Here is a 134,960-nt window from a genome sequence, read left to right on the forward strand (position 1 = left end):
CATAGGTAGGGGAGTCACACCACTACAGTCTCGCTGGCGGCTGGGTTGGAGACACAGGAAGCAGGAGCCACACTATCCGCAACCTGCCGTCCACTTCTCTCTGCCAATCAACCTCACTTGCTAGCTGTAATCCGTTGTGCTAATTGCAATCCGCTCTTGCTAGCTCAGCCACCATCTTCTTGCTAGCCCCCATTTTCTGCTAGTGTAGCCATGGCAGTTATATTAGTGGCCAGTGGCTCACTGGTTACAGCTGTCAGCCAACTAGCCACAGCTGATGGCCATCCAATTACAGTTGATGGCCATTTACTACCTGAACCAGCACCTTTCTACGTGAGGCCGAGAGCCTAGAAACTGCACTCCTGGCTCTGTCCCCACACATGCCTTTACTTATTTAATCCCTACAAGCCTATGTTGGAAGCTGCTGCTACTGTGTTTCCCCGAAAATAAGGCCTAGCTGGATCATCAGCTCTAATATATCTTTTGGAGCAAAAATTAATAGAAGACCCGGACTTACATTAGATAAATACCGGGTCTTATATTAATTTTTGCTCCAAACGACGCATTAGAGCTGATGGTCCGGCTAGGACTTATTTTCTGGGAAACACGAGTATATCTCCATTCCACAAATTGGGAGAGAGTTTGGTACTTTGCCCAAAGTCATTGGTTACTTTGTACCCTGGTAGATTTGAGTTCTTAATATGTGCCAGACACTGTTCTAGGTATCTTACACCTATTAAATCCTTTAATCCTCATTAGCAACCCTATGAAATAGGCGCCATAATTATGCTATTTTACAGCTGAGAAAACTAAAGCACAAAGAAGTTAAATAACTCTCTCAGCTCACACAGGGTTATTGGTGAGCCCAGGAAAAAGAATTCAGGAGCTCAGGTCTCAACCCTTAGTCTACACCACAATCACCTGAAGGGCTCGAAGACCATACTGCTTGGCCCCAGCTACAGCGCTTCTGATTCCCTAGGTTGGGGGCAATACCTGTGAATGTCCAGTTCTGCAAATTCCCAGGGGATGGTTGCTGCTGCTAGTCTGGGCCACGCTTTGAGATGGACTGCTCTAAAGCCAGCTCTTTTAATCACTGTGCCCCAAATCCTACTGGCCACTAAAGTGCATGGGTCTTTGTGTGTTTTTAAAAATTCCTGAGAACCATTTGCAAAAAAAAAAAAAAAAGTTTAAATAATTACTAGACTTTCTCCCTATAGAGATTTTTGCGATAGCTTTGTGCTAGTCAAGTCAAACGAGACTACTGCGTGTCCTTTAGCGAGGGCGTTCGGCGATCGAGTCCTCACGCGGTGTCCTTGGCCGAATCCGAACGCCACGGCGGGCCCGCCACGTGCGCGGAGACACGGAGCAGGCCGCTCCAGGTGCTCAGAACCCGCCCGGGTCCCCGCGCAAGGACGACAGCATGACCTGACCAGGGGCAGCCCCACCCCAGAAGGGCCCAGTACTTCCCCCCGTGGCAGCCAGTCCTCCAGGTTTATTGACATTTTCTTGATTTCCCTGTGTCTGCTGTGGAGGACGGAGTTTCACAACTTACATCTGCAATCAGGAGTTGGACCAAATTGGGCAAAGTTCTCCAAGGGCAAGGGGACAGGTACGGAAAGGAACCGGTCCTGGAGGCAGAATGCGCCCCCAACCGGGTCTGCGCGACCCCCGGGGGCGCCCCGCGGGCGGGCCGAGCGGAGGCGGGCGGTGTCCCGGGCGCGGGCGGCGGCCGCAGCCATCTTGCGCCGGGCGCACCTCTCAGGTCGGGCGGGCGCGGCGGCGGGGGGCGCGGCCCCGGGACCCCGCCCCTCCGGGGACGGTCGGGAGCGCGGGCGGCGGGCACCCAGCGCGGACGCACCGGCGGCGGGGAGCGCAGCGGGTCTCTGCAGGCGTCGCGGGTGAGCCGGGCGGGCGGCCGGCGTGGCGGGCGGACGGGCCGGGCCCCGCCCGGGTGTTCGCGGCGCGCGCTCCGCGGGGGGAACAGCGGCCCGGCGCGCCGGCAGGTGTGGCGGGCCGGCCCGGCGGAGGGCAGGACCGAGCTCGAAGCCGGGGCTGGTGGTGCGCGAGGGGAGCCTGGCTCACCGCCCCGCCGGCCGGGCTCGGGGTGTCGGGATCCCAGGGCGTAGGGCCGGTGGGGTCCCCGCCCGGTGGGGTCCCCGCCCGGTCCTCGGCGCACGTTTCTCCCGTTCGGCCCAAATAAACGGCAGGTAAAGCTGAACCTGCTAGTGTGCTTGCGCCGGCAGCTCCGCGACCTTCCCGTTGCCACTCGTGCCCTCCGGTCCCCCTCCCGAGGTGCCCGCGGAGCCGGGGCTGCGTGGACGCGCCCCTGCCCGCGCCCCTCCCGCCTCGCTCGGCCGGGCGGGGACAGTTTTTAAAAAGTGTTTCTCAAAGGCTTGACGGTTGCGGTTTCAGCCTTGGGGCAAACGGTTGCTCCACAAAGTGAAACTCGCTGTCTGCTGGGCTCCCCGCTGGCTTCCGGGCAGCCCCGGGACGTACCTCGGGGGACCCCCACCCCCGGCCGCTTCCGCGTCCCGCCCCGGCGCCCCCACCCCGGCGCCCCCACCCCTCCCCTCCGTCTCCCCCTCCCTCCCATCCCCCTCCGTCTCCCCCTCCCTCCCATCCCCCTCCGCCTCCCCCTCCCTCCCACCCCTCTCCCCTTCCCCTCCCCCTCCCCCTCCCCCTCCCCGCGGGCCTCCGCGACCGCGGCCGGGTCTCCTCCCCGCAGGGGCGGCCGCCCAGGTCCCGCGCCCTGCACCGCCTTGGCGCACGCCCCCTCCCCGCCGGCCCGGCCCCTCCTGCAGGGCCCGCCGCCCGGCCCGCGGTAATTGCAGGTTGGGCGGTGACTCATCCCGGCGCCCGCCCGGCCGGTTCTTAAGCCGCGCGCTCGGGGCGGGCGCGGAGTCTCCCGGCGCGGCGGCGGGAAGGAGAGCACTGTGCGCTCTGAAGGGCTTCCTCTGCCTCCAGGTCCGAGAGCCGTCTCAGCTGCTGCTGGCCACTTGTTTCCAGGGGATTGCGGAAAACCCACCAGGAACCGAAAATGCCGAAACCAGTAAGTCACCCAGTTTCTGGGCTGGGTCGGACCTTCGGGTTTTATTTTCAAGCGGAGTTCCCGGGGGGTGGGGGTGGTTTCCTGGGACAGCTCTTTGTAGGGCAAGGTTCTTTTTTAAACCGACGAGAGGGCAGGACTGAAAAATTGTCCCCGCTGTTATTGGTTGGTCCTTTCGTGGAACTCCTGAAGAAAACACGGTGATGATGCTTTTCTCTCGTCTTTTTGTTTGTTCTTCCCTTCCCCCTCCGGTAGTTATGGGCTTTTATAAAAATTAGAATCCCTTTGGCACTGCTTCGGTCTGTTTAAAAAGTATTCTAATGCAACTTGGAAGGTTCTTGAACAGTTGTCTGAATCGCTGGGAGAGCCAGGTGGCTTCCAATGACGGACAGCAACCCCGAGTCCATGCGAGTGTCCGGAACCAAGTGCACCCCAAATCTCCCTTTGGGGCTTTACAGGGCATCTGGCAGAGGACACACAGTCTTTGTGGCCGGCATTCGTTTTACCCCAGGCCTGTGAGGCTGTGTTCTATTACCCCGGGAATTTGCTTGTGCAGCAGGATTCCTATCTCGAAAAGAGGTTTAGTAATGGACTTGAATTGCAGATGAAGGAAGGCAGCCCTGGAGTTTGATAAGGAGGCGAAGCAGCCTCTCTGCTGCTCTCTCTGGCCGTGCACTCCTGCTGCTATACACCCCATAAACATCAGCCTACTAAAGGGCCGCTTGCCGGCACCTCCGTCCCCTTGAATCTGACTATGTGGCCATCTCACTTAGGTTGCTGGTCAGGCCTGGGGTGTTTTGGCTTTCATTTAAGTTGTGGAAACAGGGCAGCTTCTTTGTGATTGGCATTTCTTAGAAAGTTGTCTATATTCCACCAGCGTTAGCAGTGACTAGACATCGGGGAGAGGATTCTCAATTTTCAGATTGAGTTGTGAATCATGGTGGAGAAAATGTCTGGATTCATTAAAAATTGCAATAAAAGACAGGTGTGAAATTTCTTTCTAGTTTTACAAACAAGTTCTGTAGTCAGTGCTTGTATGCTTTTTCTACCATTAAATGTAGGATTCTTTAAAAGGCATTTTTAATAACGTCTTGTTTTACTGTTAGGATAAACACGTTACTATGTGAATATGCTAATAGATTCAGAAGCCAGTGTCGTTTTTGCTTAAGGTACATCCATCATCAAGATGATTCATTCATGATGCAGAAAATTCTTTTCCTACACAAAATTCTTTTCAATTCAAACTTTCGAGTGGCACGTGACCTCCAGGCTTTTCAATGCCTGTGATACAAAACTGACTTAAATACAATCCCTTACTCAGGACACAGACCCCAGTCGTGAGCGGAGCGTTAGTCAGTGGTCAAGGCGTGGTTTTCTTTATTTCACTGAAAGAAAAGACTCAGAATTCAGCTTTTAACATATCCCTCAGAAACAAGTCAGTAAGCCAGTTTCCAGTCACTGCTTTTCTTTCTCATTTCTCATCGTGAACTCTAAATGTCTTTTTCGGTGTGTGTTTTTTTAATTGTACTAAAATATAGGTATCATCTTCCCAAACGGAAACTCTACCTATTAAACACTAACCAACCCCACCTCCCCAGGCCCTGGCAACCACTCCTGTCTCTATGAATTTGACTCCTCTAGGGACCTCATATAAGTGGAATCACACAGTATTTGTCCTTTTAGGTCTGGCTCATTTCACTCTGCATGATGTCCTCAAGGTTCATCCATTTTGTAGCATGTGTCAAAATAGTCTTCATTTTTAAGGCAATTTCTTACGGCAGGTACATTTGGATTTCATTTTGCTTTAAAGGTCTTTTATGATGGATTAGAAACTTAGAAAATGTTTTTCTGACAAAATGAAGCTAGTTGTTAAACGGTTACGGGATGATAGTAGCCATCAGCTTGTATGTTAGGGTCCCGATAACCAGAGGCACGTTTTTGAAAGACTATATGATATCTACAGTGACGATATCCAAACATGTTGCGAGGTCACCTTTTAGGTGAGCCACTTGGGAAATTCCGTACCTGCCCCCTTTTCGGGGATGGTGGTTTTTTGGAGATTTTGCCTTGTAAAATACGTACAGGTAAGCCTTTCTTCATGTGAGTTGAATTAGGGCCAGGCTTCTGGGTGACTTGCGTGCTCCTTCCATCCCCCCCCCACTGGCTTTCTTCATTGTGATGGAAAGGAGGCAGGAGGCACGTAAAGGAAAACCACTGCAGCAAGTTTAGGAGTGAAAAGGGTGTGGCCTTAACGGCCAAGTCCTCTTGAAGCTGTTTTCTGAGGAGTTCAGAACTGAGCTGCCTGCAGGTGGCCCCAGTGTTGCCTTAGCCTTTCGTTGCTGTGTCAGTACGGAAGTTTCTAAAATACAAGTACATTTTCCTTTCAGTGAGAAACTCTGAAAGTGTGTTCAAAATTCTACCCTGTGCCAAATTTTAAGATAATTTCTGAGATTACTTTGGCTCTCTGGGAATACGTAGCCTTTTCCACTATGTATTTTAGTAGGGACAGAATTTACTGAATATACTGATACAGTTTCCATCCCTCTCAACAATTGAGGACACACGGGATCTATTTTCTGTACACCCCTCCTTCCTCACCATGGGCAGATGGTCAATTAGGTGGCTAAGATTTTCCCACGTGGCAGTGAAAAGTGCTGGCTGGGATTAGTCATTTGTCATTCTCACACTAAAGCACAATGAGTCTGCTTTGTACCTTTGTCCCTTAGCTCAGTGGGTGTTGACTGTTATATGCTAGATGTTGAGGCTACCGAGATGAGCTGACGCAGAAATAGTCCCTCTCATGGCTTTACAGTCTGGTGAGGAGGACAGACAATAGTCCTAGAATAACTTGTGTGTATCTAATGATGTGTGCTGGTCTTGGTTGGGGGAGTGCTAGTCAGGGAGGTGAGGAGGGCTCCCAGGAGGTGATGACTGCTGAGTTATGTAAAGAATGGAGAGGCCTTCACCAGGGGAAGGAGGGAGGCAGGGAACAGCCTGTGCAGAGGCCTTGCCCTGTGGTGGAGGGAGTAGGATGAGCTCAGCGTTCCCAGTGAAAAGACCTGCATGGCAAGAGGGAAGCCAGTCAGCTCTGCAGAGCCTTCCTTGTAGGTCACATGCAGGCATTTTGGGGGCTTAACTCGGGAAGAAGCACAGAAGGGTTTTGACTGTAAGGAGGTGACCTGATCAGATCTGCCTTTTGAAAGGTTACTGCAGCTGCAATATGAGAATCGGTAGGAGGCAGGGGGTGGCAGGAATCGAGCTGGGAGACTTGGAGTAGCCCTGGTAAGAAGAGGTGGTGCTAGCTTGGACCGTGGTGGTGGTGGTGCACATGGGGAACAGTGGGTATATTTGGGAGCTAAACTTGATGTGCTTGGTGATGGATGTGCAGGGGCAGAGGGCGGTGTTAGCCGACTTCTGGTGCCTAGCTTGCATAACTGGATGGATGGCAGTGCCATTCTCTGAGATAAGGAGCCTGGACAAGGACCAGGTGTATGAAGGAAGGTTGAGGGTTTGGTTTCTACAGGTTGTTAATAAATTTGTAACTGATTGATGAGAAAAAGTCCTTGCTTTCTTTCATAATTGTAACTGCTGCCTCCTAAAATATATACAAGTACCAGACTTTTTAAACTACAGTATTTCTAAGTCCACATAAACTAAAAATCATCCGGCAGCTTCTTATGTTTCTCCTGAGTGTATGTACACAGTACACACACACAAAGTTAAAAGTTAGGATTAATTTAGTGCATTGTTCTCAAACTTTGGTGCACACGATTAGAAACTTACAGACTCCTGGGTCCCTCATAGCACTGCGGAATCTCCATCCCTGCAGGTAGGTAGGACTGAGTCCTGTGCTTTACAGAAGCTCCCCAGATGGTTCTGATGCACTCCACAGTTTGGGAACTGCCGATTTCATAGGAAGAGGGTGAACTTTATGTATTCCTTTCTCTTGGACCCCAGCAGTACAATGAAGTCCCCTCGATGGGGTTGAATCTGGTGGCTGTGTGGCAGAGACCAAAGTTCACGGTGTGTTGAGGGAGCAGCAAAGCCCAGTGTGGTCCCAGAGCGTCCGTTCAGGTGGACGCTCGGAGAGTTCGGGAGTGGATGCACTTCAAGTTCAATAAAGTTCAGAGTGAACGCTGTGGGTGCCATCATCACTGGTATTTGGAATGTGGGTGGGGTGGGAAAAAGGAGATAGCTGGATGGGTATCAAACTCCAGAAAGACAAGGCCAGCTAAGATGCTTGATAGCATCTCTCTGATTTGAGCTGCTCTCTACAGGGAGTCCAGTTGCAGAGCTTAATCTGGCTGTGACCACTGGGCCCTCACATTTTGGCTTTCTTTGTTTTTAGAGGGGAGACGAGAAAGGCAGAGAAGGAGGAGCCCATTTCTCTTCCTTTCTTTTCACTCTTAGTTCTCACTGACAACCTCTCTTGTTAGGTACTGTACTAAAAAAAATACTGTTCCGGTTTACTTATACAAAGTTTTGTGTATCGGCAATTTGGGGATTCTTAGGATGATTCAATACGCCGGCCTTCTTACAGTATTTAGACATTTCAGCTCTAATCTGAAGCAATAAAATTCACAGCCTGCTTTCGACAGCAGTGAATGCATTTTGAGTTATCCCTATGGTTTCTCCAAATACTCCAATTAGTTTTTAATTTAAGCACTGTGTTTGCCACTACTAATTAAATATGGAGTATTTACTGAAGAGACCAGAAAGCTGCATTATTTTCCTTCTGACACACCATCCATGCGTGTGAACATAAAGAATAACGATCCCATTCTAGACTTTCTGTAAATAGTTTATTTATTTTTAGTGTTTTTTTTTATTGGTTTCAGGTGTACAAAGCAATTCATTGCTCAGTTCAGACTACTTCATGGTTTCCATCTGCAAATAGTTTTTTTAAAGAAAAGAAAAAGAAACATTATAAGGTGACTTAGAGACTTTTGATTAAAATAAAATGCTTAATATATAATTAATGTACATAATTTTTCCAAATAAAAATCTAAAGAGCCATATAAAGAAGGTTCATAGTTAACTATTTACTGGTACTTTGGTAAGCCATTTCACTTTTGTGAACCTGAATTTTGTCATCTATAAAATGGGAGTAAGTTTTTAAATGAAAAGAATGTTGCATAAAATAAACTGAGACAAAGCTTATATCTATAAACTTCAGTTTATCTTTATTTCTGTATTATGTAAGCTTGATGTGTTTCTTGTGTACTCCCCCCCCCCAAATCCTTTTTACAAACTGTTCAATGTAACCTGTAGCTAAAATGAAGGGTATTAGCTCCCAAGTTGCTCCAAATCAGGTAAAGTTTGTCAGTAGACCTAAGGAAAACAGCCATGTGAAATGTTTGGGTTACTTAGTGAAAAGGAACACTCTGACTTCATCCTCTGTCTTTTAGTTGTCAAAATCCCCTTGTAGGTCCTATGGATTCCTTCCTTTGTATTGAAGCCCTGTAGTGTGCCATTAGGTGCTAGGTGCTGGGACTTATAAAAATAAGGAAGACAGATTTTGCCTTTAAGGGATTCTCAGTCTACTAGGGGAGTCAGGTAGGTAATGAAGGAACTGCTGTGCGGGATGGTAAGTGCTCTGCAATGGAGATAAATACAGAAGAAGATTAACTGTGGCCTGGAGAGCCTGGGAAGGCTGGGCTCCCAGCTGGTGAGAAGCTCAGGTGGGTGTTGGATGCTTAGGAACTCACCAGTGCACCAGTGCAGAGGCCTTAAGGCAGCAGCAGTCAGTTGTTTTCCTTTGATTAGGATTCGCATTCCATTCTCTAAGCCCTTGTTTAAAAAAATCTAACATCTTACAGATAAAAGGTAATAGTGTTTCAAAGGAAATCTGCATTAACATAATTATCTTTTTAATCTAATGTATTTGAGAAAACAAAGCTTAGAAGCAAAATGAAAATTTTCTGATCTTGACCCAACTTTTATTGATAAAACAAAGGAACAAATACCATCTGATGATCAAACTGCAATAGCCAAATATATCAATTTTGCTTCCCTTTGTGTTAAGTTTGAAGTCACTTTTCACATCCTAATTTTCTTTTCCATTTTTGTCTGAGAAAAGATCAGTTTAAAACTGTCTACATATATAAAAGAAGTCATATCAGATATTATAAAGAATAGTTTTTACTTTAGGATGGGGTTGGCCAAGGCCAAATCTGGCTGTGGCCTGTTTTTGTATGGGGCTAACAGGTAGGAATAGTTTTTATATTTTTAAAGGTTGTTTAAAATAATAAAAACAATAAGATACAACAGACACCAAATACGGCCTTCAAAGCCCAAAATGTTTATCTGGCTCTTTAGAAAAAATTTGCCAACCCTTGCTTTAGGATAAAAATAATTATTGTTAAGCATTTATTATATCTTACGACTAAGCTAGTAATATTTGGAAACAAATCTATTCCACTAGTTACAATTTAAAAAAAACAAAAAGAAATCCCATGCGCTGAGCGTGGATAGGAGTAGGAAAGCTCTCCATGGAGCAGGTACGGTTGGTGCTGAGGTCAGATTTTAAACAAGCCTGGTGTCCTGGAGGGCCTTTGTTTCTATAGGGAAAGGGGTAGCATCTGGTGTCAGACTTCTAAGCTATTGTATAGTAAACGGTTTTGTGGTATATGCCAAAAGAAAGCGACTTGTACCTGATACTTGAGTTGGAAGGTGAGTGTTACATAAATGAGTTGCTTTTTTTTTTATCACTGATAACGTAAAATTTACTTTCGACTTACCATAGTGTGTATATGAATTTCTGACTATAGATGGTTTTATAATTCAATCCCTAATTTGGACCACTCTGTCTAAAATAGAGCCCCCGTCACTGTCCACCCTGTACCCCATTTTATTTTGTTTGATAGGACTTATTTCTATCAGTAACAATGTTAGATACTTGTTTCTTTGCCTTCTTCCCTGGCCGCAAAAGTGAGAGAGGCATCGTTCTCTGCTTCTGGAGCAAACTTGCTTTACTGACAGATAAATAGAAGGAAAGAGGGTGACCAAGTGGGTAAACGTGCCCCCTCTTAGTGGGTGCTCGTGGGCAAGCTTCTCAGCCCTGGCCCTGCTCCCTCACCTGGGACCAAGATCCCGGGACCTACCTTGGAGGATCTGATGAGGCCGCCAGGGCAGGGACAGCCCTGGGACGCTCCTGGCCCTGTGCCTGGCTCTCTTCTCCCTCAGTGCAGAGGGCAGAGTGCATGTAGAACTCTGCTTGTAACTACGACATTTTAATCTGATTAAATCAACTGTCATGTCTCACGATGGGCATGCTTTTTTTCTTCCTGACTTAGCCTAATAATGCAATAAATTTTACCCTACTTTTTGTCCTTTTCTACTACAATGGAAACCACCCACATCCCTCCACAAAATTCATTCGTTCATTCAACAAATAGAGTACTTACTATGTGTCAGGTTTTTAGGTCCTGGGAATACATTAGTGACTAAAAAGGGGAAAACACCTACTTTCAAACAGTTAATACAGGGTCGGGGCATGACGGGAGGGCTGCTGTCAGTTTCCATCCAGGTTTTGCCACGAGGCAGAAGCACTTTTTCACTCTTCATTGCGTGAAGAGTTGAAACCACTGGGCAGAGTGACTTCTGAATCTGTTTTTTGTTTTTGGATCCATCACTTGCAGTGGACAATGAGCCAGGATGACATTTCTCCAAGAACTTGTTTGCAAATATTTTTGGCGATAAGCATGTCATCAATTGCCATCCCACTTAAATTCTCCCATCATTTCTCAGGCTCTGAGGTTCAGGGAAATTTGTCCTTTTGGAATAATTTGCCTACTGCACCATTACTGCATCTATGGATTTCTTGTAAAACACGTCTTAGAAGGATATCCAACCTGTTCCTTATGTTTTTAAAGAGCCAATTGAACCACAGATCAGTTGGCGAAAGCGTAGAACATAAATATTAGATTAGAACCACCACCTCTTTATGCAAATATTATGTATATTAGTATAGTATTCTTATTAGAGTGTTTCATTGCCTTGGTTAAATAATTATGGATGCTGCTGCTTGTTCAAGTATCTGCTTACATAATACATTGCTATGTGGGTGAAGCTATTAGGTGGGACTTTGATGGGGAGACAGATAGGGTGGGGAACACTTGATGTTTATTAAAAAACTAGCCAAACAGAGCAGTTTGGACATACAGTGTGAAGACAGGCTGCAAAGTACATAACAGATTTGGACACATCAACTGTAAAAAGATATTTTTGAGGCAATGGGGGAAAATTGAATATTGATTGAACTTGATTAAGGAATAGTTTTTAATTATGTTGGAAATGATAGTGGTATGGGTTTGTGTGTGTGTAAAGTCTGATAGGACTACAAACTGAAGCTTTTACAAGTGAAATGATTCATATAATGGCCTTAAAGTATGCCAACAATTAAAAAAATCTGGTGGAAAAAGTAGGTGATTCAAGAATGCTAGAAAGTTAATGGTCAGAGCCAGATGAAAGTACATGGGGGCTCATTGTACTGCTTTCTCGACTTTTGTGAATGTTTCAAGTTTTCCAAAATAAAAAGTTTGTTTTAAAAGCACATTATAAGGGTGAAAGGGAAAGATGCTGTTTTGATTCCAAATCACCAAGTGCTTGAGTCTCGTGAGAGGGCCAGTAGGAAGGGACTTCTCCTCCCCTGGGGTCTGGAGTCCTGGACAAAGAGCTGGGACTGGCTCTAGGGGGCCTGCCCTGCCCGTGGCTGGGTCCTAGGTCCTGGTGAACGCTCTCCTAGGACGCCTGGGGTGGAACCAGTTTCTTGGGAGACCTTTTGTGTTCTGATCAGTGAATGACTGATTAAATCCCACCTGGACCGTCTTTCCCTCCACATAATGTTTTATTAAAGGAGATCTCTAGTCAGAATTGCAGTTGACTTGGAAACACAGAACTGTCTGTTCCCAACTAGTTCCACTCTTACTCTGCATTCCCACGATTGTTTTTAGTGGGGGAGGGGGAAGAGTGCTGTGACCCAGCTGGAAATAGGTCATTGTCTCAATAGCTGCATTCTCAGAGCTGAGAATTGGAACTGAGCGTAATAAATGGGGCCTTACGGAGTGCAGTTTCATGCAGCCATTTTAAGAGTTCAATGTGCATGCAGTCTACGCCGGCTGGGAGGAGGTAGGACCGACCTGAAGGAAATGTGGCAGATCAGAGCCGCAGGCAGGAGGCGGGTGGGTGACAGGATTATAAAGTGCATGGTGGGTCTTCTTGCTCCCATCAAGTAATTACGGACATAATTATAATCTCATTCCGATGTAACATACTTGATTGTGACAAAGTATAAATTAAAGAAGTTTTTTTTTTTTCCAATTTAGTATAATTTCAGAAATACAGGGTGGTTTAAAAGCATAAGTTTTATGGACGTTGCTTATTCAAGCAAATTTTGTAAGTTTACTCATTTAGTTTGGATTAAAAAACTATTTGGATCTTACTCTATTTTTGATAGATGACGAAAGTAAAGACTTGGTCAAGTTCAAATACATCTCTTCCAAGCTTCTAATAGGAGAAATGTTCTTTAACACTGCAAAATATTCCCGCACATGTGATCTTAACTAGGGGCAAAGATTTGTATCAGAAATGGCACAAGATTTAAGTATGGTGTTTTTCTCTGTCCTTTCCTAAAACAATAGATTACCAAAGGAATTATGTTGTTTTGACATTTTCATTCTCTCATAGGCTCCCTCCTCCCCCCACTAGATTAGAAAGGAAAGGCTCTTGACAGACTTCTACATTTACAAAGAAAATAGTGCATTCCAGGTGGGTAATGAAGTTTAGTCTATAGGTCTTTAATTTCTGTGTCTTATGAACCTAGAATGAAAACCATTGTGGCATGTGATAGCCATCTAGGTTGGCCCAGTCCCTTATTTTTTTCTCTTTTATGGGATCCTAAGTTTGTGGATATAATTAACCTCACTTTTCAGTGAACTAAATTGGTGCTGAAGTATGTATGACACATCTAGTAAAACAAATCACATGTTACAGAAACAAGTTTATTAGATAAGGAGAAAGCAACCTCAAATGATAACTTACTTTGCCTGCCTTGAGGTGGGGAAAGAAGACGGATGTAGGTCATTGGTGTTTCTGAAACAGAAGTTTCTTTCGCAGAATGTAGCGTTCTTTGATTATTTTTTTTCCTCTCTTACGTAAAGTGGTGTCTAAGCATTCTAGTTTAGTTCCCATGTTAAAATTACCAGTATATGTCATTCCCAGTGTAGAAGTCAATTCTACTTATAGACACAAAAAGGAGCTGAAAAATGGACACTAATGGGTATCAGAAATGCTATTTTTCACGTGGGCAGATAAGGAAATGCCCACCAGTGTTACTCCACAGCACAGACTTGGCACTTGGGTGCCAAGAGTACTGATTCTTTTATTTGTCAGACACTCGGAAGCAGTTTCTTAGTGCCTCAGTTTCCTCCTTCCAAAAGCAGTCCATGATCCGTGGGGAGGGCTCAGTACAAACTGTTCCCAATCCAGTTTTCTAGTAGAGCAAACTGACCCTCTTTTTAATGTGACTGTTCATAAAGTTCCCTTCTAGCTCCAAGGTTGTGATTTTCTCCAGTTGTAACGAGTACAAACAGGGCTGCTTTGTCCACTTTTTGTATTGTGCGTTTTGTATTGTGAAGCAGCCGGCTAACAGGAAGTGGGTCTTGGGCAGGAAGTGGCTTACTTTAAGAGGCAAAAAGAGCTATTTAGAAAGACTTGGGATTTCATTACATGCTCATGAAATTCTGGGATATATATTAGTTGATCTGGCACTTCCTTCTTATACATAATTTTATGTAATTTTTCACCCTGGAATTTGGGAATTCAAACTTCAAAAGTTTAAAACCATTGATTATATTGAAAGATACAACTTTAGAAATAACATTTAAGAGCTATACAAGTATAAATATTTTTAGGAGCTGATTACCAGAAGTTGAGAAAGTTATGTAGACCTTTCTGGGCCTCAGTTTCCTCAGTCTTTAAAAGAAGGTAGTCAGACTAGGGTAGCTGTACACCTCTCACCAAGCCACAACATCCATTTACTCACCTTAGAAAATAGTTACACTTTGTCAGTATTTTAATTGTTCTACTTACATCCATTTAGATAACATAAAAATGATATAAAATGTAACGTTACATTTTTATTTTGGCCTCTCTATCCACAAAATGTAACATAACATACCTGAAGGAAATGTTCTTTGGAAGTTCCAAGCCCCAGCTTCCATGTTCATACACTGCCCTGTTGTTATCTACTGCATATTGAGAATTTAGGTTTTGAGTTGTAAGCTTAGCCTAAGGGTGGTAGAGGAGAGCAGTTTAGAAAAGAAGGTGAGGGGTGTATAGTTAATTCTCATGATAAAGTTACTGTCCAAATTCCTTGAAGTGATACTGACTTCTCTGTTAAATGACGTCAGTGTCCCTCTTGGGATAAGGGGCTGAGCAGGGCCTGGCACACCCGCCCCTGTTCCTCCAAGTTAGGGTTTATGCTCACATTTCCTAAAACCAAATACATAAGGACCAGGCTTAAACTGAATGGAGAAACTAACAACTGCTTGGTTTAGAAGAGTTCAGTTGACTGGTCTGATGTTGAACTCTGTAGTTTGGAGCTTGCTTTTCATTAGTAGTTCGCATCTTAGGCAAACACTCCCCAGTGATTGCCTTTGTACACCTCCATCTAGAAGGAATGGGAGGGCAGGCCAGGACTGTTTTAGTCCCGAAGGATAATGACTTAGCCGGAGGCACTAGGTGGTGGTGGGTTAATTTTGTGTCTTCATAGATGGTGCTACTCCCGCCAGGGCATAGAGAGTCATTCCATTAACCGTCAGCATCAGTCCCTGTATCCTAGCTTGAATTGTCCTGCTAGGGAAATAGCACCATCACAGGGGTGGTTATGTGGGGCTCTGGTGGGCGCCAGGCGACCAGAGAGCAGCTCACACTGGCAGCATCCGGTCCTCGTGACTTGCACGGCTTCATTGGCTCGGAAATAGCGTCACCGCCCATCTGTGATTCCTAGAAAAGTTCTAGGAATAACTGCGAACTATGGGCCAGCACTTTGACCTCCCAGGAGTTGTCAGAAGTGGACTCTTGTCAGCTTTAACATTTGATGCTTTTATTATTGTCATTACTAGGCAATAAAAGACTAGACTATTATCCTAGTATTACATAATTACATGAAAACTTTATCAGAATGTGAGTTTTCTACCCACCTGTCTTTATTGGTTTGTTGTGCTATGGACAAAATGATTCATGGAATTTTTACTGAATTGCCTGACAATTTTTGTTATATTTAATTCCACAGACGTTTTACAAGATTTATGGGTCTAGATGACGAGTTTTCTTTGGTATCTGAAAATTTTCCTAAGCCTGACCAGCCAGTTTCTGCATCTTCACTCTCAATTTCTTCTTTGCCTTGAAAGAGAAGACAATATATAAAATTATTTGATTGTGTATAATTTAAACTTGATACAAAGGAGCTTGAAAGAAAGGACTAGTAATTTTATAAGTCATTGTCCATTAGTTCATAGATTTGCCATATGGCTAGTTTATTAGCAAGAATATTTATACTGTTATTTTCACCTTTTCGAAAGGTCAGTAAACCTCAGGAAGTCTGGTGTGAAGAACCAGAGGTTAAACATGTATCCCTGGCTTGTCTCACTTTGAGCCCAGTGAGCTTTGAGCTTTGGGCACGTGATGATATGTGAGTACTGCTTGTGGTGGGAAGCGGCCTCCCAGATGGATGAGTGCAGCTCGTGTCTGCCAGTTGCAGTATTGTGGTAACATGGACTTGGCCCCATTTAATGACAAATTGTGTTTTAAGGACTACATTTCCCTTGTACTTGTCTTCTGTCTGTACAATAATGTTTTGATATTTTGTTAAATACCTTCCCAAAGGGACGTACTGGTTTTTATTTTGGCCTCTCTGTCCTTTAAAGAATTGTGTACCTACAACAGGGTGGTTTGTGGACCGCCTTTCTTGTATAAAAGGTGGATACGTATGACTATATGCTTGTTAGACACTCGAACAATGTAAAATATGGTCATTGGATTGTCAAAGGCAACTGCTTTTATGTAATGTCGTTTATATAAACAGTGTCACTGGGAGAAGCACTGCACATTTAACGAAGACCAACATTCATTCTATGTCATAGAAACAGTTATCATTAAATAGTAGCCATTGCTGTAACCCCCTAAGAAGGTTGGTGATGTGGAGGGAGGAGAGCTAGACCACAGAACGTCCGCTTGCCTTTGGGGCTTTCCACGATTGCCTGCCTTGGCTGAAGTCACCTGCCTGCATTTCTACACCAGGGCGATTAAGGTTTGCTAGGTTGTTGGTGAGCTTTTCCAGAAGTTGGTTATTTGTTAGCCAGCGTTTGTGAAAAGTGGCCACAGTGTGTCATAACTGTTATGATTTAATGAGTTGGAGCATTGTTCCTAGAGACTGATGTTCGCCTCTCTCAAAGATAAGGAGACCAGGCCCCAGAGAGGCTGCTGACACGGGCCCAGAGTTTCATTAAGAAAAACCCACCTCTGGGAGTTGAGGCTGTCTGTACTGGAGTACTAATGAATGACACTGTAGGAAAGGGTTTTCACGTAGTGGAGTATAAATAGTGGCAGTAAATTCAGTCATCTTGCCAAAAGGAGTTGGGGCCTTTGGCATGTTCAGGGTGCTGCCTCTTTCCCCGAGAGAAGTGGCTGTCCTGGGGAGAGCTGTGGCTTGGTGGGGGGCCCCATTCCAACCTCCTGAATCTGAATCTGCCCCGGGAAACTGTTTCCGCAAGCTCTCCATGGGATGATTTTGCTTGTTCCAGTTAGAAAACCAGTGCCTTAGAGGAGCACTGAGGGCCCAGGGAATGGCATGTATGGTGTGGCCGACTGTTTCCTAAGTGATTACCAAGGGACACCAGTCGTCATAAAATCTGGCTGGGATTGTTTCCTTGTGCGGCAGTGAACGGGGCTCTGGAGGTAAGTAAATTATCTAGGGAAGTGGAAAACATAGGCGGTTAAATAGTTGGTGTTTTCTTGTTATTTAAATTGAGGGTAGATTTGGCATTCTTGGCACCATCGCAGTTAAATGTATAAAAGAAGGCTCAGTCCCTGCTTAAAACTTAAGGAAAGAACATACTTCGCTTGGGAGAACGCTGAACAAGAGCCTCAGCTCTGCTCCCCAGTGCCGTCTCCTCCTCTGCAGTGAAGAAGTCGTCTGCCTAGAATTCATGACGGCTAAAATTACTTCCGGCTTCAGGAGAGCATGGGGCAGGCGTGGGTGTGCTGGAGTCATGTTTTCTGCTGTGTTCGCTTTAGTTTCTTTGGCAGCTGGTGCCTTCTTCCTGAGCACATAGAATAGTTTCTTCATTTACAACTTAAACACAGTAAACGTCAACTGAATTTTAATTTTTAAATTTTTATTTTCTTTCATCCCTGTTTCCCCCTAAAATTATTTTATCCTTATTAATTTGAATACCAAATTGACCATAGTCTAGTTCAAAAGTGGTCGGTAGATAAAAGTGATACATCCGGAATATTATTTGGCAGTGAAAAAGGAACGAAGTGCTGAAATTAATCTTTAAAACATGCTAAGTGACAGCAGCAAGTCACAAAAGACCACGTTATATGATTCTGTTTATATGAAAAGTCCAGGATAGAAAGTAGATTTGTGGTTGCCAGGGTAAGGTAGAAGTGGGGAACAGGGAGTGACTGCTGATGGGTCTGGGCTTTCTTTTTGGGATGAAGAAATGTTCTAAAATTACATAGTGGTATTGGTTGCATAACTGTAAATATGCTAAAAACCACTGAATTGCACATTTCAAATGGGCAGATTTATGGTTGCAAATTATATTTCAACAAAGCTGTTATAAAAAAGAAGTACGTAATAACTCAACATGAAAACCAAAATACAGTATTGTGTCTATAATTTTTCAATTAAGGGAACCAAACTAGCATCTGAAAAAGCTTTTATAATTCATTTATTATCAGTTGTGAGAAGTTCTCCTTGCCATACTCCCCTGCTTTTCTTCCCTCTTTTGTGGGAGAAAGTTTACTGTATCTACTTCCTATCAGAGCTTTTCTAAGTACTCGAAAGGTCTTATCCAAATATTTGAAAACTGTTAGAAGTTGCTGAAGTGGCACCTTCGGAAGAGGGCTGGAATGTTGGAAAACAGCGTTGACATTTGAAATGATTATGAAAGGTCAAGCTCTCAATGTAATCTTGGTGGTGCTTGGAGAGTCTACTCAGACTAATTTTTGAGTAAATGCAGGTGTGATAATATAGGGATTAATCTGTTATCACGGAATCCACTGAGTGAAATTCCAACATTCAAATCTTACCATTGGAATTTCTATTTCAAGTGGTTTTCCTGATTCTCGAGTGAGTACATCGGAAAATTACTGCCGACTTTCCCCCCTGCAGTATTCTGGCTACTAAAATGAAGCCTGGTCGCTTTGTCTAAAGATGTACACAGTTGCTTGTCTGTGAAGTCTGGGAGGAATTGGTCTTGAATTTTTTCCCTCCTATCTTGGTCTTTAGTATAGTTTGAATTTATTCTGTAAAAAGTGTGATTGGAGATATAATCTTAAACCAAGTTTACATGAGTGTTTCAGGAGGAAATGGACACTTCCCAAAGGAAATACTGACAAATGTTTATTTACTAAAATGAGGGAAATAATGGAGATAATTTGACAGCAAAAATTCAGTCAATGTGGATTAGAAGTAAGATATAATATTTCATTGTTAACTGAATGACTTTTTTGATGTTTCTCAGGCTCTTAGGAGGCATTTTAAGTATACTATTTTGATAAAATTAACCTGGGTAGACTTAAAAAATGTTTTCCAAAGTGTATTCTGAAAAATACTGGTCCTTTGGGATATTCCGTGGCAAAGAAACCTCTGTGGGCAGAACAATCTGGGAAGCTTAGACTGGCCCCATCCTGGGATTTTACAGTTTGCATTAACTCAAAATTTGAGCAAAGACTCAAAAGCCTTTCAGTTAAAGAAAAAAGAAACAGGGAACCTTAACTTCTGTGACCTCAAAATGCGAGGCATGATAAAACAATACGGTGTTTAAATAAAAAAAAATTTATTACAGTAAAAGACACATTGCCATTAATACCCTTCAAAATATTCACCCTCTCTTCGAACAAACTTATCCCATCGTTCTTGCCACTTTTTGAAGCAGTTCTGGAAATCCTCTTCCTTGAGTGTCTTTAGTTGCGCTGTCGTGGTTGCGTCGATGTCCTGAATCATTTTGACTTTGGGGCAGAGCCAGAAGTCACATGGTGCCAGATCTGGTGAATAAGGTGGATGAGGACACACCGTAATGTTTTTATTTGACAGAAATTGCCGTACCAAAAGCAATGTGTGACATGGAGCATTGTCATGATGGAGGAGGACGTACAGCACACTTTAAAACCCAGCTTCTCCCAACCGTAGCTCACACCCAACTGACTGCACTGAACAAGGTGAAACTTGTCACACACTGTTCCTGAGGTTCGACGCACCGCTTCCCATATTGAAGATCCCGCCTTTCCATTGGATGGCACTCAGCAGCAGCATTCACTGTATTTTGTGATCAAAACAGGAAAGGCTCCATGTCACACATTGCTTCTGATACGGCAGTTTCTATCAAAAACATTACGGTGTGTCCTCATCCACCTTATTTATTGGGTCTGGCACCGTGCGACTTCTGGCTCTTCCTTCCCCAAAGTCAAAATGACCATGAAAGGTAAACGTTTTGAATCGATTTGGGACATCGAGGGAGCCACGACAGTGCAACTAAAGACAAAAGAGGACTTTCAGAGCTGCTTCAGAAAGTGGCAAGAACGACGGGATAAGTGTGTTCGAAGTGAGGGGGGAATATTTTGAGGGGGATTAATGGCAATGTGTCTTTTACTGTAATACGCTTCTTAATCTAAACATTCGCCGTAGTTTTGGATCACACGTCGCACCCCTGTGCCCCCTCCCCGCCGTGCGTGAGTCATCTCTGTCACTCTCCCTTCACATTCAGGTAGTTTTGCAGAGCTACTGACTTGGATCAGAAGGCACTGAAATCATTTTTAAGTTACAGAATGTTAAAGTTGGAAGATCCCTGCAGGTAGAATGTTCCCAATTAGGAACTGCATTTTACAAGTGAGTGGGAAAGTCACCTTCAGACTGGGGGCCCCTTGGGGCAGGGCATCCTGGCCACCGCAATTCCATCAGGCCTGTGTGTGCTCACAGCTACTCAGCTGCTTGAGGGAATGAGCAGAGGGGACAACAGACTGATTCTGTGTTCGTGGGTGAATTGTTATTGAGCTTATTTTTAGAAGATTGGGGTTTAACGCCTTTGATTCTATTTTTTATTGGAAAGAGATGTTGATTGCATTGGAACAATAAAACCTGTATTAGTGTGTGTCCTGCAGGAGAGCTGCACCCCCCCCCCCCATCCAGGAAATGTGAAAACAGCTGTGAGCTTTTGTCTGTGCAAACACTCTCCTGGCCAGCATGTAACACTATTCCATAGTTAGTTCCTTTCTTTCCCGTGGCCCTGCCAGTTCCGGCTGCGTGCACCCCTCTAGGAAGGAGTCAGCTCTTGCTCTGATCGTCTCACCTTGCCCCTCTGGACTTGAGACCTATAACGTTTCAGAGCTGGAAAGGGCACCTAGTCCAGACCTTTGTGCAGAGAAGGGGGCTGAGGCCCAGGGAGGGGAGTCATCAGCTTGAGGTGCCCAGTAGGTCACAGGGCCAGGTCTGGACCCAGGCCTCCCCTGGCTGTCATTTCAGTGCTGTTGCTCACTCACTGTTCAGTGAGCTGTGAATTCAGCTGGTCCTCAAAATCACTTGACTGGCTTTAAAAAGCAGGTTGTTGGGCCATGGCCCAGCAACTCAAGTGTTTGAAAAGCTGCTCCGGGGAGTCTAATGGTTAGTCCCAAGCCTGTGTGTGACAGCTGTGTGAGGCCCATATCCACGTAGTAAGTGGCTCGAGGGCTGGAGAGGGCTGACTCCTCTGTCCGCAGTGACCCCAGGAGGCATCTGATTGGGGTTTGTAGAGTGAGCAGCCTCAGAGGATGGAAGGTGCCCACCAGCCGGGGTGTGCTGGGCACAGCAGAGGAATGAAGCTGTCACGGTCCGGCTACCTGTAGTGTGGTAGTGTTGAGCTGAGCCAACCCCTAAGAAGAACAGCAAATACAGCTTTTTTATGTAATATATAATATGTATAATGTATATAATTATAATATGTAATACAGTATAATTAATATAATAATATATAATATAGACCAGGTCTTATATTAATTTTTGCTCCAAAAGATGCATTAAAGCTGATTGTCTGGCTAGGTCATATTTTCAGGGAAACATGGTATGTGGCGCAAAAAAGATTTTTCTGCTAAATATGGTCAGTGTGAAACACACGTGTGGTCATCAGAACCTCATTTTCCTCGAGGGGGTGAGGCCTCTTCAGTACTGAGTTCTCCTGACTTGTGCCTAAGACACACCATCTTACTCTGAACTTGTGACATAGCACACCGCTATAGGAAGACCTCCTTTTTAATCAGCAGAGTGCTAACCTAACTACCGTATCTAAATGTACTTATGAAATCCCATTATAAGTAGTGGAGTATGGTTATGTCTGGTTCCTTACATGTTCTAACATTTTAGAACTCGGACTATGGCTTTGTGTTTTAGCTTCAAATAGAGGAGCTTTGGAAGGGAGGCATGAATTCTCTACACCTTCAGCCACGTCCGTGGTTCTTTGTGTGTGTGTAACACTGCTTTTGGGGGTATAGACTTGAATGACCAACTGCATCCTCTATACACATAGCTCTGCCACACGTCAGTATGGGATTTTGCTGCCTTCAGCAAATACTGCCTTTGATAAAAGTGTGTGGTTAGGGGAAATACCAAGACGATAAAAACGGCAAAGCATACGTTCTTTTCTCCAGTCTTTGCTCATGGTCTGGGTGTGTGTGGTAGTGTTTCAGCCCCTGGGCCTCTGGCTTTCTGTGAGACCATCCTCACATTTATTGTGCGTAACCGTATAATCCCTCTTTGTTCCCGTGGCACCATTGCCCTACGAGTCCCAGCTTTCATCCAAGTGCTGGGATTCACTGAAAACGTTTGTTTACCACAGGAAGCTGACAACGAAGGTCCTAAGAAGAGTTGGGATTTAGATATGTTTCTTTAATTGCTGAAGCCCGATTTCTTTTAAAGCCCTTGGATAAGTAGACCAAAACATGTATAAATGGTCCTGTCATCTGGGTAAATGTTTCATTTTATTTTTTTTCAATAAATTTTATTGGGGACTATTGGGGAACAGTGTGTTTCTCCAGGGCCCATCCGCTCCATCTTTTGTCCTTCAATCTGGTGGAGGACGCAGCTCACTGGCACATGTAGGAATTGAACCCGCAGCCCTGTTGTTCAGAGCTCGCGCTCTAACCAACTTAACCATCCGGCCGCTCCTAAATGTTTCATTTTAAACTTGGGTAAAAGTTTATAATGTTTCTCAGCACATGAAAGATCCATAAAATTGAAAATGATTTTAATAGTCTTTCTACACATGGGACTATGGACCATGCTCTTGGTTAAGGCAGAGCCAGCCTGGTCCTTCATCCGGGGAGGGGCCTCCCCTTTCTGCCAGAGAGCATTTGGCAGTGTGTGGGGGGGCTGCTGTTGGAGGACCCATGATGGAGGCACCTGTGGTAAGGAGTGGGCTCAGGGAAGCTAACCATTGTGCGGCACTTGAGCTAATCCTGCAGAATGAATGCTTCTGCTGCCCAGAATGCCAGTGGCGCCTCTGGTGAGAAACTCTGGGAGGGTAGTGACTATTCAGGTGACAAACGTACTCCCTTTAAGGCCAAGCAGCTTGTCCATTGGTCATTAATATACCGTTCACGCACGTGTGTGCATTTCATGAGCTCTCCCTTCTCAACCTCTCTATCAAGATTGTGGTACGCATGCACTTACCTGATATACACATATGGATTAAAATTACGCTGGAAGTAAAGCAATAGCAAAGTACTGGGACAGATGTTTATCAGGTTGGTGCCAAAGTAATTGCGGTTTACAAGATTAAAAATAAATGCAAAAGACTGCGGTTACTTTTGTACCAACCTAAAAGTTAAGCGATACAAGCTTTCTGGGATCCAGCCTGGTACCAAACAAACCTTCCACGGCAAAACACATACTTAATGTATGACCAGAATAGTGCGAGAGTTTCTGGGTAAGAAGAACCTGATGTGCAGAAATAAATGCAGACGTATATAAATGATAGACAATTTAAAGCGGATGTGGAAAAGAAGACGTAAAAACCAGGGTTATTTCCCATGGAATGAGATGATTTTATACAAATTAAACAAGTATCTTGAAAGTAGGAATATATTGAGATTTAAAAAATATATAGATGTATATATGTTTGTCAGAAAATCAATATCCAGAGTAATGTATATTTGACAGTTAATATCAGAAAAAAGATTGTAGAACATGCACTGTATATGAGAATATGCATATTGATTAAAATTAACTTGATTTTGTGATTTTAGAGGGGTTTCTAAAAATAAAAATTCTGATGTGTCCCCAAATCAAAACTGGGACTTACTGCTTTTGACAGGGCCTGTGCTGAACTCTGCTTCCTGTTGCCTGTCCCAGTCTTAATACTTGTTACTGCAGTGGCGGAATAACTCACTGATCTTCAGCCTTGCCATCTTTGTTGGGGGTTATGTACCAGACTTCAGATTGCCCTTGGTTGTTGGAGCACATGAAAAGTTCTGGAAAGGCCAGACCAACAAAAAACATAGCAAAATGGCTTGTGTTGGAACTGCGGGTGGTCAGATTGAGTCCTTGTGATGGGAGGTGTACCTTATACAGGCTACGCAGACCTCACTATGATACGTGTAATTTTTAAGGAGTTCACTTTCTATGTATTTGTCCAACCTCAGGAAAAGTTTTTACTGGTTATTCGCTTTTTCAAAGAGTTGTGTGAACTTTGAGTCAAATGCGAACCTGATTCAGAATCTTAAAGTAGTTATTTTCTAAATTTCTGTTACTCAGTTTGCAAAAATGGTGTGATAGTCACCTTTTAATGTAAATTATTAGCTTTGATTTCAGGAGGTGACATTTTTCTCACTGTCTCAAATTTTGAAGTGATCAAGATTTGGAATTTAGAGTCTGAAATCTATACATGGATTCTGGTATTTTGTACTTGTCACCAGGTGAGTGGCATTTGGTGCAAATTACTTGGCGTTTCAGTTTCTGAATCAGTAAGGAATAGAGAAAGAAAAGCATATCTGAGGTCCTGTGTTTGTCAGCTGTGCCCCTCCCACCCCAACTTTAGGTTTGTTGTGTTTTTTGTTTGTTTGTTTGTTTTAAGTTATTTTAAGTGTGTGTTTCCAGGACCCATCAGCTCCAAGTCAAGTAGTTATTTCAATCTAGTTGCGGAGGGCACAGCTCACTGTGGTCCATGTGGGGATTGAACTGGCGACCTTGGTGTTAAGAGCACCTTGCTCTGAGCTAACCAGCCACCCCTCGCTTTAGTTTTGAGTGTGATACTCATTGTGGGCTTATTTGTCAGTGATTTAGAGCTGCGTTTGTTACTGGAATAATCAACTGTGGGGCTGCTTTTCACATCTCTAATATGTGCCCTTGTAACCGTAATTGACAGATACTTGCTTTATGCTTCATAACAGCTATTTTGTGATTTAAAAAAAATAAATTATTGCCAGCAGGAAAAGAAACTTAGATTTTTATATTTTAATATAAGTGAAGAATTTAAAGTATGCCCAGTCTTCTCAGCAAACTTTAATTTTTTAATTTGTAGAGTAGAGATTGGAGGGGAAACTTTTTGACTTCGGAAAATTATGCCTCCCTTCTCTATGCCATAATATCCGTCAGAGAACCTTTAAGACGTACTGGGTGTGTGTCTGAGCCTTGAGTGTTGATGTGCAAAGACTGATTTTGTTCCTGAAGTCAGCACTAACCCATGCTGTCGTGAACGTGTGAGTGTGTCATGCCCTGGCTGGAGACTTAGACCCCTGTCAGCTAGGTACCAGTACAGTTCATCTGTCTTCACTACATTAGCTTCTGTGTCAGGAAGCACTCAGGACACGCCTCTCCAGCCATCTGTCTACTTCACTTATTTATAAAATGGGGAGAAGCAGGCACTTCTTAATATTTCCCTTTGGGACAGTGATATAAAGTAGATTTGTGTGGCTCTCGTGGTAGTAAATCTTGGTTTTCTCTACTGAAAATTTGAAAACTACCTCAAAATACAATTTTAAAACAGCTATGTTCCAACAGTAGAGACGTTTTTTTTTTAAGGCCTTCCCATCATCACCCTGTGATCTTACCATCCTAATAATTCTTCCATTTTTGCATTTTACTATCATCTTTTGTCCAGATGGATCTCACATATTTGCATTGATAGGGTACATACCATTTTGCTTGTCGTATTTTTAATTTGAAGCAATTTCCATGTTTCTACTATCTTCATAATTATCATTTCAAATCACTGTGTGCTATTCTGTCCTCTTTGATGTATCCAGCCGTTGAACCATTTTCCTCTTCACTATTTAGATGGTTTCTAATGTTGCCGTAAACATTCTGGTCTGTAGATCCTTCTCTCTTCCTTTCTCTGACGGCCTTGGTCTGAGTTCTCGGAGCAGGCTCGCCTCCCCACTGGTCACTTGGCTGTTATAAGGGTCAGCACGAGATGGTGTGTGGAAGACACGCCAACAGTTACCAAAGTGTTTTTGTAGAAAAACAGTTTAGACCTAAGTGTGAATGTTTTTCACTAAAGAAAGAGGGCGTACATTGGAATCCAGACTGTGAGCACGTGCTGAGTCTCATCAGCTACCTCATTGTCAGCGTGTGTGTGTGTGTGTGTGTGTGTGTGTGTGGTGACCAGCATGACAATGGATGTTGGAGAGGAACATACTCTTGCCATACTTCCCAGTAGTTGTGAGCTTGTGTGGAAGTCTCGGATTATTAAGAGAAAAGGACACTGAATTAAGTGTAATTTGTTTTATTCCGTTTTCTAGATCAATGTCCGAGTCACCACCATGGACGCGGAGCTGGAGTTCGCCATCCAGCCAAATACGACAGGAAAACAGCTTTTTGATCAGGTTGGTCTCTGTGGACTTGCGAGCGAGAATTGCCATTTAGAAAAATATGTTTGCAACATTCGAGTCACTTTGTTTGCTAAACATATTTCTTGGTTTGCTGCCTGCTTTTCTTTGTAAAGCAGACCATTTTTCCCTGCCATCCGGATTCAATTGTGTAAACACTCCAGGGCTGGCCCACGTTCACCGCCCCCTGAGGGGGGGAAATTGGGGGACGCTCTAAAGTCTCCATCAGCACAAAGTTGCACCCAAAGCTCTGACTGCCTTCCCACCCCGGGGGGGTCTTCATGGTCACCCTGACTTTTCCTTGCCGTCTGCTCTGCGGGCCGGAATGCATGGGGGTCCGATGCTGCCGAGGGAACAGACCACAAGATCCAGGCTCCGCCTCTCCCTGGCTCTTTCTCCAGTTGTGAGCTCGCTCAGGTGTCAGCAGACACTTGTCCCTGAGCTGGGCAGAATGGAGCACATTCCTGCTCCTGTGGATTTCTTCTTGCAACCTAAAGATGAACGCATAGCGTTTTAATAAGAACAGGGACTCACCGTGAAGACTGGGATAGTTCTTCATGGGACAGTTCCAAGCTTCAGAGAGAACGAGATCTACTTCCTGGGCTAAGTAAATTCTGCTCGGGCTGAGGGCCAATAGGAGCAGGACCAGATGTGAGTCTACAAGTCACTTGAGCCGTACCTGTCTTCCCGGTGTTCTGCCACTTAGCACCAAACCTGGAAATGGGAGTGGGCGCTGGTTGGGAAAGCTGGTAGGTGGGATTTTAGCAAATCGAGAAGGTGTAGGTGAGTTCCCTGTGCTCGGTGGGTGCTCCCTGCCTAGCCTATCCTGGGAGCAGCACCTGTGAGAACTGCCCAGGTGACAGGGCGTAGCGCACCTCCAGCTGTCACTGGCTCTCCCTGCGCTCTGGTTTTGAGGGCATTTCCTGGCTCTGCCTCACCCAATACGGACAAAGACGTTGACTGTTCTGGGTGGGGCCGGACTTAAGGTGAAATTCTAAAGGTTTCTCCTAAAAGGTAATCCTGAAATACCCTGTTTTCCCAAAAATAAGACCCAGCCGGACCATCAGCTCTAATGCGTCTTTTGGAGCAAAAATTAATATAAGACCCGGTCTTATATTATATTATATTGTATTAGACCCGGTCTTATATTACATAATATAAAATCGGGTCTTAAATTAATTTTTGCTCCAAAAGACCCATTAAAGCTGGTGGTCCAGCCAGGTCTTATCTTCGGGGACACAGTAGGTTCAGTGGAGCCAGCTGAGCTCCAGACGGCACAGCAGTCAGAACACAGATGGGGTCGGAGTCCCGGGTGCTAATTAGCTCTGCCTGCGGTCACTATGTCCCTCGCTCATGGAGAGTCCTTGTCTGTAAATGATGCTGCCCTCGACAGTTTATTTTTAAAGCAGAGATGGCAGCTCTATCGTAGGACAGTTATAATTTTGGTGTATTAATCATGTAGCTTCCCTTGTCTCCATCTTCCATATTTCCTTCACATGTTGCTTTTCAGAGGTTGTGTGAAGAGACAATTAAGAGTTGGCAGTACTTATGCTGAAAGATACAGGTGCCATTATTTCTGACAAGACCCTTGTTTCTGCTACTTGGGGGCCTTTGGAAAGGGAGGGAGGAGAGAGAGAGAGACAGAGGGAGGGAGAGAGAGAGTCTTGCCTTGGTACCTTCCTCCTGTGTTTCGTTTCCACACACTCTTTTCTAACTGCATGATTATGTGCTAGGCACTGAGCTGCACCCTTCACGAGAGTATCTCCGCTTCTCTGTCCAGGGTACCACGTCAACAGAACTCCACATATCCCTAAATGCTGAATAATTGTATCTATTTGGTGTTTGCATTGGTTTCCAGCCAGGTGTTTTTCTAGTACTAGATTAGCTGCTCACCAGTAGTGTGGAGCTATGGATTAACAGATATACACAAATGGACCCTGAACTCAGTAGATAGGTTATTTAAAAAATGTAAACACATAAATCCAGCCAACATGCCAGGTTTTGATACGCTTTGCATCCAATTTATTCCAAAGCTCATTAGGCTCCCATTAACCGTCCCTTTCGAGCACTGTATTACTCTTATCCAGCCCAGAAAACAAAGTCCCCTGAGTCCATAGGCTGAAGACAAAGCAAGGCCAAGCCTCGCTGTAACCACCATTCCCAAGTTGTCTTCCCGTCTAAATCTCAGGCAGCCTCCCAGAGAAAGGGAAGTAGTAGGGGACAAAAGATTCTAGATTCCCTCTGCCCTCCCTCTCCCTGCAGTGATGGGACCTGATCACAAAGCTTTCTGATAGAGTTAATGTTTAATTTTTTTTCAGTTTCGTGAAAAATGCCATGTAACCTGAGAACGTTGGAGTTGGAGCAGACCTGGAAAAGGACTAGGTCTGCATGTTGTAAATGAGGAAATGGAGGCTCAGAGAGAGCAAGCTAATTGCCCAAGGTCACACAGCTAGCTAAGGTCAAACAACTGGCTCCACTGCCTCTTAACCCCACTCACACTTTTCTTTTTGGCAATCCATTTGTTTATCCCTCCAAGGTGGCACATGATGCAGAGAAGTTCATTCCTTCATCTGCACAGGTGAGCAGAGGGCAGTCCCTCAGCGGCTGCTCCCTGGGACCCGTGCCCCCAACCCTCAGCCAAGCTGGGCAGGTTTTAGCCTTAATCTTTTAGGGTCTGTGGGCTGAGCAGGATTCTGTCTTTTCTCTGTTGTGTTCCATTTGACTGCTAGGTCTGGGAAGCTCATTCATGGGCCAACTGCCAGTCACTAAAATTTGGTCCTTAAATGGAATAGGTTGTAAGTTAGTCGAACCCTTTCTCTCTATCCTGTCTGTTACTTAAGCTTCTTCTGCAGTAACCGGCCCCTGGCCCTGGCCCCAGTGTGTTGCTTTATCTGTGGCTGGATTGTAGTCCAGGGTTCTGGCTGGATGGAGCGTGTCAGAGGCCAGTGACCACACACGAGCCAGGTTCCCAGAGGAGCTGGGTGGTGCTTTTCCACCGCTGAAGTTTCTGAGGTGCCGAGGAAGGAGTTCTGCCATGTGACTCTGTGTGCCATTGTTTCCATCATCAAAAAGTATTTTCCGGCTGTTGTTTGAGATTGAATGAAGTAGACACATCCCTGCCCGTTTTCGTTTCCAAAACCTGCCACTTAAAACCCCGCTGAGGCAGAGAGAAAGGAATAGACCAACACCCGTTCAGATTCTGCCTTCCTGGTGAGGATCAGCTTCAGGTTAAGCTGAGGACATTGGAAGGAACGAAGAGGTGCGTTTTTCTAAGAATGTTGGGTTTCCCTTTAGGGGGAACGTACCAGTTGGGTTTTAGAATGGGCTGCAGAAAGGAAGGTTGTTTGATTCTATTGTGTTGTTTGGGGAAAACCACAGGGGAGAAGTAGAGCTTTGAAACACACTGAGGACAGTCATCATGTAAAGCGATGGAAGAGTGATACCACAAAGATATATGGCAGAGCACAGCGCCAGGGACAGCCTTTAACCGACAGCATGAAGGTCCTGGATTCTGACCATGGCATGGTTTCCGAGTCTGTGACGTGCTCCGTGGAGGGGACTGGCCACATCCTAGCCGATGGAAAAGAGGAATCTGAGCTGTGGCCCTGAAAGTCAACAAGGGTCTGGCAGGGGTAGGGGAGGTCCGTCAACTGGTTAAGACCCAGGCTCAGGCGGCAGTTGGGTGAATGAAGTGGAAAGACTAAATTGGAGAGAGAATAATTGCTGTGTATGTGGGGCTTTCTTGTGCAACTTTGAAACAACCCAGAGAGTAAGGCAAGGCAGGTCTCATATCCAAATGATGAGATGGAGGTTTGTGGGGAATAAGAAATTAGCAGAATTGGACATAGAAAATGTCGTCTGCAGATGGGCTTTCTCTACAGTCAGCTACCTTGAAAACAAGACATTGAGTTTCATAAAAGACTTGGGAGTAAAGTACCGTGTAAGACTCAAAATTTCTTTCGTACCCATCCCTGATGGGGAATCCTGGTTGTGGTGCGTCCTTCCCGGTTTGGGGTGAGTGGAGGGAGTGACAAGCAGGTCAGTCCTCGGTAATAAACAGACTTGGAGCTCGGGCAAGATCTGGTCCCCCCACGGATGAGGAATCAGGCTCAGAACAGGAGTTTATTTGGAATTTCAGGTGTTATTTTAAGCAAGTGTTCCAGATACCTGATTTGTCGTTTCTAGTGTATTCACTCCTCTTTTCCTTTAAATATGATAGAAGCCATATATTTGAAGAATGCTAACCTTTTTCTGGACAAGCCTAACATTGGGTCATGGGACTTACCAAGTGCACAGCGAAGTTCTGGGCCTCAGCAGCAGGTATCCACAGCCAGTGGCTCTTCTCTTTCCAAGACCACAGGCCAGTTTTCGTAGGACTAGGGGGAGTTTTCAAATGTGCAATCCCTACTCTGACCCACAGTTGAATTCTTCCTTCCTAGATCACGATTTCAAATTTCTGGAGGTTAAAAGAATGCTCGTCACCCCTGGGCATGTGAAGCTGAGCGTGCCCCGTCCCCCTTCCCTGCAATGTTGCCACCACCTGTCCCCTGCCTTTCCGGGACTGCTGGTTCCCCATCCCTAGTTAAGCAGGGTCCTGGGCCAACTGGCTGAGACAGAGAGGCGGGCAGCCAGAAGAGGCCCAACTCTTCTTTGCTTCGTGTTGGTAACTTCCAAGCCCCTTTTCATGTGGGCACACCTGACATGTGACGTTCACACGTGTGACACATTTTCACTGCTGGACCCTAGGTTGCAGCCAGTTATCTGTTCCCCATCACTCACTTGGTTGTCTTTACTCAGGAAAACAGAATAAAGTACAGAGGATTAGGAGTGAGATTTGTATAAGATCTTAAGATTTTGTAAGGTTTCACGTTAACCCCGAATCTGTTCACATTTATATTAAAAATGAATCGTTCGTGGCTTTGGGATAGTCGCCTGGGGTAGTAATAGGTTACTCCAGACGGTGCAGGTGAGGCCTGCTCGGCGTGACTGCCTCACCACGTGACGCGGCGGTGGCCCCCATTAGCTGCTGCGCTCTTAGTTCCTCGTGATGTCTCACTCCCCCGTCTCTCTCACAGGTGGTTAAGACCATCGGCCTTCGGGAAGTGTGGTACTTTGGCCTCCAGTATGTCGATAATAAAGGATTTCCTACCTGGTTGAAACTTGATAAAAAGGTAAATCAAAGTTAACTATTTACAGGCTTGTTGATTGCGTGTTGGTCCACTCCGCTGACATTGAAATCGGAGTACCTACCTTACTCTGTCTTTTGTTTTTGTTCCTTTATATTTGTGTAAAAGTTTTTTACACAAAAAAAGGTTGCAGTTTCCACTAAAGGTATATTGGTTAGAAATTAGATCCTGGCATTTCTCCTACTGTTGTGTTCACTCATTGGGGCATAGGATGATTAATTGCTTAGCTTTTAGTTGACCTTAGGTGTGTTTTTTTTCAATGAGATTGTTAATCTTATAAACCATGAATTATCTACTGTTTTGCAAGAACCTGTTACTGCTTTGTATGAGCCTACAATAGATTGTCTTCCAGCTCTACAGACTGGATAATTCCATTAACAATTATAAAGAAAAGCAATAAGTTAAATGTGTTTTTGATAAACAATTTGAAAAACGTCGCATTTCCCAAACCGCTGGTTTCCTCCCACCCACGTTACTATAGCAAGTCAGGGGGGCGACGGGAGATGTGAACGGGAGAGTGAGGAATTATTAAAGTAAATTCCATGGTCCAGGGTAGACTGGCCACGTGGCAGATGCCAGGTTCATTGGTCATCAGGGCAGGTGTTTCCACATTTACATTCACATTCTGGAATTGCTGTCATCGTCCCTGGAATCGAGGCTGGGCTAGTAGCTTGGTGGGTCAGTAGGTGGCTATTGCTAGACTTTCCAGCTAAGTGTGGGGGTGTTATAGGACTGTTTAACAGGCCTTATTTTGTCTTACATGCTAAAAACGTGACTTTCAGAATGAATACTATCTTCTAGAAACTGGCCTGCAGGACCCTTTTGAGTCAGTGATCAGAAATCTGTGTTTGGGAAGGCAGGTCTTTGTCTTCTGAACGCATAGTGAGAGTTTGGCTCTGTCATCCAGGTGTCAGCCCAGGAGGTCAGGAAGGAGAATCCTCTCCAGTTCAAGTTCAGGGCCAAGTTCTACCCTGAAGATGTGTCTGAGGAGCTCATCCAGGACATCACGCAGAAGCTTTTCTTCCTCCAAGTGAAGGAGGGCATCCTCAGCGATGAGATTTACTGCCCTCCTGAGACCGCCGTGCTCCTCGGCTCCTACGCAGTGCAAGCCAAGTTTGGGGACTATAACAAAGAAATGCACAAGTCGGGGTACCTCAGCTCCGAGCGCCTGATCCCCCAGAGGTGAGCAGGTGGCCGGGCCCAGGAAAGGCTGGTGGTAAAGCAACAGTCAGAAAGCACAGGGTTTGTCAACGGCAAGTGTTCCTTCAGGCTGGGGGGCAGGTCATTCCCTAATCGGTGTGTTTGCAGTCACATGCTCTGGCCGCAGCAGGCACTGACCCAGCACAGTGTCTCCCCTAAGGCACCATGAGCCACCTGAACAGGGTCTGATAAAGAAACAACAGGAAGGGGACCGTTCCTCATGGAGCTGATGAGCCACCATGTCATTTGGGGCTGTTGTAACATAAGCAGTCTTCTCATGGACTGACTGCTTTCCTTTTCCTGGTGTGTAATAATTTGGCCCCTGTTAAATCTGGCTTTATTTACTAATGGTCACGTAAATTACCCCTTTTGGAAGAAGAGACCTCTTAAAATACCTTTTAAAAAAGTTTTCCAGTAAGGCTGGGTACGTCTTGTCCCAGGTTCTAAATCTTCCAAGTTGCTAGTTGTCCTAAATAGAAATGCCACACATTAGGAAGTAGAAACAAATGCAGTGCATGGTGGCTTTATTTGAAATTTGAAAAGTTGGGGGTGACAGTGCTATGCTCTCTTTTTTTGTAATCCAGAGTCATGGACCAGCACAAGCTCACCAGGGACCAGTGGGAGGACCGGATTCAGGTGTGGCATGCCGAGCACCGGGGCATGCTCAGGTGAGTGCTGGCTGGACGACCACAGCCCGTCTGGCTTGTCTGCTTTGCCTGTGTCTCCAGTTAGGGTCCTCGAGGCCAGTGCAGCCTGGCAGAGCTGAAAGGTAACGAGCGGCAGGTGAGGGTTTTTTCTTAAGCAAAGCCAGGGGTTGTTGCCTGGGGTATGAAGCAGCTTAATTTAAGCTTTCAGGCCCTGCGCTCTTTCCCTCTTGTGTCTAAAACTTTCTTTTAGTTAAGGAGGCAGGAGCATTGTTCACAAGCCATCAGACTTATTTTTTTCTCTGTCACAGAGGTGCTGGTCTCTTCATTGTCTCTAAAGCGGCTGCCTTCAGAGGTGTGTGTAAATGCAAACAATTGATCCTAAGTGAGAAATACTTGCTATTTAGTATAAGAAATGGCCAGGATCTCTGTTGTCACAGAGCCGTCAGCAGGAATTCTGAGCAGGAATTCTGAGCGTTGTCCCAGCCGCACACGCTTGTTTGCACTTGGGGCTGCAGAGACATGTGTCCTGAATTTCCTGTTTGAGCCAAGCACATTTTGTGGGAGGAAGTAACTCGAAGGCTAAGCCATGGCTGCTAGTGAGGCAGACAGCGGGAGCCCCTGAGGCCTCATGTAGGCAAGACAGCAAGAAAGATTGTGCCTGGCAGTGCGATGTAAAAGGGAAATCTGTCCCGAGAAACCAGCATGAGTCAGCTGAGTTCTCCGAGAATGTGCAGTACGTCAGCGGTCAGGTCCAGGACAGCCGGGCACAGGCGTGGACGGCCAGCGGCCGAAGCACACACAGCGGGTGGCCCTTCCCACGCCAGCTGCCTTACGTGTCAGATACTGGTAGTGTTTGCTAGGCTGTCGCACGCACTGATAACGATGCTCGTGTTTGTTCTCCCCAACTAGAGACAGTGCCATGTTGGAGTATCTGAAGATTGCCCAGGACCTGGAAATGTATGGAATCAACTATTTTGAGATAAAAAATAAGAAAGGAACAGACCTTTGGCTTGGCGTGGATGCCCTGGGACTAAATATATATGAGAAAGATGATAAGTGAGTTGAACTTTATAATTATCTTTAGTTGGTGGGGTATCGGGCCTGGAAACAATGGAGAAAATGGCAGTTATGCATGTGGGTTACTTTTGAAGTGTTTATCTGGCAGCTGACTGGCCCAGTGTATGAATCTAAGGGCTTTTTGACTGTGACATGGTCCCAGCAGAGATTGGCTCAAAGCTGTACGTTATTTCTCTCCTGTCACCGTGGCCTGTTTACTGGCACATGAGGGGCCCCGCACAGAGACCACAAAGGTCTGGGACCTCGTCTCCTCCCCAGGCCCGCTCCCAGCTGCCAGCACCCCCAGAGCTAACGCCCAGGCAGCCTGGCAGTACTGGGTGTCTGGAGCTTTGTACTAATCCAACCAAGAACATTTATAGTGCTGTCAGACCTTGAGATTCTGTAAACAAAAGCCTTTATATACAGACAGTTTAGCTAAATCCTATGAGACTGCAGGAGGTATTTAATTGCCTCGTGTTACTTGGGTCTCTTGAGTGAGGTATAAAGCAAGCTGGGCAAGGAATCGGGCGAGAAATGAGACCTCCCCGTCACTCCCTTTGCCCTTCCCTGTGGTGACAAACACTGACTGCTCATAGACCTGTTTTCTGCCAAGAAGCTGGATACACAGAAAACATTCAAATGCAGAGAGGGCTAGTCTTCTGACGTGGTTTCCTGAGCTCACAGGATAAGCCTGAATTCTAGATTCTTCCTATCACATGCTACCTGAATTTAAGAAGCAGCAGGAGGAAACTCTCTCTTCTGGAACGAGAAGGAGAGGCTCCTTGTCCCAGGAATGTCGCTCTGACGGCTCCCCTAAGAAGCCCTGCTTTAGCTGTGAGGCTCAGGTCGTGGAAGGAAGGTGCCGGGGCAGGAGTGCTCCCGGGGCCTTTCTGCTGAGCCAGACCCTTTGGCCTGGGTTCCTGCTTCCATGGATGCGGGCAGGCGACCCACAGTTACGGGACGTACGCAGGCCCCTGTGACGGCACAGAGCCCAGGCTGCGCCACGCTCCTGGTTCTGTTCCTTCGAGCCATGGCTCTCCCGCATTTCCTGCCTTTGTCTCAGGCATCCCACCTGTGCGCAGGTGTTAAAGCTCTCAGCTACCCCACACCCCAGATTTCTCAAAAAGAACCCTCTCTGGCATTCATGAGGGGAGTGGCACTGCTTTTGACAAATGATACCACATGAAGAATCTATAATCCTAGCCACCTGTATTCTTGCCAGAACCCAAAGTACAAGCATATTTCATTCATAGGCAGGGACCTAGGGACCTGGCTCACACGTCACTCCACCCTCCACTTAGTGGTGAACTAGATGGAGGCATGCATAGGACCCTCCGAGGAGAATCACCGTCTACTGGAAGAATCTAGGTCCATGATATGCTGATTCGAGAATCACAACACCTCTTCCAGAACCTAGAAGTGGGTTACTGGGGACTGCTGTCTGCTCCTCCCCGAGTGCGGTAGGGCCAGTGTTGTAGAGACTTGACCAGTGTGAGCAGTGTGAGAAGTCGGGCTGGGAGGCCGGTCCGAGGTCCTGCAAGCCTGAGTCGGAGGCTGGTTGATTGACACGGCCCTGCCCAGGAGCAGCGCACTGAGTAAGAGAACACTGCGGCCTCACAGGATTCTATGTGGGAAACTGCCTGCTCTTTGAACTCCTTCCTGAATGACCAGATTTTGTAACATGGCCATGGCCATGGCTGTCCAAACAGGTTTTTCAAGCTGCAAGAAACAGCCATAGGCAGGAACTTGCTGATGTCAGCCTGTAACTACCCCCAACCCACGCAAATGTTCATTTTTTCCAAGTAAAATTTGAGCGGCACTGTTCCTTCAGACCTGTTCCTGCTCCCCCTCTCCGATTCCCCCATTTTAGCAGTGAAACTGGCAGTCCTCTTCCCCCCCCCCCCCCACAAAAAGGGGCCTTCTGCCTAAAGAAAACGCTGGGGCTTGGGGTCAGCCTCACTTCCTCCATGCTCCTGAAGACATCCCTCTTCAATTATGAAAAAAAAAAACACCAACCAGTCAATCAATAGGCCCAACGTCTCCTTTTAAACAAATATTGACAACCCGGTTTCCAGGATAAGCAGGAAATTGTGACTCAAGTCTGAGGAATGTTGCGACAACTCTTTACTTTGTTAAGTGTTGACTTATTACCCTTAGCAGTAGAAGTAGCAGTGGCTCGGAAGTTCTTGGACCATTGTTCAAGAGAAATTGGATGTACTGAGTATGTAAGTTGGGTGATAAGAGACTTAGTGCGCCCTGCAAATAAACAGATGCATCTTTACTAAATGCTTTTCTTTTGGGTGTTAATAGGCTGATTGGGAAATGTCTCTTGGGGTCCCTTTTTCATTATATACGTAACCATTAAGTGGGGGCAGGTAGGACTGAAAGCATTTGTCTTTCTTTCTTTCTGTAAGCGCTTAGGTCAGAAGAGGAGGGAACAGAGAGAGGGAGGGAAGTGGCAGACCCAGACCCCTCCTGAAGGCATTATCAGCTTGGGAACAGAGAGAGTTCAGAGTAGCTGTGCTGTAATTCTACTTGGCATCCTCAGACCAAAAACAAAACAACAAAAAACAAAACAAAACGAGAGGAACCTGATCCTGCCTGAAAGTTTCTTCCGTCCTTTGGGAGCAGTTTTTTCCTCTTTGTGGGGCTCCCTTCATTGTGTGGGTCTCTGATAGGCAGAATATGTTCATTTTGGTTTTGGGGTGGGGGGGTGTCACATCTCTGTGCCTTATCATTGGCAGCTTACCTATAAGGGAGGAGAGTACCAAGCAGTGATTGTGATTGTTGTGGGTTTGTTTTACCAGATGTGTTGGGATCCCGGTTGTCGGACACTCTCCTTTCTGGTCTTTGGAACTCTAACTTGAACATGGAACAGACAGTTTTCCGACTCACTCAGTCTCTGGCAGAAGTTTGCTATTGCAAGGAGTCAGTCAGATCACCTGTAGTAAGAAGTTTTAAAGCGCACCTCCACAGGCAGAGGAGAGCTTAGACACATGCCAGGGGCCTCTTAAGATTGACCCTACAGCAGGCAGTAGCGAGGGGCGGTGGGGGGAAGAGTTCCTGAAGGGCCTGCCCTGCTGAGAGCAGAAGTACCCCCTTGACTGGTCCCTCTGGAAGTAGGAGGACACAGCCAGATCTGTGAGTCTTTTCTTGCACTGTGAAATGTAGGCAGAGCTTTTCCAGCCCTGTTATCTGCCGCATCATGGCCTCGAGGCCATGACTCGGCAGTTCTTCCCCATCTGAAGCACACAGCGGCCTCCAGTCCAGCTCCCCACCCCAGCCCTAAACTTTCTAAATGAAAAATTTCAAACAAATTGCAAAATGGAGAGGATTTTACAGTGAGTGCCATGTGCCTGCAACCAAGATTCTGCCATCGACATTTCACCACTAGGCTTTGTCACGTCTCTCCATCCACACGTCACTGTACCCTCCCTGTCTTCCAGGCACTTTTCAAAGTAAAATTTCAGGCATGCCTGCGCTTTCCCCCAAGATGCTTATTATTTACTAGAACTCAGTACGTTTCATTTTTCTTTTGACATGAAATTTAAATAGTGAAATACAGTTTCTAAGTGTTCATTGGCTGAATTTAGACAAACATATGCTTGTAAAATTCAAATTCTTATCAAGATGTAGAACATTATCATAACCCTTAGTGGCATATTTTGAATTAAAATTCTTTAACTGTCCATTTTGAAATCATTTCGGACTTTTAAAAGGTTTCGAAACTAGTAACTACAAAGAACCCCCATATGCCCCTCACCCAGCTTCCCCAAATGTGCACGACCACGTCCAGGTGCTGAAACCCAGGGCGGTAGTTAACATTGTATGACACTGCTGACAGTCTGTCCCCGGTGTTGTCATCATAATCAGTTGTCCACCGACATCCCGCTTCTGCCCAGGGTCTCACCCGTAGTCCCACCTGCGTTGAGTTGTCACGCCACCCCAGTTTTTTTCCGACTGGGACAGTTCACAGTCTGTCGGGACCATGACACTTTGGAAGAGTACTGGCCCTTGACTTCCTAGAATGTCCCTCAACTTGGATCTGTTTTCTCCTGATTACAGTCTAGTTCTGCACTTGGGGCACGGGTTCCCAGACACATGCTGTTGGGCCCTCCCAGGGCCTTGGGAGGCAGCCCGAGGGTTGGAATACCTTAGTGCTGGTGGTGGTAACCTTACCGCTGGTCAAGGTGGTGTGTGCCAGGCTTCCCCTCCGCGAAGTGACTGCCCTCCCTTCCTCGTCGATCAGTATATTTGGGGGAGAGACTTTGAAGCTATGTAAATATCCTGTTTCTTATCAGACTGTCGTCTGTTCATTCTAGCTTCCCTTGATGAGTCTTACATGAAACTATTACTCTGGTATTTGAGAATTGGTCTTATTTTTAATCCCTTTTACATGTATTAATTGGAATTCTACTGTAAGGAGCCAGTTTCTCTTCTCCATTACTTTGTTTTGTTATTTCTGCTAATATAGACTCATGAATATTTGTTTCATTCTCTGGGCTATAATGTAATACTGTTATTATTTTGTTGCTCAAATTGTTTGAGATTTGCCTTTATCAACCCTTGTAAGGTAGCTCCTGTGCCCTTTCAATATGACCCCGTTATTTTTTGATCACTTCTTTTCACCTCAAAATATTCAGGATTGTCTTGTACTTTTCCTGCTCAAGGCCTGGAATCAACTGTTTCTCCAAAGAGCTCTGGTCCCTGTTATTTAAGAATGTCACTTTTTTTTAGTGTGGCCCAAGCTTGGACAGACTCACAATATAAATCCTTTAGAACTCTTTTCTATGGGTCCTTCACCATTCATGTCCTATGTGTGAACTCTTTAAAAAAAGAGAAAAAGAAAGAAATCCTTGTAGACATTAATTTTCTAACTATGGTCAAGAATTAAAGGAGGTTCTTTAACTCATATGTGAGTCATAACTTCCATGTTTACTCTTCATCTTTTGATTCTGCAATCATGCTTGTGAATGGCTATAAATTATTATATGAGCTTTCAAAGTCTTAAAAAGACCAACTTTCCAGACACACCAAACAGCAGAAGGCTGGAGCCCGTGGTGACAGAATGCCCAGCCCCTGAAAGAAGGTGCCTGTCTAGCCTGCAGGTCCGTGTGTTCTAGGATTAGAAACTGTTGAGAGGCCTGTAGAAAGCGGGGAGCCAGAGAGCAGATCCTTGCCTCGTGCGAGGTTTGGGAGTTGGAAATCCGACCCGCAGTGTTGCCTGGACAGCTGAGAACTGGACAGCAGTCGCTTGGTTCCCAGCTCCTGTTGTTACAAGATATCGCTCTTGTGTTTTGGAGGAAAGGACTCCGAAACAAGTGCCTGCCTGATGCCACTCTTCCAGCCTTGGCTTGTGAGGACATAGGTCGAAGTCAGTGGCAGGACCAGGTGATACCCTGAGTTCCAGTGGTCAGGGACCTGTAAACAAATGACCTCGTTAAAAATTCTTTATATGAAGCTAAAATAACAACCAGCTCGCTGCATGTTTGCGTGAGTGCTACGAAGCACGTTGGCCGGACGTGCTTCAGCGGGCATTGGTCCTCCAGGACAGGCCTCTAAAACGGATGTGGACCAAAAAGATCTGACAGTTACAACCACAGCCTGGCCAGTGTCCCGGCACCGTCCCTCCAGGTGTGCTTGTCCTTGTGCCCCGAAAGAGCCATCTGTTGGGCTCAGGTGCCCTCTCCTGGCTTTCAGAGGCCACCCCCACCCCCACCTGGACCTGGCTTATGTTGTTATGGCAAGACCTACGTTGCCCATCAGTGTTTCTTTAAGCATGTCGGTAGGCTGTAGAGTCCTCCCACCGCTGCTGTTTTCTAAATTAAAGTTTTTATGGCATGTGGGAAAGGACTGTTTCTGATGGCATCGTCTCTAGTGGCTTGGGGATCTGTGTTACGCCTAGAATGGTATCCATGGTGAAAAGTGGTGGAGGAAGGGGGTGGGGCTCGTGGTCGGCAGAGCAGTGTGGTCTTGAAATCACACGAACTTCCCCAGGAATGCTAACTTAAAACGCTCGAGTCAGCTAGTAGCGGAGTGGCAGTCATTAAGCAGCACAGGATGGGGGCTTTTGTTCGGGGTATGTAGTCTGGAGCTGGCTCAGAAAGTGGAGGACGACCCGGGAGGGGAAATGCGCGTCACTGAGAAGCGGAAGAGCAGAATCCATCCCAAGCCCTTAACGCATCAAGAGGACACAACAATTGTAAACATGTACGCTCCCAGCACCGGAGCTCCTAAATAGATTAAGCCAATGTATTTTATCTGGAGGGAGAAGTAGACGACAACACAGTAATAGCAGAGGCCTTCAGTACCCCACTTCCAGCAATAGATGCATCATCCTGACAGAAAACCAACAAGGAAGTGTTGGGCTTGAGCCGCACCAAGCCCTTTTCCGTTTCCATGAGTGAGCAGCCCCTCTGAGTACAGTATAGCATGTGTAGCAAACAAGACCAGAGCTCTGCCATCAGAAAGCTTACCAAAGAGCTAAATAATAGTGCAATAATTTAAATAGCGTGAAGAGAATAGTTTGTGTAGCATAAGAGACTGCAGGCTGAGTGGGGAAAGACTTGAGGGAGAGCGAGCTGGCCTCACGGGTTCAGGTCTGGGGGTGAGTAGAGAAGGAGGAGGGCCCTTCCAGGCAGGGCACCGCCGTGAAACCCCGTGTTGGAAGGACGGCGTGAATCAGGGAGCTGGGGCTAGCTTAGAAGACTCTTGGATGCTAAGTTAAGTACGGTGGGTTTCACCTTGTAGAAATGGGGGAGGGGAGGGGTGTTAGCATTTTTGAAGAGGAGAATGGATTAACTAAAAGGAACATTCATTGGACCAGCAAACTGAAACCAGGGTTCTGGCAGCAAGGAATCGGTTACAAGGCAGCTGGCGTGTAAGAGGTGGGATTAGGATGGTGGTGTGGGAATGTCAGAGATTCCAGACAAAGGATGAAAGGATGGGCATGGTTAGAAATCAAAGTTGACTTCAAGATTACAAGCTGGGCTGACTGGATGCAGTGAGATACCCGAAACTGAGAAAGACTAATGTTAAGTGGGAACTTACTGAGGTTTTCTGGAGCTTGAAACTGACAGTCACCTGATTTACCTAGGACAGGTAGGCACTATTTGGTCATGAAGTATATTACATATTATGCTTCCTAGGCTAGCTTTATACTCTGTAAAATTGAACTAGAAATACAAAGGCTAGTTTGCAAACCTCTCTTAAGCACATCTAACCTTAACCCACTTTTTTAACCTCAGGTTAACCCCAAAGATTGGCTTCCCATGGAGTGAAATCAGGAACATCTCTTTCAATGACAAAAAGTTTGTCATTAAGCCTATCGACAAGAAGGCACCTGTAAGTTCATATGGATTCTTCTCGGGGGGTTACTGTTTTCCGTTCTAATAGCCAGATGTGTTTTCAGGACATAGCAGATGTCTGACTAAGTGACAAGGAGCAGTGATGACGTGTGGGGGTTGGGGGACATTGCCAGCAGGTTACACTGAGAGTCAAGGACCCCTCAAGCCATGCGACAGTGGGAGGTTATTGTGGAGGCCAGATGGCCGTCAAAAGCTAGCTGACTGTCACCTAAGTTTCAAATGTCTTCATTCCTTACAAAGAAAAGGGCAGTTCTGAGTCATTGACCTTTGCCAAATGATAAGTATTTCTAGGCTTGTGAAATGTGCGTGTTGTGTGGAAGACCAGCAAAGCCTCCACATCCGTGTGCCTGCTGTGTGGGGCTCACGTACTTGCCTGGAGCACAGATGACAATTGCTGCAGGCCTCAGGGGCCGGAATTTGACTTTCAGAGCTGCCCTTGCCACTTGCCCATGTTAGGGAAGGTCAGACCAGAGCATTGCAGACACCCACAGCACATCTGCACCTCACCTGCGACTTCTCTGGTACAGGTCTCGGCCTCTGCTCGTTCACCAGCCCCTGCCCTCAAGTGATCATTACCCAGGCACCTTCATGCTGGTGCTGGTGTCACAAACGTCACCTCGCAAAGATGAGACTGGTGGGCAGTCATCCTGGGAGGACTTAGCTGGAAATAGGGCTTCACATCCTGGAATTTAAAGAATACTGAATGTCAGCTAATAGCTGGAAAGAGAGCACATTATGGAAATTTGGTTTTATTGTTTGTTCTCAGAAAATTTAAGACATACATATGTACTGTAGTGTGGTGGAATGGTGGGGAATTTGTTTTCTAATCAGAAATCTGGTTCTTAAAAACATAGCCACTTGAAGAAATTCTGTTACCCTCCTTCTTAGAGCCTGTTCTGAATTTTACCAAAATTATAGCTTGGAAAGGACTTTGTGTCTCATGTAATTTTTGTTCTTTAGTTACAGTGTTAGGCTTAGAGAGGCAGACATGGGCTGCGCTCCAGGCTGGACGTCTGGGAGCCCTCCTGGGCTTGGGCACTGCTTGGCAATGGTCATCAGCCCCCGTGGAACAGCGTGTGGCATTATTGTCCAGCTGCCCCTCCCTGCATATGGGTTATTCCTGCCTAAGTGAAAACCAGAGGTCTCGGCTCTGAAAGTATTTTCTTTTTTATTGAAAATGTTTCCTGCTGTTTGCGAGCTCTTGACTCCTCCACGGGCAGCTGCAGTTACTTAAAATTAAACTAGCGTTTCATACAGACTCTTGAGCTCCATGATAACAGGGCACATTAATATGCAGCACACGAACCAAAGGTCATAAGGTACCCGTGCTATGTGGGCATGAGACGGGGACAGTTGGGAGACCGAGAAGACCCTGACGTCCCCACGTAGGCTGCCGTCTACTCAGTGAGATGTTGCTAATTTTTCAGAACCTTTTATTCTCTTTTTTGATTTGACTGACAGAAGCAGGAATTCTGGACTGTTTAGGAATTGTTGTGTTTTTTAAATTTGTAAGTTTAGCTTTTAAAAAGCTGCAGGATAATTCCTGATCATATAACCCCAGCAGACAATGATAATGCATCTAGTTGCTTTATCCAGGTGTGCTCGTACCATATAATAGAGCTATGTGAGGCCGTTACTTACAGGAAAAGCAAAACAAAACCCGCAGAGAAATGTGCACACTACGTGTCAGGCACCATTCCAGTTCTGTGTACACAGTGTGACCAGGCTGGGGTCCCCACCCTCATGAAGCCCTTGCTCTAGTGGGAGAAGTGGATGAAGACAGGTACACCAACATGGCAGTGAATTCAACGATGCAGGTGTGATTAAATAGCAAATCAGCAATCTCCTTTGCTATTTAAAGGAGACAGGAGACCAGGGACAGTGAGAGCAGGAATTGCTTCAGATGGTTGTGTTGGGAAGGCCCCACGGAGCAGGCGGCCTTTGCCCAGGCTCCCGCTGTGGGCGGTGTGACGTTAGGAGCTGGTGAGGGACCCGTCCCTATACTCTCCACACCTCCCAGGGCGGCACTGCCCAGCCTCAGTCTTTGCCTCTGGGACAAAAAATAAATAAATAAAGTTTCCAAGTTTGAACTTTTCTGTAAGAGCCAGAAAAGGAAACCCCAGGGGTTGAGTTGACTAGCTGACAAGGGACAGGATTCCTTATCACCCCCACGCCACGGTTTCTACAGTGAACTCACAAATGAGCCATTGTCCAGACCTGCTCCCTGTGACCCGTAGTTTCCCTCATAAAAGCCGGTTTCTCCTCCCTGCCAGTTCACATACTGCCATGTTGTGAGTCTTGTGATGGGACCTTAACTATCATAAATGTTCCAATACTGCCCAGGTGGCCCTGTGAGGGGCCAAGACCAGCTGTCCCCCCCTAGAAAAGGGCCTTTTGTTCCTGTGGCCTCATGGGAAAGGCAGAGGCTCTCAGGCACCTAACTGTTTAATCGCTTTGAAACGTTGAAGAAAGGAGAACTTGCATTTGACTGTGACCAGCTCTGTGCTCAGCTTCTTTCACCGTGACCTTTGGCCCTCACCCCCCCCACCCCTCCCTGGGCTGAGGGGGCCGTGTCCTAGGAGTTCTCCTGGTTCACTCCTTGACCACTTTGAAGGTTGCTTTTGGATTTGTTTCTTAGAACTTTTCCTTATGCCTGGAGTTTTTGTTTTTAGGACATCCGTTCTCTGCCAGAGTTTAGGATGCCTGTCCCAGGTCTCGGCAGTGTCGTGGTTTTGCCTTAGGAGATATTGGCTGGAGACGTGGATTTAGAAATTTTTAATAATTTATATGGTTTTCAGATTTTGTTTTTGACTTGAAGTGAGAAGCTGACCTTCAAAGGCAGCGTGAGGGATTTCCTCCACCTCCTACCATTCACAGGCTCAGCGGGACGCTCACTCTCCCCTGTTCCCAGCTGTCTCTTGATTTTTTTAAACTGACTTTTTTCTAAGGAGGAGTTGATGCTAATCAGAGTTCCTTTGCAAATACTTCAGAGCCACAGTCAAGACCTATTTGGGTAGCATACCTGCCTGTGCAGCCAAAACACAAGCTTGTTTTCTCTTGTGTAATAAGAGATAGGTGGGTAAGAAAAACACCTGTTTCTCCCAGCTCCACGGACACCTCCTTGGGAAACCCGATGACTTAATAACAAGGTGTGAAACCCCAACGAGAGCCCCACCCAGGAGGTTTGTGGGCTCTCGACCTTGACATTACTCTGTACCCAGTGTTTCTGGAACAGCTGAAAAGACTGAGAAGCTAAGTAGGTCCTTCTTGGGCGTGTTGATTAGCCTGTCGGGCGCATTCCTTCAGGTTTCAGAACTTGATGTGGAACGTATGGCACTGTTTCTTTGTTTCAGCCACACTTTCCCTGTTCCAGTGGTCAGAATCTGGACACTGAGGGCCCCGCTGTTGGGAAGAGGCAGTAGATAGGGGTTTTTGTTTTTGTTTTTTTAATTGGGAAATAGTGGGGAACAGCATATTTCTCCAGGGCCCATCAGCTCCACGTCATTGTCCTTCAATCTAGTTGTGGAGGGCGCAGCTCGGCTCCAAGTCCAGTCACCGTTTTCAGTCTTTAGTTGCAGGGGGCGCAGCCCACCATCCCATGCGGGAATTGAACCGGTAACACTGTTGTTAAGAGCTCACGCTCTAACCACTGAGCCATCCCGCTGCCCTCCGACAACTCAGCAGCGGCTCGTTGTCTTCAATCTGGCTGCAGAGGGCGCAGCTCACTGGCCCATGTGGGAATCGAACCAGCAACCCTGTTAGGAGCTTGTGCTCTAACCAACAGCCACCCAGTCGCCCAACAGGCATTTTTAAAGTTTCTAAATCATGTTTCCTTTCCTGCCACCTACATTTATCACAGCAGTAGCAAGGAACTAGGAAACAAGCTCGTATCATCATGTCTTAAACTTCTGTAGTCACTAGTCATAAAGTTCTTGGATGCTGCATTTCTCTTCTCCTTTTTAAGACGGCTTCTCCACTGGCGTGTTTTCAGGGCAACCAGCAATCTGAGTGAGCGTTTTGTGGACCAGCCAACTTCTCCTGTGCTGGTCACATTCTAAGCCCTTAGAAACATTGTCTGATTTAATCACCACGACAACCCCCAGTAGATTGCTGTCACCCTGGTTTGTAGTTGGAGACACTGAGGCTCAGTGGCTTGCGCAAGGTCGTGGGGCGTAGGTGGGCCGTGCTGCACACACTGCGTCATCTGGCAGAAGTTTGTTGAGCACCAATAAATGCTAAGCGTTGGTTTGGTCCTGGAAGTAGAGAGATGAATGAATGTGGCCCTGCTCTCAAGGGAGCTGACGACTGTCTAGTGAGAGAGAGAGACCAAAGCAAGGCAGCAGAGCAGTGGCCAGCACCGTGGCTGCCATCACTGTTGAGTGCGGGCACACAGAAGAAGTGCTGGCTAATCACGGGAGGAGGAGAGGTCACGAAAGGACGTGAGATGCCGCCTTAATGTGATTCCATAGAAGTGCCGATGTCCTCGGGTATATGGGATTGGACGTGGCAGTCCAAAGAGGAGGGGCTGTTTGGGGACATGCTGACAGGTATGAAAGAGCACAGTGTAGGCGAACAAGGGCTCTTTGGGGCCAGAGTGGGATGGCTTTCCCGTGTGCTAGGTCATGGCATTTGTACATGGTCTTGGGGCTCACAGGGCGCCATGGACTGTCGGCAGGGCCTGGTCCCGGTGCTGGTGGCAGTGGGAGGCGGAGGTAGAGGCCGAGGAGGCGGACGGACGGGACGCTCACTAGAAGTTGGCGGAGGTCCAGGACAGGAATTGGGACGTGGCTGTGGGTGGAGAGGACCGAGAACATTAGCCTGAAGGTCAGGAAGCACTGAGACTCGGGGTGCTGGGCTCTGAGGCCGTGAGACCCCTCACTCTGGAGTAGCTTTGTCGTCCAGCCGTGGGGTTTCGTACTTGCACACCCTCAGTCTGCTTGTCTGTCCTGAAGCGTGTGCGCCCCACGCACTAAGAACTTGCATTTCTGACACCTCGTGGTCACGTGGGGTCAGTGGCTTTATCTGGAAGCCCTTTTCTGGCCCCCATTCTCCGCTGGGTTAGTTCTGTTAGCAGAGGTATGTAGAACTCTGGAGTGGGATTGGGCGCGGGAGCCCCGAGTCAGCGCCCGTTCTGCTCTAGGACTTCGTGTTCTACGCCCCCCGCCTGCGAATCAACAAGCGCATCCTGCAGCTGTGCATGGGCAACCACGAGCTGTACATGCGCCGCCGCAAGCCCGACACCATCGAGGTGCAGCAGATGAAGGCCCAGGCCCGGGAGGAGAAGCACCAGAAGCAGCTGGAGCGGTGAGTGGGCTACAGGCCACGGGGAGCGCGGCCCGGACCCCGACAGCCCTGCCTGCGGGGCAGCTTCGGCGCCGACGCTGGCCGCCGTAGGAAGGGCTGGTGGGAGCGGCCCGCAGCTGCCTCACCGTGAGCTGGGCGGTGGCAGAGCCCAGTGCTCGGGAGCTGGGGCAGTCTGCCACCTCCTTAGTCCTGGCTGGGTGCTGGGGACAGTAGGTGACCAAGAAGCAGCTGCTCCTTCAGATTGCAGGGGCTGGTGACGGGCTGGCCGGTGGCAGCCGGGCATCTGGCGGGGATGGCTGACTGTTGCTGACAGCACACATGCCCACAGATTCTCAACCCTGCTGTGCTGCCTCTCACCCTCCCTGTAACAGGCAGCAGCTGGAAACTGAGAAGAAAAGGAGAGAAACCGTTGAGAGAGAGAAAGAGCAGATGATGCGGGAGAAGGAGGAGCTCATGCTGAGGCTGCAGGACTACGAGCAGAAAACCAAGAAAGCCGAGAAAGGTGGGCCACGCTCCTCGCGCAGACAGTGTTCCAGGCTGAGGTTTGATACGTGTGGACAGGCCTTTCCACGGAGCAGGACAGACAGATGGTCGGTGCGCACACACACACCCAGGAAGAAGACCCATCTCAGTTAAACACGGCACCCAGCATGCAGACTGACAGAGACGGGATACACAGTTACTCGATTAGAAACTAGTTCTGTACTTGATTACCATCTGTGCTAAATGCGTTATGGACATTATCTTCTTAAGTCTTCCCCCAGTCCCAGGAGGCGAGGACTGAGTTGTCCCATTTTCCTGAAGACGATGTTAAGGTTTAGCAGGTAGAAGAGGTTTTCCAAGGTCCCAGAGTGCCCGAGCTAAGCTCCTTCTCCCCCCTGCTCCCCAAATATGAAATGGGGCTGAGCAGGCATTCTGGCTTCTGAGGAGAGCAGTGCCCAGTGTGCGGGAGAGGCTGGCTCTTCTCAGTGCTGTGCAGCAACTCTGACCATCATGAGCACAGAGCACTTTCCTGTTGGTGGCAGTGCAAGTAGCCTGTCACCCTGAAACTCGGTCCACTGCTCTGAGGCTTTTGCTGCGACTCCCGCCCGTGACCCCATCCAGTCCCCACACCGGGAGCTTCGGGCTAGACTGCAGGCCCTGACAGAGCCCGTGAGCAGCTCTGGTTCTGTGTCCCCTGCAGAGCTCTCGGACCAGATCCAGAGGGCCCTGCAGCTGGAGGAGGAGAGGAAGCGTGCCCAAGAGGAGGCCGAGCGCCTGGAGGCTGACCGCATGGCCGCTCTGCGCGCCAAGGAGGAGCTGGAGAGGCAGACGGTGGATCAGATAAAGAGCCAGGAGCAGCTGGTAGGAGTCACCCGGCTTTCACGATGCTGAATTATGGAGAGGCTGTCTCTGGGGATTGAAAAAGTGACACCTGCCTCACAATAATTTCTGTCGGGGCTGTAAAATGATCTGCCTGGGGGTGTAAAGTGGCCGGTGGGGAGGGGCCGTGCTGGTGGCTGGGCCTCGGGCAGTCTGGGTCAGGCGGGTCTCAAACACATGGGCAGCGATGGACACTGCCGACCCGGGAGGAGGACGGGTATAGCCATGCTACACTGGGGCTGTCCATTCACAAATGGACCCTGTTGAAAGTGTTCCAGAAGTAATTTCAGCTTTGCTCCGTGACAGGCTGCGGAACTTGCAGAGTACACCGCCAAGATCGCCCTCCTGGAAGAGGCGCGGAGGCGTAAGGAGGATGAGGTAGAGGAGTGGCAGCACAGGGTGAGTGGCATGCGGCGTCCTCGCAGAGCTGCGGCACCCTCAGTGGGCCCTTGTGTGGCAGGCAGGCGGGGGCACAGACCTGGGCCCGGCTGGCATGGCGCATCGAAAGCCTCGGGGGCATTTCGCAATGCTCTCCCGATACGAGTTGTACTTCTTAGACAGAAATCTCCGTAGGAATGGGCCTGCCCTTGTTCACGAGCGAGTACGTTGTTGGATTATAAGGGGAACAAAGAGCCACTGTTCATTTCTACCCACTTTGCTCGCCACCCTGAACTGTTCAGTCGTACCAGGCAGCCCCTTCCAGGAACTAGGTTTAAATCAGATTATGTGGGTGCCCCCAGCAATGGGCCACAGTGCCTGAAATAACCCCTCTCCTGACTGCTGCTATATGCAGCATGGCACCGTGGAAAGATCTGGACTAGGGAGGTGTCCAGATTGGAGTGAGTCCAGGCTCTGCCCCTCATTTGCTGTGTGACTGAGGCAAATGGCCTCACGTCTCTGAGCCTCGTTTCCTTATTGCAGATGGAAATAATACCCAATTTCTAAGGCTGCTCTGAGGACCCCACAGAGAGGTTTAATAAATTGCAGCCATAATAGTGAGAACATGTCTCACTCCAGCATCTGGAGAGCCCAGCCTGTCTGTCCATCCATGAGTCTTCACACCCCCCCAGGAAAGCACAGGCCCTGGGGAGCTTTGGGTATGGTACAGAGTACAGACCTCAGCCAAGCTGTGGGGGCCCCCCCTCCCCTCTTGCCTGTCCTTTTCCCTTTCTGGGGATGCCTGGTGTCTCTTCCTCACTGGTCTTCACCCCGCCCCCAGCTCCCATCCCAAGTTCCCTGCAGAAGACTTCAGTCCTTAGGTTTCTAGGGAAAGTGCTTATTATAAAGGATTAAGTGAGAAAAGCTAGTTATAAAACAGGTACAAACTAAGCTCATCTGTGGGGTCAGGGTGGCAGTGAAGTGGGTGGGATTGAGTGTGTGTACCCCTGAGAAGTTGCTGGAAGGCTTAGGGGTGACGGGGTGATAACAGGTAGGAAAGGGGTTGAGCACAGTGCTGGTGGGCAGTGAGGACCTCAGTAAATGGTGACACACAAGACAAGGGAGTAAAACCGCACACCAAACTGAGAGTGGCTCTTCTTAGAGACTGGGGGATTTTTTTTCTTTAATAATTTTTTAAAAATATGTATCATGAGCATATACTAGAGTTATAGACAGAAAAAAAAGTTCTGATACTTGGACAAATGTCAAGCCCCTGGCATCAGTTGCTGTCTTCATGCTCTGAGCACGATTGGTCACAGGATAACTGAGAATCCGGAGCCTCAGCCCCTGAAGAGGCTGGTGAGGCCCCTGCAGGGGACTCCTGTGAGCAGCCACAGTCCACCTCCTCCGGCACGTGCTGCATGCAGCCTGCCAGGAGGAAGGGAGAGGAGGGAGCGAGAGAGGGGCAGAAAAGGAGAACGTAAAGAAAAGGTGATTCTGGAGAAAATGGTCCAAACACGAGGCTGTGTGTGACAAGTTCTCACCTGTCTGCTGATTTGCTTTTGAAGGCCAAAGAAGCCCAGGATGACCTGGTGAAGACCAAGGAGGAGCTGCATCTGGTGATGACAGCCCCTCCACCCCCACCGCCCCCCGTGTACGAGCCAGTGGGCTACCACGTCCAGGAAAACCTTCAGGAGGAGGGCACAGAATACACGGGCTACAGTGCTGAGCTGTCCAGCGAAGGCATCCTGGACGACCGCAACGAGGAGAAGCGGGTCACCGAGGCCGAGAAGAATGAGCGTGTGCAGCGGCAGCTGATGGTGAGAGGCGGGGTGGGCCCGCGGGGATCCCCGCCTTAGCGCTCAGGGCTTCCTTGGCTGCCCCCTGGAGCAGACGGCCTGGAGATGGGCATAGAACGGGCACCCTTCCTGGGAGGGGCGGCAGGGGTCTGCATCTCCCAACGTCCGTGCTGCTGTGAGGTGGCTGAGAAGGCTGGTCCTGACCGGTGCTTATTGATGTTGCAGACACTGTCCAACGAGCTGTCCCAGGCCAGAGACGAGAACAAGAGGACCCACAACGACATCATCCACAATGAGAACATGAGGCAAGGCCGGGACAAGTATAAGACGCTGCGGCAGATCCGGCAGGGCAACACCAAGCAGCGCATTGACGAGTTCGAGGCCATGTGAAGGCTGCCAAGACCGGCGGGGTGGAGCCTTGCGCCTGGGAAGGGCGGGGCCTCGCACCTGCCCTCCGCCGAGGGTCACACTCAGACTCTAAAACTTATATTTGTAGTTCTCTAAATCTAGACCCCTCCTCGCACTCCAGTTCTTTAAAAAGAGTAGTTATTTCAGTGGGAATATTCTGGGGCTGGGACCAGTGGGAGCTTCCCTGGTTTATTTTTCCCATTTGTATCATAGTGCCAAACAGGCGTGATTTTTATTATTATTATTATTGAATCACTTCCTTATGCTTGGAGCAGGGCTGATTGAATTAAGGAAAGATACCTGTAAAGTCTGAATGCTGGCAAACTCCATGCTGGCATGTGTGATACAAGATTCAGTATAATTAAAACCACATCGTGGCTTATATTCTGTGCCATACTTTTTTCTGTATTTGAAATGAGCTCAAATTGATTTGTACTTGATTTCTATGAAGGATGCGTCTTTGTATATTTATGTTTGTTGAGGGGTGGCATTAGTTTGAAAACAGTCTAAAACACTGCTTTACACACGGGCACACAGTGACTCCCCCCTCCGGTCCTTCAGTTCAGCTGACATAATCCTGTGAGGAGGACACTGCACTCTTGGATACACTTTTCCTTTTTTTGTTGTTGTTTTTTAACAGTTAGAGGGCTACATTGTTGGACTTACACACCTAATTAATGATCAGCTATAGAGTATAGTATTTATAAGCAATGATATGGGTTTGTACCATTAGTTTAAAAAAGGGAAAGTTTTGTTCTGTATATTTTGTTACCTTTTACAGAATAATAAAAGAATTACATATTCAAACCAAACCATGTAAGCATGGCATTGATCTGACATGATGTGAAGGCGGTCATGAAGCTGATTAACTGCTACAATCACATCTGTAAACATGAACTGTTTCTTTTCGTATCCTTCGGGCATGTAATTGCCTACGCACACCTCAATGTTCTGGCACAATCTCTTGTTTGAAAAATACACGCCATTGGCTCCGACACCAGCCATGAAGGGAGCCTTCCTACCTGTGAGCATGTTTCTGTAAGAACCCATTTTGACCTATTTCCATTCCCTGCCTCGTCCTTGGACAGCCGTGAGAAAGTCAGCTCTCACAGGCTGCCATTTCTGCTCTCATGCTCTTCCGTGCTCTGCTTTGTCCTTTAAAAAGATTTTGTTGGGGAAGGGAAACAACTTTATTGGGGAGCAGTGTGTACTTCCAGGACTTTTCCAAGTCAAGTTGTCCTTTCAATCTTAGTTGTGGAGGGCGCAGCTCAGCTTCAGGTCCAGTTGCCATTGCTAGTTGCAGGGGGCGCTGCCCACCATCCCTTGCTGGAGTCGAGGAATCGAACCGGCAACCTTGTGGTTGAGAGCTCGCGCTCCAACCAACTGAGCCATCTGGGAGCTCAGCGGCAGCTCAGCTCAAGGTGCCATGTTCCTCTTAGTTGCAAAGGTGCTGTCCACCATCCCTTGCGGGACTCGAGGAGTTGAACTGGCAACCTTGTGGCTGAGAGCCCACTGGCCCATGTGGGAATCGAACCAGCAGCCTTTGGCGTTAGGAGCACCAAGCTCCAACCGCCTGAGCCACCAGGCCGGCCCTGCTTTGTCCTTGTTGATTAAGATGGCATGTGTGGTTGAATATCACACCACAGACACATGGAAGGTGAGGCACAGACGTAGATGTCTACTAGCCACGTTGGGCAAGAGGTCCCTTCTCAGAGCGTCTGTGCAGCCCTGCCAAGTGATGCTTTGTGGGGCCAGGCCTCCCTCGGGTGGACCTTAGAGCTGACAGATCCAAAATGGGTGTCTGTCCCCTTCTGCACCCCGGCGCTCCGTGGAGTTAGCTGACCTGCCTCCACGAAGTTTTCACAGTAAAGTGGAAGGGATTAATACCCACCAGTCTCCTTTCTTTTTCTTTGAAATGCACAGAACAAGGCCATAGTTTTCACTGTTTGATAAGCATTGGAAGACAGAGGTACTGTGAACATTGAAATCCGGCCGTTTTCCACATCTCTCAAAGCACAGATAACCAACCCGAGACTTCTTTCTATAACAGAGATCACTGTTTAACAAGTGTACACAGAGGGACACGGGAGAGTGTCACTCCAGAGGCCTTGCCACATGGTGTCCACACCCAGCTTGCCAGCTAACCTGCAGACACGCAGACTTGAAACCCGCCGCAGAATGGAGCCTGCACCTCAGTGCAGGATGAGTGTCATGTCTGTCCATGCGTTGGGGCTGGAGAGGACTTCCTGCCATTCCATCTTTGGCTCTGCGCCTGAGTCAGCACCGCCGGCTGGGTCTTCCTCTGATGTGAGTGAAACAACAAATTAGTAACGGTGGGCCAGGGGACCACTTTACCACCCCTTTATTCAGCTTTTTCGAAATGAGAACCAGTAAGAAAAGTAATTTTTCCTCAACTTAAGAGCATATTCAAACGTCAACTACTGGTGAGGAGAGAGCCACCCCCGCCCCCAACAAAACTTTGTTCGGAACTGGACTCGCTCAGGCATCTTCCCCAGGGACTTGAGGACTCAGAAGCCTGAAGCTTTCTTTCCTGTTAGTTGAAAGTGAGGAGAGGACAGGTTTAGTGGGTTGATTCTTGGAGGAGGGTTGACAAGTCTTAACACATTTAGGGTGTCTGGACAGGTGTGGGCATACCAGACCAACGGGCCAAGTTTGTTCATGGAAATGAGTTCCTTAGAGGAAGGGGCTTGGCTTTGGACAATATTTCTTTTAAAACAAATTGTAATTTAATAGTCTGTTTATTTTCAGTGGTCCTCGGTTGGAGGCCTTGGAGATGTGCAGGTGTTTTGGTTGTCACAGTGTTTGGGGGTTACTGGGACACTCAAGCCCTTCCCCAACAAAGGACTAGCCCCCACAAAATGCCAGAAGCACCCCTGCTGAGCAACATGAAAGTGTTGCCCTTTTGTCCTCTTAATGAAATACTTTTTGAATTGCCAATAGCTTGGGTTAAGAAGGTATTTTCCTTTAAGAAAATAATCCTTTTCTGAATGATGCCAGAAACAAGAAAATACTGTACCCAGCCCATTTTGAGGCCTGCAATTTAGCAGATCCTAAATCTGATTTAAATTGTTGAAATACTTTGCTGTATTATCGCTCAGTTGTATGGTTATAAGTCGACTTAGTAATGTGCATTTATAGGTGGTTAGGCGATTTCAAAGCCAGTTAAATCATCTGCCATCGTGAAAGCATTTCTTTTAATGGTATCCATGTGAGACAGTCACTAAGCATCAACCATGCACTTCAGCCCAATAAATATCTCAAGCAGACTTACTGGAACCAAGCGTGGCCCCTCCCAGCAAGCGGTCATTCACACCAAAGATGGCCTGGTCCCAGACGGTTAATTCTAGGCTGGATTGCCTCAGCTGAGAAGGGGTTATGCCATTGAAAACAAAGGAGTGCTTCCATTGGGGACACACTTGCTTCTTCAGGACCGGAGATTTCAGCTTCAGTTTTTGTTTGTCTGGCAGAGTCAGACAGCTGTAGGAGGTAGAAGGAGACAGATAACAGGCCTACAATATGTTCCCTCCACAGGGCCTCCTTTCCCTGTTGGTACTAGCTCAGTAGTGAGGCTATTAGTGCTAAGAAAAGGGCTAACTAAATCCATTACAAAATACAAATTCTAAAGTGCATGAAAATGAGAATCACAAGATTGGCTATGTGACCTCGCTAGGATGTTCTGAATTTAGAGCTGAATTCTGCACCAGGCACTAAGCTCAGGGTGATTTAGGATTCCGAGGCCACGTGGCCCTTGTGTTAGTCCCCCTGTGCGGTACGCCGACCGCCGGGCTACCGCGAGGCTTATTAGACCTGCTGCCCAGTTACCAGGATTCTGCACGTGGTATCTCCTTAACTCAGTTCTCAGAATAAATTCAGAAGGGCCTAGTAAATTGCCCAAGGCCATACAGGGAAACGGCAGGGTTAGGACGCAAACTCCGTAGGCCATCATTTTTCCTTTATGGCATTGACTGGGGATTTAGCATGCTACATAATAATGATGTCTGCTTTACTTTTGGAAACACCAACACACCTGTAGTGAATAAGAATGAGAATGAAATCTGCAGAGTCATCCATCTTTCTGTTAATCCAAGGGGATGTGAAGCTGAGTAAACAAACACGATTTCCGTGCTCCATCTCAGTAAGTAAATGCTGATTCACAGATATAACAGGGACTAATAAGATCTGGGGTTCAGTTAAAACGTAGTATTACAAATCCAGTCTCAGCATGTCCAAACGCCATGAATTCTTGGACATCAGAGTCTTGAACACGACTTCAATTAGATGTTTATGGAAAAGCTAAAATACGAGTTTGAAATGGGTGTTTTTGGTGTTTCCTACAGTTCCTAGGACCATGCCAAATGTATAGTAGATTATCATTAAATAATATTTGATTAAATCTAATACCTACCCCTTAACAAATGAGTTTAGGGTACCATCTGACCGCACAGGTAAATTCTTGGCTCCCAGCACCACCAAACAGAGTTGACCGTTAAATGATGGCTGATCTCCTGCCCCTGGAAGGAAAGCCGGCATTTGCTGTCAACCCTCCTGCACGTTGGGACGCAATGCCACCACCCCAAAACTGAGCTCAGCCAGAGGATGTCCTACAGCCCTCAGGCCCCACGAGAGTAGCCAGGAGGAGCATGCCCACCATAAAAGGCCCTGCTGGCCCAGCTCACATACTCTCCCCAGCTACCCACAATCGGTCAGCATGATGATGGGATGGAAGGATTGCTAAAATCCTAGGGAAACAGGCCGTAGTGTCAAGACTAACCCAAGGAGAGGAAGGCTGCAGAAAGTGGGAACCAGTTTGGGGGGGAAGGTGGGGCTCCAAGGCCTCTTCTAGGGCACTGGAGATGACCGTGGGTGTTTACTGCTGGTCCGCTGGTGGTCCTGTGAGCTCTGCCAGTCAAACAGCAAATCACTAATACATCAGTGTCACGCACACTGTCTTCACTCCCACCTCATCTTCCCATGTTATTTAAGTTAGTTAAATCTATAAGGTCCTCGAGGAACTATGTCCTTGGCCCATTCTCTTGCTGAGCAGCAGCTGCTCATGTGACCGAAGGCAGGATGTGTCTGCTCCAAGCCTTGCAGGCTCTGGCGCCTTGAGATGGATTCTCGGCTCCCAAAGAGTCAAACTCCCAACCATAATGCAGAAGGTCATTCTTCAAGAAGGGCCACAGTGGGACTTCTTTCACCAGGGGGACCAACCAAGCCAGCCCCTGGGGAGGAAGCCTCGGAGCTGGTGCCCTAACAGCCCTATACAGCGGGCTTCAGAGGCCTGGCCGTTTTCCAGTCATTCGATTCCCCTCAAGCCACGGGTTCCAGAGACCCCTGTTCCCAGGCTGAGCTCCACAGCTCTCGGTGAAAGTTTCTGGAGCACATGGGCAGTAAATGCCAGGACACACTGGCCCACATCTAAGCCTGCCTGCTGCTCCAGGCTCTAGGGACAGGGACACAGTGACAGATGAACATTCCTGAGGCTGGAGACCACCTACCTTCTTGAGCCTTCTCGAGCTTTCCGGGCCCTGCAGGGAGCACCAGTTTGGCCCGGACTGCAAGCTCTCCATTATTGGCAGGTACACTGTCTTCATACTTCGCTGCCTGTGGGCAAGAGGCAGAGCTCAGGCGGCAGTCCCCAGCGCCCAGGACCTTCTGGGTCCCTAAATGCCCTCTCCCTTCCCCACTACAGCACCCCTGCAAAGCCTCTGCAGGCCTCAGAGAGTCAGAGGTGGAGTGGATGTCTGTCAGGACTGCTCTTCCTTCCGTTTGTGGTGACCTTACTCCCACCCTTACCACCCTCGATGTGGGAGAAAGGGCTCAGCCACCCAGCCGCCCACCCCACCAGAGGCAGATGGCCTGATGAGCAGAGGGGTGCAAAGACCCTGGCACATCATTCCCATAGGATAGTCCAAAGAAACTGGACACAACCTAAGCTAGAAAAAGTAAAGCCAAGCCGCTCCACCCCCGCCCCCCAATGGAGTCCATCCAGGTCAGTGAATTCCAGCTACCCTTCCATGCCAGGGACACCAAGCCACTGGAGACTGAAGGGGTCCTGGGCTCCGTGCCCACAACAAGGGGTGGCTCTCCGGTCTGAGTGAGCTGGCCCACCTGTCCCCAGTTCCCTGCCAAGGACACCTTCCTGACTACTCAGGTGGCTCATCTGGTCACGAGTGATTTTGCCAGAAAGTGAGTGAAGGAAGGGCTTGGAGAGTGAAGACTGGGATCCACTGAATTCCTCACCCTGTGGGGTGGGAAGGGTCTCCTTCATCCGGACCCTTGGCAGCCAGGAGCAGCCTCCCAGCAAGGGCTCGGTGAGGACTCCCGGAGTGTGGAGGGCCAGCCACCCTGCACGGCAGCAGCTCTCCTGGGTCTCCTGGCTGCCTCTGGGGCAGGAGGCTGGCCCTTGAGTACCAAATGAGAGAAAGCTGCCTCCACCCTCTGCTTCTAGAAACCCGCACCAACCCCATGCCAGCCCCACTGCCCCCTCCTGTCCCGGCCTGTGAGCAGACACCCAGATCCAGCACCACACTCACTGCCCAGCATCAGGAGGAACGCCTTTACCCTGCTCCTAGCCCGCGTGCCAGTGGATGGCCCGCCTTGTGACGGCCTCTCCTGTCCTGAGTACGGGGCCCTGGGGGGAGAAGACGGGCAGGCCATCCCTAGTACAGGATCACATAAGGAGACCTCATCTGGCAAGGAAAATCAGGAAAGACTTCATGGAGAAGGTGGACTTAAGCAAAGTCTTGGGCAGGCCTCAGACAGGAGACAGCACTCCAAGTGGATATCACCCAAGTGGAGGTCTGAGGACGGACTGAGGCTCTGAGAAGAGAAAACACAAGGTGAGTGTGGGGGCAGTGCAGGCCCCACAGAGATGAGGACAGGAGAGGGGGCGGGGACGGCTCCCAGGACCAGCACTGTGGGCTTGACCTGTAGTGGCCGAGAACCAGAACCATTTCCCACACAGGAAATGTGACTGATCGCCTCCCTGCCTTCAGAGAGGAAAAAGGAGGTGAAATGGTGGGACCTGGTCCAGGCCCTGTGACACTGTCACTGGTGGGGTTGGCACTTCCTGTTGTCATTCTTAGGAAATAATAGAGGCCATGTTTTCTCCTCCTTCACTATCTCAAATGTACTCTCTGCCAATCTTGGATCCTGACAAGGAAATGTGCAAAGCAGCCGCCCCAAGAAATGCTAACCTTTCCCCTGGCCTCTCTGCCTACCTGCACAGCCAGCTCCTCCTGGCCTGTCCCACCCCGCCCTGAGGTTTGCTGCTCTGCTAGAGCAGGACAGAAAGTCCTCTCTGGTCAGGCCACCTCGGCCTCTGCCGGCCTGATAGCATTTGGAACAGTCGTTCTCACCTATTGTTGTGGGAGTGGCTGGGGTGGGAAGTTGAGGAACAATACAGCCCTCAGGACAGGTGTGGTCCCAGGGGTGGGGGTGGGGGGGCCGAAAGGCGTGGACTTTGAGCTGCAGGGCCTTGAGAAGTCCAGGCCGGCTCAGCTGACACCAAGTGACCCTGAATTTGAGGGAAGGGCGCAGAGCTACAAGGCCGGCACAGGAAGGCTGCACACTGGGCCGCATCCAGGCTAGCGTTTGGGCTGTGCTGCGAATTGGGCGATTCCTTCCGCTCCTTGAACAAACCATGGCAGGTAAAAATCCCTCCGCCCAAGCCCACCAGGAGGGCCTGACCCTGGGCCTTTTCTTCCTAGGAAGTTCCTATGTAACAATCACAGCCTGGCAAGTGCCCGCAATTGTCTTGGGTCCAAGGTTTCCCAGGCAGGTATCTTTTTCTTGGATCCCTTTGAAAAATTCTCACGGTGGGCGTGAGGTCATTCAGTCCCAAAGCAGACATCACCTTGGCCCGGAGCGTGTACCAGCGGAAGGCTTGTGTGGTGTTGTCTGTAAAGTCCCACGAGGCCAGAGGAATGATCACTTCTCCAAGAAACACCCTCCGGGCGAGGGTGCCCAGGTGCCACACGGACACCTGCAGTCGCCGGCTCGCCAGCTGAGCAGGCTCCACCTGATACTGCAAAGGCGGAACAGAGCCAGTCAGCCTGGGGTCCCAGGGCCACCCTCCGGCACCACAGGGGTGGAAGCACCGCAAGACGTCCCAAGAAGTGATCTGCTTAGAACACTGAGGATCAATTTCTAGATCCTCAACTATCACAAGTATTTTTCTCAAAACTGGCAGAAGACGGTTCTTACACCCAGAATCTCACTCTGGTGGCTTGCTCCAGGTTGTACGAACCTTCAGTGCGCTACACAAAAGGGTAATTCGAAATACTGATTTCTGCAAAACTCTTAATGATCGCTCAGCTTCTCCATCTTCCCTTCTCTCCTGTCTTATGCGTTTCTGTGAAGCCTGTGTCAGATGTTCTGAAGTTAGAATAGAGAAGGGGCACTGACGCTTTTAAATGTCTCTGGAAAGTTTTCCAGGACAACCAAAATAGTCACAATATACTGGATAAAACCAATGGATAAAAATTTTAGGTGATGTCTTTGAGATTCTGCATGTGTTTTAAAGACAGTAAACTTTAACAATCAAATTACATAATTAAATATTTCTCTAAAATGTAGTCAATCCTCAATTTTATCTCATTTCATAAAATGTGAACTATCTACCTCTGTTTAGTACAAAATACCTTAATGAAACTTATGAGCAATTTTAGATGTCAACTTAAAATATGTGAGAGGGCACATAGCTTTTCAAAGATGTTTTAGCAGGTATGTGACCCAAACCACATGAAGACCAGTCTCTCATGAGTTGCTCCTGGAGTGATCCCAGACCCAGCACACACCAGCTGAATCGCAATCTACTTTTTTTATTTTTAAATCTCTTGATGATTCTTATGCACGTAAATTTTGAGAAGGACTGCTAGTTCTCAGTGGTAAGTGAGGGTTCTAATACCAAGCTCAGAGAGAATATAACACACTTGGCCACAGTAGGGGCACAGAAAACAATGGCTATTGTTACTTAACGAATGGGAGCCTTGTGCCAGCTGCCCAGGTGGCCCTTTGCCGGGAGTTCCCAAATGCTCCTTCTCACCAAGGAAGTCAAACAAAGCCCTCTCCTTTCCAGTCTTGACACATGGGATCCCTGGGCTTCCCATTTGTGACTGGGAACATGTGTTCTCCATGAGTCTGGACTGTTCTTCCAGCTCAGGGCCTCCCACAGCCAGCTATCTGCATACACCAGACTTCATCTCCAACTCTCCATCCTAAATCCCAGCGTGAGGCATCCCCTCCCCATCTCTGCTTTCAACCGCAAATCATATTTCTTCAGCACCAAACAAGGTGAAACCCAAACAATTCTCTATAAAATGTTTTCATAAAATGACTATTTTTTTTCTTAAAATAAGAAGAAACCTGGGTATGCAGATATATAATAAAGGTGCCCTTTTACAAAGATAGTATCCTACTAGTTTAATTTACAGGATACATTGCTTGAGAATACCTCCTTGACAGTTATAAAAATTCAACGGGACAAACCAATTTTAAAAATTGAGAGGCAACCAGGCTCTTTTTCACCATTTTCTGGGAAATCATTCATCCAAAGCCATTTTCAAGTCTGGCAGACTCTGCACTTTTCCCGTACAAAGGCTGGAATTTATTTTCTACCACTTGCCACTGATTGACAGAGTCCCGCAGAAATGCCTAAGTGTCTGCACTTATGTTTAACTGACTCAAGAGTTTGGAAGAACCGTCTGCTGGACTTTGGCCCCCTGTGCCCAGCCCAGGATGGGGAGACTCAACACATAAATATTTGCCCAGCAAGTACCTTCAAGGTCTCCTGGAACGTTGGGTCCACCGTGTTCTTTTGGACTCTGGTCTTGCGTTTTCCCTGGGAGGATCTTTCAGGCAGCAGATAGGTCTTTACATACCTAGGAGCCACATGCAGGCAGGACAAGGTACAAGCTCAGAGGGCGTGGATGAAAGTTCAGGTGGAGAATCACACATCAGCGTTTTCTTTGCCCTGCTTCCTGCGGAATTGGGGGTTGACTGAAAGGGCTCAGTGGCCACCACTGACTGAACCATGGAGCTGGGTACACAGCTCCTGGTTACACAGTCTCTGGCCACCACATTCTGGAATCTACATTGCTCATCAGCTGCCATTTCGGGGCTCCATGGTGGGAGGCCATGTGTCAGCTCGTCCTGCCTGCACCCACGCAAGTGGACATGGACAGTGTATGCCTCACACTTTGCTCTTCCCTGCAGGGCCTCCAAGCCTGTCCTCCTGACTGCTGAAGACCAGCACTCACGAGCCCTCCCCACTGAGTCTGGAGGCCGCAGCTCAGCTGGCAGAGGCATCAGCAGAGAGGCGAGCTCTCCACCAGCACTCTGCCCACCCACTGAAATCCTGTTCTAGGTCGATCCCTCCACTCAGGTCCCGAGACGGCCCTTCCTGGCTCCTCCGGCAGCTTTATGGATGGCAATGACTCAGCTTGTCCCCACAGGCTTGGACAGGCTCAACTTTCCCAGAGCAAAAGGGAACAGTCACCCTCCCTCGATCTGAATCCCTGCTGAAGCTCCAGTCTCTGGCCTCTTCTTTCCTGTCCATCAAAAGTCTTGGAAAAGTACTCCAGGCTCACTGTCACCAATTCCTCAATCCTCATCTACTCTTAAATTGCTGATCCTTATCAGATCCCACACAAGTAAAACCGGATATATAAAATATACCTGTTAGCTTAAAGCATTATAATAAAATACACACCCTTATGATAATACACCCGTGTATTGAATTGGTTTATTGTGTTAAGTCCTCTAGTTCTTCATTTATCTTTTTACAGGTTGTTCTAGCTATTATTGAGAGTGAGGTATTCGCATCTCCAGGTATTATTGTAGAACTGTTTTTCCCTTCACTTATGTCAATTTTTGTTTCATGTGCCTTGATCGTCTGTTATTAGGTGCACAGACATTTATAATTTTTTCTTGCTATAGCAAACCTTTTTCTTTTGTAACTTTTTTTGATTTAATGTCTGTTTTGTCTGATATTAATATAGTTCCCCTGCTTTCTTGTGGTTATTATTTGCATGGAATATCTTCTATTTGTGTCTTTGGGTCTACAGTGAGTCTCTTGTAGGTGACATATAATTGGGTCCTATGTTTTTATCCATTCTGCCAATTTCTGTTTTTTGATTGGAGAGTCTAATTCATTTACATTTAAAATAGTTACTGATAAGGAGGTACTTACTTCTGTTATTTGTTATTTTTCTATCTGCCTTATAGCCTTTGAGTCCCTCATTTCCTGCACTACTATATTCTTTTGTGTTTAGTTGATTTTTTGTGGTGAATGAACTACTTAAATTCCTTTCTCATTTCCATTTGTGTATGTTCTGTAACTATTTCCTTTGTGGTTATCAAGGGGATTACATTTAATATCTTAAGGTTATAACACTCTAACTTGAATTTATCTCATCTTAACTTCAATAGTATACAAACTCTGCTCCTTTTCAGCTCCATTTTTACGTCTTTCCATTGATGTCACACGATGACATCATTATACATGGCATGACCGAAAACACAAACTAATTCTTTAAAATGTGTTAGTTTCTTAAATTATGTCAAAAACTAACTGTGAAGTTACAAAGAAAAGTTATAATAATAGGCTGTTTTTTAAATATATTAGTCTCTTTAGTGTGAAAAAAAAGCAGAATTACATACAATTTTTACAAGACTAGCTTTTATAATTGCTTCTGTCTTTTACCTTTTTGAGACCTGTATTTCTTCACACGTCTTTGAGTTACTGCCTAATGTCCTTTCATTTCACCCCATAAGACTTCCTTGAGCATTTCTTGCAAGACAGGTCTACTGGTAACACACTACGTCAGCTTTTGTTTATTTCAGATTGGCTTAATTTCTCCCCCACTTTTGAAGAACAGTTTTGCTGGATATAGGATTCTTGGTTGACAGGTTTGTTTTGTTTCTTTTAGCATTTTGAGTATATTGGCCTTCTGGCCTTTAAAGTTCCTGCTGAGAAATCTGCTGAGGATCTTATTGACTAAGGCTTCTTTGTGAGTGGTTATTCACTCCTCTCACTGCTTTCAAGATTCTGTCTTTCAAAAGTTTGTTTATAATGTGTCTCGGTATGGGTCCTTTGAGTTCATCTTACGTGGAGTTTAGTGGGCTTCTTTGATGTTTATATTCATGTACGTCACAAATTTGAGGTTTCCAGCTGTTATTTCTTCAGATATTCTCTCTATCCCTTGCTCTCTCTCTCTCTTTCTCTCTCTCTTCTCCTTCTGAGACTCTCACATATATACGTTGGTCCATTTGATGGTATTCCACAGGTCCCTTCCGTTCTGTTTGCTTTTCTTCAATCTTTTTTCTTTCTATTTCTCGGACTCAATAAATTCCACTGTCCTATCCACTGATTCTTTCTTCTACTTGCTCATCTCTGCCTTTAAATCCCTCTATGAATTTTTCATTTAAATTATTATAGTTTTCAGCTCCACAATTTATTTTTGGTTTCTTTTTAGGTTTTCTATCTCTGTACTGATAATTCCACTTTGTTCATACATCACTTTCTTGACTCTCTTCACATCTTCCTTTAGTTCCTTGAGCATCTTTAAGACAATGTTTTAAGGTCTTTGTCTAGTAAACCAGCCATCAGATCTCTTTTGGGGACAGTTTCTGTTGATTTATTTTGTTCCCTTTGAATGGGCCATACTTTCCTGTTTCTTTATATGCCTTGTGATTTTTGTTGAACACTGGATATTTGTGTCTAATAATGTGCTAACTCTGGAAATCAGATTCTTTCCATTCCCCAGAGTTTGCTGTTTTTTGTTATCATTTTTGTTTATTGACTCTGTGCCAAGGATCAGCTTAAGGTGTAAACTTAAGTTTTTTTCAGGTTTACTCTGAGCCTGTACCTTTCCCTGAGTACAGGGAAATGCATAGTCACATGCACAATCACTTTTTAATTTTCCTTGCACATGCAGTTACTTTTGAATGTCCTAGTCTATAGTATCTGGCTTCTAAGAGAAGAAAAGGAGAAAATTGAAAAAGGGAGACAAATAAGGGCACTGGTCCTTTAAACCCCCTGGAAATCACATCAGCCAGAGATGGAGGGGATTGCAACGATGGGTTGAGATGCAACAACAATGGCTGCATGCCTCTTTGTACTTCTGTGATCAGAAGCAGCAATCAGCAATCAGAGAAGAGATCCCTGATATTTGGAGGACAGGATTCTCTTGCCCACCCTGACTCCTGCAAGCTGTGTTCAAACTGCTCTAGGAACACATGCACATGCCTGCCAAGGGGCTGGGGGTAGAGGATGGGTATCTATTACTGTTCTAAGAGCTTAGATTGACCGATATTAACCCCAATTTACCATCCAAGCTGTCCCCTGGAAGTTACAAGCCTTCAAAAGACTTCAGAGTTCCAAAATAGTTACATCAGACAGATTCTGACACAGGAGTTATTTATTGTCTGTGTGGGGAGATGAATTCTTGATGCTTTCTACTCTGTCATCTTTCAGATGACAGGAAGTTCCCAGAAGGGAAACCCTAAGTGGCTAATGTGTATATGAAAAGTTGGTTATCTTTGTTAGTAATAAGGGAAGTACATGTTAAAATAATAATGAGATACCATGTTGGAAAAAATTTTTAATCTGTTTATGGATTGTGTGAGACAGGATTTTAATTTTATTTTTCCTGTACGGAAAGTCAAATTATCCAATACTATTTATTGAAGTTCATCTGCATTGATTTAAAATAACCCCTTGATTATATAAGTTCCCTTATATGCTATGGCCTATATCTGAACTTTTGATTCTGCTCTATTGACCTGCTTGTCTAGTCTTGCATCAAGAACACATTGTTGGAATTACTGCAGCATTATAATAATTCTTGACACAATTCTTATTTATTTATTTATCTATCTATTTATTTTAAGTGTGTTTTTCCAGGCCCCATCAGCTCCAAGTCAAGCAGTTGTTTCAATCTAGTTGTGGAGGGTGCAGCTCACAGTGGCCCATGTGGGGATTGAACCAGCAACCTTGTTGTTAAGAGCACCACGCTCTAACCAACTGAGCTCACCGGCCGCCCAAGTCTTTTTATTTTGTTTATTTTATTTTTTTTACAATTGTCTTGGTTATTCTCAGACTTTCACTTTTCCATGTAAACTTTAGAATCAATAAATCTGTCTTTATGTCAAAACTTAGAAAAAAGCCAGTCAGCGGCTTTGAGCCTTTGAGCCGCGGCCTACTCCTAACCCTTTGGAGTGTATTTTCTCTTCTAATAATGGCCCTTGAGCCACTGACTTTTGCTGAGGCTTGCTTCTACCTCTTTTCTTCTAATAAACTGCTCTTTCGTCACTTAAAAAAAAAAAAAACTTAGACAAAGAAACTTACGGATTGCACTTTTTCTTCTTATCCTCTCCATAGGCAAGGTTCTTACAGGCCTCGATACATATTTCCAAAGAGTAGGTTTTGAAGCAATAACGAATGGCAAATTCTATTTCTCCAGTGACAGTAGCGTTGTCAAAATTGCCCATCTCTGTACAGGTGCTGTTAATGCTAATTAAACTTCCCTAAAATCAAGAATGACAGATACAATAAATTACTTCATAGTTAATTCTTTTGCTGGTTTGATTTCAAGATATCAGATAAATCAAAATTCACACAGAGTATGCACCTGACTCACGTTCAGAATGCACCAACTTGTAATTTGCCAAAATAAGTTGCCACATATTCTGTCCTAACAAGACGCGGAATCCCTCAGAAGGTCCTGTCTTGCCTAGATAAGGTCTTTGCCTAGCAATAAAGGTTACACAATCTTATTCTTTAACTCAAATCACTTGGGATAAAGTGGACTGTCTCCTATGAAAGTCTGCAAAGATAACTCTCTGGAGGCAGACAACATCCATGGAAGGAATAGCCATGTGGAAAGCAGCATTGTGTGGGGGCTAAGTGCCTGTGAGTGGGAATCAGAGAGGGCTGGGTTCAGATTCTGATTCTGCTATTCATTAGCTGTGTCAAAGTCTAAATGGAAGAATTAATACTGGTCTTACATAGGGTTATGGTGAGGAGTGAAAGGAATAAAGTATGTAAAGTATGCAAAGACAACTATAAATTGTGTTTATGTTATTATGGGTACCAATAATGAAAAACAAAACTACCATCATAAGTTAGGGGATTCCAAGCATAGATGATAGAGATAGGTAACATGAAATGTCTGTGCCTGCAAGGCGAAACGAAACGAACTGCCTAATCACTATTCCATTTGCTTAAATGTTTGCAAACTTGTAACCAATCTCAGTGCTGACTCTATAGAAATAAGGAATCTTAAGTGATTTTGACTTCTAATTCCCTGGTAGTTCCTCCACACTGTAAAACATCCTGGAAAGAAATGGAGAAGAAAGCCTGGGTTTTCTCTCTCACTAGAGAGAGGTAACCAAACTAATAACTTATCTGAGGGACCTAAATCTGAACTAATTAATGCAAGGAACACAACCATCTCCACCACACCTAGTCACTGGCTCTGATAATTTTAATCTGCACACATTCACATGTCTGTTAGAATGGAAAACACTTTCTTTGAATTTTATAGACTCAAAAAGGCATGAAGTGGTGAGCCAGCAGAACAAGTGAGTGTTCAAAAGTGTGAAGATAGTAACTAATGGGAAGGGAAGCTTGGCAAAAGGTGTGAGCTGCTTGAGAGAAGAACAAGGTGGATAAACGGAGGTGCTAAAAGGTTAATTTGATCATTAAACTGGCATTCATCACTGGATTTCCCTTCACACCAACTCTTCTGCCAAGAACAAATAGAAAATGGAATTAAACAACAAACAAACCATTTCAAGGCCTTGTGGAGATACCAAGACTTGCTTCCAGCCAGGAAGCAAGGGTCCAAGAGCCTGAAGAGAAGTACACTGAGGTGAGCCTGACCTTGTGGGCTGCGTTTCCCTTTGAGGCATTTGTCTATGTGGAAGAGGCACAAGGCTGGAAGACTGAGTCAGGCTGCCCGCAACGGCTCTGAGGCGCAGAAACCAAGCAAGCATCCGAGGCTATGAAGGCACCGTGAACATGAGAAGTTCCCAAAGCAAGGGGAAATGCGCTAAGTGAGAGTGACACTAGGTACTGCTTTTCCTCTCAAGGTACTTTCTGGATTGGACGCTGTCACTGAGAGGCTGAGAAGCTTAAAAATGCTTTCAGAAGTCACATCTTACTAGAGAGAAATAAAACTGGAGTTCAAGCTCACCACAGGGCAGGGGCTTGGTGACCTCCAGACTTTTCAGTTGGAACCCCTCAAAGGCTGTCTTCCTCGGAGTAAGAGTCAACTGGAAATGGAACTGATCTGACAAGGATTGAAAGCAGATTTGAACGAGCTCAATGTCAGACGGATATGGACTATTTGCCTGGATTCAAGGTATCTGCTGGAAGCCCAGGAGCATTCTCTCTGAAGGCAGATGACATCCATCTCTCTTACTGGACTGGAAACTCCGTGAGGGCAGGGATCAGTGGTTTCTACGCCATCCTATCACTAGCACCCAGCTCAGCCTGGCTCATGTAAATCCTCAGTAAATATTTAGGAAGTGAATAAAGAAAGCACTTGTGGCATTTTGATTTTAAAAGTTCTCTATGTAAATGTTATGGCATGATGGGTTGTGCTGTCTTGTGCCTAAAGGAGCAACAGAATTGAAGTGAGAACGTGGGTGGTAGCCCTAATTTTTTATAACTTTAGTTAAGTCACTTAGCCGCAGATTCCAGAGGAAAAATATTTTAAAATAAAACTACATGTAGGCATATCATAATAAAATTGCTGAAAACCGAAGACAGTGATAAAAATCTTAAAGGCAGAGGCAAAAAAGACATGTTACCTTCAATGGAAGAAACAATAGAGGAGTGATGTAGGAATATTTCTCTGTGAATGAGTGTTGGGATGGTGTTTGTGAAATCGAAGAATGGAAACACGGACCCAGGAGAGGCAAAGAGTTGTTGTTGTTTTTTAAAGAGGATCGTTTATTGAAAGCAAAGGGTCAGAGCTCCCGAGAGGGAGGAGGTCCCCCATGAGGTGCCCCGTGACTGAGGCAAAAGCTCTTACTTTTATACCTTCCCTTGCCTGTTTGGGGAAGGGGGCTGGAGCCTTTTAATGGAATTCATCTATTAGGTTTGTCCTGTTTGCCCACCCTAAAGGGATTAATGAGCCCATTCCTATCTATCAGATCTGCTCCTTTGTCCGGCCAAAAGGGACTTGAGATAATTTATTAACCTTGAGGGGCATTCTCACATCTTTGTCCTGGAGTGAAGCAGACATTCCAGGACCTGGAGTTTCAGCATATGGTTGCCTTTTGCTTATTCTACCAGGGACCTCCCTGTATTTTATAACAACATGCTAACTAACCTGTGTCAGGAGGAGAGAATGAGACCCCAACTATTGCTGGGGCAATGGTTTCTTCTGTTTGGGAGGAAAAGAAGGGTAGGTCGGGTGCAGACCTACTGGGATGTTAATGCTGGCATCAGGAAGATTAGGGAATTCCAAGCTGAATCTACTTTTTTTGTAAAGTAAGGAAGGGAGGTTTGTTTGTTGAGAATGAGGGGGAGGTGTGGGGAAGAAGGTTTGAAAAGAGGTTTGAGGGGTGGCCAGTTAGCTCAGTTGGTTATAGCCCAGAGCTCTTAACAAGGTTGCTGGTTCAATCCCACATGGGCCACTGTGAGCTGCGCCCTCCACGACTAGATTGAAACAACTACTTGACTTGGAGCTGATGGGTCCTGGAAAAACACACTTAAAATAAATGAAAGTTTTTTTAAAAAAAGGTTTGAAAAGACTGGAGAAGGTATGAAATGGTGGTTGAGGAGAGCAGGGAACTGAGTTACCCAGAGAAACAAATCAGGATCAGGACTGCTGGCACTGTGGGGGCGCATTTGGAGTTGGTGACACAGTAGGGCAGACTGAATCTCCGTACACTCACACTGGGCATCAAGTCTGCCCTACTGTGTGTGCTTCTGTTCGGGTGTGGTATGGAGAAGGTATGCTGCTGGCTCGTCCAGCGTGGCCTCCAGAATTATAAAGCATGCAGGAAGCACTCTAATTACTCATCCTTCATTTTACAAGTAGATAAGCAGAGGTCAAGACAGGTTGAGACCCACCCAAATATTACACAGCAAATCAGAAGTAGAGGTGGGTCCTTAATTCAGCTGATGGTAGTGTCTCTGAGTAATTCAACTGCTGCGTCTGCTTAGCCAGGGAAAGCACAGCCTCAGATAAGGAAAGGACAGCAGAGCACGCCCTTCGGTCAATCGCATTCCTTCTGAGATAACCTCATGGCTCTCTACCATTGGCCTGGCAGGGTTTTCTGGTTCTATCTTTTGTAAGCCAGAACAGAATTTTCCAGCAAGTCGAAACTTTGAGCAGCAAATGAAGTCAACCAACAGGTCCTGCCCAAAAGAGCGACTAAGAACTCAGTCTTTTATTAGTGCCACTGGTGCTATCTGAATTTGAAAGAAATCTGAGCGAAAGCAAAGAACAACCCATGGCAGACAGCTGTTGTCACACAGCAGCCTACCCGTCTGTCTCCTTGTACCTGCCCCTAAAGCAAGGAGAGTCTGTGAGACAGATCCTTTCAGGGACTTTGCTTCACCTTTGTGCTTGCACCTAATGTCTCCCTGTTTGGCCCCAGAAAGATGGCTGGTCAGCCAATGACGAGTAAGATTCTCCATGGGGGGAACAATTCAAGCCAGGCACAGTCAAGTGGGGACCAACAGGAGAACCCACGGGGTTCATAGTGGTGGGCACAGCCACCCACCTTCCCCTGGTTAAGGAGACCCTCCGCCTCTGTGCCTGCATTCTTTCCCACAACCTACAAGTGAAGAGATTCAATGATGTGCTCTCCATCTATTCATATGCATATAGGTTTTGTCCTTTGGGGATATACAGACATCTTGAAACTTATGGTTCTGCTGCCTGCAGGCAAGGGTGGTTGGCTTGAGTCAGTTTCCTATAATGATGTATAGGATTCACAGGTCTTGAGATTGGCCAGCTTTGTCTCCTTTACCTCCCCACCTAACTAATAAGAGCTAATGGGTGGGCCCGATTAGGCACGCTCAGTCCTTGAGGCTGCACGCTCAGTCCTTGAGGCTGCACGTCCCTTGGCCCCTCTTAAACTCTATTCATGGCTACTGTCTTTTCTTAACCCTGCACCGCCCTCCTGCTCCCCACAACCCTCGTAGTGCAGCAGGCGACAGGCAGCGAGCATTCAGTGACCTCTGAAGGTCATAAGTTAGCTACTGTGACCGCAAGCCAGACCCAATGCCCTTTTATTTTATAAAGGCAGACAGTGAGGAGTCAATTGAAACCACAGCTACACTAAAACAAATAAAAATAAAAATAAAAATCAGTCCTGATCAGCCAGAGCAGGCCGAGGGCGTTACTGCAGAGTGGCTCAGATGGCAGCCATGGTCCAGACAGCCTTCCCACTCTGGGCCCTGACACTTATGAGCAATTTTCTTATGCTCTGTAGCCTCAGTTTCCTTATCTGTAAAATGGGGTCTATTTTATAGGATTGATATGAGGCTCAGTTAGTTAGTGCATATAAAAAGACTGAGAACCATGCCTGTGCAGACTAAATTTATTAACCTTTGAAAATGCCTCACAGTGTGGCTGCCCTTTGTAAGCTAAGCAAATCATTTCCTTTGTTTTTCTTTTCTTTCTGCTTTTTTTCCCTTTTTCACTGTGAAATATATACTATATTAAAAGTTGCATATAATAGATAAGTATAGTTAAGTAATAATTATAAAATGAACATCTATGTACTACTCACCACTCATCATAAAAACAAAATAATAAAACCAGGACCTGGGCTGTGTCCTCCCTCATCCAGTCCCCTCCCATTCCCAGCCCTGAGTAAATGCTGTTTCAAACTTTTCTGTTAATCATCTTTGTTTTTCTTCATGGTTTTATGACATATGTATACATACTCCATACAATACACATATACCGGTTAGTTTTGCCTGGTTTGGGAGTTGATATACTTAGAATCATATTGGGTAAATGTCCACCTGTAACTTACTTTCTCTTGATATTATGTTTTTTAAATTCATTGATGTGGTCAGGTGTGGTTTTAGTTCATTGACTATCACTCCCAAACAATTTTCCATTGGATGAATAAGCCATGATATATTCCTTTATTCTGTTCTTTAATAAAGATACATTAATATGGGTAGATAGCTAAATAGAGTACTCTTTAAAAAGTCAATGCAGGGGCGGCAGGATGGCTCAGTTGGTTAGCGCGCGAGCTCTCAATAACAGGGTTGCTGGTTCAATTTCCGCATAGGATGGTGGACTGTGCCCCCTGAAACTAAGATTGAAAATGGTGACTGGACTTGGAGCTGAGCTGCGCCCTCTACAACTAGATTGAAGGACAACGACTGGAAGCTGATGGGCCCTGGAGAAACACAGTGTTCCCCAATATTCCCCAATAAAATTAAATATATATATTAAAAAACACACACACAAAAAACAAAAAGAAACAACTGGGAAGTTGGATTTTTACTCCTTCAGTGATTACAAATCTGGTCTCCCTCAAATGTAGGCCAATCTCCTGCTGTTGTGTGTTTTGGGGGCTCCAATGGGTACCATGTGGCCAGTCTACCAGTCACAACATCTTCACAGACAAGGAAAATGTGAACTGCATGAAAACATTGATATAAATGCTTTCCTTTTTAGATTTATTTTAAAAAAGAAGTGTAAACAAAAATGAAAATCAGGCAGGATCTTTAATATGATTTTTTTTCTTCCATGGAAATGCCAGAAAGTTAACTATATATATGTTTCTTGACTCTACCAAGCTCTAACTCCCTCTGATGATTGGGGTTGTTTTGTTTTGTTTTGAAACAAATTGGGTTTTTCCTTCCCACAAAACATTACATGTTTATGGAAAAAACACAGATAAGTAAAAAAAAAACAATACTCTTCAGAAAAAAAGCATAATCCCATCATTCTTGGGTCAACATTTCGATATAATCCTTTCAGTTGTTCTGCAATGTCTATAGTACAATCATTTAATTTTCATAAATATGTGCTACTATATTATTATTTTGTAACCTTATATTTTCTATATTAATATTCTTCAGATACATTATTTTTAAGAGCTGCAAGGTATTCTTCTGAATAAATGTACCAAAATTTACTCACCAGTTGCCATGTTTTGAACATTTTGGTTACGTAAGGGTTCAAAATGTTCAAGGTGGGCCTCTGTAGTGTGTGGGTTATTTTGAGCTAAAGGCAACCGAGACCCTTCAGGCTCAAGAGAAACTTCTGCCTCCCTTACCTACCTAGAAGAATTTAAATTAGGGGCCTTGCCCATCATAAAACATTAAGAGAGAGAACCTTTTTGGCCTATCTATAGGCCAAGGCAAACTGATAATTCCTGAACCTCTGCTCTCCTCCTGCATTGACCTGCCTGTCCTTTGAAGCCTCACCCTTCGCTCAGAATGTCATAGGTACCTCGTTTTCCTTCTCTGTCTTTGAACCTCTCATGGACGTGGGGTCTCTGACTCTCTCATGTATGTGGGGTTCTCATACATATGCATGTAATTAAATTTGGTTATTTTCTCTTGTTAATCTATCGCATGTAGATTTAGTTATTAGACCAGAGAAGGGTAGAAGAAAGTTGCTTCCTTCCTCCCAGTTATTTCCAATTTTTCAAAATTAAAACTGTTATAAACAATGCTGTCCTGAACATCCATGTATACACATTTTTGGCAACATTCACGGTAATTTTTAAAGAATATTTCCTGTAACTGAAATTGTTAGATTAAAGAGAACATACATTTTATGATATATATTGCTAATTGCCCTCCAGCTCACCTCAGCAGTTTATGGGAATGCCTGCTGCCCCACACCGTTGATGACACTGAGCTGTACCATTTTTTAAATTTGCTAAAATGATCCCCCAAATAGCGCTTGCTTTAATTTTGCACTAATTTAACTACTTGGGAGGTTGAGTGTTTCCCCTATTTATTGCCCATTTATATTTCCACTTTTGTAATAAGCTTTTTCTAGCCCCAACATCCTGTTTCTCAGAGAACATAAATGTCTCGCAGTGATAAGCTACATCTTCTGGCAAGAAGTAATAATCGGTTATTTGCTTTGTTGGAGCTTAGTTTCCTCAAACACACACTTGGGTCTAAAGGGAACAGGTTAGGATTAAATACATGTTAATTCAGTCTCATGATGATAAATCAGAGCACAACTCAGAGAAAACTTTAGAAGAAAGGGAGAATAGAGGCCTATTGAATTTGCATAGTGGTGTGGAGGAACCATCCTAAGAAACAGAGTCTGAGTGAGAAGAATACACTCACCTGCATCCCCTTATCCCAGCATCATTCCCCCGACTCAGTAAAGGTTTTCTAGGTGTGGATCAACCACAAATGAGTGAGGCTGGACGAGGGGGTGGGGCAGGAAAACCACTCAGTTTAAGAGGTCAACCAATCCTATGTGATAGTACTGAAAGCCTGGCCTTTGGCACACATGGCCCCTGGGGGTGGAATCAGAGTTCTGCAGTTACCCTCTGTGAACCTCAGTTTTCCCATTTGTGAAATGGGATAATAGCATCCATTCACAAGATCATTGTCAGAATGATTGAGAGGGGTAGTGCCTGGTTCAGTAGTTAGTGCACAGTAGTCTTTTAAAAAATGATAGCCATGACAAGGATTAATCAATCTTTCAAATATTTATTGCGTGCTATTTAAGTATGAGGCAGTGCTCTGGGTTCTTAGGAATTACAATAGACAACACACAACAGATAAGCCAGTTATAGCTGCAGACGGTGATAAGAACATGAATAGATATGGAGCAGGTAAGGGCAATGGGAGTACAGAACAAGGCAGGGGGCAGACCTCTTTGGGAAGGTGACCTTACAGCAAAGACACGAAAGAAGGAAGCGAATGAGCTTGGCACCTGGGAGAGGAAACAACCACAGAAATGCCCCAAGGCAGGCGTGAGTCTGACTTGTTGAAGGGCTAGCAAGCAGCCCTTGTGGTTGAATGGAGTGAGGCCAGTGTGGTTGAATAGAGTGAACAAGGAGAGAAGGTGGTAGCAGTTGGGGTGGGGGCTAATTCATGCAGAGCCTCGTGGACTATCTGTGGGGTGGGTCCTAGCCCGTGTCTGCCTACGTGTTGGTTGCTGGGCATACAAAGACATGATTGTGGCCCTTGAAGGAGCTTAGAGTCCAGTCGACCCTGGGCAGTTCAGGGAAAGCTTCCCCTTGGGCTCTCTTGGAAGGTTTAGCCTCTGGGATCAGCTTTATAAAGGCTCAAGGTGACTGGATTCCTTGGGGTCCTTTGTCACCTTTGCAGAGGCAAAACTTGTGGTGACTCTTGGAAAAGCCTCCCAGAGGCCACCCTTCCTACCTGTTTCAAACCCGCCACAAGTACAACCATAGGAGAGAAAGTTCTGGAGTCATCCTTTCCTACCTGGACCTCAAGGAAGTGTTTCCTCAGTATTTTAACCTTCTTGAACTATTGTGAAGTATAACCAACCCCAGTCCTAAAGAAAGGTGCTGAGCCATCCTCGAACCCAAACTCTCTGAAATACCCTGGCAGTGCCATCCCAGACGCTCACAACTTTAGGGGATCCAAGAAGCAGAGGCTGGGCCTCAGCAGCCAGGAATGTGTCCCACTCTGTGCCCCAGGGCAGGTGGCTGCACTCAGAGGGAGTTGGGAGGGACCCTCCAGAGGATTTCTGTGAACCTCATTTGAATTTGCGTTTGAGAGATGAACCTGGTCTCAGGAAAGTGCCGAGGCACAGACACAACATTCTGGAAGCGTTCCAGAGAACCTGGGAGAGCGCTCCTACTCCAAGCGTTGCTTAAAACACAATCAGAGCACCCACACCGGTGCTGCCCGATAGAAGTACAAGGTGAGCCACATGTGTAATTTAAAAATCTCTAGTAGCCACATTTTTTTAAAAATAGAAAATAATTGTAATAGTGTATTTTATAAATTAACTATATCCAAAATACTATCATTTCAACAAAAATTAACATAAAAGTTACTGAGACAGTTCACATTGTTTTCATACTTAAGTCTTCAAAATCCAGTGTGGATTTTATACTCGCAGAAGACCTCCATTTGGAACAGCCACGCTTCAAGTGCTCAATAGCCACATGAGAGTAATGGCTACTAGATTAGATGACACAGGTCTGACTGTTCAAGAATCCTTAACGAATGACACAGTTTACTCCAGTTTGAAATTGCCAGGGCTCGACCGTGTTTCTCAAAGCAATTTGATTCTCAAAGCAATCCAGTGAAATAAAAAGAACAACCTTGATTACTTGATAAGAACTCTGAAGTTTAAAGTTTTCATGATTATTTAAGATCATCTCATCAAAGAGCTATGACTGCAATTGAGGCCTCATCACCCCTTATCCAAGCATCTGTCATGCCATATATCACAATTTTAAAGTAAGCATTCGTTTAATGTTTTTGAATAAGAAAATGAGTAAATAAAAGGCCTCCTTCTAAACAGGCATTACATTGAAAACATCACAAAGCAATCTTGGATAAGAATTACAAAGTTGGAGGACTTCAAGTACCTGACTTCAAGACTTCCAGGAAATCTACAGTAATCAGGACAATGTGGTATTGGCATACGGAGAGACAAAGAGACAAGTGGAGCAGAAGGGAACCCAGAGAAAGGCCCACACCTTTTACAACAAACACATCCATGTCAATGGAGAAACAGGAGTCTTTTAAGACAAATGGTGCTGGAATAACTGGGTATCCATATGGGAAAAAAGTGAATCTGAACATCTACCTTACACCATTCACAAAAATTAACGAGCTGGATCAAGACCTATACATAAAAGTTAAACTTTCATAATGCTTCTAGAAGAAAACATAGAATATATTCAAGGCTTGCGAGTCACCAAGACAGAGAAATAACCATCAAAGAAAAATTTCACCAATTAAACTTCATCAAAATGAAAAACTTCTCCTCCAAAGACACCACTATTTATTGATTACTCTCTGTCTATGTAAAAATGCTCACAATAAGATATTGTAAAAAAGAAAAACCACCATCAAGGAGAGCAAGATTTCCCCCAGCTCCCAATCTAAGTAAAATATTACCTCTAAGCGCTATTGTCATGCTCCAGTTTATCCCACGAGAAGCACTCACTCCTACCCTTGCCGACCAATCCAATTTGACATCATGATGACAACCACACCTCATGTCTCAAGGGTATGAGAAGGAGACTCACCTGTCTCAAGCCTCCTGAGAATAAAGTACTGGGAGTTGGACGAGATGAGAGATTTTCTTGCTTCAAAACAGGGTTAGTAGGGCATTTGGGACTCTCTGAATTGAGAGGTTGCAGGATATCTGGTGCACTGATTTTCTGGAAAAGGAAACACAAAATTAATAATATAGTCTGTACCCCCAATTTGATTTTGCTAAAATGTGGTAGCTTCAGCCAGTCCAGCCTGCATCTATTACCTGATGGCGTTAATATGCACACTTCCAGGTGTAAGAGGCACACTTCTGGGTGTGTAAATGCATACACACACCGGTGGGGGGGCCCAAGGCAGCTATCACCAAGCTTGGGGTAGTCATGAACAGTGACGCGTGGGTTACTTATGGGTTAGTAAAAGCCTAAAGAAATTTTAAGGCCACATTTTGGCCTTAAAAATGATCTTGACATTTAATTATATGAAATATAATATTCATCTGACAGGGAGAGCTTTAGCTCTAATGTGCTCATTAAAAAAGGGAAAAATCAAAATATTTCTCTAAATTTTATGAAAATACTTTTTATGGGGCGGACGGGTGGCTCAGTTGATTACAGCACGAGCTCTGGGCAACGGGGCTACTGGTTCGATTCCCACATGGGCCAGCGAGCTGCACCCTCTGCAACTAGGATGAAGTCAATGAGCTGCTGCTCAGCTCCCAGGTAGCCAGATGGCTCAGTTGGTTGGAATGAGGGTTCTCAACTACAAGGTTGCCAGTTTGACTCCTCAACTCCACAAGGGATGGTGGGTCTGTGCCCCCTGCAACTAGCAACAGCAACTGGACCTGGAGCTGAGCTGCGCCCTCCACAACTAAGACTGAAAAGACAACAACTTGACTTGGAAAAGTCCCAGAAGTACACACTGTTCCCCAATAAAGTCCTCTTAAAAAAAAAAAGTTTAAAAAAATACTTTTTATAAGAAGTGGGTACTTCTATAACATGGACAGCTGTGCTTTCCAACATGGTAGCCTAGTCACATGTAGCTATTTAAATGCAAGTTCCATTGAGTTGAAATAAAATAAAATTAGTAAATTCAGCTCCTTCGTTGCACTAGACACATTTTAAGTGCTCAGTAGCCACATGTTGCCATGGTTAGAAAGTTCTATTGGACAAGTGCAAGTACAGAACAATAAACACAATTGGCAAAGTGGGGAAACCTCTTCCTAGCTGAAAATATACAGTTTCTGAATCGAGACTTTTTTGTTTGTTTGTTTTTGATGCTGGGTTGGAAAAGGAACTTGGAAATACAACAGTCATAATTTTTAGGAATAAAAAACTAAGTGAGAATTTTAGAGAGCAAATGAAAAACATGATTATCTCCAAATTATTATTTTTGCCTTCAATCCCCAGAACATCAACTCAATCCCATCAAACTTTTGTTAAACAATACCGCATCCAATCAACTACTCTAAGTCGTGGGGCAGAAAGAGGAGGAAGAGAGAGGAGGAGTGAGAAGGGGGAGGAGGAAAAGAAGCAAATTCTGTACATTGTATCTCCAAGGTCTCCCTAGTTAGTAGGACACATGAATCAAGGTACCGGCCAAGTCCCTGGTAAACAGGAGAGGGAGAGTTATTGCCAGACAGGGGCATCTGGAATGATCTTTAGTGGGAGTATGACCTGAATGAGGTGTTGAAGGCTGGCTGGGTAAAGACCCAAAGGTAAGACACGGGAGTGGAGGGGCTCTCGTGACGGTCAAGTTCAGAGCACGTTCCTAGACCCGCTAGAGACCCACGCAACTAGAGACTCAAGAGGCCAGCAGAGACCTGACCCGAGATCATGCACACAAAAGGACATGTGAGGTTGTCCAGAGCACAGGGAGCTCGGAGACCCTAAGGGGTGGGCACAGGGAGGAGACGGAGGTCTAGAAGAACTATGGATCCAAGGGGAGGACTTAAGAATGAAGGGCGTTCAAAGAGGAGAAAAGAGCATGAGAAAAGGCTCACCTAAAATCAAAGAAATGCAAAAAACATTTTAATTGTCTATCAAATTAGCAAATATTAAAAAGTATGAAGTTTAGTGGTTGGCAGGAGTGCTACTCTACTACTAGTGGGTGTATAAACTGAATCAACCTCAGAGGAGGGCAATTTCGCAACATGAATTAAAAACCCTAAAAAGTAGCTGTTAAAAATGTTAATATGTAATGTTTGACATGCAAAGAATGAAAACATGTTAGTTTTTCTTTAAAAAGCAAATGACAAAAGTGGGTGACATGTGGGCTGCCATTTTTGTAAAATGAGTGTACTCCAATGGCCGCCCCAGGTCACCCTCGTGCAGGCTTCTTAGACCACAATAGAAAGAACAAAATGGAGCTAAATATTAACATGAAGCTTTGTACCTCCCAGGTGTTCAATACATAACCATTTAATTCAGTGTTCTTTAAGGCAACATCATTCTTTTTTGTTTTTTGGGGGAGGGGGAAGCAATGGCAGTGATTTTATTTCTTCACGTCTTTCTTAAAAATAATAATAATAATAATAATAATAATAATAATAATAATAATAATAAAAGTATTGGTACCCTCTCCCTAAAACAGGAAGCAGCTAGAATTAAAGTTGGTGTTGGCCACCAGGCAACATCATTTTTGAAAACTAAAAAAAAACAATTGGTGACAGAAAGTTCTGAAAAGGAACAAGAAAACTATCTTTATGATAGTGGTCATATGGCTTGTCAAATTCATAGCCAGGGAGCACTATGCTTCTAAATATCTTAGGATTTTGGAGCACTATGCTTCTAAATATCTTAGGATATCTTAGGATTAAGCTTTTAATGAAGCTTAAATGCAAGTACAAATATTTTGAAATTATATGAAGCTGATCCTACTCTGAAGAACACGCCCATTTTGATTGACCAAGGAACCCAACCTGAAATTTTATGTCACCTCTTCCCCAGTAAATCCTGAAGGATGTGGATGACTGTCAGTTCAGCGCCTTATTAAAGGGAACCAAGATGCGAACAGCAGGTTACCGATGTTGTTGAGATGGGCAGTTTTTTCCCTCTGTGATTTTTAAGTATTTCAATAACTATCTACTTTGGACCCGAGCACAGAGAACATAATTACCCTGAAGGAGGTCTAGTCTGCAAAGTGTTAAATGTACTATCATATACCGAAAGATCAATTAACATTAGGTTTTGTTTGATCGAATTATGGATCAAATTATGGAACCATGCAATACATGGGTTTGGGATTTTTGCTGATCTTAGATAAGAGAAGGAAGAGGAACCCCTGCATCTGAGGGTTGGTTGCCTTGTAACATAAACACTTGCTCGGGTATCAGAAAAATACCCAGACTGGGCTTGGCCAATAATACATGGTCTAAGCAATGTTAAACCCCAGCTAACGAGCAGACCACCTCTTCTGGGACCATCGGAAGGATCAACAGACCTTCAGCCTGAGGAGCGAGAGGACCAAGTGCCTTCATGGTTGAAGCCCATCGCTGCCACCTTCCTTGTCTTGCTGCTCAGCCCTTGCGGTGTGGCCAGGAGGTGGGGAAGGAGATGTCCCAGGAGTGTCAGGCCCTGGGCGGATTGTGTCTTCAGACCTCAGGTGCCCATGAGAAAATGTCACACAACACAAGAGGGCACAGAATGACATAAAGTCTTCATCGCCACCTCTGTGCTCGGTGCCTCTCCTCAAAGACAGCCCCTCCTAACAGCTTTTTATGTCCCTTCCTGGTTAAAAGGTGTGTTTTTATGGCCAATATAGATCAAGCACACATAAGATGTATGGTAAAATCCCACTGGCATGCACATGAAATCTCAAAGGAGAGGTAAGAAAATTCACTTCTTGAAGAACCTGACCCAGCTGCTTAAATGGTCTTTGCAGGAGCATTTTCAGAACACGCAGCTCAAACTGAAGTGGCATGAGAGCCATCCTGAGTTGTTTGCTCAGTTGACATCCTGGAGTCACTGAGCTTAAAGTCATGTGGCTTTAAGCAAGTAATCTACTATTTCTGTGCCTCAATGTAGCCACCTGCAAAGTGGGCGCCGACATCCCCTACTTCCAAGGCACTGCACTGTGAGCCTGACGTTGGCAAGAACGCCAGTGTTCAGAGGAGACGTGAGTGTAATTTTGGAGAGCTCACCAGCTAAGGCATGTGTAATTGCAGTCTGACAAATGCCCTATTTAAAGATTTGCTCTTTACGTGTCAACCCAATAATTATTTACCATTTGTAGGTCATACCACGATTGCTGAGCACTTTATAAACACGGGCTAAACTGCTCCTGAAAGCAGCCACATCCTCAGGTAAGGTGGGGAGAGAATGTCTGCAAACAGTGATAAGCACGTCCCGCCAAGGGCATGGCCAGTAAGTGGGCTCACCAGGACAGTCCCCTACACATGGGGACTCTGTAGCCACAGCCTCCCTGTGCCCCCTCACGTCCACCCCTGACTCCCTGTCCCATCAGACAACCTTACTGTTGCCAGCAGGTTCGTTCCAGGAGCACGTGAAGCAGGGACAACAAATGCCACGGATGCCACCTTATGTCAGCTTCCGAAAGCCAAAAACTAAGCCCACGGATGCCTGGGACGTCCCATCACGTGGCGTATGACGTCAGAAGTGGGAAACCTGCGGGCGGGTCTACAAACTTCGCTGGCGCCTCTCCTAGCAGGCATGACAGGTGTGGCCTATGTATGCAGCAGGCCACTTCCTACCACGTTACCCTTTCGGTCATCTCTTTGCCCCAGTGTCCTCATCTTTCATGGGAACAGTAAGAGCACAGACCTCACAGGGCTGTGTTAAAGGATTTTAAAAGTGAAACACCTGTCAGGGCTTCACACTGCGAATGGGGCCTGGTACGACCTTAACCCTTAGTCAGTGTCAGCATTACAGAGGCTTCATCCCACCCAGGCGAGGAAGAGAATTATCTGTGCTTCCAGAATCACCTTCCTGAACGCTCTTCTTCAGTGGCCCTCATCTGTCCTCCTTTCGTGGGGCACATAATGAAGAGGTGAAGAATTCAGAATTATCTAGAGTCAGTTCTCTTTCCATCAGCATATATTTGACTGACTGGGCGATGAACACACAGTGGGATTTATAGATGATGTAATACAGAATTGTACACCTGAAATCTATGTAACTTTACTAACAATTGTCACCCCAATCAACTTTAATTAAAAATAGTTCAGTATTAAGACTCATACAAACCTGGATTCTGCTCCTGGCTCCACCTTTTATGTGCTATGTGGTGTCAGACAAGTTGGTTAACTTCTTACTAACACTCAGGTTCTAGATCTTTATCATGGGAGTAAGATCTTTCTTGGGACTTTTGTCAGACTTAAATGTGGTAAGTATACTGTGCCTGGGGCACAGTGCTTCCTAAATGCACACTAACCCTCTCCTACCTGTTGACGGAAGGACGGCCGTTGGGATGGTGTTTACGTGGAACATGGGAAGCCAATGGGAATGAACACTTGTTTGCACTTAACAGTGTCCATATCCTTCCAAACAGATTTCACACACACTAACCTGCTCCTAAGCCTCACCTGCTCACCTACGAGCTCCTCAGAAATGCATCTGAGATTCTGTGGCTCACGCCCAACCTCATTCAGAATCTACATTCCAACATTGCCAGTGACTCACGTACACGCTGAAGTTGAGAATCGCTGCTCCAGGGTTCAACCTCCAAACCAAGACTGCCCACAACTTTCTGGTTATGTAATCAGGGGCATGTGATGTAATGTCTCTAAGCCTCAGTTTCCCTAAATGTAACCTAGGGCCAAATGCAAAGCCTATGTCACGGGGTGGTGGGAGGATAAAATGAGATAGTCCAGTAAAGCTTTTAGTACAGAGTCTGGTACATAGGAAGAAATGCTGGCAATTTAGATCTTGTATTTAGATAACTTAGCAATTCAGATACTACATTATCTCAGGGGATCTTTACAAGAAGCCCGTGCCTTTTCAGAACAGGTATTATTTTCATTTCACAAGGGGCATACTGAGACTTGGGAGTTCACAGGACGTGCCCAAGGGGAGCGGATGAAGGCAGGATCTGAAACCTGAACGTGGGTAAGTCCCAGGAGGCAAGAGAGACTAACGTCATCCCTTTGCCTAACGCACAGGCTGTCCCCAGACAGCCTCCATCTTGGATGGAGCCCACAGTTGCAGCGAAGGGGCACCTGTCCTCTCCAGCAAACCAGAGCAGTTGTATCGGCCCTGTGAACAGCGACTGGTGGCACCTGCCATAGCCAGGTCACCTCAGCTGAACTAGTACTTGGGTTTTCTAATCCTAAAATCAGCTTTGTCTCACACCCCAAGGCATCCCCTTCAGGTTTAGGTTACTCCTGATGAAAAGCCAGAGTAATTCTTTCCCTATAAGCCCTTAACGAGGTGAGATCTCTCTTCTGGTTTAGATACCTAGAGAGAGTGGCCCTCGTAATTGCACATAATCACGCAGCAGTTATGTTTTCAGTAGTTTTGATCAGAGACCAGAACAGGTTTTAACCAGCGGTTGTTGGACATAGGAAGTAGGATCGCTTCTGGAGCCTGTGGCAAGGGTATGTGCAGACCCCAGGGTTAGCGGGCAGTCTCGTCCCTGAGGGTGAGCCCTTTGTGTTTGGTGCGGCCTTGAAGCCAGCAGGGTGCTCTGGTGGACATGTGCAAGCCTCAGGGGCTCAGAATCAGGCTGGAGCCTTTCCCTGAACAGTTCTGAACTGCTCCAAATTGACCTTGAATTTCGACCTTCATTTGGCCAGCCTCCACACAGAGCAGGGTTTATAATTATGTTTTTCAGATTGCTTACTGTTTTGCTTATGGAATAAAAGGAAAAATAAATCTCTAGAGAAAATGGGCTAGAAAGCAATCTTGTGGTGGCCTGGTGGCCCCGGGGCATACCCTGATGGTGACGTTGATGGCAGTATCAGACTGGCTCCTTCTCTCCGACCGGCTGGCACACTGCCTGGGGCGCGTGCTTAGGAGTTGCTTGTCAGAGGTCATGTCATTCTGGGACTTGGAGAGCTCTAGAAAACAAACATCAGGGATGACAGGAGGGTGCATGCAGCTTCGCCGCGACCTGCAGGAGCCCTCCTTGGCGATTCCTGCAACCACACGAGGGGGGGCCCAAGGTCCCATGAGGGCAAGTTAACAGAGGGGCAAGAATAGCATATGCCCAATGCCACGCTTCGGGGCCTGGAGGGGCATGGACGCACCAGGGAGTCCCCAGACAATGGGTGCTGGGCGAGGGGCCCACTGTGCCATACACAGGCAGAAGAGCTGGATTTCTAAAAGGTGACTGTGTGGCCACACTTTTGCGGGCTGAGAGCCACCGTCAGAGCAGCTGTTCCAGGGAGATCTTTCGAGCCAGGTTGCTCTGCCGGCCACACATCAGGACGTACCATTGTCCAAACAGAGAAGGCAGCCTAACAAACCAGCTGGCATTTTAGGGGTGCTTTCCAAAGCTTTTAGAACTAAACACCATTTCTCCTGACTCTTGCAGGAGAGGTATCCCTGTAACTATTTCAGTAAGCAAAGCCTGAAAAGATGACTTTCAATTCTGTTGGTTTTGCAGTATAATTGTGGTCTAGCATAAAGGTGAAGTGAGAAGGGAGGAATCCATACACAGCAGTGAGAAAACCACCTCGAAGATTATGTCATCCTCCAAAAATGTCTGCCTTTCCCATGTCGCTCTCAAACGACAACCTTGAAACTATCTTTAGAGCAGCGCTGTCCAATAGAGACATGGTGCGACTCGTGTCATTGCAAATTTTCTACCAGCCACATTTAAAAAATAAGCAGAAGAAAGCAAACTTAATTTTAATACTATATTTCATTCCAAAATATCGCTAAAATATAATTAATATTAAAATTATTACTGACCTTTTAAACTTATTTTTTAATGTTACGTTTTCAGAATCTGGTGTGTGTTTTACTCTTAATTCGGGCCAGCCACATTTAACAAGCCACCTGTGGTTGGGGGCTACCATACTGGACAGCATGGCCCCAGAGTACCCACCCCTCTCTCTGGAGATGTTACTGTGTGAATCCTTATTCTTTGCTAGTTATTAGATCTCCTGCGTGCACTGCCCCTGGACGTCTGCAGATCATCTAGAGGAGCTCCTGCACACGCCCTCAAAGGCCCGGGGCATTCACCTTCCCCACCAGGACATGTGGGAGCTTCTCAAGTCTACCACCCAGAACTTTTGGGGCATATTTCTAGAGCCAGCGGCTGGAAAAGTCCTAACACACAACAGGCCCTCAAAGCCAACAATGTACGTGAAATTTTCCTAGAAGCCAAATCCCAGCCCAGGCTTCAAAGGGAAGGAGAGGCCCTAGAAGATTTTGCCCTCCCTCCCCCGACCGCCAGCCCAGCAATCTGTTTAGCACTGACTCCAAAACCTGTGCGTTCATCGGATCCATTTATGTTCACAGACTGGGGTGGGGGTGGCGGAGCCTTCCTAAGCAATTCAGGTTCTAACAAGGCATCAGGTGGGAAGGAAAAGGAGCAGAAAGGAGCACAGGAGGGTCCTGGAGCAAGAATCGATGTTATTTCCTCCTCCCTTTCCAAGGGGGTTATGAAGCTGGAATCCCCTAGGAAGGCAGCAATAAAAAAATAAAGGCCTGGAATGACATTCTTCCCACTGGATTGGCCTCACTGGACATCAGCCACCAGAGGCTGGAATTCAGGGAAGCTTCCGAAACTTCAGGCCAAGGCCCTATCCAGCCATTGCCCACAGAGCCCCATGCCACCAGAATGAGGCTTTCCTCCTGCCCTCTTCTGTAGGAAACAGGCAGCAAAAAGGATCAAGAAGGACACGTGCAAAATAGCTCAAGACCTGAAGAGACAGGAACCAGCCCCACCAAGTGCTACATGTCCCACGGCAGAGACAGCACGCACGGTGTGTGGAGCCAGGTGCCCGACCCTGTAGAACCAGCAGGAAGCACCAGGGGAAGGTCTTGGCAGCTTGTTGTCCCCAGAGCCCCAAACACTGCATTTTCTGTCCCTGCCTGTGGGCTGAGGTCTGGGTGTCTTGTGAAGCCCTGGACAAGCAGTAGGGGTCGCAGGTTAGGGGGCTTCAGTTGATGTCGGATGGCAGGGATGGGACATTGCTTTGCTCTTTTGCAGTTCTCCGGGGATTAGCTCTAGCTGTCCCCCTGGGTCTGTTCTATAACGATGACATGATCAGAACACTCGGGTATTAAACTGGCAAGTCTCAAACGTGTGACTTAGCTATGGGGCATCAGCACACTCAAGTGTACCCATGTGTGAGTCCCAGCAAGTGGAGGAGACACGAGTGGGACAAGAGGAAACCTGCATCCTGCCTCCCAGGGATCTGGCTGCAGTCATTCACTCTGAGGTGTGATTCCACACCAGCACTGATGGGAGGGAATCACATAAGCCACGTGAATGTGTGGAGAGGCTGTGTGTGTAGAGAGCTGCAGAGAAGGTCCACATCTGTGTCAGAGAACAAGAGCCAGCTGCTCAGAATGCAGGCGGCTGCTACAGTCTGTGTCCCAGGCTGATGCACACAGAGGCGGATGTCATCCCAGAGCCCGGCCGCTGACAGGGGTGATTTTCAATCTCCAAGCTCTATTAGCACACAGGCCAATGAAATTCGGCTGCTCCCCACTTCTGAAGCAGAGGGGGACAGACTGTTGTGAGACAGTCTGCTTATCTGAAAAACAGCTTTGATTTCAATTGTCTTCATAGGAGAGCTTAGAATGGCTGGTGGGGAATACAGAGGACTAATTATAATCAAATTGTAAGGTTGTCTCAGAGCCCAGGTACAACACTGAGACCACCCACACGCAACTGCAAGAGAAGGGCATGATGAATGGAAGCCAAGCGGGAGCAGTGAGAGAACGGATACCCAAGACCCTGCTCCCAGTAAGGATCTTCTCCACATGCCTGGCCTGCTCTGGACACCTCAGGAGGCCCAAGACGGGGTAGATTCTTGGACTTTCATTTTAAGAGAAACAGGAAAAAATGTCTGAGCAGAAGAACATTGAAAGAGACAAGATTTCTAAGCAGTAGTCCAGGGTTCCATGTACCTACAAGTCACATGATTTCTGCTAATTGATGAAAATAAATTTACAGAGAAGAAAAGGAGAACAGGAACGTAAATGACGATATAGGGTCCCGCCTGGCATGAAAGGTTCTGGTTTTCAACTTACTGGAATCATATCTCTCCATTTTCTGTGTTGGTCCTTGGAATAGGCTAGCATGCCAAGCGCTGGAGTTGGGGGTTGGGGGACGGAGCCAGTCTAGTGAACTAAAGGGTGTCTCCTCTTCCCCAGGGACCCAGAGGCCTGCTCTGTGGGTGGTGGGGTGAAGGGCAAGGGGCTGTGGCATTCTCAGAGGCCAGGGACAGAGAGGGGCTCTGTCACAGCCTTGGCCAGTGGGCTTGGCCAGCCCACTGGTGGGAGGAGGGTGATGGGGAGAACACAGGGAGAGGCATACACTTACTTTTCATGTGGGTGGTAACAGACAAAAACAAATTTTCCACAGACTTATTAAATCCTTTAAACTGACGAAGTTCCTGTAACTAAAACACAGACAGAGGAGAGAGAATGAGAGTTATGTCTGACGGCTGTGTTTGCCACAGCAGGCTCCAAGCCAACCCCCAAACACCAGCAGATGCAGGCAGGTGTGCGGGCGTATGTGCGTCTGGGCATGTGTGCCCAAGCTGCATGTGCACGTCTGCAGTGGAGAGGGCACTATCCTCTCAGGGGGCAAAAGTTGTCTTTACTCAGCTTTTCTCCTGAGTTTCGACACCCGCATTAAAGGAAGGGGCTTTATCAAGGGGTTGTTGACAAGGTAACAACTGCCTCTCAGAAATAATGACTGACATTTCATTGGCTCAAAGATGATACACAAGTAAATGACTGCTTCTTTCATCTCCTTCGTGTATGACCGCACCCCAACTCCATGCAGAGGGGATGCCAATACGGGCAGACTGCATGTGATACAGGGGCTCACAGTGGCACAAGGTGACCAGCCTGGAGCGAAGGGTTAGTTCCACCTCTCAAAGGAGAAGAGAGAAGCAGGAGAGAGAAGAAAAAGGAAGAAAAAAACAACAGAAAGATCACTTCCCACTTCAAGTCTCATTCATCCATCATCCATCCATCCCTTCATCCACCCATCCATCATACATCCATCCATCCACCCATCATCCATCCACCCATCATCCATCCATCCATCCATCCATCCATCCATCCATCCATCCATCCATCCTTCCATCCATCCGTCTATCCATTCAGTAAATGTACCCTGAGCACACTGGTGCTCAAACAGATTTAAAATCTCAAGGAGAAAGCAGAGCAGGATTTTGAAGGTCACTCCAGGGTCTCAATTTAAGTTGAAAAAAGAATGTGTATATTTTCTCTCTCTCACCAGCAGATGTGTATACCCTTCTACAGACAGATATTGTTACTCTCTTTCACTCACAGAATAATAATAATGAAAATAATCAAGACCATGCATTTCCACTGCACTTTCCAAGTACCAGCATTGACGTTATTTCGTTAGTTCTCACAACAGCCATGGGAGGCAAGCCAGACAACTATGATTATTTCCACCTACCAGGTGATTCCCCCAAAATAATACAGCTCACTTCTTTGGACAAAAATGGTCCTGATCTACTTTACATTTGTGCCTACAAACATTCAGAAGACACACGCACACACACATTTACACAGGCAACCCCACTCCCACATACATGTGAATTCACCTGTATTACTATTTGGACCCCCAGAGAGCCCCAGACACACTGCTGCCTTATCCAGACCCCACACTCAAGAGCACAGAGCACAGTTAGGGAAGAGAGGCAATGAAAGAAGCAGAGTAAAGAGATGGGGTCATGGGGTGCAGGCAAAAGATGAGTCAGTTGTTAATGCAGATGGTCCTGGGGCCCCCAAAGCAGGGTGGCAGACACACAGACACTGGGCAGGGCCCAGGACTTCCCAAACCCCAATCGGGCCTTCACTCATGACCCGCTCCAGCCACAGCTGGACCTCTTTGCCATGAGGGTCTCGGCCCAACCCCCCAGACCCCCTCTCTTCCTCTCCTTCTGCCCCATCCCCTTCCTGGGGAAGCCCACAGACACATTACCCTGCCAGGGCTGCCGCTGCACCAGCTTTCACCGAGAGGAGGTGGAGTAGGAGGGACCACAGAAATTTTGCTGCCAAGGAAAAATACAAGAACAGGAAGTGGGTTATGAACTATGCGAGTGTTAGTCTTACACACACACGAGATTCATCATCGTCCTATAATTCAAGTCCTCTACCTTTTTTTTTTTTTTTTTTTAATTTCCTCACTTTTTAGCAGAGGATCCGGCAGCCCTGCTTGCATCTACTGCTGTGTGCAGGGCATTCCTGTCTAGCGTCTGAATGTGGGAAGCAAGGAGGGTGCCGGCTAGGGTCTGGGCTGTGCACACTGCCAGTGTGCGAAGCCACCGCTGGCGAGAGCAGGGCCCCACTGTGCAGCCTGGCTGCTCAGCGTTCCAGCCCCCACACACCTGCTCCCTGTGGACTTGCGTGTCCTCTCAGTGGAAATAACACCAGCATAAGTTCCAAAGATGTCGTGGGTGTAAATTCAACCATGAGAGAAATTAGAAGCTTGTGCTAAAAGAAGTGATGAAAAAAAAATGGGGGAGTCAAAAATGACAAAGTCCCAAGATTGGAGAAAATCTCATCATGGCCCCCCCAAAATAGTGGCTGGTGGGGACCTTTCAGTAACATTTTAATAAATTCAGTGCAATCAGGTGTGTGCATTATTGCCAGCGCCAAGACTGCTAGGTGTTCAGAATTTCGTGTGAAGATGTTAACATCACACAGGCCATTCTTCAAGTCTACCAACATTTATTCCACAATTGTCACTACAGTGTCAGGCGTGGGGCAAGATGGTGGAGGAATGAGTGAATCATAAAAGCAAAGGCTGGGTTTAGAATTTCATTTAACATGCCGTCAAAAATAATATTTTGGGGGGCGGCCAGATGGCTCAGTTGGTTAGAGCACAAGCTCTGAACAACAGTGTTGCCAGTTCAATTCCCACATGGGATGGGGGGCTGCGCCCCCTGCAACTAAAGATTGAAAATGACTGGACTTGGAACTGAGCTGCGCCCTCCACAACTAGATTGAAGGACAATGACTTGGAGCAGATGGGCTCTGGAGAAACACACTGTCCCCCAATATTCCCCAATAAAATGTAATAAAAAATATTTTGTTTCTTTATGACATTTCAGGAGAATTTAAGTAACAAACCAAAATGTTTAGTGAGAAAATACTATGCTAGCTCCTAGAAGGCTTTTCATAAGAGTCTGGAATCATCTCTGTTTGAATATTTTCCAGGTACTTTATCATTAGGGAAAGAAAAAGTCACATTCCAAAGGAGTGACCTCTGAAAGTCAGGCAGGAAGGAGATGGAAAACTTCTTTCAGCAGGTCCACTGTGTTCCAGGAGAGCCCAGGACAGCCTGTCCTTTTACAACACTCACCTCAATTTTTGATAAGATTGCAAAAGCTTTGCTCCAACTGTGTCATGTTTGCCTGGAAGAGATATCAATAAAGGTCATTAGTTGTAAGAATATGATGCAAATACAGGAAGTAATAAAGTGATTATTTTTCTAATGTCACTTCTTGTGATTAAAATGGAAGAGACAATTTGGAGGTGATAGAAATGTGTTATAACCAGATTGTGATGACAGTTCCATAACTGTAAATTTACTAAAAATCATTAAATTATACACTTAAAACAGGTGAATTTTACGCTACATAAATTATATTTCATGAGAACTGTTGCCACACACACACACACACACACACACAGTAAGAGACCATAATTGCCGGAAATGATTGCATTTATTAAAAGTTGAGGTTGGATTAAATTTTCTAAATTGGAAAACTTTGAAAAATAGTTCAGGCTTCCAAGCTTCCATTTGTTCTTTGGAAACATTTCATAATTGAATGACTATATTCCTTTAAATATTCCTTGTTATGAAGATTAAATTAATCTTTTAAAAAAATGTAATCCACTTATTTCTAGCTATAGAGGTTAATAATTTCCTAAATAGGACTGCATCTGATATAGTACTCTTTTTGTTTCAAGGAAAGGGGATTTATGATGTATTAAGACCCCCAAAATAGAACTTTATGTGTTCAAATTTCTGTGAACACAATGTTTCCTGGCCCAATGCATAGGGAGAGGTCAGCCCACCCAGCCTGGAAGCCAGAGAGCAGAGTCTTCTGCTCAGGGAACTTCCACAGAGGTTCTCCCTGGAGCTCAACACCGAGCCACCAGGCCTGCCATCCTAGGAAGTCTGTCTAGTGCCCGACTTGTGCATTCGGACGGTTTACATCCATTCCAAAGAAAGACTTACCTATTTGCATCATCTCCATAAGACCTGAGGAAAGGCAGGGATAGTAAGGAAATCAGGATGGGCAGGGAGGCCTTTGGGAGTGGGGCAGACAGCGTCCGATATCAGGGCCCAAACCGAAGCTGGGAGATAGCTGAGGGACACAGCTGACCCTGAGCTGCACCGCCCCAGGCCAGGGTCAGTACCTCTGGTCAGCAGGGGAGGCACGGGCCCTGAAATCACCTCTCTGAATCACTGTACCTGCCCGTGCATATTTTTCTGCGGTTCATGATGGTGTCCACCAGATTCTAAAAGGAGTCTGTGCACCCCCCACCCCCATGAAGAAGTACTCTGTCGTGCTGGGATGTCCGGCGGGGTGGCCTGCGGGGTCTCCGCTCCCGCTCCCCACATAAGAACGCAGGACACGGTGAGGCCAAAAAGGAACACCCACAAAGCCATAGATAGGGAAGTCAAACCAATATATTCTCGCTGGCTGCTGGGCTGGAGACACAGGAAGCAGGATCTACATAATCTGCCTAACAGCAGTCCGCGCTTGCCAGCCACCATCTTCTTCCTAGCCCCCATTCCTTCTGCTAGCATAGCCACAGCCGTTATATTAGTGGCCAATGGCTTACGGGTTACAGCTGACGGCCAACTAGCCACAGCTGCTGGCCATCTGATCACAGTTGATGGCCATCTACTACCCGAGCCAGCACCTTTCTATCGTGAGGCCGAGAGCCTGGAAACTGCTTTTTGGGGCTTTGTCCCCACATACTCCCTAAATCAGAACGAAAAGACTGAGCACTAAACTAGCAGAACAAGCTTATAATGGTGAATCCCGCATGTGCAGGAGCCACCGGAAAGAAAAGGCCAAGGCCAGAAGCAAAAAGATAGTCGCCCTAACTGCATCATGCTGGTTGTGAAAGCAGAGAGAAACATGAGAAGGAGAAAGGAACGAGGATAGCCACACTGTTTATCCAGCCTGTCCTGGGCGTTGCTGGAGGACCAGGCACAGGGAATCCTGAGGCTCCCGCGGTTGGCCTGTGTCACAGCTCACGGTGGCCGCTGGGCCCTCCTGCTGCCCCTGCCTGCTTCAGCCCTCACCATGTTGACCCTGATTGTTGTGACAGCGTCTCAGAGGCACAGCCAGAGAGTTACGCAGATGCCCTGCCTGAAGTCCTTCAGTGACTCCCTACGCTAAAGTCCAAACCCCAAACGGCATTTGTGGGCCCCCACACCTCACCTAGGCTCACCTCTCCTCTAGGCCCCACACCCCACCTGGGCTTACCTCTCCCCTGGGTTCCCCACACCCCACCTCGGCTCACCTGTTGGACTTGCTTTCCCACGGCCTGCAGGCCTTGTCCTTTCTGTTCCAGCAACACTGAATAGCTTCTCATTACTCTACTTACCCTGGGCCTTGTCTACTTACTCCCACTTACCCCTCACTTCATCTTGCGCTAATTGCCCAAGCATTCCCACCTCAGGCCCACATGTCCATCCTGAACCTCAGCTTAGCCCCCCTCTCCCGAATTTCTAAAACCCCCTCCAGAAGTCCAGGGGAAGACCTGGCCCTCCACACGGGGCCTCAAGTGGCTCTGTGCTGCCGCCTGCTGGCTGTGGCAACATTGGGCCGGGCTGCCTGCTCTGTGGGGTGTGTGCACCCGTTCTGTAAAGGTCACACAGTAAAACGTGTGAGGCTCTGCGCCCCGCAGGGTCTCTGTCCCAAGCACTCTTCTCTGCCCTTGTGGCAGCAGCCATAGACAACCTTTCTTTTTTTTTTTCTCTTTCTTTCTTTTCTTTCTTTCTTCCCTTCCGTTCCGTTCCGTTCCCTTCCCTTCCCTTCCCTCCTTTTTTTTTTAAGGAGGGCGCAGCTCACAGTGGACCATGCAGGGATTGAACGAGCAACCTTGGTGCTACCAGCACCACGCTCTAACCAACTGGGCTAGCCGGCCACCCCCACAGACAATATTAAAGAGTGGGTGTGTCTGTGTTCCCATAAAACTCGATGGACACTGAAATTTGAATTTCCTATACTTTTTATGTGTCACAAATATTATTCTTTCAACTTTTTGATCATTTAAAAATGTAAAATCCGGGCGGATGGGTGGCTCAGTTGGTTAGAGTGCGGGCTCTGGGCAATGGGGCTGCGGATTCGATTCGCACATGAGACAGCAAGCTGTGCCCTCTGCAACTAGAATGAAGTCAATGAGCTGCCGCTGAGCTCCCAGGTGGCCAGGTGGCTCAGCTGGTTGGAGCCCATCCTCTCAACCACAAGGTTGCCGGTTTGACTCCCGCAGGGGATGGTGGGCTGTGCCCCCCTACAACTAACAACGGCAAATGGACCTGGAGCTGAGCTGCACCCTCCACAACTAAGATTGAAAAGACAACAACTTGACTTGGAAAAGTCCCGGAAGTACACACTGTTCCCTGATGAAGTCCTCTTCCCCTTCCCCAATAAAATCTTAAAACAAACGAACAAACTAAAAACCCCGTAAAATCCATCCTTAGCTCTCAGGATATACAAAAACAAGCAGAGAGACAGGTTTGGCCCTGGGTTGGAGATTGCCCTGTGTCCCTGCTACTCCAGGTGTGGGCAGTGGCTCCCGTGGGGAGCTTGTCAGCAATGCAGAGCCCCAGGCCCAGCCCCAGCCCAGCCCTTCAGAACCACTCACTGAAATTTCAGAAACTCTGCCCTTTGCTTCTGTCCAATTGGCCGTTTATGTTCATTTTACTTCTATTCTTCTGTTGTTTCTTACCAGAAGCTTCCTCAAAAAGCACTAAATATTTACTTTTTAACATTTAAAAAAAAATGCATGCAACTCCTGGGAGGAAATGCTCGTAGAAGCATGCCCCTCAAGGTCTCCATAGAGGCGAGTTGCTTGGAAGAAGGGGCCCTGCTGTCCTGCTTGGTGGCTGCCTCATTAGGAAAGTGGCTTTACTGGGGAGCAGCTGTGGGTGGGAGCCTTGGTAAGAAAAAGAGGGCTCCAGGCTGCATTCAGGAAGGCACAGCTGACATTTATTAGCTGCCGACCGTATTAGGTCGTCACCAGATGTCATCCCAATTTTAGAAATGAAAACCAAGGTTCAGGGATATTGTGTAATGAACCCAAAGTCACAAAGCTGACAAAGCTGGCTTTTGTACCACCACTTGCCTACAACGCTGGGCACAAATAAAGTGGGGTGGGACTGAGCGGATGACAAAAGCAACATAATAATGGTTGGGTGACCAATAGGTGGGCTTTATATTCTCTCTACTTTTGCTGCTGTGTGAAAATTTTCATAATAAAAAGCATGGGGAGGGGGTAGATAACAACCATATATAAACCAATGACCAATTTGCCTGAAAATTCTGTAAGACTTCCTAATTTTATGTTTTCACGCTTGTCATATATATTTAAATCTTCCAGAAACAAGACATGTGCTCCTGTGTTAGAGGCATCCTGTCTTCAGTGTGTGGCCTCTGGGAAAGAGGGGCCCAGCAGCACCCACCATAGCCCTGCTGGGCTCAGCTCTCCGCCCTTCTCTCCTAGCTCCCCACCCCTCTCCCAGCTCCAGAGCGCACACGAGGTCCTGTCCCTCCTTTGCTTGTGACTCACTGCCCACGTGGGTACAACTGAAATGTCCTCTACCAGCATCCAAGGCTGCTATGAGCTGAGTTGTCCTGACCTCTGACACCTGCTAAAGTGACCTTATTTGCAGATAGAGTCTTTCAGATCAAGGTAAAAGGAGGTCATTAGGGTGGGTCCTAATCCACTATGACTGGTGTCCTTATAAAAACGGAAATTTGGGACAGTCAGGCAGACACGTACAAAAGTAGGACGACGTGAAGACGGCATTAGCCAGCTGAGGCAGAGACGGGAGTGATGTAGGTACAGCAAAGGCTGCTGAGAACCGACAGAAGCTTGAAGAGGCAGGGAAAGAGTCCCCTAGAGCCGGCAGAGGACACGTGGTCCCTGCCACCACGGACTTCAGTCTCCAGGACTGGGAGACAATACATCTCTGCGCCCAGTTTGCAGCCCAAGGAAAATACTACAGAGGACCTTTGCAGATTCTGTCCCTACCTACCTCTCTGGCATCACTTTTGCCACCCCAACCCCTTCACAGGTCCTGGTCAAGCCGGACTTCCCACATGCCCCACACCCTCTACTTCTCCCACGCCCCTTCTAGTGCTTTATTCTCTGGGATTCTGCATCTGCCCTCCCGAGGCTGGTCTCTTCATGGATGCCGCACACACTTCATTAAAATTCGTCCGACGGCACTGTAACCATTTGGAGATAAGAGCAGATCTGCTTCCCCCGCTACATGGTGAACATTTGAGGACACGGGCCTCAACGTAGGCATGTCGGTCTCCCGGGCACCTAGCAGAGGGCTTGCCGTGCACAGATGCTGGTTGTAAATACAATAGCAACCAACACTGTTTTAGCAATAACAATACGCATTCCCTCATTTGCGCAGCACTACCAAATGTGTATGAAAACAAGGTCATCGTTCTTTCACAGCTTAGCTTACATATAGTTTCATCCATTCATTCGCATTAATTGAGTGTAATTCACAGGAACTTTGCAGAGATAAGCATACAGGGGACACAACCTCTGCTCATTAGCAGGAGCTTATGGTCCTGTAAGCAGCCATACAAACTCCACAAGGAGCTGGGTTTGCAGATCCAAAACCAGTCCTGCAACTGGGGAGATCGTGTCTGTGGCAAGTCGTTATTCATCTATGTATCCATTGCTCGAGCTAAAAGAAATAGGGACAAGGCACCTGATCTCAGATACTCCTACCTACGCCTACACGATGGGTGCCCCTCTCCAGCCCGGTTCCATTGTGACGCCGGTCAAGCACACTAAGTGCCAGCCTCCCACCGCCCCGACAGCAGCTCCTGCAGCAGATGCCCTGCTCTGCTGCCCCTACCCTTCTCTCTGGGTAACATGGTTCATGGGAAAGAGGGCAGAGGGCGGACGCCTGGAATGCCCCAGTGCAGCTCAGTCAGCCAGCCAAATCCTGTTCTCGTGGTGGCCAAGGGGCCTCACGTCCTGAACCATATGGGTTGGTCTTCTTCCAAGACATGACCACTAACTCCCCCTCTTACACTGTCAGGCCCCACAGCAGCCCTTCATGAAGGAAAGTCATGCACACCCAGACAGCAGTGGCGCTAACAGATAAGGCCATCGAGCTGAAGGGCGGCCAGCTTACAGCCACGTCTCTGCTGCTGCCCATAGACCGGGGGCAGCATCCTGTGTAGGAAAGCATACCCTGGAGCTCCAAGTGTGACCCAAAGCGAAGCACAGTAGGGCTACCTGCAGGGAGCCTCCCTGGGAACTGTGCAGTGTGTTCCTTCCTCAAGATGATTTATGTCCACCCTTAGTGGTTGGTCATAATATATGGCTTTTGTTAGAACAGCACACTTTGTTGCATCTGCCAGGAAAATTATCACAATAAACACACAAATCTAGGATGTGCATGGCATGAACAGGACCCTCTTAGATGTGGCTCCCTTTGCGCAGTGCCCAACCTGCACAACTGTATGTGACAGTCCTGAGAGTTGGCCCACACTGGAGCTTAAGTATCCTCCAAATGCTGAAAAAAAGGTGAATACAACCAGGGGATGTTAGAAAATTACAGTATGTTTTAGGACAATAAAGTTTTAAACCAATTTTTGGCTTACATATGCAAAATGGAAAAAATTTCACCTAAAAATCCCTTGTCATGTAAAGAATCATCATTTCCTCTCATAAATGGTTTCAGAGCTGGATTCCAGAGGCTTGTTGGGTATATTTTAATTCTTTATAGAAGTTTGGAGCTTAGATAACACTGAGGCCAAGACACTACACCAGGATGAAAGAAGATAAAATACATGAGTATGAATCAGCAATTAACGCTTTCCAGGAGAACAAAAATTAATAATAAATTTATGATCCTGTTGGCAAGAAGTATCTCCCATCCTGCCACTAGACATTACTCTTCTGCTTAGCGGCATGAGAGAAAATAATTTTCCCTTAATTAAGCTCCCTCTACTCTATCAGCAGAAATTCTGGACAGCTTCATGTGAATAACAACCACTAAGACCTGAGCAGTAACTCTTCCGCAAAGATATACTTCAGCTTGACAGTAACTGGTCCAGGGTGTTGAGTACCAAGGACAAAAGGGGATAAACTGCTTTTCAGCATCCTTTGATTTTCTCTAAAAATTGAATGTGAGTTTTAGGAGTTCTCTATCCTAAAGATTCTAGATATTAATCCTTTATCCGATGTGTGACTTGCAAATAGTTTCTCCCATTCCATGGGTTGCCATTTTACTCTGTTGAAAGTGTCCTTTGACACATAAAAGATTTTTCCAATTTGTCTATTTTTTCTTTTGTGGCTTGTGCCTTCGGTGTCATATCTAAGAAATCATTATCAAAGTCAGTGTCCTCTTTCCCCCTATGTTTTCTTCTAAGAGTGTTATCGTTTTAAGTCTTTGATCCATTTTGAGTCAATTTTGTATATCGTGGTAGGTAAGGGCCCAACTTCATTTTTTTACTTGTGGATATGCAGATTTTTGCAGCACCATTTATGAAAAGATTACCATTTCCCCATTGAATGATATGGGCACCCATGTCAAAAATCATTTTACCATATATGCAAGAGTTTTTATCTGGGCTCTCCATACTATCCTGTTGGTCTATGTCTGTCTTTTTGCCAGTGCCACACTAGTTGGATTACTATAGCTCTGCAATGAGCTTTGAAATTAAGAAGTGTGGGTACTCCAGGTTTGTTCTTCTTTTTCAAGAAACAAACAAAACACCCAATTCAAAAATTGGCAAAGGACTCGAATAGACATTTCACCAAAGAAGAAGATATACAAATAACCAATAAATCCATGAAAACATTTTTGACATCACTAATCATTAGAGAAATGCAAACCAACACCACAGTGATACAGCCACTATGAAAAATAGTATGAAGGTTTCTCAAAAAAATCAAAAATAGAGCTACTATATGATCCAGCAATGCCACATCTGGGAAAATATCCAGAGATGAAAGCAGGATCTCGAAGAGGTATCTGCACTCCCATGTTTACTGCAGCACTATTCACAATAGCCCAGGCATGGAAACAACCTAAGTGACCATCGACAGATGAATGGATCAAGAAAATGTTATATATACTGTGTTTCCCCGAAAATAAGACCTAGCCGGACAATCAGCTCTAATGCGTCTTTTGGAGCAAAAATTAATATAAGACCAGGTATTATATTATATTATACCTGTGTGTGTGTGTGTGTGTGTGTGTGTGTGTGTAGTGTATATACATAGTGGAATATTAGCCATAGAAAGGAAATCCTGCCATTTGCAACAACATGGATGGAACTTGAAGGCATTATGTCAAGTGAAATAAGTCAGACAGAGAAAGACAAATGCTGCATGATATCACTTATACGAGGACTCTAAAAACACTGAACTTATAGAAGTAGTGAGTGGAATGGTGGTTGCCAGGGACTGAGGGTGGGGGGGAAATGGGAAATGCTGGTCAAAGGGTACAAACTTCCAGTAAGATGAATAAATTCTGGGGATCTAATATAGAGCCACCATGGTGACAACAGTTAACAATACTGTATTGCATTCTTGCAAGTTGCTATGAGAGTAGAGCAGTAATGTTCTCACCATAACAACAACAAAATAGGAATTATGTGAGGTGAAGGAGGTGTTAACAAACCTTACTATGGTAAACATTTTCATATATAGATATACATATATATGTGTATATATATATATGTGTGTGTGTATATATATATATCAAATCATTAAAAAAAGAATAAATGTCAGGCTTGTCAGACACACACATGCTGATTGAATGACTGAAAACAAAAGAAGACAAAAACCATAATGAGATACCATTTCACACCCATTAGGAGGGCTATCACAAGAAACAAAACAAAACCAAAAACAAGTATTAGCATGAATGTGGAAAAGTTGGAACCCATGTGCATTGCTAGTTGGTAACATGAAATGGGACAGCCACTACAGAAAAACTATATGGCAGTTCGTTAAAAAATTAAGCACAGAATTACCATTTGAGGGCCGGCCTGGTGGCTCAGGCGGTTGGAGCTCCGTGCCCCTAACACCCAAGGCTGCCAGTTTGATTCCCACATGGGCCAGTGCCAGATGGCTCAGTTGGCTGGAGCGCGGGCTCTCAACCACAAGGTTGCTGGTTCGACTCCTTGATTCCCACAAGGGATGGTGGGCTGCGCCCCCTGCAACTAGCAACAGCAACTGGACCTGGAGCTGAGCCGTGCCTTCCACAACTAAGGTTGAAAGGACAACAACTTGACTTGGAAAAGTCCTGGAGTACACTGTTCCCCAATAAAGTCCTGTTCCCCTTCCCCAATTAAAAAAATCTTAAAAAAAAAAAAAAAGAATTACCGTTTGAGCCAGCAATTCTATTTCTGGGTATAAACACAAAAGAACTGAAAGCAAGGAGTTGAACAGATATTCGTACATCACTGTTCATAGCAGCATTATTTGCAATAGCCAAAAGGTCCAAACAACACAAGTGTCTATTAATAGATGAATGGATAAACAAATATGGTGTATACATACAATGGGATATCATTCAGTCCTACAAAGGAATGAAATTCTGATACATGCTAGAACATGGATGAACCCTGAAGATAAGTAAAATAAGAAAGATACAATATGATTTCACTTATATGAGGTATCTAAACTAATCACTTTCACAGAGACAAAAAGTAGGATGGCTGCCAGAGGCTGGGGCAAGGGTAATGAGCAGTTATAGTTTAATGGAGACAGAGTTTCAGTTTGGGAAGATGAAAAAGGTCTGGAGATGGGTGGTGGTGATGGTTGCAGAATAACGTGAATGCACTGACAGCTACTAAACTGTACACTTAAAAATGGTTAAAATGGTAAATGTGTATTATGTGTATTTTACAATACAAAAAAATGAACGAGGAGTTCTTAAATTCAAAACAATTTATTTGATTTAAGTATATATGTGCCTCGTCTTTTAAAAAATGTATTCGTATATAAAGAGATAGCTTAACATCCAATTGTCAAGGTAATTCCCTGGAAACTACCCTAATCAGTAATTTGGTCTAAATATATGAACACATGAATTCTTAATTCAGAAAACCTATTTCACCTTGGTTTCCCACTCTGTTCATTTAAATAGAAAAAACGATGATGGTCATCAAAAAGTTGCTACATTTTACCAGCTGATAATCTAGAGCAAAGGGGGCAAACTTTTTCCTGTAAAGGGTAAGGTAGAGAATCTCAGGCTTTGCCAGCCATACAAATCCTGTTTGCAACTACTCAATCATTGTATTGCCAAAGTGGCCACAGACGAAAAGGGGTGAGTATACTGTGTTCTAATAGAACTTTACTTACCGAAGCGCAGGGTGGGCCAGATTTGGCCTGAGGGCAATAGTTTGCCGACCTCCAATAGAGCAGGGAGTATTAAGTAAAATAAAATATGGACTAGCCTAATAACTAGCCCATTTAATCACGGATCCTCCTCCAGGCTAAAAGCAACGGATCAAAACCCAAAACAAGCAAGTGGGTGATGAGGTGGTCAGATTGTAACACTTCAGGACCAAAGACGTAGGTTGTCTAAAGTGGCCTCATCATCAAGTGGGGGTAACCAGGGCACAGAGGCCTGTGGGAGAGGTAGAGACAGATATCGTAGGAACGCTAGGAATCAGAAAGCCTCAGGGACTCGCCAAGTTCCTGGTGAGACATTTGTGAATATATACATAGAACTGGTGCATTCAAACTGCCCTGGGCAAGCTGAGCAATTCAAGTTTGAGTCGCTACTATGAACAAAGCCAAAAGCATCATGAAATCAAAGGTGACTAGAATCAAGAACCTGCGTCCAAAAGATTATTACCTGGAGAACAAAAGGTTTGAAGGTTGAAGTCTTACTCCACAACAGAATCATAAAACCTGACTTCACAGTCTCTAAGCAGTGTAAATGGACCGGTCAGAATATCTGTCCGGGACATGACAATCAATCCAGTCAGCTGGGACAGTCACCTCTAGGGCACACACTCCGTTTTGTAGGCTGGTGCTCATTTTGTCTTTCTTCTTAAGGAGAGTAGTAAGAAGAAAATATTCAACATTTTCTTTTTATTTTCCCCCCTTCTTCTGCCTCCCTTCCCCCCACTCTGGTTCAAGCCGTTGTTTCTCAGTCTAGTTGTGTAGGACACAGCTCCCTGGCCCATGCTGGTACCTGCCCCCTCCCCAGGCAGTCGGTCACCGGTCGTGGGTCGGCCGCTCACAGCAGCCCACTGGCTGCCGGCCACTCACGCTGGCCACCGGCACCTGGCTCATGGTGGCACGCGGTAACCCACGGCACCACACAGCAGTCCGCGGCAGCCCATGGTAGCCCATGGCCACTCAGCTGCTCACAGCAACCCAGTTCCAGGTAAAGCTGTTGTTCACAATCTTAGCTGTAGACGGCGCAGCTCACTGGCCCATGTGGGAATCGAATGGGCGACCTTGGCGTTAGGAGCACCGCGCTCCATCCACCTGAGCCACTGGGCCGGGCCCCAACATTTTCTTTAACATAAGACAAAAACACATACAAAACTTTATGTCTAGGAAATAGACATGCTTTCATAATGAAACCCTCTCCCGAAAGTAAACACACGAACGAGGCACTCGGTTTGTAACTCACAGGTTTACTAAACCATCCCTGTAGAGTCATCTGTTGAATTCCAGATGGGAGGTCTTTACTGAGCCATCAAGTAGACAGGAAATAAAGGCAGGGCCTGGAGACAGAGCCACTAATGTTTACTTGTAGCTGCTTCTCTTAATTCATGGCCCTGAATGTTTCAAGCTCATACAGCCAGTTGGATGCTGTCCCGATGGCTCTGTGATCAGATGCACTGTATCCTGGCTGCCCGTGTAGAATAAAACTCTGCAGTCACTTGCAGACTAAATAACATTTACTACTGGGAGGAGGCAATAAACATTATTTTCCTTCATAATTATTAGACACAGTATCATCCTGGTTAATTATATAATCGATCACTGAGACCATTATCAGAGGCCATGCTAAGGTACAGCTTTCTTAAGTTATTTTATTTCCCCAATTACTAACAATAAAGTGAAAGTCACAGTAAATTGTTTACATATTATATTTAACCATTTTTAACTTGAAGAAGTATTAGTATTAAAAATAGAAACATTGTCATCTTTTTACTTTTAAGCTCAACTATGTCAAGCAATAATATGTGGTTGTAATGAAATATGTGCATTTACAGCAAGGAGCCAGAAGAGGGCACTATCTTCATATGCTTAGCAGATAGTAAAGGTGGGTTTTTCAGTTTGTTTTCTAGTTATTAGTGATTTAGAAAATGTCCATTGTAATTTTTTATTAACTTTGCTACTTTACTAGTGGCTCCAAAAGTTCAAATGCATAAAAAGAATGACTTGGGGACTTGCTAAATATACACTCATGGGCCCCACCTGGTCCCACTGAGGCAGGAATATTGAATTCAAAATAGCCCTCAGCTGATCCTGGAGCAGAGGTCCCAGAAGCCACAGTAAGAGCACTCTGTGTGGGGATTGCCCAATGCATGGGGTGGGGGTGAGAGTGTGTGGGGGGAGGGGCAGGAGGTGATGTGGCAGAATGGCCAGGGAGCTGCCTAAAAAACAGGAGTGATACTAAAACGTTAACAATAGATTAACTTTCTCAGGGTGAAGTCACAGTATTTTTAACGTTACTTGTTATGCTAGTCTTCATTTCTCAATTTTTAAAATGAATATATATTACTTTTACGTTCAGAACAGTCACAAATGTAATTTGAATGACATTTGAAGGACTAAATGGGGCCAGAGTGTGGTAAGAGGGCAACTGGCATGCCGTCAGGTGCTGCAAATGAGCACAGCCTTCCTGAGGGTAATTTGCCACACGTGTCAAGCCTTTCAAGTGTTCGTGCGTTTGGCCAGTTGCTCTTCTAAGAAGCTGTCTGAAGGAAACAAACCGAGAAGCCACGATACCTGTACAGGATGTTCCTCACAGAGTTTTCTGTCATGAAAATTTGAATATGATACACTCACTGGCAAGAGGGAACCTGTTGAATAAATGGTAGCACATCCATCTGAGGTGTTTTATGCAGTTGCCGATACATGCGTGAAGAAGTCTTAACAGCGCAGGGAAGTTTATGCTAAATTGAATTTTAAAAGCAAGACAGAAAGCTATATATAGTCTGATCACAGATACAATCGATGACTCTTACCTCCTGAGTCACACCTGTGCAGTCCCCTCCCACCCTTGTAGAGCTGGGGAGTGTGACCATCCTATGAAATGACAGGGTGTGACTTCTGAAGCCAGGTCATAAAAGATATTGATGGAGAGAGACAGCAGAAAGTAGAATAGAGGTCATAGGGGCTTTGTGGAGTTGGGGGAAGAGAGATGGAGGGCTATTGCTCAATCGGACAAGAGCTTCTGATTGGGATGATGAAAAAGTTCTGGAGATGGATGGCAGTGATGGTTGCACAACAATGTGAATGTATTTAATGCCATTGAACTGTACAGCTAAAAATGGTAAATTTGTTGGGGGCGGCCGGTTAGCTCAGTTGGTTAGAGCACAAGCTCTTAACCACAAGGTTGCCAGTTCGATCCCCACATGGGCCAGTGAGCTGCGCCCTCCACAACTAGATTGAAACAACTACTTGACTTGGAGCTGATGGGTCCCGGAAAAATACACTTAAACAAAAGTTTTTAAAAAATCTTTTTTTTTAAGAAAGGTATATTTGTTATGTATATTTTGCCACAATAAAAAATTGTTTTAAAGGTATTGCAGGGCTCTGCCTTTGTTTCTCTTGGGTCACATGGTGGAAGCCAACTGCCTTGTGTGAGGACACTCAAGCGGCCAGGAGAGGTCTGGGTGTGGAGGACCCCAGGCCTGCGGACAAGAGCTGCACTAACTGGCTGGGTTTGGGCATGAGCCCCGGAGAATGCCGATCTGCAGCCCCAGGCGAGGCTTCAGCTGAAGACAGCAACCATGTGAGATAATAATGTGAATTGTTTTAAGCCGCTAAGTTTTAGAGGAATCTGTGATCCAGAAATAGATAACTAATAGCACAGAAAGAAGCACAGATGTGAGCTGTCTCCAATCCTTTCGTGGCTTAAACCACCATCTTGTTTTTCTAGCCTCCACTTAGGATGTAGAAGGCTGAAAAGAGCCTCGTTCACACCATTGCAACAAAACCATGAGATAATATGCAGATTCACAACCTTTCTTGGACATGCAGAGAGCTGAGGTTGCAGCTGGCTTCCTATTAGGGCCTCTGGGTGGGGGTGCTGGGGGGAGACCAGAGTCAGGAGGAGAGGGAGGGGTTGGCTCCTTCCTGCTGGCCTGTGTTCCTGTCACCATCCACTCAGCAGTGGCCCTGCCTGGATGGCGTCTGCTCCCTGCAGTTACCACCTCTGTGTTCCCTCAGGGTTCCCTTTTCCTTCTTTCAGTCCTCCAAAGAAAATTAAATTCTTTTTGTTCAGATCACCACCTGGTTTCCTAACTGGCCCTCAACTGATACAACACACAAATTCAATTCAGCTCAATTATTGTGCCAGGTTCTCTTGAGGGGCACAGATATAAGTAAGACAGAGCTCCCGCTAAGGTCCAGATCACCCTTTCCCCATCTGACCTTGACTGCCTTTCCCTACTGTCTCCTACCAACCCCCACCCCACCTGCATGTGGTCCCAGCACAGCACTCTCCTGCCTCTGTTCACGCTCTGTGAGCCCAACTCGACTGAAATCGGTCACGAAGCAAATGAGACACCTGGCATTTGAGGGAGCACTGTAGAGGGGGAAGGATTTGGCTTTTTGTTGTTGGTTTGTTTTGCCTCCCAAAAGAATGATTTATGCTTAGGCTGTCTTTCACTACTCTCGTGGGTTCTCTGCTTACTGCTGGTTTCATTCTTGTGCAAAGTCACTGGACAAGAAAGAGAAAGTCAGAAGGTCAGTCTCATTTCTTTCCTGCTCCGCGTCTTACCTCAAGTGAGCCACGTTAGGAAAGGAAGCCAGCTGAAGAGATGGCAAGATGATAATGTGTATGCGAGCACGCACACATGTGGGAGCCCACACACGTATCCTGGCGTGCATATTAATTTACCTAACTGATAAAAGGATACGAAAACTTCCAAAAATATAATTTAAAAAAACTCCAGGTAATGTCTTCATGGTGATGGTACTGAGCAATAACAGGAATTTCATTCCCACAGTCTTATTGCTTATGAGCTCGAAGTGAGTGAAAAAAATGTGAATCTATCTACCACCTGAAGATGGTAGCGTTCCCGCCAGCAAAAAAACCTATATTAAAAGAAACAAAACAAAGCAACAAAACTTAGAGAAAGACCCCAAGTTGCCATTGCTCTGCCCAGACTATGCACTAGATGGAGTCAACAGCAAAAACTGATACTTGGAGGATGGAAAAGCCTTGGCTATGCCAATGGTTTGTGGCGTGCTCCAAAGGCCTCAGTACATACATAGACATGCAACATATCTGGGATATTAAACTTTCCTGAACGGACAGTATTTAGGGAAAAAAGTGTTCACAAAGCTGGTGGGGGGCAGGAGAGAGGGCAGGCATGAAAAGGGGTTGAGAAAGCCTCATCTAATGAAATCACACACATACTTGCTGCATTCTTTGTGCTCAAGCGCTCCCATTAGCGGTATCTTTTCCGCTAGATTTATAATAAATGCAGCAGAAACATTGTTTTTCTTGAGCAAGAAGAGTCAGGAATAGAATCTAGGTGAGAATTTAATCCACTGAATACGGACCTTGGTTACCAGTGTCTTTCATAAAAGCTGAGCGCTAATACTTAAGCCAATCTTTCTTTGTTTGCCAACACATTTTTGGTTGATGCTAAATAGCTTATATCTCTACCACAAACTGTCACTCTTTCCAAGAAAAAAAGAAGTGTTTCGAGCCACCTTCTTCCCTCTGAGTCAGTCTGGGCTCCCTTGTCACACATCGCAGAGTTCGGGTGCCACCCGTTACCGCATAGACAGATGTGACTCACAGAGCTTGCTGGCCCCAGTTTGTTTTGAGGACACTTGTGTGCCCCTGATAAGTTACTCTCTTACCGGTACCGCTCGCTCCTTTTGACATGGCCCTCCTGTAGCCAAAGCACAGCAAATGCTCTCCGTGGTCCCAGCTACCCATCACACCATTACATCAACTTTGCAAATATTTTGTAAGACATTTCTGGTATACAGACCATGGAACCCACACTTCCACTCATGTAATCACAACATGTGCTCACATCATCATCATCCTCTGCTCAGTTCTAACGCTATCCACTTGCTGTGGTCTCCAGGTATTCATGCAATCATTTTGATCAAGTACCGTCAACAAGGTTTTGTCCTTGGCGCTGTAAGGGACTAACACAATTTCAAAGCATAGTCCCTGCTTGTGGAGAGAAAGAGAAGTGCACAAATAATGATATAACATAAGGCTCTGTCCACAGTGCTGGAAGGGATGTACGGACCAGAGCTGCTGCTGTTTCGGAGCAGGGAGACACCACTCCCATAAGCAGGAAGTCAGGGGAACTTCATGTCAACAGGTGGATTTCAGCAGGTAGAAATGGGGGTAGAGAGGGAGGTGCCACACGCAATGGGGGGGAATACCAGGAGTCCAGGGGCAGAGGCAGGGAAGCAAATGGGCCAGAAAACGGGTGAGGGCCTACCTACCTCGTCCTTACAGTTTTCTTTAATGTTCAAACGTCTGAACTAACTATTTTAAAATTAGGAATATATATCATTTTACCTTAGCAAAGATTTGAAAAGTATTTACCTTCAGTTGGAAATTTCTTGGCTCGTTCCTCAAAGAACCATTCTCCAGTTTTGATTTTCACATTTCTGAAAAACAAGCAGAAAGGAAGCCTCAGCTAGAGATAGCTGTATTGGGCTCATTAGAGGTACTTAGGTAGTATCACAAAATATTAGTCTTGAAAGGGACCTCAGAGTTCAGATGACTGACCCAACCCCTAACTTTACAGATTTCCCAGAGCAGTGGAGTGATGTGACTAGTTAGCAGCCAATTAGGGGATGTCTATGTGGGCATATTTTACTTTATATATGTACTACGTATACGTAATATATATGTATTAACCTATGTGTGTGCCCAACATGTAGTAAGTACTTAATGTTTTCTGACTAAACAAGGAGAAACAAAACTGCTACCAAAGGAATCAATTTAGTAGAGTATACAGATGTTATATTATAAAGTTGTACCCCTGACATTTATATAATGTTAGTAATCAATGTCACGCCAGTAAATTTAATTAAAAGATAAAATATAATAATTTATCATGTTTTTTTTTCCCCGTGGGAAGCAATAGCATGAAGGAATAGCTACCAAAAAAAAAAAAAAATTCAATGCTGTTTGCTAAGAGGAAGATCATCCTTAGTCTAGTTTCAGGTGAGTTTAAGTTAAGCACGTTTACCAAGAGCCAGCAGAGAAGGTGCCTGGGATGAGTGTGCTTCAGTGGAGATTTGGGGGCCGGGGTCCTAGTGGACCACACGAGACACCCTGGGAGATGACTTAGCCAGCTGGTCTGAGAGCAGCTCCCTAGGGCAGGACTACATCTCCCTCCTTTTTAGTCCCACAGAGAGCAGCGGAGGTGGGGGCACTTTTACAGGATCACTGCTTGAAAGCAAAGTCCTAACGTATGTTTTACTCTTGATAGTCCCCAAATTCCTGGAGAAACCACCCTCAACCTCAAAGAACATGAGAAAGTTAGAACTATTAATATCCTTTTAGGATGTAGAAAGGTAAACGCACCATTCTTATCAATTTTTCATACCCGAAATAGTAATATGCCACAAACCTGTCAATTCCTGGTTATGTAAACTTAAGAAAAATTAAAACTTCAACTCATGGGAAAGTCTCTTTTATTAAAGTATTTACTGAAAGAAACCCTCATTAAGTTCTCTAGGCTCTCTACAAACTCAAGTGGAGTTTTCAAACTTAATGTTTACAAACGCTGTCAGTGTACATAAATTCACAAATAAATGCCAATTCACGCGTTATTTAAGAAACAGCCTACCATTGCCTATGAAGTTCTATTGGTTCTCAGAGACAGCAACCAACTTCCTCCCCTTCATCTGGTTGTTAGAAACTATTGTATTCTCTGATTAGTAAGCAAATGATTGTTTCCAGTGCTTAGTAACTAGAACAAGGAAATCATACACAGCACATTTATAAAATCTGATAATCAGTCACTGCCAAGCAGAGCCAATATATGCAATGTGCAACTGTGATTATGACTTAGATAGGGAAATGTTTGCAGCCATAAAACCAGAAACTCCAATATCTAATCTACTAAATTGAAGAAGAACTCGGCATCTTAACAGAAGTTTCCCCTGAAGTAAAACAGAGAGTCAAAACCCAGGGGAAGTTTGGACAGATTAAAGGGGTGGTGAATTCACGCTCCTTTGAGGTGTCACATCTCCTAGTTGTTCTATTTCTGAGGATGCCTTTTCTGTCCTTTCATGCCGGACAAGGTCTAACCATTAGTTGAGGGGAGTAGAGAGCAATATCCATGGAAACAAGGAGGCCTCCCTCTGATAAATCAGCTTCACTTCCTGGGGTTTGTTTCCTGATGGTGGTGACCCGTCTCAGTGAATTCCTCTCTCACACTTTTCAGCTCATTACCCTGGCAGCCAAAAGCATTCATATACCAGACAGGTCTGGAGATGGGGAGAGGTCTCAGATTGCAAAAGAGATCAGAGCAGCTAAGAATCCAGCAACAAGTCAAACCATGACCCTGTCTGTAGCCAGCTGAGCTGGCCGGACACGGGCCACCACTGCAAAGCAAACACACACACACACACACACACACACAATCACGAAAAATGGTTAAGGGGAGGAGGGCGAGAAAGGTGAAAACGCCTGAGTAAATTGCCGAAGCAGATTATTACCAAGTCCTCCTCTCGTCCCAGTTTCAGAACCTATACGAGAAACAGATAAACGAAAAGACTAGCCACGTAATGCTGGGCATCTAATGTGATCACCACAGCGTCTCACTGAATCCCAACTGATCACCTGTGAAGGTCAAGCGGGAGCTTATTTGTCACGGACAGATTTGGACACAAACTCGCAGGTCCCTTGGGCTCATCTGTAATTAAAGAACGGAAGGGTAAAAACACCACAGTCCTACACCAGATGATGCCCAGCACTTTTTGCATTTGAGGCTGTTTCCTTTCAAAACTAGATTTGAGCGGGATCTTAAATAATTCTTGCAGAATCAACCATTTCATGAGCAGTTGTTCCCTAACACGGTCATTCCCTAATACTCCCATAAGGGCTCCCTGTTGGCACAAATCCCAAGTTTTCAAGGGAACACCTTTTATCATTCACATTGTCTAGGACAGAGGTGAGCAGACCGTGCAGTGGTGGCACCCGCAGTATCTCTGTCCTCGTTAGGGCCAACACGGGGTAGCCTGACTCACAGTAACCAAAGGAAGCATTTCTTATTTCTTCCCAGACAATTAATCAGAATCTGGCTATGAAAGCTTCTCGGAACACTTTCTGAGCTCAGTAATAGTTAATGCTTTTACGTGTCTCTAGCAGAATCATGAATTGTTTGTGTAACATTTTTTCAGTCAGTCGGCAAATACATCTGGAGAAGCGAAAGCCAGGGTGATGGAGAAAGCAGAAGATGTTGTCAGGAGTCCTGAGTTCTTTCAGTGGCTAACCTTTCCACTAACCCTGCATGAGGTTCACTGTAATTATAACTGGTGCCTAGAGCCTCTTAATAAACTTCTGGAAATTCCAGTGTCCATTTCCATAGCCGTGAACTCGCCTAATGCTGTCATTTTATTAGCACACGAGGAATAACTATTGAAAGCACTTTGCAAATTCTAGCATACACACGTTCAACAGAATGATGAATGGATGACCCTACTGGAAAGATAGTTGGACCTCATTACCATGAGCAAGCAGTGAGCCAAATAGGCCTCTTGGAAGCATTTTTATTTTGCATCCAGATTACTGGAATCTGCAGGTGGTCAAGGAGTCCATGCTTCAAGTTCCCCCAAAAGTCGGTATGATGTCCCTAGAGTTGCTCATGTGTTTTTCTACCATTCAACGCACACAGGTGGAAAACTGGTCTGTATAGTCGGGATTCTCTGAATGCCTAAACAAGCACATTTCCTGTGTAGAGCTGCTCTCCAACCAGTGCCCTGATGGCTGGCTCTTCAGACAAACAAGCTGCAAAGACTCCAAATGAAGAAGCCAAAGTTTGTAAAACTGAGATCAGCCTAACTGCTGTGTGCTAGCTTGTCCAACCGAGAGGCAACGCCCAGCTAAATAAAATGGCCCTATGCATGCATACCGTTGAAAACCGTTTCACTCCACATAATCCTAAATCTAAGATGGTTTTCAGTTACAAAGCAAACTAGTGAGTTTTTCCACCAGCTCAGTTGATCTGATTTCAACGTTCTTACAAGAAAAAAAGACATTGTTGTGATTAGCTCCTAGGTAACTGGGAGAGGAGTCAGAGCACTGAGATGAAGATAAATGATTTTATCGAGCTGTTACCACTACTTCGTGCAAAACATTGATAACTCTCCTTTCCTTGATCTCAGAGAGAGACGGGTCCGCTCTGTGTCATACTCAGTGCCGTATTCACAGCCAAGCGCGAGGGAGGCTTATGGCAGAGGCCAGTGAATCTATGAGGGTTGGTGAATGAATGAGTATCCCACATCTGCAGGGAGCCCTGAGACTTGGAGGGATAAGGTGGGGCCCAACATAAGTAGAGCCCTGGGGACAGAGTGCATCATGCCCTCTGAACATGTAGGATGGGCTCACAAACTCAGGCTCCCAGTAGAAACTGTAAATGAGGAGAGTGGGCTCATGTGAGACAGCAGGGAGGGGTGGGTGCCATGGCAACGTGGAGAACCGAGGCCCTGTTTTAAGGCATTAAATGATAAATGTTAGACATCACACAGGCAAAAAAAAGAAAGCCTATGGGCTGTCTGTACTCTGTTGGCCATGGGTTTCTGATTCTCGGTTTGTTATGTTAGATAACTAGTCAACGAAAAAAGACACATGCTGCAGCTAGACAGAGCTGAACTTGTTACGGTCTTGACACTAAAAATCAGGTTAGATGCTGTGCTTTACCCCGACTTCTCCATAGAACTAAGAAGGGATCCGCCAGCACCGAAGGGGCCACAGAAGGGGCAAAGGACGCAGAGCACCTCCTCCCTGTTGGCAAAACCTCAGTCCGGATGTCTGAGAGGCAGCCGAGACCCTGTGACATGATGCCACAGGCACAAGCAACGGAGTCCTGAAGCCCAGGGACATGCTTACTCTGTATGTGCATTATTGGGGGAAACAGGGAAAGTTCCAGAAAACAGTCTTCAAAAATATTTAAGACCCACCTCCATGAAAAGGAAACAGAAAGACATACGGAAAACCCCAGCTGAAGCAAAGAGACAACAGACTGGAATAAAGGAATATTTAGGAAATTAACGCAAAAGCAGAACGGGAAGAGCAGAATTGAGTGTGGAAAGTTGAATCAGTGAGGCTGATATGAGAGATGGTTTCCCAGAACATGGCATAAAAAGAAAAAGACATTAAACATTGAAAGTGAAGATAACACAAATGGAGGATAGAGAATGAGGCCAACCTACATATGAAAAGTTATTCCGCAAGAAGCCAGGGCAAGTGGCAGACAAGAATAATGCGAATAAGCAGGCCTGATTCAAGAAAATGGTACTGAGTCAAGAAAGAGGCAAACCCCACTTCAAACCCATTAGTGGCTCTTATCGGGAAGAAAAACAAAACAGATAATGACAAGTGTTGGCGAGGATGCGGGGAACCTGGGACCCTTGTGGACTGTTGGTGGGAAAGTAAAATGACACAGCTGCTATGGGACAGTATTGTGGGTATTTAAAACATTAAACCTAGGAATGCCATGTGATCTAGCAATTCCAGTTGTGGATATATGCACAAAAGATTGAAAGCAGAGTCTCAAAAAGACATTTTATGCCCACGTTTATAGCACCACCGTTCACAACAGCAAAACAGTGGAAGCAACCCAAGTGTCCATCAACAGGTTGATGGATAACGAAAACTTGGTATATACCTACCATTGAATATTGCTCACCCTTAAAAAGGAAGTAAATTCTGACACATGATACAACATACATGGACCTGAAGGACATTATGATAAATGAAATAAGCCATCACAAAAAGACAAATTCGGTCTTTTTGATTCCACTTACATGAAGTACCTAGAGGAGTGGAAATGCGTAAAGACAGAAAGTAGAAGGGTGGTCACCAGGGCCTGAGGAAGGGAAGTAAGGAGTTGTTGTTTCACCGGTACAAAGTTTCAGTTTTGCAAGATGCAGAAGTTCTGGAGATGGATGGTAGTGAGGTTTGCACAATGGGAAGTTCTTAAGACCACTAAACTGTGCACTAACCAGGGTAAGATGGTAAATTTTGTGTTATGCACATTTTACCATAACTTAAAAAAAAAATTTAAACAAGCAAACCCAAAGGATAGGCACCTCAAATGAACTTTGTTGGATGAAAACTGATGTGGAGGGACTCATACCCACACACACACGAGAAACTGTTTTAAATTACCAGGATACAGAGAAAATAAATATTTCTAGTACATAAAGATCAGATGATAAATAAGAAAATAAAACTAAAACTAGCTTCAGATGTCTCTGTCATAGTAAATTCCAAAAGACCATAAGAAAGCATTTACTAAATTTTGAGATAAAAGGTTGGGACTCAAGATTTAAAAATCCAGTATAGTCGTCACTCATGAGGGAAGGCTAACTGAAGGCCTTCTCAAATATGTAGTGGCTTAGAACATATGCCGCCCACATGCTTTTCTGGGGGAAATATCCTGAAATCAAAATAAAGAACTTGCAAATTGGGAAATCACAGTCTCAAAATCAGTTAAAATATAGAGTTGGTTTAATAACTGTTGTAAATGTAATTAGAGAACTATGTAGGTGACCAAAATAATTATTTACAGATATTCTAAAACATACAAGTAATAATTTAAGAGTATAGATATATCAAAACGATTGGCTAAGTGATTAAAATTATTTATAAAACATTTCTGTCTCTATGAATTTGACTACTTTAGTAAGTGGAATCATACAATATTTTTCCTCCCGTGTCTCTGATTTCACTTAGCATGTTTGCGAGGTTCATCCACGCTTCAGCATGTAGCCGAATTCCACTCTTTTTTAGGGCAGAATAATATTCAATGGTACGGATATACCCCATTTTGCTTGCCCATTCCTCTGCTGATGGACACTTGGGTTGTCTGTGACTATTACAAACAGTGCTGTTACGAACATTGGCTTATTGACTAAAGTACAGTTTGACAGCTATAATTTGGGGTCAAAACCCAAATTATATTTTCATTTTGTTATTTCAGGTGGAAAAAGTTTTTGCGATGCACTAGCTCTTAGGTTCTGTTAACATTTATAGTAAGATTCAAACTTTAAATACTCGTTTCTTAAACAGAACTCAAAATGAACTCAGATGTCTTTACCACATAAGATTATATATTACCTCTGTTGTCATACACATCCTACTGTCCTTTTCCCAAGCAGCAACATGAATTTACTACCCCAGACTGTAGAGCCCCAGAATTCTTCAAATTAAACACAAAGCAATCATTTCAGATGTGGCAAAAACTAGGCCAGGCTTTGAGGACTGTGGGTAAGGTAACAGTTTCATTGCCTTGTTGGCACGTTTTTACAATTTTAAAAGGAAGAAGGAATAACTGGTTTCTTATCTGTTGACTTCATTATCGTAAGTTATAAAAGTAGTGTTCATATGGGTAGCACAGTACATAGCAGAATTAGGCATTTTTATTTCTTTCCTTTTAAAAAATTGGTTTAGTTCATTTCTTAAAACAATCCTTAAGCGTAAGTTTGAATCTGAGAAAGATATCACAAAACCCAATCACACTTTCACCAGAGCATCCCAGAGCTAGAAGGGATTTCAGAGGAGAACAGACAGATCAGCTTTAACATTAGGCACAAATCCATGGGCAAACTTCTTTCGACCAAAAGGAGAGCTTTTTAATGTTGATTCTTAACTATCTGCATTAAGGGACCAGTGCAGGAGTTGAATCATCTAAAGTCATGAAATCCACACATGACCTTTATTTGTGGAATCACTTTGGTCTGATCTACGGACATGTGTATGTTATTGTGGAGAGTCCTATGAAAACAAGACTTAAAAGGAACTACCAGCCTGTCCAGCATCACCTCTCGCCTACACTCCAGCCTACACTCCAGCCCAGAGTGTTAACCACGCAGCACTTCCCTACCAAGCAGAGTGCCAGCCCAGGGAGATGGCCTCCTGGGGCTGACCTTCCCTGCAGGGCAAAAGGTTTCAGCTGATCTGAGAGTGAGGTGACAACTTCCAGTACGAACAAAATAGTTAGTAATACAGAAAGGTTACTCATCTCAAAAAGGTTTTAAAAGCAAGACTTGCCAAGACTAATTACATGCTGAGCACAGGAGAAATTTCAGCTTCAACAAAAGAAAAAGAGTGTGTGTGTGTATCATGTATAACAGCCAAGCTATATTGTGAGAACTAAAACAGATGCCATTTTTAATTCAGAACAATAACAACAAAAAACCACGGTATTTCATGGAACAAAAGGCTTCTCCCTTGTGAAATTAGTCTTAGGAGTTAACCTCTAGAAAATTTGTAAATGTACAAGTATGTGAAATATTTTACTCAATATGTTGAACTTCTCTATATATGCTTTTTAACGTGAAACACATGAACATACTTTCTATCAGCAATGTTAAACATCAGATTAGAAAAAAAAAAGAAACCAAGTTTTGAAACAGAAGGTAGGCAGTAGAGAAATGTTATTTTAACCTTGGTACCAAGCTAAATAAATCCTTCCTTGGCCAATTCTCCTATTCTATACCTGGTATTTCTGGCACTGGATTTCTTTTCAATCTTTCATAAAGTAAATCTTTGACTCACTTGAAGAATAGAAGTATGTGTAATAATGAGTGTGAATTATTCCATTTTCATACGTTAGATATTTGCCTTTGTGGATACAAAGTGGTGATTCAGTATTTTATCAAAACATGAGATTATGAAAATCTTGGGAGTATCAGTCTGAAATGTAAGAGATTACATTTTCCAAACTCGAGGAATTTTAACTTGAAGCAGGAAACAACTAGCAGAACTTCTTTTGCACTGTCACTTGATTTTCCATGATAATAATACACGTGCACCAGTTGAACAATTTTGTTTTGGAATTCAGGAGCAGGATGCTTTGCTTCCCCCCAGGAGATCTGAATCAGTGGTCTATGCTACGGAACAAACTGAACTACCCCCAAACTCAGCGGGGGTAACAGGGCAACCATGTATCACTGCTTCTAGGGTGGGCGGGCACTTCTGCTCCTCTGGGTCAGGCTATCTGACCTGGCCTGGGCTCTCTCACAGGTCTGAGGCCTGAGCCCTGGCAGCTGTGCTGGGTGCTGTCTCTCCCTGCAGCAGCTTCGGGGAGAGTCTCCCAGCAGGCACGAGAGGGCGGAGATCAGGAGGGGACTGCGTTTCAGTTTTACTGACTCCATGGCCTTGGGCTGAGGGCTAACTACCTTGTGTCTCTAAGCCTTTGTTTCCTCACCTGTAAAATGAGGATAACAGTAGTGGCTGCCCCGTCAGATTATTTTATGGTTTAAATAAACATTCGAAGTAAAGAAACACTCAGCCAGCATCTTGCACATGGCGCATGGCTGTCCCATCACCCTGACAATGTCCGGCCCCCTCTCTAATCCTGACCCTCTCCCACAAATGCTCCAACCATGGACACTCTGGAGCGTCACCTCGAGCAACTCAGCCCTCCCTCACTTCTCCCTCCTCTGAGCTCCAGACACCCTTTGCAGCCTCACCCTCAGTGGTCCTGCGTGGGAAGGCCTGCCCAGAAGGCGGGAACCTCAGCTGCCTCCTGGGACCCGACACCAGCACATTTCAAAAGCCTCTTCACTGCCTGCAGCAATCTGCAAATTGGTTTTGCTTTTTTTTTAAATTACTATCCTAGAGATTCCCCTTTCTTGATTTTAAAAACCTGTTTCCCTCCTCCTGTTCCACAACACATCCGCTTGTTTTTGAGGAACGAGTCTGAGGCTGACGAAGAAGCCAGGAGAGCAAAACGACTGGGGTCAAAACCCATTTCCAGCTCGCAGTTCAGTTATGAATGTCAAATATTCTAAAGTTTCACCAAGCGTTCTCTTTGGCCCTAAAATAGGATGGCAGCCCAGAGTGGACCAATCCAAGAGAGAACAGAGGGCTGCTCAGAAAGCAAAGAGAAAGGAGGGGGGAAACCTGTTGTTACAAATTAATTAGCTCTCTCCCCATTCGATTTCCTGTGTCAGTTCACTCAGGGTAACGCAGGTAGGTATTTTGAAAAACATCCTATTTCCAAATAAGGAAGCTGGGGTTTTAGAAATCACACTGGTGTACTTAGAGGGTAAAGTTTCAAGACCCACAGCCCGACACCTCTGGGGTGGAGATTTCAACACGGCCAGCATCCCAGGAGACTGCCTCAGCCCTGTCCTCCTGTTTTGATTTTTTGGTGTTTATAGTTAACTACTAGAAAAAAAATGCTGAAGAATTTAATACCTTACGAAGCAATGTTTAGATTTCAACTACATATGGTTGATTGACATGGAAGACGATCTTAAGATCTTTCCAGAGGTTATTTGCAATTGTCACCTACTCTCTCAAAATTCCAGACCTGCATGAGCACAAGTGTGGCCCGGGTGGCTCACAGGACTTCTTTGTTTTTCCTTCTCAAGCTGAGAAAAGCCTGAAGGGCACCAGCTTCCACAAGCCAAAGAAACCTGAGTCACGCAGAGGTCCAGTGTGATAGGAGTCAGTACGCCTTGGACGGTTCTAGAGAAGCAGAAGGTATGCAGCTCAGGACCAAAGAAATCTGGTTGGACAGCGTCACCTTTCTTTAGATGAGTGGCTGAAACACATCAGGCCTTGCAAAGGGACGGGAAATTGAAGGAGATGCAGGTCAGGATGCCCAACAAACACAATCCTCCCGAGTTGGGGGAGAGAAAATTCAGCTCCCTCCCCACACTGTGTGAGCGCCTAGTTCAATCTCTGTTCATTGGAGCAGTCATGCCTCTGCAGCAATATTTGGAAGTCACAAATCTCAAAGTCTCTGACTACTCTCCTAGCTTCACAGCAGACGAACGTGTCTCCCTTCTCACAAGTTCTGTGATGTCTTCCCCAACCACCAGAAACATTCTCCCTGGGGTTTTCAAGAATCAACGACCAACCCATTCTTGCTTTGAACAGTAGGAGACCAAACCCAATATGTCTTTTACCATTTTCAAAATGGGTAGTTCAAAAATACCAATTCCATGTTTTAAAAAAATGTTGAAACCTCACAACACCAAAAGATTAAAATAAATGTAGATCCAGTCTATCACTAGTAGAAAGCATTCTCATGTGTTTATTCGCATGTCCAATACGGGTCAGCTCGCCTCCTTCCAAAAGGCCTTGCTTAAAGCTGCACAGGGTCACTCTAATGTGCCCTGTGTTACAACCACCCCACTTTTCCCGGAGGAGATAAATGAAGCTCTAAGAAAACGAGGGCACATTGTCAAAACCCAAATGAATCTTAACTCCTGGGTGAGCAATTCCTTAGCCACTACAAACAAAGTTTTGTAAATTTACAAAAACAAACAAAAACCCACGTTTTTTATATAATAAAATTTATCTTTGAATTACAGTAACCTCCGAGTACAGAAAGGTCTCTCCATATTATGCACTCGTAGACATTGGCCACCTCTCTTTATCGATGGTTTGTCTCCCACCGTCTCTCAGACCTGAGTCCGGGGGGACCCGGACTTCCTCCCTGCTCACCTGTCCTCGTAACACCCGGTGCACCTCCACACGTGGGCCCTCCGCAGGAACACGCGGCACTCGGAGCACACGCGGTGGCTGCAGCCCTGGCACGCGGTCCCCCGGTTCAGCAGCAGCCCCAGCACCCGCTGGCAGCGGGCACACGATTTCTCTTTGTTCTCCTGGCTCACGTTCTTCGTGCCTCTCCACCGGAGATGCTGCTGGCGCGTCTTCAGTTTCCTGGGGCCCAGAGTTAAATGGGAAGATTCGACTGAATGGAAGAACCGACGCTGGACACACTCGTCCATGGTCTGGACTCCAACAGTATGGCCATGGCAAGAGAGGAGGGGCCCTAGCACCCAGCACCCCTGGTTTCCACCATGGCCGGTCATGAGGCTTGGTTCACACACGGGGAATCTTAGCTCCAGGGTTGCTGGATGGCAAAGCATAAGCAGTATGCCTGGCACAGAGAAGTTAGCTGCTAATTTGTTCTAGGTTCATCCCTTCCAGCCCACAGAGCATGATAATGGTAAGCAAGAATAGTGAGAGAAAAGAAAAAAACACAGAAAATGACATTAATTCTAATGTGCAAGGCATGGAAAGATCTACAAATATATAGCATACATGCCTGCTATTGTCATGTGTTACCCAATAAAACTATTTAACTCATGCTCTGCTTTGCTACTGTTTTCTTCTGGGTGGTCAGTGTACTTCCAGCCCACTTCCCCTACGCAATAGCCCTAGGGCAAAAGGATATTACCTTGGACCCCAAAGAGGTGTTATTAACCAGAGCACTTTTATGAAATGTCTGTTACCTACTTTTAGAAGAGGGAAGTCACTCTCTAGAAATAAACTTACATCCAACTTTCAGGATTTGCCCTAGAATCAGTACCCTCAGGAACAAAACAGTTCTCCATGTTCTTTGTTGACATTCAAAATGATGTTTCTACATCACAGAAAGCTCTTTAATCATTAAAAAAAATTCCACGTTGGTCAGTGTGTTACATTTCTTAGTAGAAGGAAGTCTAAGTATATTTAGAGAGCTTTGGGATAACAGGTGACGGTAGAAAATGAATATTGTACCTTCCAGTTGACCAGGAAATTTCCCTCATTCCTCAAGCATTTGGTTGTGCGGTTTATTTTATATGTGCATTTTTCTTGGCAGACTCTCAAAGAGTTCTGCCATTAAAAACAAAACAAAACTGATCTTCCTGTGGCAGCCTGAGGGGACCTCTAAAAATGGTTCACTCTTCACTTGACCCAGAGAACCCCACAAAATGCTGCACATTGAGAGGTTCCAATCTTTGTGTGCTCACTTTAAGAACACTCATAAAGCTGCCCGGGCCATCAATGGTATGCATATTTGAAAAGCCACCAAGTATCTGAAGGGCGTCACTTTATAGAAGCAGTGTGTGCCATTCCATCATCACAATGGTGGCGTTGGTAGGTGGGCTCAGGCCAAACCATGGGGCTTGATGCAGGGTTGGTGGCCCAGAAAGAGTGCGGAATTTTTGCTGCACATTAAAATGCTTAAAACTGCAGAGAGTCATGCTGAATGCAAGGGTTTAGATGCAGGTTCTCTGGTCACTGAGCACAGCCACATGGACAAAGCTCCCGAGACACTGGCAGAGCTCTCGGGCGGGCAAACCCATACGTCAGCTCCCACTGCCACACTGGCAGGACCCTCACTGAAGAGGAGCCAGTTGTGCCTAAACCAGAAGAGGCGGTTGCACAGAAGAAAACCATCCCACGAGAAACTGAAAACACAAAAACTTACGGCCTAGAAGTAAGTTCAGCATCACATAAATGCTAATAAAAGTAAAAACAAACCAAAAAGCCTATTCCATTACTTTTTTTCTAAACCTCAGGTCCTCCATAAACATTGACAAAGAAACAACATCTATTTAAATCTAATCTGTGTAAAGATGGACCTTGACAGGTAACAATGGACAGCTTTGACACAACCTAGCCCTGCTTTATTAAATGCCAACCAACGTCAAACAGCCTGTGCAGCTTAAGAGACCACAAGGAAAGACGCTCCCTATTGACAAATCAGTCTGGGAACAGGCTGAGCAGGTTGGTATTTTATACTCCTCTGGTACTCAGAGCCGACTTGGAAGCAAAAGCAAGAGGAAAAAAAAAACAACAAAAGACAGGAATGGATTCCAGCAGATTTGCTGTTTCTAAGCTGCTTTGCTTGCTTTTCTTTGTGCCATCAGATACCATGAAAAATAATTTAGGAAAGCCCTTAACGGGAGGTCTTTCCCCTGAGGGCTGTTTTGGAAGCCTGACAGCTTCCTTTGAATTATTCCTGCAAAGTAGGCAAATTTATCTCTCTCTCTCTCTCTCTCACACACACACACACACACACACACACACACACACACAAGGCACCATTTAAATGAATAACAAAAGCAGCCTCCCTGGTCCCCTCCTGTCTTCCAAGTTGAGTTAAACAGCAGAGGTAATCTCTACCCACAGCCTGTGTCATTCGGACTCTCTCTCAACAGACAAGAGGCCAAGCCCATAGGAGCAGACTCCTAATAGAGCCAAAAACCCAGAGAATTCCACCCATCCCAATGACAGCGTACCGTATCCTTTCGTCCTCGATATTTTGAATCACCCGGTCTCGGTACAGGACCTGGAGAATCACCTCCCGTTCTAATTCCTGGAGGGAATTCAAATTGACTCCTTGGGCCATTGTTCTCTGTTTCTGAGAGCCAAGGTTAAGTTTCTTCACTCCATGACCAAGCCCCCAGGTCCTGTGGATGAGCTCAGAGTCCCCAGCAAACCCAAGTTCTTGAAAGTGCTCCTGCTCCTATTTCATTGGCAACCGTGTTGCTCGTGGCTCTTTCTTTTCCTTTTTAACGGTGTCACCTTCCTGAGGACGAGGAAGCCCCAAGAGGCTGTCCCTGTGTTGGAGCCGTTGCTCCCAGAGCCTCATGCCACCCCTGCAGCGTCTTTACTGGGTCCTGCCGCAGCCTTTGACGTCCGTCTAAAAAAAAAGCATATCTTTTTCTGAAGGTTTGCCAGAGATGGTTCTAAATTTTGATCCAAGCAGATAATTCCTGCAAAGCAGAAGTAATCCCCAATCTGGGGAAATTTACAAATAGCAATAAGAAGAGTATCAACGTCTCCTAGGAGCTAACTTTCCCCTTCAGATGTTTTAAGGTCATCAGTAATAATTAAAAGCCCAGCCCGGTCGTACCTGGAGAAAAAAACAATAAAAAGGGCATCAATTTTCCTGGCTTCATATCTCTACAGTGTTACTTCAGAAAAGACAAGATGTTCTATACAGACAGACCTTTGCATTTTCTGCTGAGGTAATAAAATAAGACTTTAAATTTTACTGAATTGGTCGTCTGGTGTTTCTAAAAGCCTCAAACGCTCAAACTTGTATTTTTCTAATATGAATTCTGTATCTTCAGTGATTACAGGTATAATGGTCTATGTTTAATGGACATCATCCTCATTGAAAGTACATTAGCAAAACAATGTTCTTAACTGCTAGCTATTATTTTTGTAATGAACTTCTCAGAACAATCTTTAATCAATTAGGGAGGTATGCAGGGACATCTCCACAATCTCAATCCATCCATTATTTATAGTCCTTAATGGTTTCACCAGCTGTCTTATGTATGGGGTCTTGTTTGTTTATTGCTAGCTGAAATGTTCTGCCTACATTCTTCCTACGTTTTTATTTCCATCAGTGACATTGGGCAGACATCACCTTCAATCTGTTCCTCCCCGCAACCAAGAAGATGGCTGTGAACTAATAAAACACTGGCTGGAGGCAAAATGTTGAAATGCAGAAACTGTAGATGATCAAATCAATATACTTTTTTTTTCAACTTTATTGTGGAATATTGAGGAACAGTGTTTTTTTTTTTCCAGGACCCAGCAGCTCCAAGTCAAGTTGTTATTCTCAATCTAGTTGTGGAGGACGCAGCTCACACTGGCCCATGTGGGAATCGAACCAGCGACCTTGCTGTGATGAGCAATGTGCTCTAACCAACTGAACCAACCAGCAGTCCCAATATACTTTCTATAATGCTGTTTTGTTATCAAATCTATGTGAATTCCTTAGTAATAAGACTTCCTTTCAATGCTTGAGAAGCTAAACTCCCTTTGTTGGGCTTCAATAGAAATCCACGGTTTATGAATTTATGATCCAGAGCAAGTCAGTGAACGAGAGGTTAATGGAGCCCTAAGAGATCATTCTCTTTAAGCAGAGATTCTTAACCTTTTTTCCTTAATCTTTGTATTTAAAGATGGATAACCCTCTGTATTGAAATACATAAAATAAAATAACATTGAGTTACAAAGGAAATCAATTATACTGAAATATTTTTAAATTATCATACAGTAACGTATTCATTAATGCTTGAAATAATGAGATCTAGAGTGCCACAATTTCAAAGTAGTGGTAACTATAAACAATATCTTGAGATTTCTGTAACATACAATGTGGCAGAAAATATCTGTTATTTCTTTTGGCAACGGTCACAAGTCCTGCTAGTTCACTGTGGTTTGATGCCTATATTCGTAATTGAAGGAAATGCTAAGTTCCAGTTAGAAATAAATAAATGAAGATGTAATTTTTTCCCATCCAAGTTCATGGACCTATAGGCTAAGGACCCTGGCTTAAGGGTTGTCAGTTTCTCTATTGTAGGAGAAAGTTAAAATACATTGCTCCCCCAAAGGCAGAGGTCGCCTGAGGAGGAGGAAGACCGAGAGCGCTGAGAAGGGTGTTCTTGGTGTCTAGTCTTCAGAAAGTTCTCACATGTGTTGCTCTCACTATGTAGGTGGTGAGAAAACAACGAAGTGACGAGGACTTTTGGCTTCAGCCCAGCCCAGCTGGTAACTCAGGGAGCAGTCAGGGGCAAGGCCTCGTGCACCCTCAGTCCCCAGTTTCCAGACCAGCAGATCTTAATTTCTGAACCTCGCAGTCCCTGGAGAAGAGGAAAGTGATAGGAAACAGAGTGTAATCAAGTGCTAAGTGATAAGATGCAAATTAGCCATCAGGTCTCCAATGTTGGGAGTCTTTCTAAACTTGCCCCTCGGTTCCTCTTGCTTTCTTCTTATTTCTAATCCTTTAAGCACACTACTGGGCCTAGAACTATCCAGTGTGTCTGTTTTTCAAGTATTTTAAATGAAGATTTGTGCCGTGGGCTCAAAACACGTGACCTGTGCACTGAGCTCCCATTCGTGTGGTTTTTGTGTTCCACTCTCTGGTTCTGGTATTTGGTTCCTTGGGCAGCACCAGTGTAGTATTACGCTGGAAATGACATCACCGAGGGCACCACCTGGGAGAATCCTGAACACTCGAAAGTTCGCTCATTCAGGTGGCTAGGTCTTATGCTTTTCAGAGATATGGGATTCGATTATTTAAAAACATTACTTGTACTCTACAAACCCATGCCTGTGGGCCTCCCTAGGTCCTTTACAGGGATAAGTGGGAGCTCATCCTCCCCCTAGTGGCCATTCATTGCCAGTTACAGAAAAGTGAAATTCAGTTCATTTCCAGGATCCAGCCATGCATTCATTCCCTTCATTCAGTAAATGCTGATTAAGCATCTTCCAAGTGCCAGGTACTTACTGTTCAGGTGCTTGATTGGCTGGTAAGTTACACCTGATTCTACTTCTAACAAGAATATAATGTGGCTTGCAACAAAAGCACATACCAGACAAAACAAAGTTAGAGAAACACCAGCAGCCAGAGTGAAAAGGGGCAGACAATTTTACCAGGAAACTGCTGTGAAACAATCACTGTACTTGAGTATCAAATGTGTTTCTGACCTTCCTAGTAACCAAAGCAAGACAAACTAGAATGAAACAAAACAAAAATCAAAATGGTGTATGTAGTTCTGATAAACTGAGAAAAAACAAGGACATTCTCAAGGCGCAAAACTCCTAGACTACGAACGCAATCACTTATTTGAGCAGTGGTTTGGCAGAAGAAGCAAAACTGTGCTTCATGTGTCACTAGTATACTGAACTTGAATTAAAGCTAAGGACATAGCACCAAATTGCAATTCATTGAAAGCATTTCAAATGTAGACCAAAACATGGTACTTTCTGGAATTCCAAGTTCATACAGGGACGGAGCTCAGCAAACTAGCGGTATGGGTGTTGGGTATCCATTCCACTGTATTTTTGTTCTTGACTTTCAACAATTTTGATTCCAGTTGCTATAAACCTTCTGTCAGTTATTCAGTCACTTGGTTAACATCTAATGTGAGTAAAGCCTTCAACTGTTGGATTGAAATGTACTTTTTCTTTAATTTGGAGGATCTGTCTCCAGGTCTTCTCTAAACAAGGGTGACTTTTTGAAATGATGCAATCAATACATCCTAGAGCATCACCCCGGACCCTTAGCATCAAGATTTATCAGAAACCTAGGAGGATGTTTTCCCTTTAGTTTCCAGGGTCCTCCTAGTGTACAAACCAGCTTGGTGGTGTGGACACCCCTGTAACACGTCTGAGCCCCAGTTGCTTTAGCTCACTGGGACTAGTTCAGGATTTTCAATGGGGGCAGTACCACACTTCCATCTTAAATTCATGGGATGTTTTTGGTTGTTACAGTGTCAAAGAATTATCTTCCATTCCCATGCAAATGTTGACTCTCTTGCCAGATAAATCAATTAGGGAAAAATTATAATGATCTCATAATAGTGGAATTTAACTCTTTAAACACAAAGTGTATTATATTTTGCAGGGTTTTACTATACTGTCATGCGCCATTTTCTGACGAGGTACGTTCTGAGAAATACATCACCAGGCAAATTCATTGTTGCGCGAACATCACAGAGTGCGCTTACACAAACCTGGGTGGTCTAGCCTCTTACACACCCAGGCCATGTGGCGTCGCCTATTGCTCCTAGGCTACGAGCCCATACAGCACGAGATTAAATCACACACAAGAGAAAATGATTCGTTCAATCATCTTCATACATCTTGTTATACATCATTGTCATACATCTTGTAAACACCAGATGGATAAGGCTGCTGCTGGTCTAACACGGCATACTGTTTTTACAGCAAACTTTTTTTAATGAGTAGAAAGAGTGCCCTCTAAAGGACAAAAGGTTTACTGTGGTAACTACATATACCAGTAATACGATCGTTTATCATCATTACCAAGTATTACGTATGTACTGTACATATTGTATGTGCTATGCTTTTCTACAACTGGCAGTGCTGTAGGTTTGTGTACACACATGTGAAGAATGCACTGCGCTACAATGTTACACCAGCTACAGCGTCACTAGGTGATAGGAATATTTTGGTTCCATTTTAATCTCATGGGGTATATGGGGTTGGTTGTTGACCGCAACGTCATTATGCAATGCACGACTGTACTCTGTTTTCTAGAATGCAAGCATTGTGCAAATTGAAGGAAGACTGTATTTTGCTTCATTCAGAACTTTAACAAGCACTATCATTTCACAAAGCTGCATCCCTGAGAGCAACATTGCGTTTTGTACTTGAATCACTAATGCCACGTGCTGTCACAGTCTGCGTCTGTGGACATCACATTCAATGTGATTCTACGTATGCAAATATCTGACGACTTCAGTGTCTTCCAATGTAGTTTACAGATACGAATACGTATGTATTCTTATAATTTATTGTTCCTTTATTTCTCCCTTTATCACAGCAATGATTATCATTATTAGTGTAGGTAGGTTATATTATATAGGAATTCAATTTCCACATAGTAAAAAGTGAACTACAAAATACTTCCTATACAGAGTGAGCCTTGGGTGTCACAGGGTTAAGAAGCACTGAATTATAGGATCCAATAATGTCTCAGTTCACATACAAATTAAACCATATAATTCTCTTGTTCATTTTTCAACATGTTATCGGGTTTGTAGGAGTACGGGGTGGGGGAAATAAAGGGTTGGTTGGTTGCTGCTGTTGTTTTCAGTTGTTTGGGTTTTGGTTTGGGGGCTTCGGTTTGACTATGAGTTTGTTTGCTTATGGAATTCCAGGTCTGATTTCCAGGTTGTAATTGAGAGCTCAGAGTTCCTCTTTCAATAGAAATTATCTAAATGATTTCAGCCGCATCCTTTCACTCCTATTGAACAGAATCTGCACTTTATCCCCGTGAGACTAGTATTTGAATTCTTACATGTTTGGTATCATCTGCCAGCTTGAAGATTCTACTCTTTGATCCACCTTCCAAATCACACACACACACACACAAAATCACTAAAACTACTGTTACCTCGTATCTATTTTTCCAAGACAAGATGCCCCCAGGCCCATGACAACAACATACGTGTTTGTAAATTTTTTGTTCTTTTTTTTTTTTTAAGTGAACTTCTTCCTGGTCAGTAGAGGTTTCTAGAATGGAGTTAGTAAGCTCACAAGCCCACGGTAAACACTAAGTGGAGATAATTCCACTTAGATGATAGTAAAATAAGACCAGGTCTTCTACTAATTTTTGCTCCAAAAGATTCATTAGAGCTGATTGTCCAGATAGGTCTTATTTTCGGGGAAACATGCTACTAAAAGAATTACATGAAATCTATGAAAATTAGCTTGCATGTTCCTGCAGCATGCCATGTATTACTGTCTAGGGTGACAGGGAGGTGTGGGAATGGCATTTGTGACACTCACAAAGTGGTAAGAGGGACAACTGATGGGGTCCAGAGCTGGCTGTACCCCTTAGGCTGGAGGCAACCAATGGGAGCAGTTGGGACAGGATTAAATGGATGGTGAATCAGAGGGAGACTAAAGACCAGAAAATCTTCCTAGCAAAGGTGGCTCCTGCTGAGCCTGGGAGAGCAGGAGTCGGTCTTAGGAATGGGGAGGAGGAGAGGTTGCCCCAGGGTGAAGGGCAGTATATTTAACTATATGACTGTAATTAGTATAGTCATTCTCCCTCCAGTAAAGGTCCTCCACTGCCTAGAAACAAATCCGAAAGAGCAAACGAACATGGCATTCCTGCCGGTCCCTGATCTGGTCTCTTTTCCTACTCCATCCGCAGTTTCCCCAAAGTGCTCCAATGCTCCCATGTTGCACTCATTCAAGGCGAGTCCCTGCACATACCACGCACTCCTCCTTTTCCATGCACTTGCCCCTGCTCTTCCCTCTGCCTACCCAGTCTCATTTACTCAGAGGCAGTGAGGGCGCACTCCGGAGAACAGGGGTTGGAGCACAACTGTGTCTGCTCTGCAGCTTACCGACTACTGAGCTGCTGGGCCAGTTACTTAAGCCCTGAGGACTTAATTTCCTTATCTATAAAGTAGAGAGAATTACAGCACCTACGGCCTAGAGTTGTTGTGAGGATGAAATGTGTTGACACATAGAAAGTACTTAGATTACAGTGCCGAGCATATAATAAGTAGTTGATAATACAGAGAACAGATTGGTGGTTGCCAGAGGAGGGAGGTGGGGGTGGGCGAAATGGGTGAAAAAGGTCAAGAGGTACAAGCTTTCAGTCTTAGGGGTGTAATGTACAGCATGGCAACTATACTTAGTAATACTGTATTACATATTCGAAAGTTGCTAAGAGACTAGATCTTAAAAGTTTTCATCACAAGAAAAAGAATTCTGTAACTGTATAGTGATGGATATTAACTAGATTTATTAAGGTAATCATTTCACTACATATACAAGTACTATATAATTATGTGGTACGCTCATACACCTGAATAACATAATGTTGTATGTCAATTGTACCTCAATTAAAAAATATGTAAGCATTCAATAAATATTTGCTGTAATTTTTGTTATTATTAGTAGTAGTAATACTAGCTTCATTATTATTGTTAATCTCTCAAGATCCAGATTAATTGCTACCTAATACAGGAACTTTCCCCTCATTTACAATAAAAACTAATTGCTTCTCCAATATAACCCATTTTTGCTTTGTATATTTCTCTATCGTGACCCTTACTTCATTGTGTCTTGTGTTCAAATGTCCTTTCTAGTGGTGACATTGGGTTTTAATGATTCCCTCATCACCCAGCAAGTAGGTCCTTAATAGTTGGTTTGAGTTGAGAAACCCAGTGAAAATTGTGACATGTGGGTTTGCTTGCCAAAGCAGGAAGCATGAATTCAAGTAGGGGAGGAAGGGAGGACAGTCAGGTGAGCAAGCCAGCAATCATTTAGAAAAGCTTCAGTCTCCGGAAATCTGAAACGCATAGGAAAATGGAGCCATTTCAGAATTGGAGAAGCATACTAAAAAGTGTTTAAAAAGTGATGATATCGTGCAGAAATTCACAATCTCATACCTTGAATAATGAAATCTCCCAGATCGATTTTTCTGTGATGATATTTAGTCACTCTCTCACTCACCCAACGAATTCTTACATTGTGTTTATTTTGTCCCAAGCCCTGAAGTCAGGCTCTGTCCCACATGGGGCTGAGGCCAGTTCCCACCTCCTTTTTTCTATTGTATTTGTAACTTTGTAATGCTGACAGCCTTTGTTTTATAGCACTCTACCCTCTAGTCTGATTTTATTTAACAATTAAAGACAAGGAAAACCTACACCACAGCAACACTCTGAAGGAAAAAGTCTCCCACAGCCACTTAGAGACGCACTCCACTCCAAATCATCCCATCTCAGTGTTGGTTTGGGCGTCAGACTATCTGGTATCAAACCCCAATTCCAGAATCATCGGGGTACAGCCCTAGAGCAATGGCTGGAACAAAGCAAGACAGACTCGGGAGTACTCCTCTCAACTTGTCCGTCCTTCCCTCCAGGAGCGCCCCACAGCAAGACACCAAGCCATTTCTCTGGGATTGACAGGGACGCAGGCAACGGGGCAGGAGGGCTGCCCTCCTAAACCCAGCACGTACTTCAATCCATGTATTTCCATTTTGTCTGTACCCAGTCATGCTGGACCCAGTGGAACCTGGGCATCCAGGCAAACAGTGTGGTTGTGGTGTTTAGGGCAGCAGTTCCATAACCCCGATTTTACTGGCCTGCTCTCTCTGCCAAGCATGTGCCAGGTATTGAGGATCGAAAATAAGTAAGACCCAATCTCTGCACTCAAGAAGTTCACATTCCAGGCAGAAAATAAATTATAACATGGTGGGGTGAGTATAAAAACCACAAGGCTCTACAGAGAAAGAATTCTCAGAGAAAGGTCTGATTCAGGCATGGAGACAGCCGAAATGGCTGGGGGTCAGGGAAGATGTCCCAGGGGAGAAACGCCTGGGACCACTTTGCCAGGAGAACAAAATATCCATTCACATGCTGGAATTTTGAGACAGCTTGCTTTCTTTCCTCAGCCTAATAGCACCTGGTCTTTTAGATCTGAGGGGGGTGGAGGTGGAGAAGTACAAGAAATGTGAAACTGAGTGAAGAAAGGAGGACTGGAAAGCAAACTTTCTTATCTGCAGGCGGTGGTTCCCTCTTCCTTTCATCCCATTATCTATCATCTCTGAGGACTTGGTCATCAGCTCAAAGGAAATAAAGCCTCACCACCTCACTGTGATGACCGGGAAATGGCGCCACAGTGGAAATTTGGCAAACACGTCAGTCATCTCTGCCCCCGGCTTTCAAGGCAAACGACAGAAGTTCTCAAAGCCTGAAAGCCACAGCTTTGCCACAGCTCAGAGCGCAGGTCACTTTGGGGACCGACCACCCCCGCTGCTGTGGTGTTGTACCACAGCTATTTCCTTGAGAAGAAGCACAGTTGCGGGATGGAGCCATGTGCTTTCTACCTCGTATGCAGGGGGAAAGTTGAACGGCTACACGGACCTTAGGAAAACTTGACCTAAAAATACCGTCCCATTCTTTGCGGAAGGCTGTCACAGCTGCAAAGAACACTAGCCCACCGGAGGGAGGAGACGAATGAAGACCAGTTGTCTCTGTCATCCCAACCCAAGCTGGGCTCAGACTCACAGGCTTAACAGATTCATTTTGGCAAAGGTGAGACGACATGTCTGTGTAACCATCCCGAAGTCTGACACTGACATGGAGATGTGCGTTTATAAATCCCCTGTCTCTCCTGTGACCTAATCAGAGGTGGACATTCTGGAAGCTAATGAAGCCCAAGCTTTGGCGTCCCTCCCTTGCAGGGCCCCATCCAAGGCTCTGCACCTAGTTCTGTATTCGTTTTCTTAAAGAAGGCTCCATAAGTTGTATTAGCTTCAGGTCTCTCAAAACTTTGTCTGTTATGTAGGAAGTTGCATGTACATGGGCTTGAGCCTAGAAAACTTGACGCCTACCCAAGATAGGAGACACTGGACCAGCATTGCAATTCGTTGCTGATTCTATTCATTCTTTCCCATTCAGGTAGATAACTTGCCACCAAAAACCCAAAATATGCTGTTTTAGAATTGGAGTAAAACACTGAAATAGAAATCCATTATTTTCATGGCTTCAACTCCATGCATGACCTCTTTCTTCTTATGAAAGGTTAAAGACATGAGAATTAATATTATATTGTTACAGGTATTACTCATAATTGTTGTTGTACTTTTGGTTGTACCAATAGCTACTACTTATTTAGCACTCACTCTGAGCTGGACGGTTTGACAAGTACTCTGCATACATTATCTCAATCTTCATTACAACATTATGAAGTAAGTACATCCATTTTACAGCTGAGGAAAGTGAGGCTTGGAGCGATCAAGTAATCTATCCAAAGTCACACTCTAATCTGGGTCTCTAACTCCAAAGACTTATGCTTTGTTTAGGCAGAGAAGAAGTTAGAACCTCGCACTACCTTGGCTGAATAATCTTTTTCTATACCAATTCCAACTTCTTAATAGATCCTTAATATCTAATGTGCAGTTTTCCTCTCATAATCTCTCCTCTTGCTAAGAAATCTGTTTGGGGGTTAAGGAAGCTTAATGGAAAGAAATTTAAATTAGACCCCAGCTAACTTATTTTTTAAATTATATTTCTGTTCCTCCTCCAAACTGGAGGTTATGGGTGATCAAAACAAACTGAATCTACGAAGTAGATTCAGAGCAAAACAGTAATAAACTATACACAGAAGAATTTATAAACCAAAGAAGAAATTAAACACTCCATGCCACCATCTTAAAAAATTCACACTGTATAGCTTTTGGATAGTGTTTCTGTTTGTTTGTTTTTTAACCAACTCTAAAGTACTTCCTCCATTCTGTTTAAATCATTGTTACCCTGAATTTTAAATGTGTGCCATTGAATAAAATTGCAAGTCATTCTTTGCCTAATTTACCATTGTTTTTGTTTCCTACCTTTTAATGTCAGCAATCTAAGAAAAGTTACCATAACTGTAATCTCTACCCACCCTACCCCCAAAACAACCTGCCCAAACAACTTTACATGGATGCCCAGCCTACCTTTGAATCAGCTTCGAGAGGAGAGACCAGGGGAGTCTGTTCTGGAGAGAAGGAAGTCAATTTTTCTTGGTGTTAGAACAACTGACGTGTTTCTCTTTCCTTCCTGTGGGCACGGGGCTGAACCACTGCACCTTCGGACCTCCCCGAGTGCTTCTGTGGCTACCCCCAGCTCACCGAGGACCCTAAGAGCCAAGCCACACAAAGCACACCCAGGAACTCTTGTACGCCAACACCTTACGTTTGTATCTGGAGGAAAGACCAAGCTGATGCTACTGAAAGAAATGTTTCACCCCTATCAAGAAGACTTCCAGTAGAGACTAGAGGCTTCAAATATTCAAATGCTCCCAAACTTGCGATGCGTTTCACGTTAACCTCAAGTGTAAATGACTAACTCCATCTCAAACAACAGCTGCTAACTCAAGAATCAATTTAGAACAAGACTAGCATGGGCTTTTCCACCCGGTACATTTCACTGAAGTATAGCATACATACGGGCATGATATAAATCATAAGCACAGCTTGATAAAGTTTCCCAAAATGAATACACTCCTGTCAAGAAACCGAACTTTAACGGCATCTTGGAAGTTCTCACTGCATTATTATATTTTATAGTATGAATATGCACAAAATTTATCTCCGTATTGTACTGTTGACGGGCACTTGTGTTATTTATAATTTTTGGTTATTATGGAGTTGCTACAAACATTCTTGTATCGTCTCTTGAGTGAATATCTGTACGTGTTTCTGTAGGTTACGTGCCTAGGAGTGGAATTTCTGCATCAGAGGTTAGGTGTTTGCTCAACGTTAGGAGATGCTGCCAAGAGTTTTCCAAAGTGGTTGTATTATACTAACTTCCACTCCCACCAGCAACAAGTATACCTGCCTTTCTTTTTTATCCATTCCAGTGGACGTGTGGTGGTATCACATTATGGTTTTAACTTTCATTTCCCTGATGTTTCGTGGAGCTGGGTAAGTTGAGCATCATTTTATATGTTTAATGGTCATTTGGACATCTACTTTGATGTTGGGCTCATTCAAGTCTTTTGCTTGTTTTTCTATTGGGTCATCTGCCTTTCTTTTTTCTTTTCTTTTCTTTTCTTTTTTAAGGAGGGCGCAGCTCATAGTGGTCCATGCGGGGATCGAGCCGGCAACCTCGGTGCCACCAACGCCACGCTCTAAACAACTGAGCTAACCGGCTGCCCCCTGCCTTTCTATTATTGATTTGTAGAATTTCTTTATATAGTGTTTTGTCAGACATTTCCAGAGGAGACATTTCTCTCCCACTCTGTGAACTTGTCTTTTCATTCCCTTCAGAGGATCTTTTGAGGGTCTCAGCCTCACTCTTGAGGCTGAACTAGTGTGAACTCCAATTGACAGAATATGGTTCGGGCCAGTCGGCTGAGGGCCAACAATAAGGTTTGCTGTGTGGCCTTGAGAGTCACTAGATCTCTCTGAACACTTGTGGGCCTTCTCTTCCTCACCTGGAAATGACGCTCACCTTCATCATCCCATTGGTTCTTCAGTGATAAAATCTTACTCCTCCGTGGCCTGAGGTTGACAGCTTGGTGAATTGCTGCAGGCAGGAGCAGGGGTGGGAGGAGGTGATTATGGTCTGTGAAGGGTTAGAATAATAAAAGGGAAGAGTGAATTAAGAGGGCAAGCTCTGGGTGACCTTGAGCAAACCACTTGGTGTCTCTGAGCCTGTTTCCTGGTCAGGGTCATAAAGCTTCCCTCTCAGTGTACAGTTCATACAATTCCTCCACAAGTGTTTCTTGTGCACCTGCAATGTCAGGCACCGCCATAGTGATCATGGTTGAGAACACCTGGTCTAAGAAGATTCTTTAAAAATAGTAACTGCTATTCATTTAGTAGTAGTATGACTATTTTGTGGCATAAGATACTGAGTGAATCCATTTAGCAATATTTAGGGAAACAAACGTTTTAGAAATGAGGATAACCTGGAATAATTACTTCCAAAGTAATTACTTTGCTAGGCCTGCTTTAACAAATACCATAGACTGGAGGGCTAAACAACAGAAGTTTATTTTCTCCCAATTCTGAGGTCCAGAAGTTCAAGGTCAAGGTGATGGCAGAATTGGTTTCTCCTTGGCTAGTGGATGGCTGTCTTACATGTCTTCAAATGATCATCTTTCTATGAGTACCAGTGTCCTAATCTCCTTTTCTTATAAAGTCATAGTCATATTGGATCAGGACCCACCCGAATGACCTCATTTTAACGTAACCCCTCCTTAAGGCCCTGTCTCCAAATACGAATGTCATATTCTGAAGTACTGGCAGTTTGCACTTCAACGTATGAATTTTGGGAGGGATATAGTTCAGCCCATAACAGTAAGATATACTAAGAAAATTTAGAACTTCTATTTCTATTTATTTTCACTAAAAGGTGAAAACTTACATTTTATTAGTGTTTAATAAGTGAATTCACAGTTTAATATAACATAGTTGAAATAAACATGCCTTTGAGATACATGCTCAAAAACTGGTCCCTGCTAGAGGGGCATCATGAAAGAAGTTTGGAGACCACTGATCTAAGGCCTTGGCTCCAGTGGGCAGCAGGGAAGAGCTGGCAATGACAGAATGTACCTGGGTGTTGAAATTGAGGAGATGGAAATTAGATCACATCTGAAAGTAAAGTGAGCTGTCACAGGGCTGGCCTCCTCTTTCTAGAAAAGCACTTTTTAAAATTTTTCCATAGGAACTGTATCTTAGTCAACTTTGTAGCCTTAACTCCAGCTCAGAGGCTGACACAAAGTGAGTGCTTAGAGCATGTGTGCTGAGTAAGTGAGCAAATAGTTTTGAAGGTAAACAGACCAATTTGTCTACTTCTGGGGCAGAAAAATATGTCATGTACCATGTCATTTAATGAATGTTCTTTGATAGTTAAAACTGGAGAGTGGGACCCAATGCTTACAAGCCAAAGTCATGTAAAAAATTTAAAATTCATATTCACGTGCTTTCTGTTGATTAATGCACACACAGGTGATTTTCAGTTACAGAATCACTAGGGTTGCAATGACTAATACACTCCCCACAGTCATTCAGGACTCTCATTTGGATTAGGAAGTTCCCAAAAAGCTGTGAAGTCTTCGTAAAAGCCTTTTAAAAAGAGTTCCCAAACCTCTCAGTCTTCAACTGCAAATGTTCACTCAGAACCTGTTCTCTCTTGCTTTGCACATAATTCTAAGACATTAGCCGGCTTTCTGGGAATGTCAGGGAGACAAAACAAAGAAATGTCAGAGTGAGAATCACATGTAGACTGAGGCGCAAGACTGAAACACTGGAACAGGTGAGTTGAAGCCAGATAACAGGAAGAGAACAAAACTCCAAAAGTAAATAAAGTTCAGCATCGGAGAAGCAGAAACCAGGTGTGAGAGAACAGCCAGTCCTCACCTGGCAGGCCTCCGTGATCAACCAGGTGCCCCGAGCACAGCAGCCTTGTGTCTTTCATAGCTCTGCCCTCCTCTCACCAGCCCTGTTTCCCACAAGAGGGCAAGTGATTGTATCTTCTACACGCGTTCTCTGCATTGGGTATGAGACAGAGCTAACACCTGTGGGGAAAGCATGCATTCATTCAATCAATTTTCACTGTGCACCTACTATGTTCCAGGCACAACTAAAGAGGCAGGGACATGTCAGGAACACAACACATTCCGCCTGCGTGGAACCTGGATTCTCTAGTGTAGGAACAAGGCTTGCTGATGGGTGGAGTGTGGGCTCTGCAGTTTAATTTGACCCAGTCTCAGGGTCTTGTGGTCAGCTCTTCCGGGGGGGATGGGAAATGGGTTTTAGCAACTCGGCTTTGGAGAGGTAAGAAGTGGTAACTTGACTTCAAGGGCGTACTAAAACCGGAAATAGCAGTTCCCAGAGTCAAAGACCTTCCCCTCAGAGTACAGCCAGCAGGTGCCGAAGGCCTTGCTTTGCTTGGAAAACACTGCAGCAGAGCCCAGTGCCATTACTAACTTTCATAAAGACCACTGTATACAAGTCAGGTGTGTGCAGGTCACTCTGGTTAGGGTAACCAGGAAGTGTGCAGCGTTTTACAAATTTTTCCATGCGAAATGTTTTTAAAATGGTGTTTAAGATTAAAAAAAATAAAAATCTTATTTATATGGAAAACTTGCCTCACCAAAGGAAAGTTTCCATCAGAGCTCAAGTTTCCTAACCCTGGATCCCCAGGGGGACTGTGACCAACATCTCGCGCTGCCCATCACGTTGAGAAGTCACGTTACAATCTGTTACTAGGTGTCCAAGCCTGTCTGAACGTTCACATCACCCACACAGCACCGTACAGACTGGAGGAAGGGGGCGGGACGACTCTTCCTTCCCGGACTGGCTTTGCACATTTGTTTTGTTTTAGTTGCTGCGGTCTAGTCAGCTGCCAGGCTACTCAGGCGGGTTCCC

At 45.3% G+C, this 134,960-nt stretch overlaps 2 protein-coding genes across 5 annotated transcripts; one reads left to right on the forward strand and one right to left on the reverse strand.

The window, feature by feature from the left end:
* The first annotated feature begins 1,326 nt into the window (after window positions 1–1,326).
* EZR (ezrin) lies at window positions 1,327–51,829 on the forward strand. Of its 4 annotated transcripts, none has more exons than XM_081032972.1 (14): window positions 1,327–1,606; window positions 2,962–3,046; window positions 26,042–26,125; window positions 31,204–31,299; window positions 32,222–32,496; window positions 33,099–33,182; window positions 34,071–34,217; window positions 41,465–41,561; window positions 46,725–46,888; window positions 47,260–47,390; window positions 48,072–48,232; window positions 48,557–48,649; window positions 50,197–50,448; window positions 50,653–51,829. In XM_081032972.1, the coding sequence occupies exons 2-14, from the start codon at window positions 3,035–3,037 to the stop codon at window positions 50,815–50,817; spliced, it is 1,761 nt and encodes a 586-aa protein (XP_080889098.1). In that variant the 5' UTR covers window positions 1,327–1,606; window positions 2,962–3,034; the 3' UTR covers window positions 50,818–51,829. The 4 variants fall into 4 exon arrangements, with proteins under 4 accessions (XP_080889098.1, XP_080889099.1, XP_080889097.1 ...); XM_081032973.1 differs by lacking the exon at window positions 1,327–1,606 and adding an exon at window positions 1,722–1,759; XM_081032971.1 differs by lacking the exon at window positions 1,327–1,606 and adding an exon at window positions 1,789–1,895.
* A 1,198-nt stretch (window positions 51,830–53,027) lies between these two features.
* On the reverse strand, window positions 53,028–119,942 carry SYTL3 (synaptotagmin like 3; the record flags this gene model as incomplete). The annotated part of the gene is made up of 15 exons (XM_081033012.1): window positions 53,028–53,137; window positions 54,128–54,333; window positions 55,262–55,361; window positions 56,355–56,460; window positions 58,715–58,885; window positions 60,638–60,740; window positions 65,210–65,388; window positions 76,060–76,194; window positions 82,915–83,039; window positions 86,483–86,561; window positions 88,127–88,196; window positions 89,510–89,561; window positions 106,166–106,230; window positions 117,263–117,481; window positions 119,833–119,942. The coding sequence occupies 15 exons, from the start codon at window positions 119,940–119,942 to the stop codon at window positions 53,028–53,030; spliced, it is 1,830 nt and encodes a 609-aa protein (XP_080889138.1).
* Window positions 119,943–134,960: the final 15,018 nt, after the last annotated feature.

This window comes from Rhinolophus hipposideros, assembly GCF_964194185.1.
Source record: "Rhinolophus hipposideros genome assembly, chromosome: 3".
NCBI lineage: Eukaryota > Metazoa > Chordata > Mammalia > Chiroptera > Rhinolophidae > Rhinolophus > Rhinolophus hipposideros.

Excerpts from the sequence above, each read along its gene's own strand:
- EZR (XM_081032972.1), top strand. Across the intron at positions 31,300-32,221 it reads GGTTGAAACTTGATAAAAAG|GTGTCAGCCCAGGAGGTCAG; the intron begins GTAAATCAAAGT and ends TCTGTCATCCAG. Across the intron at positions 34,218-41,464 it reads ATATATGAGAAAGATGATAA|GTTAACCCCAAAGATTGGCT; the intron begins GTGAGTTGAACT and ends TTTTAACCTCAG.